General features: G+C 35.6%; 1 protein-coding gene and 1 long non-coding RNA gene across 8 annotated transcripts; one reads left to right on the forward strand and one right to left on the reverse strand.

Moving 5' to 3' along the window:
* Nucleotides 1-12,934: 12,934 nt before the first annotated feature.
* On the forward strand, nt 12,935-107,509 carry ZMYM2 (zinc finger MYM-type containing 2). Of its 7 annotated transcripts, XM_079138844.1 has the most exons (26): nt 12,936-12,997; nt 14,102-14,170; nt 36,154-36,655; nt 36,917-37,010; nt 41,888-42,173; nt 43,797-43,962; nt 45,123-45,335; nt 54,551-54,622; nt 65,785-65,935; nt 66,378-66,493; nt 69,203-69,319; nt 71,407-71,557; nt 74,302-74,474; nt 77,137-77,302; nt 77,886-77,920; nt 84,539-84,668; nt 85,294-85,409; nt 86,023-86,194; nt 88,000-88,125; nt 88,924-89,018; nt 90,305-90,473; nt 90,670-90,821; nt 99,829-99,943; nt 100,682-100,933; nt 101,370-101,490; nt 103,288-107,509. In XM_079138844.1, the coding sequence occupies exons 3-26, from the start codon at nt 36,164-36,166 to the stop codon at nt 103,478-103,480; spliced, it is 3,873 nt and encodes a 1,290-aa protein (XP_078994970.1). In that variant the 5' UTR covers nt 12,936-12,997; nt 14,102-14,170; nt 36,154-36,163; the 3' UTR covers nt 103,481-107,509. The 7 variants fall into 7 exon arrangements, with proteins under 7 accessions (XP_078994965.1, XP_078994964.1, XP_078994970.1 ...); XM_079138839.1 differs by lacking the exons at nt 71,407-71,557; nt 74,302-74,474; nt 77,137-77,302; ... (10 more) ...; nt 101,370-101,490; nt 103,288-107,509 and adding an exon at nt 67,052-67,130 and having other exon boundaries at nt 12,935-12,997; nt 36,154-37,010; XM_079138838.1 differs by lacking the exons at nt 69,203-69,319; nt 71,407-71,557; nt 74,302-74,474; ... (11 more) ...; nt 101,370-101,490; nt 103,288-107,509 and adding exons at nt 67,052-67,130; nt 67,610-67,677 and having other exon boundaries at nt 12,935-12,997; nt 36,154-37,010.
* LOC306660555 lies at nt 26,823-28,579 on the reverse strand. Its single transcript, XR_013763667.1, has 2 exons — nt 28,302-28,579; nt 26,823-28,126 (listed from the first exon to the last, which is right to left on the reverse strand). It is a non-coding gene; the product is annotated as an uncharacterized lncRNA (long non-coding RNA).
* Nucleotides 107,510-144,179: the final 36,670 nt, after the last annotated feature.

The raw sequence follows: 144,179 nt of genomic DNA on the forward strand, positions 1-144,179 counted from the left end.
GACATTCCTCTAATTCTTCTAGTGGCTGCTTCTTCAGCAAATTTCAGCTTAAATGTTGCTTCCTTAGAAAGTTCTTCCATGATTATCAGAATAGGTCTCCATTGTTATTCTATAAAATAGAAGTCTGTTTATTTCCATCCTAACACTCAACTATAATTATTTTACTCATTTTTTTAAAAAAAAAATTTAGCCATTAATAGACCTTTACTGTACCACTTATTTGTATGAGGTGCTGGAAATCAAACTTAGTGCCTCACACATACTAGGCAAGTGCTCTACCACTGAGCTTTAGACCTAGTCCCTATTTTACTCATTTTGATTATTCTCTGCTTATTTGGTCTTTTAATGTAATACAGATCATTCATTTCATGCAACTAGCAATTACATCTGCTTTATTCCTTGTTAAATCCCTAGAACTTACTAAGACTCAACATTTGTGAAATGAATGAACAAAAAAGATCTGAATAAAAATTTCATACTGTGGTAATAACAATGACTAATTTTTGTTACCCATCACAAAGTGTACATTTAAAGAATAATTAAATACAAAATTAGTTCCTTACCACAGTAGATATCATTGTTTCAGAACTATTTTCCATGAAATTATTTTCCATCACATCACATAATAAATAATTATGCCTAATATTTTCATCTCTCTGCCTGTTATGAGTATGTTGCCTATGCTGAATGCCACTTTTCCATGAGTAGATCCTTAGATTTGGTTTCTTATCAGTGTTTTAGTAGTAGAATGAGGTGAAAATGCAATTCTTTGTGTAGTTACATGTTAGTTGACACTATATGTATTTCTTCTTAAAATCCTTTTACCTGTCCAACAACAACAAAATGAAGATGGCAACTATATTCTCTGTGCCAGTTTTATTTTTCTAAATATTACAAATTCTTTACAAAATCTCTTTTTCACTCTATGCCATATGTATTAGTGTTGCATTACCATAATAAAATACCTGAGGCAGACTAACTTTATAAATAAAAGATATTTATTTATAATAAATAGTTCTACAGGCTGAAAGCCCAAATATTATGGTGTAGCCTCTGGCAAGAGTCCCATGGTGGCTGATGAAGTCCATATAGGACGGGGTTCATACCTTAAAGCAGGAAATCAGAGAGAGATTGGGGACCCCAGAGTCCTTCAAGGGCATACCCTCAATTGATCTAAGAATGTTCTACCAGGCTATACCTCTTGAAGGTATCATATCCTTTCCTGATACTGTTGTCCTGGGGGACCAAACTCTCAGCACATGTACCTTGAGGAACAAGCCACATCCAAACTATAGCACTATCTCATAAGGAAAATATGCAATATATACCTCTTTTGGAGTGATAAATATTTTTTAACATTCTGTCAGTGGAAAAATATTGCTCCACCAAAATGTTTATGTTGAAAATAATAATGAGATACAATTTTATGTGTAAACAGTGAGAATTCAAAACACTGAAAATCCCAAATGCTGACAAGGACGTGGAGCAATAGGAACTCTCATTCATTACTGGTGGGAATGCAAAATTCCCCTTTGGAAGACATTTTAGCAGTTTCTTTTAAAATTAAACATGCTCTTATTGTGCTGCTTGGTATTTACCCAGAGGAATTGGAAACATATTCATACGAAAAAACTAAGCATGGGACTGGGAATATAGCTCAGTTGATACAGTGCTTACCTTGCAAGCACAAGGTCCTGGGTCCAACCCCCAGCACCACAGAAAACACAAAAACAAAACCAAACAAAAAACTAAGCATGCTATATAGCAGCTTTCACCACAATTGCCCAAACTTGGAAGATGTCCTTCAATACATAAATGGATAACTGTGGTATACCCAGACAGTGGAATGTTATTCAGTGCTAAGAAGACATAAGGCATTGAGCCATGAAGAGACATGGAGAACACTTAAATACATATTGCTAAGTAAAAAAAAAAAAAAGTCAGTCTGAAAATCTACATATATATAATTCCAACTATATGACATCCTGGAAAAGGCAAAATCATGGAGACAGTAAAAAGATCAGCAGTTGTTAGGGATAACAGGGGAGGGAGGGATAACATAAGCATGTGATGAACAATGCTAAGATATAATTCCAAGATTAAACCCTAAGGTAAACTGCAGACTTTGGGTTATAATGATGTCAATATAAGTTTATCAATTGTAACAAATGTACCACTCTGGTGGGAGATGTAAATAATGGGAGAGGCTGTGTATATGTAGGGGTGGACTACATGGGGAAAGTTTCTGTATTTTCCACTCAATCTTGTGAACCTAACATTTTTCTAAAAATGTAGCAATGGGCAAGAATTGTTGGCCAATGGTTTTCCTTTGCACTTTTCAGATTTTTCTAATTTGTAGCTTACTTTTTGGTTTTTCTTTTTCTTTTCTTTTATATTCTATTCTTAATTTTTTTTTTTTTTTTTTTTTTTTTTTTTTTTTGGTACCAGGGATTGAACTCAGAAGGGCCTAACCCCATCCTTAACCCTTTTTATTTTTTATTATGAGACAGGGTCTCAGTAAGTTACTCAGGACCTTGCTAAATTGCTGAGGCTGGATTTGAACTTGTGATCCTCTTGCCTCAGCCTCCTAAGTCAGTGGTGATTACAGGCATGTGCCACCACACTCAGCAGTTTTTCTTTTAAAACCCAAAAATCATTTAAAAATCATTGAGGAAGTAGGAAAAATACTTTATTTATTTACTTAGTTTCTGTCCTAGGGATTTAACCTGGGGCACTTTACCAATTAACTACATCCTCAGTTCATTTTTATTTTGTAGTTTGAGACAGGGTCTCACTAAATGGCTTAGGGCTTCCCTAAATTGCTGAGGCTGGTCTTATCTCAGCTTCCCGAGTTGTTGGGATTACAAGTGTGTGCCACTGCACCTGGCCTTGGGGAAATATTTTAAAGAGGTAAGGATATTATAATTCAAAATTGTTAGACCAGTTTAATTTTAGTTTTTAATTTTTTAGAGAACAGTTGCCTTCAGAAATTCAATCAATAATAGTCAACAATATAAGGAGGTGTCATGGTTTGTTTCTTAGATATCACCAAAAAGCCCTTATGTTAAAGTCTTTGTCACAAGCTTTTTGGTACCTATGGAAGGTAGCACTTTTTTTTTTTTTTTTTTTTAATTTTGTAGTTGTAGATGGACTGCATGCCTTTATTTTATGTTTATTTTTATGTAGTGCTAAGTGCTAAGGATGGAGCCCAGTGCCTCACACATGCGAGGCAAGTGAGCTATAGTCCCAGCCCTGGAAGGTGGCACTTTTGGAAGGTGGTGGAATCTTCAGGAAGTGAGCCTAGTGCAAGACAGTTAGGTCATTGTGTGTATGCCCTTGAAAGGGGATATTTGGATCCTGACTCCTCGCTCTCTTTCTTTGCTTCTTGGCAGCTATGGGATGAGCAGCTTTGCCTTGCCATGGCCTGTCCCTGAACATGATGTTCTGCCTCATCACAGGCCTAAAAACAATGGAGCTAACTGACCATAGACTGAAGTCTTTGAAACCACGAGACAAAAAAATCTGTCCTTTGTATAAGTTGACTTATCTCAGGTATTTTGTTATAGCAACAGAAAGCTGACTAACACAGTAGGCAAAAATTGTCTTTAAAATAGCTATTTCCAACTTATTTTTTTAAAAGATAGTAAATTTTTATTTCTGGAAAGGACCTCTGAAATAGCCTAATACATCTTCTCTTTTAAAATTTGCTTCACTCCTCCAGTGCATCCATCTAAAGGTTATATGGCACTTGGGCTGGTTCTGCTGCCTAAGAGATAAAATGAGAAACATAAAAGCACAGGCGACAAAAATAAAAATAAACAAATGGGATTACATTAAACTAAAAATCTGCACAATGGAAATAATCAACAGAGTGATGAGACAACCTAGAGAATGGGAGAAAATATTTGCAAATTGCATATCTGTTATGGGTTTAATATTCAAGATACATAAGGAATTCACACAATTCTATATCCAAAAAATAAATAATCCTATTAAAAGTGGTCACAGAGTTGAATATTATTTCTCCAAAAAAGATAAACAAATGTCCACCAGAACATGAAAAGATGTTCCATATCTCTACTTACCACAGAAATTCAAAACTACAGTGAGATAAACCTCACTACACCTGTTAGAATGGTTATTACTAAAACGACAAAACAAGTACTGGCAAAGATGTAAAGAAAACATGCACGCTGTTATTGGGAATGTAAATTAGTTCAGCCATTATGGGGAAACAGTGTGGAAGTTCCTCAGAAAACTGAAAAGAAAACTATCATATGATCCAGCAATACTGCTGGGTATGGATGAAATCAGTATGTTGAAGAAATACCTGCACTCACACATACAGAATTATAGCATTATTCATAATAGCTAAAATATGAAATCAACCCTAAGTGTCCACCACTAAAGAAAATGTTCAGTTTTTTTAAATTAAAAAAAATTTTTTAAATTTTAGTTATAGGTGACATGATACCTTTATTTTATTTATTTATTTTTATGTGGTACTGAGGATCAAACTCAGTGCCTCACACATGCTAGGTAAACACTTTACAACTGAGCTATAACCTCAGCCCCTATTCAGTCTTAAAAAGAAGGATATCCTGTCATTTATGACAACTTGAATAAATGTATTTTAAGTGAAATAAGGCAGGCATAGAAAGATAAATGCTGCATGATCCCATACATATGTGGAATCTAAAAAAGTTGAAGCCAGGCCTAGTGGCGCATGCCTGTAATTCCAGAGGCTAGGGAGGTTTGCAAATTCAAAGCAGTTTCAGCAATTTATTAAGGTCCTCAGCAACTTAGGGAGACCCCTGTCTCAAATAAAGATAAAAAGGGTTGAAATGTGACTGAGTGGTTAAGCATCCCTGGGTTCAATCACCTGGTACAAAAATAAAAAAATAAAAATAAAAAGTTGAACACATTGAAGCTGAGAGTAAAATAGTAGTTACAGGTGATGAGGTGGTGTTTGAGTAATGGGGAGAGATTGGTCAAAGAGCACAACATCTCAGTATATGGCAGGAATAAATTGAAGAGATCCATGTTACAACATGGTGGTATGGTATACTGAATTCTGATAATCACTTGGGAGGCTGAGGCAGGAGGATTGCAAGTTCTAGGACAGCCTCAGCAATTTGGCAAGGCCCCTAAGCAAATAATGAGACCCTGTCTCAAAATAAAAAGAAAAAAGGGCTGGGAATATGACTGAGTGGTAAGGCACCCCTCATACCCCACCTCTGTCACCTTCCCCGCAAAAAAAAAAAAAGAAAAAAAGAAAAAAACCCACTAAGAGTGGATTTTAGGTATTCTCATCACAAAGATAATTATGTGAGATTGTAATATGTCATTTAGCTTGGTTTAGTCATATTCACTGTATTCATATTTTAAAAATCATCACGTGGTACTTGATAAATGTATACAATTATTTTGTCAATAAAAATAAATTTAGTTTTTAAAAAATTAACTTCATACTCATGTATGGAGGAGCAAAGAGCAGTGTTTGTTAAGAATACAGTGGTGAACACTTTTTATTACTCAATAATAAACCCCCAGGGAATCAGAAGGAGGGAATATTCATTATAAGCTGGAAGAGTGATAAAGGATTGTGTAGAGGCATTGGGATTCCAAGAGCTGAGAAGACTAGAAGGAGAGAAAAGGGGATTTTCCTTCAATGGCAGAGAGTATACAATTCTCTCATTTTATTGAAGGAGAAACTCAGGTTCCTAAAGGTCTAGAATTATTGCTATGGTTTGAATGTGTGTCCCCTGCAGAACTCATGTTCAAATTTAATTGCTATCATGATGATACTAGGAGGCTGGATCTTTGGGAGATGTTTAGGTCATGTAGTTCTTTGAGGGTCTTACTCTCATGAATCCATCAATACCATGATGGTAGAAGTGGATTCATTATTTCAGAAGTGGGTTTTGCCTCTTCTTGCTCTCTTCCTTGGCCTTTCTTTTGGTTCTTTAGCCATGTGATGACTTCCACAATGTCATTACTCAGCAAGAAGTCCTCCAACTAGATGCTGTCACCTTGATATTGGACTTCCCAGTCTCCTGAACTGTGTGGCAATGAAAATTTCTCTTTCCCCTTCTCCTTTTCTTTCTCCCTCTCTTTTTCCTTTCTCCTTCCCCTTCTCCTTCATGTTCTCTTCCTTCTTCTCTTTTTTGGCACTGGGGATTGGTCCAGGGGAGCTTTAGCATTGAGATATATCCTTTTTATTTTTTATTTGAGACAGTGTCTCACTAAGTTGCTAAGGGTCTTAGGTTGCTGAGGCTGGTTTTTGAATTTGTGATCCTCCTGCCCCCAGCCTCCTGAGTTGTTGGGATTACAGATGTGTGTCACCATGATTGGCTTAAAATTTTCTTTTTTTTCGTAAATTACCCTGTCTTGGGTTATCCATTGTGGCAGCAAAAGCTGTTAACAAGATGGTAGAATCAATATTACCTTCAACACTGTATAGTTTTTTAATTTTTATGTTACTTCTCCAGAAGCATTGCTAATCAGCTTTCCACCTTAGTTTGTCTTTCTGTGTTATTAAACAGAATATTGGAGACTTGGTATTTATGAAGGAAGGCCTCTTTTGACTCACAGTTCAGAAAGCTGAGACATCCAAGATTGAGTGGTTTGATCTGCTGACTTCTGGTGAGAGCCTCCTGTGGCTTCAATTCACAGTAGAAGGCAGAAGGACAAGTAGGTGCACAAGGAAGAGATAACATGAGGGGGCAATCTTGCTTTTATAACAATCTTCTGGGAACTAATCTAGTCCCGTGAGAGTAGGAACTCCATGAGAAAGGTATTAAACGTTTCATGAGAGTTCTCTTCCCATGACCCAAACACCTCCTTATAGGCCTCACCCCACAACACTGCCACCATTGAGGAAGTAAAGTTCCAACACATGAATTTTTGGGGTATACTCAAACCATGGCAGTTGCATTACAGCTTCCTGAAGTATAAAGCATGGTGTTAGGAAGGAATATTTAAGAAGAACTGCAACTTAAATCTCTTTTATTTTCATTTTTATTGGTTCTTTTTAATAAAGGTTTTCTTTTTTTTTTTTTAATTGGCAAAGAACCTTGATTTATTTATTCATATGTGGTGCTGAGACTTGAACCCAGTGCCTCACACATGCTAGGCAAGCGCCTCTGCTACTGAGCCACAAACCCCAGCCCATTTTCCATGATTCTTTTTAGTTTACATATAAACATTAGGATTCATTTTGATCATAATTATAAAAGCATGGAATATAATTTGCTCTAATTTAATTGCTAGTGCTTCCCCATTCTCTCCCCTTCTCCCTCCCCCTGTTCCCTTCTCTCTACTGGTCTGCTATTTACTTAGGTTTTTTTTTTTTTTTTTTTTTTCTTTAAATTAGTGTCTTGTGGATATACATAATGGTGAGATTCACTGTGGTTTATTCATATATGTGTACAGGAAAATTAGGTCAGTTTCATCCCACTATTTTTCCCTTATCCTGTCCCTCCTCCCTGTCCCTCAATCCCTTTCTTCTATGCTTCTAATCTTTCTTCTGTTTTGATGGAATCTCACCTCTTTTTTTTTTTTTTTTTTCTGTACCATGGATTGAACCCAGAGGTGCTTAACCCCAGCCTTTAGTTGCATTCCCAGTCTTTTTTTTTATGTTTTATTTAGAGACATGGCCTTACAAAGTTGCTGAGGCTGGTTTCAAATTTAAGATCCTCCTGCCTCAGTCTCCTGAGCCACTGGGATTATAGGAGTGCGACATCATGCCTGGGTTCTTTCTTTTTCTTATTAAATCTCTAATTTTTAGAAAGTTACAACTTATAGTTCATCTGGATGACTCTGTTTCCAGTAATATTTTATTTTTCTTCTGTTTTAGAACTTAAACTTATCCATGGTTTGCTTTCTCTCTCTTCTTATGTTTTTTTTTAGTCGTCGGTGGATCTTTATTTTATTTATTTTTAGGTGGTGCTAAGAATTGAACCCAGTGCCTCACACAATAGGCAAGTGCTCTGCCACTGGGCCACAACCCCAGTCCCCATGGTTTGCTTTCTCTAGAATAGCTTTTCAAACCATTTTGTAAACCATGAAATCAATTTAGTGGGCTTCAGATACTATTTATTAAAAGAGAGAGAACGGTACTGATTTACTTAATTAGACTAGAATAGAGACTATTAAAATGCATCGAAGGAAGTGAAGCAAATGATTTTGTGAATCTTGTGTTTTAGTTATATAATTGTGCAGAGAGGTGGGTTTGTACTGGGTCTCAATGTACAATATATATCCTTGTAGTATATGCTTGTGGTTGTTATGTTCAAAATAAGTTTATAAGCCACTCTTTAGAATGTTATATAGTGCTATTTTAAGTCATCTAGATGATATATTTAAGAGCTAAATGTTAAGAATAAGGAGAAAGCTATCCTAGAGAGGCAAGGGTATGAGGTGACTAAAAGCAAATTCTAGAGCCAAAAATCCTAGGTTCATGATTCCTCTTGTGTTAGTCTATTTTGTGTTGCTCTAACAAAATACCTGAGGCTGGGTAAAATAAAATAAAGAGGTTTATTTGGTTGATGATTCCTGGTGGCTGTGGGGTCCAAACAGTATGACACTCCTTGACTACATTACAATATGGCAAAGAAAAAGAAAGGAGCCAGCTTAATACAGAAGAGCTGAAGCACATGGGTGACCTCATTTTGTAATAACTCACTATTGAGAGAGTTAATCCATTCCTAGACACTAAAGGTAATTCATTCATGAAGGTGGAGTCCCATGACTGAGGCACCACTTCTTAAAGATTCTATCACCTTAACACCATCACAGTGGGGACCAGGCTTGTAGCACATGAATTTTGGGGGGTACAATTCACATCCAAATCATAGTACCCTCTTAATCATTTTCTTACTAGTGACCTTGGGCAAGATCCTTGAATTTTCTTTCCTTGTTTCCTCAGCTGTCAAAATGGGACAAGTAATATTAACTATTTTATAGAGTTGTTAAGAGAATAATTACAAACACAGAATAATCCATGGTATATAGTACTATACATGCAGTTTATTATATAAAATTGCATAATCAACTCATTTATCAGGATTTTGTCCATTCTCTGCAATAGTCAAATTATTGACTTCTGATTGCCATAATACCTAGTATCAGTGTAAACAAATTAATGTCAAAGATGCCAAAAATAACATTTGTTTAAAATTATTATAAATCTTTGCAAAACACCCTACTCAGGGGACTATTTTCATGTAATAATCAGTCATGCTAAGCTTGTTTGTCTTTCTTCTTGCCTAAAAAGTTTTCCTGTTTTGATAATTGAAGTATTGTATTTTTTTTTTTTTTTTTTTTGCGGTGCTGGGGATTAAACCCAGGGCCTTGTGCTAATAAGGCAAGCACTCTACCGACTGAGCTATCTTCCCAGCCCTGTTTTCTTTCTTTTTAAAAATAACTTTATTTATTTATTTTATGTGGTGCTGAGGATCAAAGCCAATGCCTCACACATGCTAGGCAAGCGCTCTACCACTGAGCCACAAACCCAGCCCTTCTTCCTGACAATAAAATTTAAAGTGCTGTCTACATTAGCTGTTCAGTCCTCAGCGAAAACATTTGATTTGAATTTTTTTAGTTTTCTAGTATCCACATTAGCAAGATGAGATAGATTACACTAAGGTCCAAGGTCCTTTCCAAAAAAAAAAAAAAAAAAAAAAAAAAAACAACAAAAAAACCGAAAAAACAAAAAACAAAAAACCAAAAACAACAATAAAAAAATAAGAACTTTGATTTAAGTATATTTATTCCAAGTCTACTAGGTCTGTTTATTGAAATCATTATTATTTAGATTATATAGTAGCACAATATGGATGGTAGAAATATCACTGTGGTCTTTGTACATTATGTAGAATTTTGGTAATATTCTACTGAGTCAATTATGAATAATGAAAACAATTTACATTTATTGAGGTCTACCAAGTACACTGTGCAAGTTTTATATATGTATGATCATTTAAGCCCTCTGAAAACTCAATGAGAGAAGAATTATCAATATTTTACACATGATGAAACTGAGAATTAGAGGTTAACACGTGTAAAATCAGTTACCCATTTCTGGGTAAAGCCTGAATTCAACCTTGAGCAATCTGTGCTCAGAATCAGTGTTATATCACATCTTAATGGTGAGTTCTTGGTGTTCAAAATGCAACTATACATTTTAATTTCACTTTCACAGAAATTATTGGTCTTTATAACTCTGAATTCCTTTATTTTACAACCAAGGAAAAAGGATCAGAGAGAAAGTAACTTCCCAAATTCTAGGAGAGAAGGAAACATTTTTTGTTGTTCTGGGGATTGAACCCAGGCATGTTCTACCACTGAAGCTTTCCATAAAGAAACATCATAATTTTTAGTTATTATTCCCTTTTACCCACATCCCCAGCCTTGGGCAAGTACTCATCTTTCTGTTGATATACAGTTGCTTATTCTGAGTGTTTCACATTAAATGAAATCACACAATATGTGCTGTTCTGGGTGTGGTTTATTTCACTTAGCATAATGTCTTTTAAGGTTTGTCCATGTTGTAGCATTTATCAGAACATCATTCTTTTTTTATGGCTGAATAATATTCCACTGAATGGACATACCATATTTGTTTATCCATTTATCAGTTAATGGATGTTTGGGTTGTTTCTATCTTTTGGAAATTATGATACTATTATGAATATTTGAATGTTTATTTTTGAGTACTCTTACATAAAATTGAAGATGATTAAAAATGATAATTTTAATTATAACATAAAAAAAATTATAACTTTTTTTTCTACCTGGTTCTAAATTCTAAAATTCTCACTATAACATGCCTGTAGGCCAGAGAAGTTTCATGGACAAAAAGACCTAAATGAACGAGAGTGAATAATAAACATTACTGTAATTAATGCTGTTTCTAGTTAACTACAAAAGAGCATCAATACCAGAGAATTGATGGTACTATATGGTTTCCTCCAATTGAACAGTGTGTCAACCCAGTCTATCATTAAAGTCTATTATATAGCTTACTTGGAAGTATCCCTACTCAGTGTTTCTAACTATAAACTCAACAAGCTGAGTTAGAACATGGTAGAATATGGTAGCAGAAAATGGTGTAAATTTTCACTGAATTATTACAATGTAGTTCATATTTAGGAAGATAGTACAATTCTGTTGTGACAACTGACATTAAGCATGTTAGTGTAAAAAGAACTGGGTTATATAAAATCTCACAAGATACATTCTTTTATTAAAAAGAAATTTTGCAATTATGAATGATACATTTTAAAAGCTGCTGTAGATATTTTTCAATAAAGGAGAGCAGTATTTGGCATTTAGTCTCGGAAGAATTAATTTTTACAGATAATGACTGAATCTCAGTTAATACCGGATTATTCTGAACTGTAAATGGTGTCTCTTAGACTTTACAGTTGTTTTTTAAGAGTCCTTTATGGATGGCTAACTTCATTGAAAACTTCACGTTCATCATTCTTTAGAGCTTTATATTGTAACATTACATGTCTCCTCATTAATAGGCAGGGTTGTCATACAATTTTGAAATTGAGAGGTCTAATTCACCCATTCTTTTGGGTGGGGAAGTATCCAACTATCAGTTGTAATCCCAATAAGAACCGCCAGGGCGAGAGTGAGGCATCACTTCCATCTTTATGTGGAGTCTTAGAAATCAACACCATGACGTCCACTGAAGACGTAGGTGTAGACGAGGAACAAAAGAGAAGATCCTCGTGCTGGACTACCCTCCCGGGGCACAGGGCTCCGTCTGCACCCAACAGGGCTCCAGGGGCCTCAGCGATGGTGGTAGAGTGGAGCCTCTATCAACCATTGAGAACCAGGAGATAGTGGAGGTGTAGGAGGGCCAACGCCCGGGCTACCGCGTGGGCGACAGCGGTGCCGAAAGACGCCCCGGGACAGCTTGGTCCTTCTGGTGGGCAGAAGCCCCGCTCAGGGGAGCCCGCAGCTCCCTCCATTTTGGCTGATGGAACTGGGCAGCGGCATCTGGGTCTCCCCCTGGTCACGCTGCCCCCCACTGCCCCGCGGACTCCCACTACGAAAGCAGGAGCCATTCTTTCCGCCGAACCAGAGCCCAGTCGGGGCTGCTCGGGGACAAGTTCCCAGTCCCATGGGGTTTGGTTCTGAATGGTTCCCAAGTTCCCCCAGCAGTTCCAACAAAATGGAGGACGTCCTCTCCTCCTGCTGCAGCCATGACGGGAGGTGGGGGGACTGTTCCCCACGGGGGCGAGGCAAGGGTGGAGGCGCCTCCACAGCCCTCAAAGGGCCCAGGTACCCACTTCGGCCGCGGCCCCGAACGCCCCCTCATCCTCGCTTTAGTCCTCCCCGGCCTCTCCCCTCGCGGGGGCCTTCCAGGGACTGGACAGGGTGGACGTTGGGGCATCGAGGCCGCGTCTCTCCTCGGGCGGATTCGTTGGGAGCCGCGGCGACGGCCTGGACGCCCGGGCCCGGGCGAGGGCAGGCGGCCCCGCTTCAGTCGCTCCTGCTATCCCGTTCCCTAGAGCACGGGACCCCGAGCTGGAGCCAAGGCCGGTTCGGCGGGCAAGACAACTCGGGCTCCTGACCCTGGCAGACCCGGTGGGTGGGGGCGGGGCGGGGCGGGGGCACCTAGGGGAGGGGACGAGGCCGAAGCCGAAGACCCACGGAGGGGGGAGTGGAACGGCAGAGTCGGAGGTGTGGCCCGAGACTGACGGACAGCCGCATGCACCACCCCACCGAGGGGGGTACTGAAGGAAAGCAGATGTAGCCAATGGATGTGCCCGAAGGGCCTTGGCCCGCCTCTGCCTTCAGCCAATGAGCATGTGGAGGGCGGGGCCTCCCGGGGCTCGGCCGCACTGCCGCCTCCGCCTCCTCCTCCTCCTCACCAGCGCTAAAGCCGGGACTGGACCGAGTGGAGTTGTGCGTGTCGCCGAAGGGGGGTGGGCCGGGGGAGGGGAGGTTCGTTCCGCGGAGCCGCAGCCAGAACCGGGTGAGGCTTATCCCCGCTGTCTTTGCAGTCTAGGGCCGCCGAGAGTGGGGGTGGCTGGGAGCAGCGCAGCCTCCAGAGGAGGAGGCGGAGGCGGAGGCGACTAGGGAGGCGGAGATGGGTGAGGGCAGCCTCCGGAGCCTCCCACCGACCCGGGCTTAATACCCCACGGCGCGGCCGCCGTCGCCGCTGCGGCGTCGGGGCCTCGGGGGCTGCTCCGGGCCGCGCTCATGTCACAGGCGCCTTTGCGTGCGGCCCGAGGGCTGCAGGAGTGCGGGCGCGGCCGGGCGGGCCGGGTGAGGCGGCCGCCAGGGGCGGGGGTCGCATGGGGCGGCCGGGGTGGGGGCGGCGGGCTGCCGGGAGGTCCTGGGGTATTTTCTTTTCTTTCCTGCGGGGGGGGGGGGCGGGGGGAGGGGTTCTCGGGCTGGCCGGCTCTCCCGCTCTCCAGGTTGCGTTTCCACCTTGTCGGCCGGAACCGGGGTCCCCAAGTTTTTCGGGGCGAGGGTTCCTGCTAATGCCCCGCCAGGTTCCCTCCTTCGCTCTTCTTTTCCCCGTGGCTGCGCTGCGCGGCCCTGGCTCCTCACGTATTGTTTGGCTGGGTCTCTAATGGCGGACGGGGAGGCAGCGCTGCCGGTCGCCGACTGCAGGGGGGGGCCAAACCTCGGGCCCAGGGCAACTGCTTAGGGCAAGCATGGGCGTTATCCACCCAGTGGTGACGTGAGCTGCCCCTTACCTCCAAATTAGTGTCGAGTTTGACGGGGATGACGCTAGGTGGGCAAATTTAGGAGGGAATACAAATCCCTTGCTGGCGTCGGGGCAATGTTTGCCCTTCCCCCCTCCCTTTCCAGTACCATGCTGGATGCCCTTAGGCCCCCCTCCTTTCCAGATTTTCCTTTTCACCTGGGTTTTGGCCTCATATATATATTTTTCCGTATTTTGCTCCACTTGGTAGAAGGGGGCTGTTGTGCCCGGGGTGCGGGTAATAATAGAAGGGCCGAACCTCCTTGACCTCTCATTCCCTTCTCTGCCTACTTCTGGAAGAAAAGCCTTGGTGTTCCCACCAGATTGGGTGATCTTGATCAATTTTTCATTTCCTTTTTATCCCAGGTCCAGGAATTGCCTTCAACTCTGTCTGGTGCATCTTTGGCAGAAAGTAGGAAGGAAAACACCCCGATTGTGAGTCCTTTGCCCCTAATGTGTTGCTCTTTATAAAGGACGTTGTCAGGTTGTAGGGGTTCAGCCATGGGACTTGGCCCTCCGGGTTGTTTTGAGGGGGAGGAGCTTTCCCTTGGGTGGCAGCTGCCCTCGGGGCGAAGCCCGTGTAATGGTTGGTGAGGCAGCTGGGAGTGGGCGCTGCTGTTTCCACCGCTGCAGACATCGCTCCTGCTGCTGCAATACCAACCTCAGCAACCAGACGACGGGCTTCTGCAGCTGCTCACGTTACCGGGGAGGAGGGGTGGTGCGAAGGAGGGCATATTTCTGGTGCCCTCTAGAGTTCCAAAGTGGGAATTAACGGTATTTCGTTTTAAATGCTATGCATGCAACCATCTTTTAACATTTTTCTTCTTTCACATTGGAGTTGATTAAGGGATTGGAAGCATAGAGAGTCCCATTTACCTTTTTGTCTCATCAAAAACTCAAATTTGGCTCATTATGGTTCTAGAGTTGCTCGATCTTTTTCGTGTATTTGCTTAGCAAAGTGCATGACGTCCACTTCTCTAGAATCTGCTCTTAATCGCTCCACGCAGAATGCTGACCAGACCAGTGCTTTAGTTACTCCATCACCTCCAGTGTTGTTTTAGTTCTCACTTAAGAGTCATTCTTGAATGTTAACCTTGGAATTATATTAAATGCCTATAATTCAGGGTTTTTAGGTCAATCTTGTTATGTGCTAGACAATGGAATAAAAAGAACCAAACTTTTCTTTCAGTCAGTTGAAAATAGTTACAAAATATCAGTGAAATCAGCACTTTGGACACATTGTATCTCTTGAGCCCCTTAACAGTTGATACTGTAACTTGTAGACTGTGTTAGAGGTGAATCATAAGTGTCAGAGCTTGTGCTTAAATATTAAGACTAAAGGGGTTAAAAAAATTTAATTGGAGGTAAGGATTTTCTGAATATGGATTGTGAAGGAAGACACCTTAAATACTGATTTTAGACACAGTGCGAAGACAATTTCAAATGTTACTTCCCTTAATCTTAGCAAATAGTGTACAGGGTAATAAAAATAGAATAAAAATAGTATTAATTGAGTCCATATTGTATGTCAGTCCAATTTTCATTTTTTAAAAAAAGTTTATTGTGAAAACTTTTAAGTTTATGTTTGAACCCATCACTTACTTCTAAATTTATGAAAGCAAAATGTCCAAACTAATTTTTAATACATTTAAAATATTATTAAAATACATTTAATACATTTTAAACATGTATTAATTTAATCCTCACAACCCAGTGATGTAATGTTGTTTTTATTCCAAATTTGTAGAGGAGGAAACAGGAATGTGAAGATAACCCAGTTAGTAATATTTGGCAAGGCAAGGATTTATACTTATTCAGTTTGATTACAGAGTCTAAGTTCAGCAATTATGCAGTACTGATTCAAAATGCATGCTCATTTTGTAAATTCGGATTTCAAGACAGTGAGAAATATTCATTAGACTTCTCAATCCATGGCCTTTTACTCCTTGGGTGTATAAACAAATGCAAAAGTACTTGAATCTTGTTGAGTACCCTTTTTTAAAATTAAGAGAATCACAGTTATCAGTTAGCTTTTCTAAAAAAAATGTTTTCACGAGTGCATTGTAATTCATAATATTCAGTTGCATTTTGACATAATCATACATGCATGGAATATAATAATTTGCTCCATTTCAGTCCCCAGTACTTACTCTTTCCCTTTCCTCTTCCCTTCTGTTCCCCTTTCTGTACTCTGCTGGTCTTCCTCCTACTTATTTTATCAATTACCCTGTTATACTGCCTTATTTCAAGACTAATAGGGTGAGTTTGGATCAGAATTTATGTTTTTCAATGTGTCTGTACAATTTATAACCCATATCGTCTCCTAAATACTGTAACTTGATGAATGTAATTTATCTGATGAGTTTGAAGCTCTTTAGTCATTAGATCATTCAAATATGATGGATCAAGGAGCAGGTCTTTCAGATAGATGGGTGGTGCTTATCATTACTGTATAATTTTACAAAAAATTTCCATTTCTACAATTTTTATCATGTTGTTGATAGGGGAAACTTGATAATTAGTTATGTTTGGTAGTCATTTGGAGATAACTGATATAGAAAGCATACAGATCAGGATTTTTCTTTGATGGTAATACATGAATGCTAATGGAAAGCAATGATTTTTAAAAATAATACCGAAATGTGGTTCTTGTTTTGTTTAATGATATAGCTCAGAATTTAAAAAGTCTATTTAAAAACATCAGCTAATGGTGCTATAATGTGCTACATATTAGTAAGATGAAGATGAAGGTAATCAAATTTTGATCAACCTTATGTAAGTTGATGTTCTAATATTTATTGAGCACTCAATGTGAATTAGATGCTTTTATATATATTTTCAAAGTATTTTAATGTTTAAAATACTTTGCAATTTTATGGCATTTTTTCCTTAGTGCATACTCTTCTCTCTCCCACCACCTATCCTTTGAAATAGTTGGGAGAAAGATATGAAGTCATCCCTACTTTTCCATTTTCTGCTTTTACATAATCTCATGGGCTGAACTTTTGAATCTCACTAATGGGAGAAATCCCTGAATCACTCAGGTATTCCACAGAAACTGACTTAATAGCATTTTAGATTTGAGTAGATGTGGAACTTGTCATACCATCTTTGTATGACAGTATTTGTATGTTTATCATTTTATTGTATTTTGCTCTTGTTTAAGATACAAAAGTGCACAAACAGTGCTGTTGCAGCAGTTAATCTTGGCCTTTAATCAGATGTTCTGGTATTACAGTGATGGAAAGAATTTGTACAAAATTCTATAACTGTGTCAAAAGGTGTGGAAGTTTTATATATTCTGTCTCTAGGCATTAATATCTGTCTCCACTTTATTTGACAGTGTTATCAACATATGCCTTATTATGTTAAATGACATTTATTATAAGAAGGTTTTGGCGTATTCAACTTCATGTGTTTTAGGGAATGCAGAGAGAGCCCAGACTAAAGTGGTTTCTCCTTTTGGTTCTTCAACTGTATTTTTTGTAGAATATCTTAAGTTAGAAAAGCAGATTGCTTAGACTCTGCATTTTCTTTTCTTTCTTTCTTTTTTTTTTTTTCTTTTCCTAAAATTTCAGTTGATTAATTTTCTGACAGGGATAGACCTGTCAGAGCATAGAATATGGATTGTAAAATTGATTGAATAGGACTTTTGAAATATTCAAATCTAAATATTCTTATGCAGAAGTCCAATATGTAAGACTTATGAAAGTTGTTACTGAGAAAAATTGCTGTTGGGTAAATGCATAAATTTGAACTATAGAGCTGTGGGTAACAATTGCAGTTTTTTGGAGGGGTGTACCTGGGATTGAATTCAGGGATACTTTACCACTGAACCACATCCCCAGTCCTATTTTGTGTTTTATTTAGAAACAGAGTCTCACTGATTTGCTTAGCGCCTCTCTTTTGCTGAGGCTGACTTTGAACTCCCAATCTTCCTTTCAGCCTCTGGAGCCACTGGAATTACAGGCGTGTGCTGGCTGCAGTTTATTTTTATATTTTATTTTGGTTGTATACCAGCCAGAAAAATTCTGTTTTACTTGGTTGGAATTGCAGATTTTTATTTGCAAACTTTTTAAGACAACTCACTTTGTAATCTTAGTATCTTAGTGGCTTTTTTTTTTTTTTTTTTTTTTTTTAAAAGATAGGGGAAGATCTTTATGGAGGCCAGCACCAAATTAGAAAGATGAGTTGGTCTTCTTAAAGTGTGTTAAAATTTGAATTACAACATATTTGAACATATTTGTTGTTTTATTTTAGAATATATCAATTTTTAAATGTAGTTTAATACAGTACTTGAAGCACTTTTGTGGAGTTGCAGAATAAATTTTTGTGAATGGTTGAAAAATCTAGTAGTGATTAGTTATCAAAATCACATGACTAGATTGGGATTTCTGTTTTATTTTTAATACGAAGAATTATGGTGTTTAATTTGAAAGAAGTGCATACTTAGTATTTTTACTGATTTGATCCATGTTCTCTAAATATAAATGTTTGCTCTTTTAAGAAATGATTTATGAGAAAACTTTGTGTATTAGGAGAAATAGTAATGAATATTTAATAAGTCTGTTTTTTTTTAAACTGCATATTTATGTTTCATTAGTACAGGTTATCTTGTTTTTATTCTTGAAACAGTACCAAATTATTGCCAGAGAATTTGAATCATCTTCTTTAATATCAGTTGGCTACCAAGCACCAGGTTAGGTTCTCTCTTCTCCATAGGGTTCTAGATTTTTTTCTCTTCAGTGAATATGAAGGCAGGTTTGTTTTTGTGAATTAATAAATTAGTCTAAGGGGTTTGAAAACACTTTATCCTTAAACCATTTTGCCCCATTGCCCTGTATATATGCCACGCATAAAAAACCTGTACCTGTAAGATTTTATAGGACACCTGTCAAATTGCTCAACTTAAGTTTTAATAGGTGTCCTATATATAGAATGATGCAACAATAATGGACTAAATTATTGAGTATTTAAGTTTGTCAATTTTAAAAGTAACGTTAAGTTGAAAAAAAAAAGGTATGCTGAGATGTAATTTTTAAGATGAATATTCCAGGAATAGAATTAATTGTTACAACTTCAAATTATAAAAGTTGGGGAAATCTGTTGTAATTACTTTGTAACCATACAAAGTTACTTTCTAACCATACATCTAGGTTGGCTAAGAAAAATAAATAGCTAATTTAAGTAAAATTGTGATGCACAGTTAGAGATTGTGGACAGAATACTCTTTTAACGTGATTGTAAAAGTATGACAAACCCTTCGGTCTTTTTGGTTTATGGAAATGCATGTGTGTATTACTGTTGCTATAGTCACCCCCAAACTTTGAATGAACTAGGGTAAGAATTTGGAAGTAAATTTTGGTTTAATTTAAAAACATTAAAAAAGAACTTTTCCTCGTAATACTGGGATAGTTTTATATTCACTCACTAAAGAGGCATGTCTTACCTACTGAGAGTAGTGTTCTTGCAGTATTTAGGTGGAGAATGGTTCAGAGTAAAAATCAAGGTACTGTAGAAATCACTTATTTAACAAATTGGATATTAGAACATGTACTATGTATTAGGTAGTCATAAAAGTTGTGTTCTGTTAATAGTAAGTAAGGTAGTAGTTTCTTCGACTCTTTGCTTCTAGAGTCTGTCATCTAGATTTCTGATGCTGTGCTCTAGGACCCTAATTTGGAATTTCAAAGTTTCTGGTTAAGCTTAGTGATTATCAGGTTAGTGATTTGTGTTTCTATAGGACATTTAAGACTTGAATGGATGTGAATTTAGCTTAAATGAAATTTTATTTTTTTCAGATTTGTACTTTTTTTTTGCCTTCCAAGCTTGTCATAGTTTATTTTAATTAAGTTATTTTAATTGTTTCTGGTCCCAACGTGGTTCAGGTTGAACATCCGTGATCTGAAAATCTGAAATCCAAAATGCTCCAAAATGTGAAACTCTTTGAGCCCAGAGGTGATGCTAACAAGTGGAAAATTCCATATCTGATCTTCTTTGGCAGGGTGAAGTTAAAACATAGGTGTGCTAAAAATATTGTGTAAAGTAACACATAGGGTATGTGTATGAAGGTATACATGAAATGAATGAATTTTGTGTTTAGACTTGTCCTATCCCCAAGTTATCTCATTATGTATATGCAAACATTAAATAATCCAAAGTCTAAAACACTTCAGATCTCAAGCATTTTGATAAGGACTGTTCATCCTGGATCTGAATTCTTATATGTTCATGATTTAGTGTTTGATTTTGATGTAATAAAATTTGTTGTGTTAAAAATCTACAAATTTATCTAATTTTAGCTTTATACCTTTGATTGTATATTGTTTCACTTTTTTACTTGTTTGTTTTAATATATAGTCCAGTTAACAAATGAGTATTAACTCCTGCCTATGAAGTTATTCTACCTTGTGTCTTCAGACAGTTTTACATTGCTTATAAAAGTAAAGCTTCTGCTTGGTTAGTTTGTCCTCCATGACACAAACTCCTGACTTTTTTTATTCTATGATCTCTCTACTTGTATGTCACCTTTTGCTTCTCAAAAGGAGAGATATTTTCATCTTGCTTTTCTTCTGGACTTCAGGTTTCATCTGCCTTTCTCTTTCATAACTCCCTTATCATTTCTAAAAAAGAACACAAGGTATCTGGAATAGCATCTAATTTCTTAAATCTGATTGTGCTGTACTTTTAGGAGGCATACTTGCAAATTTTAGTAAATTTTGTGAGTTTATGAGATCATGGGATAACAACAGGGTTCTAGAGGCATGTTGGGGCCTCATGTGGAAAGGGAACTAGTGAGGCCTAAGAAGATTAGAAGGATAACAACTTTTACAACTTTGTTTTTTGTTTTTTTTTTAAACCTGAGTATTGCCTAAGAGATTTGTAGCATGACTTGTTTGGAGTCAGACGGAGATAAAATTTGCCCTGCTCATGAAGGGGTAATTGATTGAGTGTTCTAAACTGGGTTGTGGTGATGGTTGCATTAAGTGTACATATACTAAAATTTATCAAAGTTTTCTCAAATAAAATTTACCAAATGTAAAGAATGCCTAAATAAAACTATTAAAAAGCAATTTTACTCTTAACATTGGTTGGTAATCTTAGGCAAGTCACTTAACCTCAGAGCTTCAGTTGACTCATTTGGATAAATGAATACAGTAATGCCTTTTTTCCTGAGATGGCTGGAGTAAGGATTAAAATAGTATAGGGGAACTAGGGATGTAGCTCAGTGAGTGGTAAGGTGCTTGCCTTGCATTCTATCCCCAGAACATGAGAACAAAGTATAGAGTAGGTGACTAACCAATAATAGGTGCTCAGTTAACAGCAGCTACAATTAATCTATTGGGACCAAATATGAATTTTTTCCCATCACCGGTGCAGTAAATTTATGGTGTCTCATCTGGTAGTTTCTGGAATGATTTACATCTTCTCCAACTTCCCTCTGCTTGCTCCTTTCTTAATTAGTCTACAAGTATGGTTAAGTGCTCTGTCCTCCAGAATCTCTGCATCCTTTTCAAACTCAGATAGCTTTCTCTTCTTTAGAAATTTCTTCTTTTCCCTATTCTTTTTGAAAGAAATTCATTCTTTGATTTGCACTCTCAACTTTATACTAAATCTACTGTATTGAAGTCATTAAGAACCTAATTGCTAAAAAAAAAAAAAAAAAAAAGAACCTAATTGCTGAATCTTTAATTATTGCTTTATGGTCTTCTAAACATTTGAAATTTAATGTTTTAGATTTAACATTTAAGTTTGAAGTTTCATAAATAAATTCTTTTGATTTCTGAAATTTTGAATTTTAATGTGATCTCATGCTTCTGGCCATCACTTTCACTTACTTCATTATACTCTCAACTGTTGTAAATGTCCTTATTTGTTACTGTACTATCCTTAGATCGCTCCTCTTCTACTTTGTACTTTTACCTTAATCCATTGTATTAGAAAATAAGGAATTTATTTATAATGTAATTTCTTCCTATTCTTTCTTCCAGTCCATAACCAGATTAATCTTTCCTGAAATCCAGTCTTATCACTCAGTTGAAAAAAGGTGAGGGATTTGTGTTGGCATGTGAAACAAAATACAAACAATCTGGCTTTTAAAAACATTAAAAAGAAGAAATCTGGGTTGGTGATGAAGCTCAGTGCTTGCTTAGTATGCACAAGGCTCTGGATTTAGTCACTGGCACCAAGGAAAAGAAAAAGAGAAGTTTTTTTAGGTAGGCCCATTTTGGAGAGATAATCATGTAAATGAATGAATATAAACAATAAAGTGGGGCTGGGGATATGGCTCTGGGGAGCGTTTGCCTAGCATGCAGGAGGCCGTTGGCTCAGTCCCTAGCACTGCAAAAAAAAACAAAACAAAACAAAACAAAAAACGCCCAAACAGTGAAGTGTAATAGGCAGTATGCATAGATGAATAATTATATGCACATAAGAAAGGACAGTTCTTAATATTTTGGTCATAAAATAAAACACCTTTAAAAATTCTAAAGTAGTAAAGGAGTATATGACTTAGAAAACGTAAGTTCCTGCATAATCCCACTCCTCTTGACACCCATGTTTAAGATTTTAAATATATTCTTAGGAGTGTTTTGGTGTTCATTGTACTAATATTTTTCACGTATACTGTTAGCTATCAGTAGTTGATACGTATGACACAGTCTTGTATTCTTGTAATCATTCCCTTCCCTGTATGTTGCAAACATTTTCAACTGATGTTTTAATTCTAAAATGACCAGTGTGTTAGAGTAGTTCACAAGTTTCAATCCTGTTTGATTGGGCAATAATGTGGTTTAGTGAAAGATATGTGGACTTTAGGTACAAATTTTGAGTTTGCCACTTGTGAATTGTGTACACTAGGAGATTTACTTGATTATAGAGAATAGCTTATTTGCATAATAGGATAATAATATATTTTTTTACTTACAAGATATATTTCAAGGTAGTTGTGATGAGACTGGTATCAAGCATATCTTTTATAAATGGTAGTAGTTATTGGTAGACTTGTCATAAAACTCATGAAAAGTAAAACTCAAGGCATGAAGGGATTGAATAAAAGTGGTAAGTGAAAAATGGCTTAACTGTCTGCTTCAAGCTCGTTTTAAAGAGCTTTAAGTATTTACTAGATAATTAAACAAACTGCATTGAATTGTAAATAATAGGATTGTTTCTTTCCTGAAATTTGTTTATTAAGGGAAAAATTATTTCCTTTGGTATATTTCATATTCTGTATTTCTTTGATTTTAAAAAGCAGTTAGTGAGCTCTCTGAAGAACATGATTTGAGGAACAAATGCTGGTAAAAACTGTCATGAGTGTTTAGTCTTTGAATCAGAGGCAATAGATTTTATTTAATAATAATCTGTATTAGAGAAGTAATTTTTGTTGGAGAAATAAATTTTTAGTATATGAAGCCTAGCCTTTTTAAATCTGTGATCTCATTTGCTTATTGATGCAAGTATTATTGTTTCCTTAGGTTAGATGAGGTCTTAATCATGGAACATTCGAAGTCACATAAAGAAGGTAAAATTTTTTTTTTTTTTTTTTAAAGCCCTCAACACCATCATGTTTAAACATCAGGGAAAATCATAATAAAAAAGAGCATGGATTTGTAATACCAAGTGATCATAAGTATAAATAAGTGTTTTGATGGTTTATTTTCAAATTAACAAGTTGAAGTTACTTGTAGTTTGTAAACTATGTTTGGAGAATCTAGTGTAGGTTTATTTAACCTGTTTGATTAAGGGGAACAAATAGGGTATGATAATCTACTGGGGATTAAGGCCATGTAATTAACTGAATTATGTAGATTAAAAGAGAAATAATAAAAAATCATGCCAAAGACGTAGGATAGAGATATTTTCAATTTACTTATCTTTCAAGAAACTTATTCTAATTTCCTATTTTATAATGGGAAAACTGAGGCTCAGGGATGAAGTGATTTTCTTATGGCACAGAGGAAGGAAAAGAGAGAATTCAGTGGGACTAAGGGAGAACAACAAACGCTGAAAAACAAAGAATAAAACTCTACCTTAAATGATTATCTCTTCTTCTTTCTTTTAAAATATTTTTTAGTTGTTGATGGACTATTTATTTATTTGTATGTGGTGCTGAAAATTGAACCTCCCGCATGCTAGGCAAGCCCTCTACCACTGAGCCACAACCCAAGCCCTGTTATCTCTCTTTATTATGGAAAAAATAGTTAATATTTAGTAAATATTGGCTGAACACTACATTAAGTTCAGGTGTTGTATTGAGAGGCCATGAGAATACAGGTCTTTGTCCTCATGGAGCATACTGTCTAATGCAAAATACAGATTACAAATAAGTAAACATATTACAAATTAGATAAGTGAGGAAATGTGTATGATGATGTGAGAGTGTAACAAGGAAACCTGATTATATGAGGGATGGGTAGGTGGAGTATTTGACATAGATATTTGAGAGTGACATTTAAGCTGAGACTTAGAGAAATGATGAAAGGAGCCTTTTAGGCAGAGGAAGAACATGTAGTATAAAGGTCCTGATATTGGGGGGAACTTGGGCCCATCCACAAATCAAAAGAAAGAATAATTTAGCTGAAGCTTAATAAACGAAGTAAGGGAGAATAGTGCTGAAAGTGAGCCTGGATTGTAGGCAGGGATCAAATTTTGCAGGAGTCTTAACACTTAGAGAAGAATTATAGGTTTTCTCCTACATATACTGGAAAGCTGTGTAGAAAGCAAATAGTGTAGTCCAAAATAATTTTTAAAAAGTCTTTTAGAGGGGCTGGGGTTGTGGCTCAGTGGTAGGGTGCTTGCCTAGCATGTGTGAGGCACTGGATTTGATCTTCAGCACTACATATAAATAAATAAAATAAAAGTGTATATAAAAAAAGTACCTGATATTTATGAAAAAAAATCTTTTGCATAATCTGAGGAATATAGAAGGTAATGTAACTAATCCATCAGAAAATTGATGGCTTTCCAGAAAAAAGAGGTATCAGTAGAGATACCTACTCTACTGATAAAAAAGTGGACAGTTTCAGGATTTATTTTGGTGACCATTCCATTCATACACGTGCATATGTTATTCAGGTTTTCTTGTAACCCCTACAGTATTATTTTATAGTTTCCTTCAATAAAGTCTTGCATATTTCTTGCAATAATTATTTCTATTTCTTGGAATATTGAAGTGAATTTTCCCCATTACATTAAAAATGTTTACATCGCAAATACACATCTATAGGTTTGAAAACATACAAACTGGGATTGGGGGAGGAACATAGGTATTGGGGAATTAAATCAACCAAATTATACTATATGTATGTATAACTGTATCATAATGAATTACACTCATGTATAATTATAATACACTAATTAAGAAATAAAAAAAACAAATAGAACAGGGACCATTAGAAAGGGATCAGTGGAAGAGGAGGAGGGAAAGGGGAAGTACCAGGGAATAACACGGAGCAAATCACACTATATGCATGTGTGAAACTATCACAGTAAAGCCCACTATTAGGTATAATTATAATGCAATAACATAATAGAAAATGATACAAACTGAAAAATTGTATTTGTAACAAATATAACAGGGTATCCATATTTTAAAAGAACACATTATTAAATCAGGAAAAAATTAGCTATCTGATGATATGCAATGTTGGGAAGAATGTGAAGAAACTGATAGAAATACAGTTGTATATGTATATAATATGCATATACTGACAGCAATTCCTACTTTCAGAATCTTAGAGAACATACACATGAACTCAAACAAGTATACTTCTTGCAGCATTATCTTCAAGAAGACATTAACAAGTGGGAAAAAATAAGCAAGTTGCATAAAAATATGTGTGGTATACATGTTTTAAAATATACACACAAATTACTACATATTAATACATGTAGAAAAAGACGAAGTAATAAACACTAACTTGATAATCTCTGAACAGTGGGGAAAAGGATCAGGGAACCAATAATAGATTACAAACAGATTATGCCCTTATACTTCTTACAATATAGCCACAAACTTTTACAACAAATCTTTGAGATAACTAAAACAAGCTGGGCATGGTGGTGCAAGCCTATAATTCGAGCAACTCAGGAGGCTGAGGCAGGAGGATCTTAAGTTTAAAGCCAACCTCAGCAAAATGAGGTGTTAAGCAACTCAGTGAGACCCTGTCCAAATAAAAAAGAAAATAGGGTTGGGGATGTGGCTCAGTGGTAGCGGTTGCTGAGGCTGGCTTTGAACTCACAATTCTTCGGCTTTAGCCCCTCCCCTCCCCCAGCTGCTGGGATTCCCGGAACACAACACCACACCCAGCCTGAAGATCATTCTGAATCTCCTCTCCTTCACCTTTAGCCCGTCAACACTAAGTACTATCATTGTCTGTTTTCTAGAACTTTTTTATTACCCCAAAGAAAAACTACTCTAAACCATCCCAGTTTCCCAGGGGCTGGAAAGCCCCTGGTAACCTCTATTCTTCCTTTGTCTCTATGAATTTGCCTATTCTAAGTACCCCACAAGTGAAATCATTTAATACTCATCCTTGTGTGTCTGACTTATTTCACTTAGCTTAATGTTTTCAAGGTATCATGTTGTATGTGTCAGAATTTCATTGATTTTTTATGGCTGAGTACTATTTGATACACAGATCAGCATTTTGTTGGTTCATTTGTTGATGGAGACTAAGGTTTTTCCAAACTCTTTGGTCCATTGTGAAAAATGCTTCTTTGATCATTGGTGTAAAAGTATCCATTTGAGTCCTTTGTTTTCAGTTCTTTTGGATATGTACCTAGTAGTAAAATTGATGGGTCATATGTTAATTCATGTATGACTTTTTGAACAAGTGTTGTTTTCCGCAGTATACATTCAACCAGCATGACTAAGCCTTCCAGTTTCTGGACATCCAGCTCTTGTTACCTCCTCCTCCTACTTAGTTTCCTGCTGATCCCTGCTTTCACTGTATCATAAGTTTTGGTTATGTTTTGTTTATTTTCATCTCAAAGTATTTTCTCATTTCCTTTGTGATTTCTTCTCTGGTTCATTGGTTTTTTAAGTTTGTGTAATTCCCATGTGTTCGTGAGTTTTCTGATTTCCCCCCCCCCCCGCTATTTCTAGTTTAATTCCATTGTGATTTGACAAGATAGTATCATATTATTCCTTTTAAACTTATAAAGACTTGTTTTGTAGTTAACATATGGTCTATTCTGGTGAATGTGACATGCACTTTTTTTTATTTTTATTTTTTGGTACTGGGGATTCATCCCAGGAGAACTTAACCACTGAGTTACATCCTCAACCTTTTTTTACATTTTATTTAGAGACAGGGTCTTGCTGAGTTGCTTAGGGCCTTTCTGCGTTTTTAAGGCTGGCCTTGAACTCAAGATCCTCCTGCCTTAGCCTCCTGAGCTGCTGGGATTACAGGCCTATGCCACCACACCTGACCCATGTGTACTTTTTGAAGAATGTGTGTGTGTTTTATTGTTGTTGGGTGGAGTGCTCAATTATATGTCTTTTTTTCAAATCCTCTTCAATCTTCTGCCTGGTTGTTTTATCTACTATTGAAAGTGGTATATTGGACCAGGAGCAGTGGTGCACACTTATAATCCCAGCAGTTTGGGAACCTGAGGCAGGGGGATTGTGAGTTCAAAGCCAGCCCCAGCAATTTAGTGAGGCCCTAAGCAACTCAATGAGATACTTTCTCTAAATAAAATACCATAAAGGGCTGCAGTTGTCGCTCAGTGGTTAAGTGCCCCTGAGTTCAATCCGTGGCACAAAAAAAAAAAAAAAAAAGTTGGTATATTGGAATCTCCAGCTATTTTCCATAAAATTGTCTATTTCTCCTTTTAATTTTGATACGTTTTGCTTCCATGTATTTTTAGGCTCAGTTGTTAGGTAGGTGTCTTTATGTCTAAAATTGTTAAACATCTTGCTGGAGTGAACCTTTTATCAACATATAATGTTCTTTGTCTTGTATCATTTTTTAAAGTTTATTTTGTCTGAGGTTCTCATTTAGTTAGTATTTGCATATAATATTCTTTTCATCTTTATATTCTCAACTTCTTTGGTTCTAAAGTGAATCTCTTGTAGACAGCATATAAACAGATCATATTTTTTTAAAATTCAGTGTGCCATGTCCGTTTTACATAAGGGGAGAATTTGCTCTATTTACATTTACGGTAAATGTTGATAAGGATTTAGCTGTGCCTCTTTTTAATGTCATTTTTTCTTCTCATTGCCTCAATTACTGTCATATTTGTGTTTTTTTGTTGTTGTTGTACCATCTTGATTCCTCTTCTGTATGTCTTAAAATTACTTTCTTAGTGGTTATCATGGGGATTAAAATGACTATCTTAAAATTATAACAGTATGTTGCAAATAATATCAATTTTGAGTAGTATGTACTGCTACACATTCTTTGTATTGTCACAGATTATATATTGTGTTCATTAACATGAATTTATAATTATTAATTATATATATTATAATTATTAATTATATATATATTATAATTATAATTATTTATAATTATTTTGTCTTTGCCTTATAACTCACATAGGGGAGAAAGACGATTGTAACCTGAAGGATGTTAAAACTGGCATTTTTAGTTGACCTCTGTAGTTACCTTCACTTATATCTTTATTTCTTTTTATAGTATTGAGTTACTGTTCATTGTTTTTCCTTTTTGGGGGGAGAGTGGGAGTACTGGGGATTGAACCCGGAACTTTGAGAATGCTAGCAAGCACTCTACCACTGACCTATGTCCCCAGCCCTTTTTCTTTTGAGAACAGGGTCTTACAGGTTGCCTAGGTTGGCCTGGTACTTGTTAACTTTCTGCTTCAGCCTCCTGAGTATCTGGGATTACAGGCATGTGCTGCCAGTGTGTTTTCCTTTTTCCTTGGAGGACTCTCTAGTATTTCATGTTGGGCAGATCTATAGGAAATGAACTCCCTCTGCTTTTGCTCATCTGGAACTGTCTTAATTTCTCCTTATATTTGCAGGGATTTTTTTTTTGCTTGGTATAGGATTCTTGGTTTGACATACTTTTTCTTGTTTTTGGTTACTTGAATTTCTGTTCTCTTATTATTATGAAGAAGTAGTGACCTGACAAAGATTTCCCTAAGTGTTGGGATGAGAAAATAAAAATTAATAAAAGGGTCAAGTCTGGGTCTTCTGGTACCACAGGAGAAGTTACTGCTGTCCAAAGAGGTAAAACCAAGAGAAGAATATCTACTCTTGACTAACCCAAACACATAATATACAAATTTTGGTAAAAGGTTCTCACTGCTAACCTTGTGTCCTTACAACTGCTCTAGGAATGCAGCATTCTATTCCCAGAGCCAAGGTGGGGTGAGGAATGGAGAATGGTGGCTGGTTTGTGCTATTTACTTGTTGAATAATACACAGCTTCCCTGTCAAACATTCCCCTGGTTGTTATGTGTCCAGTTGGGCTCCAGAGATCCAAAGTAGTTGGATCCAATCATTCTTTCCAACTCAATGGTTGCTTAGATAGAGTTACCCAAATCTAGATCTTTCTGCTTCACCATTTTGTCTAAAGTCTGTCTGCCTCTATTTTTTGTCATATTTCCAAGGACCTTGTCAATTTCCAAGATGATTTTAAAAATTTAATATTTTCTTCTAATTTATCCATTTTCACATTTAAAAATTTACTTTTGTATTGGGATTTATTTTGGTGTGGGACAGGGATTCAATGTCATATGTGTAATTTTTTTTTTTTTTGTAGTACCGGGGATTGAACCCAGGGCCTCTTGGGCACTGAGCTAAACCCTAACCCTTTTGTTTTCTTTTGAGAGAGGGTCTCACTAAGTTGCCCAAACTGGCCTTGAACTTGTGATCCTACTGTCTCAGCCTTTGGAGTAATTGGGATTACAGGTGTGTTCCACTGAGTCCTACTTAAATTAATATTTCCCAGTGACTGCCCAGTTGTTTCATACTATTGTACTGAAAAATTTATATCCTCTATTGAAATCTTTATTTATTTAATAAATAAATAAAATTTATTTATTTTTTTTGTAGACTCGTTTTTTTCCTGCTTGTTATTATGTTCTGTACCTCACAGTTTCACTTAGAGATTCATAATATGCTAGTTTCTTCTATTGCTTTGTTCTTTTTTCTGAATTTTTCTCTTCTTGTTTATTCATATAAATTTGGGAATCAATTTATATAATTAAAAATTCTAATCTAGTTTAGGTGGCTTGTGCCTGTTATCCCAGCTACTCTGGAGACTGAGGCAGAATACTGTTTGGGTCCAAGAGTTTGGAACCAGCTTGGGTAACATGAGTGAGTCTGTTTGAGTCCCTCTCCTTCTTGCTGGTGATTGAATCCATGACCTCATGCTTCCTAGGCAGTTGCTGTACTATTGAACTGTGTTCCAAGACACTATCTCTTTAAAAAAATAAAAAAAATCTATTTTTATTTGGTTCAGAGTAAATTGACAGATTAACTTAGGGAGGATTGATAGCTTTGTTATTGAATTTTCCTTTGTAATTAGGTTTGATTTTGGTGTGTTAGTGTCATGGTGAATCATGCATTGAAACATATTTGATGAATTTTAATTCAGTGCAATAATTTTTATTGATGTTCAAATAGTCCCGTCTTTGGCCAGTTGGAACCTATTTGTTTTGGCTCTGGAGTCCTTATCATATCTCTCCCAGCCCCCAGTAGTCTTCAGTAATATTCTTGCTGTGAAAGTGTGTGATATTCTGGTCTCATCTTGATATTTCTTATGTCTAATGTAGAATACACCATTTCTCCAAGGATGCCTATGGTGATTTTCATTTTTGTTTTTTAATGGAGAAGTGCATTTTTCCTCTAAAAATTATATAGTTTTCATCATTCTCTTGTTACTTAGTGGATGTAATATCTTACCTCTTTGAATATTGAATATTATGGTTCTCTTTCTTTTATTCTTTTGGTATCTGGATTAAATCCAGAGGTGCTTAACCACTGAGCCACATTCCCAGCCCTTTCTAATTTTGTATTTATTTATTTATTTATTTTTTTGTGGTGCTGGGGATTGAACCCAGGGCATGCAAGGCAGGCACTCTACCAACTGAGCTATATTCCCAGCCCCTTATTTTTATATTTTGAGGCAGGATCTCACTATTTTCCTTAGGGCCTGGCTAGATTGCTGAGGCTGGCCTCAAACTTGGGATCCTCCTGACTCAGCATCCTGAGTTGCTGGAATTATAGGTGTACACCACTGCACTGGGCTTAGTGATAATTTTCTTAAAAGATTTCTCCCCTCTATAATTATCATTTTACCCAGATGAGTATTTCTGTTTATTTCATCCCACATGTTATCATTGTGAACATATCTTTCATTTATTTTCTCTTCTATGAGGTAATTCTTGATTGTGTGTTGATAATTAAGAATGGGTATCTAAAAGTAGTTTTGATATTCTGAGCCTTTTGGGGTCAGACTATTATTATACTCCTGTATGCATGATCTGGGTGGTTGTTTGGTTTGGAAATCCCCATTTTTGGTTAGCTTGAGGTTTTTGTTAAAAAGAAATTGTACTATTTCCCAGAAAAGTCTTCCAGTTTCCTGTGTGTATAGATGTGTTTTAGGTAGGAGTTAGGTCAGAGTGTCAGCACTATGTATAGGTTCAATTTATACCCCATTTTCAAAGAAAGTAAAGTACTAAACTATATAGTTGACATTGTTTGTTCAAAGTCAGTCTTGTATTCCTCCACATGATTAAACATTTAGACTTCTTATTTGAGTGGGATAGGAGTCTAGGTACCTGTTTTTCAAGTAGCTTTTTACTCAGTCCTCTTAGTTTACTTAGTCCTCTTAGGCTTTTCATCTCCTTTGCAGAGGAAATGGCTATCATGCTGCTGGTTTCTGACCCTGTCGGATTCTTTTTTGAGCTGTTGTCTTATTCCTCTGAAAGTTGTTAGGTCAGTTATGATTCTTCTACCTTAGGAGAAGTGAATGTTAACTATAACTTCAGTTTATTTGAAATTGGGTTATTTAAGAACTTTTGTTAAGGTGGGTTCAGGGTTTATATTTTTCAGGCCTTTGAAGTCATTTACAACTAATCCATGCTTATCTGCTTTCTCTCTTTCAGAATTTAGGTGCTTTTTAATTCTCTCTATTCTTGTAGGTTTGTGGATTTTTTTTTTTTTTTTAATTGTACAGTAAGTTTAGTTTGGTTGTTCAATAAGTTTAGTTGGCTTTTGGATGGAAACAGAATTTTATATTTGTCCTCAGTTGACCATCCTGTTACTTTTTACATACTAACTTTTTATATAATTTATTAATCTATCTTATTAGTTACACAGGTAATTCTTTTAGGAAAAAAACCACATTTTTACTATAATATTTTCCTTTCAAAATTTTATATTTCTCTCCTTTTTGAGTATTTGCATTTGCAGGTACTTCCTGAACAGTGCTATATGATGATAATAAAAGAATGTCTTTGAACTGAGATGTATAGTTCAGCCCAGCATGTACAAGGCTCTGGGTTCCATATCCAGCACTTAAAAAAAAAAAAAAAAAAAAAAAAAGGACAAGGATATTCTTCTGTGTGTGTGTGTGTGTTTGTGGTTTGTGCGGAGGATTAAACCTAGCACCAAACTAGTCAAGTGCTCTGCCACTGCGCTACATCTTTAGCCTTTTTTGGTTTTACTAATAGTTACCCAGAGCTGGCATTGAACTTGAGATCCTCTTGCCTCAGCCTCCAGAGTAGCTGTGATTTTTGGCATGTGCCACCATGTCTGTCATACTTACCTTTTTCTTGAGTTTAATAATAAATGCTTTTGTTATTTCCCATTACATTTGATATGTTCTGGTTTACTAGTTATATGTATGTATAGATCTGTTCTTACCTTTTAAGGAATTTTTATTCTTAAAATTTAAAATTAAAATCATAGCGACCCTGAAATGTAATAAGTGCTATAAACATTGACTGAGACTCTTTGCTGTACAGAATTCACCTTAGCTGCTTTTGTTATTCTTTTATGGTGCCAACAAAGCTTTTAGATAGGCCTGTGAGAAAATGATTAATAAAAGTTGAAGCACACTGAAGTCCTTTTTTTTCTTTGTGATTTTGTTTCTGAATTTTCATCAGCTTTTATCAACATGCTCAGGTTTTCTTTTTATAAATATGTCAGCATTTCTGTTTTAACCCTTACCTTTTCATTGTTTTATCATGAGAACATCTGTTGTGTTAAATGAGTCTCACTGAATCAAAATAAAGAGCAAATAAAACTTTGAAAGCACGATGATGATGGAATATCATAAAGAAACTTAAAAATTAATTGGAGAGTTACTGAAATTCTGAGGTATAGGCAGAAGTTGCCTGGTAATTATCAGGAGTTAGGTGATTGTTTAGGAGTGTGCCAAGTGGCTTTCACATCCAGTTATCTCTTCGAGTTCTAAGAACAGCCCTGTAAACCACTTTTACCTCCTGTAGTAAAAATTAAAGCACAGAGAAATGATTTGCTCAGTGTTAAGTAGGTAATTGGAATTGATTTGAGGTAGAAAATCTACCTAAAATCTACTAAGGGCTAGGAAAGTTAACTCAGAGTGCTTGCCTAGCATGGTCTGAGATCCTGAGTTTGATATTCAGCACTACAAGAAAGAAAAGTGACTAAATATCGTAGATTTTATGTGGACAATTGTGGTCAACTTTTAGTTGGATTGTCCTTCTTTATAGGACTAAGTGCATTGTGTTTGAAACATATTCTCAACGACATTTAGAAGTGACCAAATTTATTTGTGTAGTTATGTTTTTTTAAAAAAATTTTTAAGTGTGGATGGACACAATACCTTTATTAAAAAAAAAAAAACAAAAAACCTTTATTTATTTTTATGTGGTGCTAAGAATTGAACCCAGTGTCTCACATATGCGAGGCAAGTGCTTTCCACTGTGCTACAACCCCAGCCCAGTTATGTTGTTTTGAGTAGATTATTATAGAGAAATAACTGGTGAGGAAAGATTTTTTCTTCTCTTTTCTGAGGAGACTAAATATTCTCTCCTTAGTAGTCTCCGGAGGGTACTGTTAGGTTAGTTCTAGCTTTTCTGTTCCAGAAATTTTCTGTTTTAGGCATGCTAAAACACAGAAAGTATCAAAGGATCCAGGTAGCTTATACATTAAAAACCTATATATACCATAATATTTGTAGATTTAGGCTGAGTCTTAGTTTTCTGAAAATGCTTATTTTAGTCAGGATACTTACTACCTTATGAAAGCAAATGTCAACTACAAGTTCAACTTCATTATTTTTAAAACTCTCATTTTGGCCTGGTTCTAAGGGCTTGCTATTTCTTCATTTTGAAGCCTGTGTGGTTTGAATATTGATTTGGTTATTGTTTAATTGAGTGGCTACATCTTTTTAAATTTAAAAGAGCTGCATTATTGGTTTATATTATTGTTTAATACTAAATTGCGTATTAGTTGTGACAGTTTAAATCCTGAGCTCTATTTCTTCCTGATTGTGGTGTTGGGCAGCTTTCTTCACTTTTGAGAACATTTTTTTGTACCAGGAATTGAACCCAGGGGTACTTAACTGCTGAGCCGTATCCCAGCCTTTTTTAAAACTGTTTAGAGACAGGGTCTGGCTAAGTTGCTTGGGGCCTCACTGAGTTACTAAGGCTGGATTTGAACTTGTGATGCTCCTGCCTCAGCCTCCCAACCTGCTGGGATTACAGGCATGTGCCCCTGTGCCCAGCTCCCCTCCCAGTTTGTTCTAGCAACATTGACTTTATTCTTGTTAGTCATCTTTCTGTTTCTGTACCAAATACCTGAGATAAATCAACTTCAAAAGAGAAAAAAATTTATTTTGACTTATGGTTTTGGAGGTTTCAATTCATGGTTAGTTAGACCATTTTCAGGCGCAGGGGCATGATGAAGCATATCATGGTGGGATAGTGGAGCAGAGGAAGCTGCTCACTTCTTGGTGACTGGGAAGTGAAAAAAAGAGCAAGGAAGGGCCTGTATCCTAATATCTCCTTCAAGGGTGTACCCTCAATGACTTTAATAGTCTGTATTTTCTAAAGGTTCCACCACCTCCCAATAGTGCTTGGGACTAGGGACCAAGGCTTTAACACATGGGCTTTGGGGGGGGGGGCATTCAAGATCCAAACTATAGCAATTTTCTTACTTGAATCCAGCAACCTTGTTTTCTCTTTGTTTTGCAGAAGCTTTTTTCTTTGCCTGGAATGCCCTTTCCCTAGTTTTCCTGCAGCTGAATTCTTCTTACTATTTTAGATTTCAGTGTAAATGTCATTTGCTCAAAGAGTTGTTTCTCTGATCACCAAACTTCTGTCTGTTTCCATTTTGCTTTTAAAAATTTTAGATTTAGCTTTGATGCCCAGCATCATTAAAAAAAAAAAAAAAAAAAGCTTTAAAATTTGTAATAAATTATGTGGTCCAAAAATTAAGAAATTCCTATGACATTCAGTGAAAAAATTCTCCACCTCATCATCCATTAGTTAAAGAAAGATTTGAAGTTTTCAGAAAGATTTTTCTGTGCAGTTACATGGGAGCCAGGGAATACAAGAAAAAGGGATTAGAAGAAGATGATGAGATAAGGAAAATGAGGGATTAGATCATATTCTTTTCATTGGCTAAATGGGATAGATGTGTATTGAAGGATTATTTTTTATTGTTTTTGGTTGTTTTACTGGTCTAATTTGTGGAATGATTTGTCTATAGTTTCACTAATAAGTTGATAGAATAAATGTGTACCCTGGAAAGGAGGTGGTAGTGGTAGGACTTTACCATATGATTACTGAAAAATTGAATAGTTGTCATTATCCTGCAGACGTTAACATGTAAGCTATATGAAAGGGCTAAATGAGAAGATTACAGAATGGATCATTCTGTGATCATTTTCACTTACAAAGGAGATAAACCATGTGTGGTGGTTCACGCCTGTAATCCCACCTACTCGGGAGGCTGAGGCAAAGGATCAAATATTCAGGGCCAGCGTTATCAATTTAGTGAGACCTTGTCCCAAAATTTAGAAAGGGCTGGATATGTAGCTTAGTGGTAGAGCTCTTGGGTTCATTCCCAAAGCTGGGGAAGTGGGTGGGGAACACAAATACCTTAATGGTTTCAGAATTGCGCACAGTGGTGCATGCCTGTAATTCTAGTGGCTTGGGAGGCTGAGGTAGGAGGATCATTTCAAAGCCAGTCTCAGCAAAAGTGAGGCACTAGCAACTCAGTGAGACCCTGTATTTAAATAAAATACAAAATAGGGCTGGGAGTATGGCTCAGTGGTTAAATGCCCTGTGGGTTCAATCCCAGGTACCCACCCCAAAAAGAGTTGGGGATGTAGCTCAGTGGTAAAGCACCCCTGGGTTCACCCCAGTAATCCCTCCCTAAAAACCAAAAAAATTTGGTTTCAGATAGAATAACATAAGGTCACATAGTGACATTTTTATTATTTTTCCAACAGGTTCTTTGGCATGGACACAAGTTCAGTGGGAACATTAGAATTGACTGAGCAGACTCCTGTTTTATTGGGAAGTACGGCCATGGCAACTGGTCTCACAAATGTAGGAAATTCATTTAGTGGTCCACCCAATCCTTTAGTGTCTAGATCTAACAAATTTCAAAACTCATCAGTGGAAGACGACGATGACGTTGTTTTTATTGAACCTGTACAACCTCCCCCACCTTCTGCACCAGTGGTAACTGATCAAAGAAACATAACATTTACTTCATCAAAAAATGAAGAACTACAAGGAAATGATTCCAAAATTCTTTCTTCCTCAAAAGAGTTGGCTTCTCAGAAGGGAAGTGTAAGTGAGACAATTGTCATTGATGACGAAGAGGACATGGAAACAAATCAAGGGCAAGAAAAAAATTCCTCCAATTTTATTGAAAGGAGACCTCCTGAGACTAAAAATAGAACCAATGATGTGGATTTCTCTACTTCCAGTTTTTCAAGAAGTAAGGTAAATTCAGGAATGGGTAATAGTGGTATCACCACAGAACCAGACTCTGAAATTCAGATTGCTAATGTTACCACCTTAGAAACAGGTGTAAGCTCTGTGAATGATGGCCAATTAGAAAATACTGACGGGAGAGATATGAACTTAATGATTACACATGTAACATCACTGCAGAATACCAACTTGGGAGATGTCTCTAACGGACTACAGACAAGTAATTTTGGTGTTAATATACAAACATACACCCCATCTTTAACTTCACAGACCAAGACTGGAGTAGGACCTTTTAATCCTGGTAGAATGAATGTGGCAGGAGATGTATTTCAGAATGGGGAATCTGCAACTCATCATAATCCTGGTAAGCAGTGAGTGATACTCTACCTCATGTAAATTCAAACTTTGATTTTTTTTCATTATAGTAATTGGTACCTTGTTTAGATTCCTCTTGTAAAATATGTTGCTTCTGTTATTTTTAAGTTTGAAATTTTAACTCATCAGAGTTGTAAAACTATGTACAGGATTGTTTGCAGAATGGAAAATTAATTGTAGTGATATATGCTTAAAAGATTGAAAAATACTTTTTACATTTGGCATCTTTTTGTTATGTATTACTTGATAATAATTTTTACTAATGTCTCAATGTGTAAATTTGGGAACAAAAGGATTAATAACACCCTTAAAGAACAGGTGATAAATTGCATTTAGATTTGTTTCTATTTTCTCTGTATTTTATTCGTGATTTTTAAAGAGTTGGCTAATGTTCCTTTTATTTCCTGTCTTTTGAAGAAAGTCAAACATGGATCCTTATTAATTTTTAAAATTGTTTTTAGGGGCTAATGACATGCCAAAGACAGAGCATATTTAATGTATACAACTCAATGAGTTGTATTTATTTTTGACTGCCTATCTAATTTTAACTTAAAAACAATTTTTTTTTGTAGTTTTTGATGGACAGAATGCCTTTATTTTATTTGTTTATTTTCATGAGGTGCTGAGAATTATACCCAGTGCCTCACATGTTCAAGGCGAGTGCTTTGTCACTGAGCTACAGTCCCAGCCTTAATTTTAAATTTTAATTAACATTTTGCTCATGATTTTCATTTTTGTTTTATTTATTTTTATTGTACACAAATGGGGTACAGCTTTTCATTTCTATGGTTGTACACAATGTGGATTCACATCATTCATGTAATCATGCATATACATAGGGTAATACTGTCTGTCTCAGTCTACTGTCTTTCCTTCCCCCACCCTCTCCTGCCCCATTTTCCTCTACACCATCCAAAGTTCCTTCATTCTTTCTGCCACCCCCGCCAGTCCACCTCGATATGTATCATCTATCATCATCCACTTATCAGAGAAAATATTCGGTCTTTGAATTTTTGGTCTTGGCCTATTTCACTTAGCATGATATTTTCCAACTTCATCCATTTACCAGCAAATGCCATAATTTTAATCTTCTTTATGACTGAGTAATATTCCATTGTGAATATATATCACAGTTTCTTTATCCATTCATCAATTGAAGGACATCTTGGTTGGTTCCACAATCTAGCTATTGTGAATTGAGCAGCTATGAACATTGATGTGGCTGCATCACTGTAGTATGCTGATTTTTAAGTCCTTTGGGTATAAACCGAGGAGTGGAATAGCTGGATCAAATGGTGGGTCCAATCCAGGTTTTTTGAGGAATCTCCATACTGTTTTCTAGAGTGGCTGCACCAATTTGCAACTCCACCAGCAATATATGAGTGTGCCTTTTTCCCCACATCCACACCAACATTTATTATTGTCGTGTTCTTGATAATAGCCATTCTAATTGGAAAGTTAGATGAAATCTTAGGGTGGTTTTAATTTGCATTTCTCTAATTACTAGAGATGATGAGCACTTTTTCATGTATTTGTTGATCACCTGTATATCTTCTTCAGTGAGGTGTCTGCCCAGTTCCTTAGCCCATTTACTGATTGGGTTCGTTGTATTTTTGATGTAACGTTTTTTAAGTTTTAGAGATGTTCTGTCTGTAGTGTGTGTGGAAAAGATTCTCTCCCATTCTGTAGGCTCTCTTTTCACATTATTGATGGTTTCCTTTGCTGAGAAAAAGCTTTTTAGTTTGAATGTATTCCATTTATTGATTTTTGCTTTTATTTCTTGTGCTATGGGGGTCTTGTTAGGGAAGTATGGACCTAAGCCAATGATTTTCATTTTTGAAGGCTGGCAATTTTTTTTTTTTTTTTTGTGGTACCAGGGATTGAACCTATGGGTGCTTTAGCACTGAGCCACATCCCCAGCCCTTTTTAATTTTATTTAAAGACAGTGTCTTGTTAAGTTGCTTGGGACCTCACTCAGTTGCTGAATCTGGCTTTGAATTTAATGATCCTCCTGCCTCAGCCTCCCTGCAGTTACAGGTGTGTGCCACCATGCCCAGCAAGAATATTCTTACACATATATCTTGGGATACTTATTTCTTAAGGAATATTGTTGGGTCACAAAGACTAAAATTATCATAAAAATTGTGTTCCTGGGTTGGAGTTGTTGCTTAGCAGTAGAGCACTTGCTTGGCATGTGCGAGACACTGGGTTTGATCCTCAGCACCACATAAAAAATAAATAAATAAAATGAAGATATCGTGTCCATCTATAACTAAAAATATATTTAAGAAGAAAGAAAGAATTGTGTTCCTATTTTCTTGAACTCCACCCCGTTACTTGGGATTGAAACCAGGGGTGCTTTAGTGACAGGGTCTTTTTTCTTTTTAGTGATAGGGTCTTGCTGAGTTGCTTAGGGCCTGGTTAAGTTGCCCAGGCTGGCTTTGAATTCTCTATTCTCCTGCCTCAACCTCCTGAGCCTCTGGGATTACATGTGTGCACTGTTGTGCCCAGCATTGCTCAAACTCTTATATTAGGGAATACTCATAAGATGAATGTAAACGAACATATATCTCTTGTTCTTGCATATATGGGCTGGTATTTTTTTAAACATTTTTTTTCACATGTTGATAGACTTTTATTCATTTAGTTATATGTGGGGCTAGGAATCAAACCCAGTGCTTCACACATGCCAGGCAAGCATTCTACTGCTGAGCCACAACCCCAACCCCCATGGGCTGTTTTTATTTGTAATAAAGAATAATAGATTGAGTTATAAAATTTTAGCTATTTATACTGATTCTTGAACTAATTGTGACTTGGACAAATGTAATTTCTATTCCTTTTTGTCTCTGTGTTGAATGGAGGGCTTAGTCAAAATTAGGTCCCTTTTCTAAAAATTGTTTTTTATTGATGGATGAGGTGAAAATGTGAAAGTAAGGGAGATATAAAGGATAAAATGTAGATAAAGGAAGTCATTATTTTAGAGGGCCCAAAGCCAAACTGAAAAAACATACATTCCATTTTTTCCAAAATCAAGTGAATAGATGTACTTAAGTTGAAATAAACTTTTAGGTATATATTCAAATATAAGCATACAAAATTTCAGCATGCACTAAAGCATATTTTTTGATTGAAGGCCTTGTTTTCTCTATAACATGGAATTCCCAGTTCTTCTAATGATTTGCTCTTTTTCTTTTTTTTTTTTTTTTTCGCGGTGCTAGGGTTTGAACCCAGGGTCTTATAGGCAAGCACTCTACCAAACTGAGCTATATCCCCAGCCCTGTTTTGCTTTCTTTTGTTGATGAGTATTTTTGCCTGTTTATTAAAACTGGTCAGTTACCCTGATGGTAGCAAGATAGTAATGGTATTCCAGAAAGTACTGTGTTTACTCTGAATAAAAGTGTTCATTTTTTTAAAAATTGGAGGGTTGTTGCAGAGTTCGGTAAAATCTGAGTGGCAGTGTGTTGTTGCTTGAAACTCTTAGGATGATGGAATGGATTGGAGTGTCCCCAAGCTCTTTTTATGTTTGTATTTCTTATGAAAGGACAGCTTTTATATATGTGTGGAAGTTCAAAATTCAGGAGAAATGAGAAAGGAAAAAATTTGAGAGATCAAAATAGTAGAAATTAGAAGTGATAGCTTGAAATTTTTCAAACTGAAGGTACATTATATAGTATTTTGTGTTATGACAGGCCTATGGAACAGGACCTACTGTTGCAAGCTGGAGATTTCCTTTCTAGTACTAAAGAGGGTTAGCATGAAAGAGAAAATTGAATAATTTTTGATGAATTGACTAATTTATCTAGTTTTATTAGTTACATATAACTCACTGAGTGTGCTGTTGAGCATTTGCTGTTGTAAAGGGATGTTGTTTTGGCATTATACATTGGCTTAATTCTAATTTCTGTGTTAATCCTCTAACTTCTGAGATTTTGTGGTATATTTAGTGGTCATGGAACTAAATGTGTGGAAAAAGTGTTCTTATAAAGATATTTGGCACCTGGATGTGTTGGTGTATGTACACTTGTAATCCCAGCGCTTGGTAGGCTGAGGTGGATCACTTGGGGCCAGGAGTTCAAGACCAGGCCTGCTCCCTTCTCAAAAAAAATGTTTGGAAATAATTTTATAAGCTTTGTTAGATCTGTGTTCTATTTGTCAAAGGTCCTATTTGATCAATATTTTATTATGTTTTTTAAAAATTTTAAGTAATATTCCATAAATACATGAATACTTCCTGCCTACTAACTAATAAATATTTGTTTTAGTGCTTCCTTTATGCTGGTTACTAGGCTTTATTTAATGTATTATCTCATTTACTGTTTACCATTTGTATGAGGTTGATACCTTTTCCATTTTAGAGGAGAGTGAGAGACATAATTAGCATCCCAATTATACAAGTAATGGAGCTGGAATATGAACCATTCTTTGTTTTATAAATGACAAATAAAAATGAGTATTTTTTTATCATTTACATCATATTTTGAAATACGTATACATTGTGGAGTGGCTAAATTGAACTAATTAATGACATTACCTCACATATACTTTGTTTTTGGGGGCGGGTACTGGGGATTGAACCCAGGGCCTTGTGCTTGCGAGGCAAGCACTCTACCAACTGAGCTATATCCCCAGCCCCATATATACTTTTTTTGTTGTCGTGAAACATTTAGAATTACTAGCAATTTTCAAGAATACTAAACATTGTTAGTAAGAGTCAGACTTGAAGGTACCTCTCTGCTATATTGCTATTTCATTAACGTTTAAAACTTGTATACAATAGGAAGTCAAAACAGTTTCTCTGATATAAATTTCAATGTGTGTAAACACTTATTTTATTAATCTTCCTTGTGTGTTTTTGTTTTTCAGATTCTTGGATCTCCCAGTCAGCGTCATTTCCCCGTAATCAGAAACAACCAGGGGTGGATTCTTTATCACCAGTGGCCTCACTTCCTAAACAGATTTTTCAGCCTTCTGCCCAACAACAACCCACTAAACCAGTTAAAGTTACTTGTGCAAACTGCAAAAAACCTTTACAGAAGGGACAGACAGCTTATCAACGAAAAGGATCAGCTCACCTCTTTTGCTCAACTACCTGCCTTTCTTCCTTCTCTCACAAGCCTGCTCCAAAGAAACTCTGTGTTATGTGTAAAAAGTAAGGTTTACCTTTCAGCATAATTCCATGTCGTTGAATTTTGATGGTAAAAAAACTTTAAGAAATATATCAGCAAGAGTCTTGGTGGTGGATTACTATAAAGAATTGTAAGCTACTTGAACCAAGCTCAGATTTGTAACAGCTTTGGAAATTTCTCCATTAAGCCCAGGTGGCTTATAAATACAACTTACTATTTGGACTCCTAGAATTTGTAAACATAAATGACTATATTATTTTGAAATTTTTGTGTGTTTGGTTTTGTGGTACTGGGGAGCGAACCTAGGGCCTCACACAGGCTAAGCAAGTACTCTGCCACAAAGTACATTATTAATTATAAGAATTTAGCTCTTTTTGCCAGATAAAAATATTAAGTAAGCAAACATGTTAAGCAGGTTGTGTACGATGGTGCATGATTATAATCCCAGTGACTCGAGGCTGAGGCAGGACAATCAAAATTTCAAGACCATTTGTAGCAACTGTGTCAAAAAACAAAAGGACTAGGGATGTGGCTTAGTGTTAAAGCACCTCCAGGTTCAACCTCCAGTATCCAACGCCCCCCCCCAAAAAAAAAAAACCCTAAACAGTTTATGTATGACTAGTTCTGTATTAAAATGGGTCAAATTTTATACTATCTTTAGATTGAAATTAATAAAAATTGGAAAACTTTTGGGTTTTATATGTATTTCTTTTGAATATTAATCATTAGTTTTATGACTTGGGTACTAGATTTTTGCTAGCCTTGGAAAGACAGGATCCTCTTTTCCCTTTTTAAATTAGCTTCAGTTTACAATAAAAACAAAAACAAAAACAAAAAAAAAACAAAAATGGTATACTAGAAAAAAAATAAATTAGCTTCACAAGTTAAAAATAACTGGAATTATGGTATATAATATACAAGGTAAAAACCATGTGGACTTTTCTATACCATCTCTTGGAGCATTGGAAGACTGAAGCTATTTTTAGATCTTGGAATTCTGGAAAAAAGGGTTCAGTACTCTACATGTTTAATAGCTTTACTTATGGAAAAATTATTTTACAGTTTTTAGATTGCACAGTAGTAGGTTTAAATACTATAATGCGAGGTTTTAGAATTCAGATTTTCCTTCTTTTAAAGGAAAACTTCAAAAGTCACTGATAATGTTATTTCCTAGATTTTCTAATTGAGGAAGGAGAGCTATGTAGAATGGTGGGTAAGTTTATTTGGAGAATGGGGTAGTGCATTTAAGCAGAAAAGATTGCAGTTATTTTCTCTTGAATATATGTTATATTCCTGTGATCTACCTGTCACATGTTTATCTCCTTACCCAAGGGAGGGGAATTCAATAGGTATTATAAACTTAAGTCTCAATGAATTAGTCCTTGACATTAATTCCATGTAATTAAGAACCACTTTTGTTATTTCCATTATCTAAAAGCCTTGCTACTAAATTTGGAGATGAATTGCACAGTAGCAAAAATTTAATACTATTTTTTATTTTTCAAAAGTTATTGCCAAGAATTTCTAATTAGTAAAAGTGAGTTCCTGGATATAAAAGTTGTTTGATTTCTGTAATTTAATCTATGGAAATGAAAATGTCAGTTTTCTAATGGAATTTGACTTTAAGTTGATCTTTTATTTTTCAGAGATATAACTACAATGAAAGGAACCATTGTTGCTCAAGTGGATTCAAGTGAGTCTTTCCAGGAATTCTGTAGTACATCTTGTTTGTCTCTCTATGAAGACAAACAGAATCCTACTAAAGGAACTCTAAATAAATCAAGATGTACAATCTGTGGTAAACTAACAGAGGTTTGTATTTTTATATTCATCACTTAGCTGTAACTAGGATTATCTTACATTGCAGTAGGATTTACATAACTTTTAAAAAATCAAATGTATATTTCCTAGAGAGTAAGGATGTCTTATAAACATCACATTAGGTTATTCCATTCTTCAATAAGGAACTGACTTTGGAAAAATTATGTTAATTGCCTGTTTTTTTCCTGAGGTTGGGAGCAGTCACCAACAAAATCAGTGCTATGGTTGATTTTTCTTTTTTTGTCTAGTAACATGTTTAGTTAAACAAATTGTCTGACAATACAGGAAAGACAATAATTACTCTTGCTTGGAGGTAAAAGTAGGAGAATTTTTTCTTTGTTTTGATGCTGGTCTCACTGTTGCCCAGGCTGATCTCCAGCTCTTGAGCTCAAGCAATCCTCCCACCTCAACCTACTGAGTAATTGGAATTACAAGTGTGTGCCCTCTTGCCCAACTGGAAGAGAATATTTTTTGATAAATTAATACTATTAATTATGATACTAGATAAAAAGAAATCTGTGTATACATTTCTCATTTAAATTATTTATAATAATTGGTGCTCCCTCTCTTCCCTTTTTTAGAGCAATTCTTTAGGAGTCACTTAAAATTTTCTAGTATGTTTTTTCATATAGTTTAATATAAATACTATCCAATCTTGGTTGTTTCCTGTTATTTTAATATACCTCTAGAAAAGTTTATAGTGAAGTTACTGGTGGGATTTCTCTTTTTCAATGCTGTATATGTGTTCTTGTGTATGTAAAAATGGTCTTAAAAAATACGAAATGCATTTTATTTTTCCTTTTCCCCAAACAAGCCTTAGCAGGTCATCTTTGTTTCTGTTAGATCATCTTATTATTTAGCTACCTGAACACAAGGTTGTTTTTTTTGCGGGGGGGGGGGGGATAGTATACCCAGGCTTGGACTCGGGGATATTTGACCGCTGAACCACATTTCCAGCCCTGTTTTGTATTTTATTTAGAGACAGGGTCTCACCAAATTGCTTAGTGCCTCACTTTTGTGGAGGATGGCTTTGAACTTAAGATTCTCCTGTCTCAGCCTTGCGAGCCGCTGGGATTACACGTGTGTGCCACTGTGCTTGTGTTTAAAAACAAGTATGTTTTTAAAAATTGTGTTTATCGTTTTTCTTTTAGATTCGCCATGAAGTTAGCTTTAAAAATATGACTCATAAGCTGTGCAGTGACCACTGCTTTAATAGATACAGAATGGCCAATGGTCTAATAATGAATTGCTGTGAACAGTGTGGAGAATATTTGCCCAGTAAAGGTGCTGGAAATAACGTTCTGGTGATTGATGGTCAGCAGAAAAGATTTTGCTGTCAAAGTTGTGTCAGTGAATACAAACAGGTAATTCATATACTATTAAAAATCAAGCATTCATTTCAGTGAATTGAAAGTGCTATAATATCTGAACTCTCATAGCATTTGTTAGTGAGGTATATCTTGGAATCTTACTTTATTCCATTATTGTGTCTTCATACGAAGATGATCTACCTCAAATTTGTGCCAAAAATAAATATAGATTATTAGAAATAAACTTATAATTTTATTTGTAATGGTGTTAGTATGATTACTCTTTTTTAAAACAATTCTTTAGTTGTCAGTGAACTTTTATTTATTTTATTTATTTATATGTGGTACTGAGATTCAAACCCAGTCACTCATACTAGGCAAGCACTCTACCACCAGCCCAAGTTTCTTAGGTATTTTTAAAACCTCTGTTGGAGTTGTACCAGTTTGCATTCTTTTCAGTAATATATGGATATTTTCCCCATTTATTGTATGGACATATGCCATATATGTATGCATATGCACACACAATGTATGTAATAAATTTTTTATTTGCCTCACCAATAGGGAATATTAACACCCTATTCTGAGTGAAAATATCTATCTTCAGTGTAATTTTAATATACATCTATTAGGAATGATGGTGAGCAATTTTTTTATTTCAGAGCTATCTTTATTGTGAACTGTTTGTATCTTTTGCTGTTTGATCTCTTTAATTTTTTTTTTTTCCAATAAATTGAATGTTTGATTTAAAAAGTAAATCTGAAATTCATTCCTGGAACTATTTATTCACTAATCAGTATGTTCGAGACACTGCACTGGTTGCTGGGAGTAATAATCTGAGATGTGAAACAGACATTTAGTTCCTGCCTTTATCCCATTAGCATTCCTTCAGTGGCATTTTCCTAATTCTTGTAGATAAGGAAGGCCATAGCTGGAAAGGATCAAACTATAATCCCCAAGATTAATCATACTGTTAGATGTTGATGATGGTGCATTTAACTTTCAACACCTGGAAGGTTTGTTAAGAGTGCTGACTTTAAAGTTACTTGGACCTAGGTGAATATTGTGGTCCCACCTGTTATCAACTATGTGCTCTATGGAAACTATCCCCCCTGTGTCTTTTTTTTTTTTTATCACATGTAATGCTGGGGAAAATATTAATCCCTGTATCATGTGTTATAAAAATCAGACCTGAGCTTTTCATGTTTTATTTCAAGAAAATGGAATATTAAGTTTTCCATTAGTTCCTTTATAGTTCTGTTTATTATCCCCTTTCATCTTCTCAAAGGTGGTCACTGTCTTTGACTTCTGACATCATAGTTTGATTTGTTTATAAACTTAAGGTAAACGGCATTAATGTGAGTGAGATCATTCTTGTTATTGTATGTAAGTTTTCTTTTTAATACTTAAATCTTGAACAAATTTGAAATTTATTATGCAGTATAGTTGAGTCATGGATAATTTAACTGCTTCAAAATTCCTCTGCTTGGTTGAACATCATTGATTAAAAATTACTTAAACCTTTTGCCCAGGGATTTGAGATGCTACTTTGATTGTATACTACATCATATATTCAATTTCTGTGTAACTTTCTCAGCCTTCCAGTGTTTTCAATTCTTTTGATTCTAAATTCATGTGCTCTTTCCACACTGTTGTTTGTGGTGTTTGTCTGTCCCCCTCCCTCCCTTTTTAAAAAAAAATTTATTTATTTATTTATTTATTTTGCAGTGCTTGGAATCAAACCCAGGGCCTCTTGCATGCTAGGTGGCAAGTCCTCTACCACAGAGATTATCCCTACCCTTCAAAAATAATAGACGTTTTAGTATGTGATTGAACAAGGCTATTCTCTCATTATGCTTCTTTTTTCAGGGTTTTACTAGCTATTCTTATTTTCATCTTCCACATGAAATTTAGAATAACGATGTCTACAAATATCCTTCTCTGGCAATTGTTATTGTTACTGAAATCTCATTGAAGTTAAACATATGTATTAACTTCAGGAGCATTGGCGTCTTTACGATTCCAGACTATCCTATCAAAGAACAATGTATTTTATTCCATTTGTTAAATCAACCTTTTTGTTGATTTCGCCAAGAAAATTTCATCTTATTGTTGCTATTTTAAATGAGTTCTTTTTCATTATTTTGTGTGTATGTGTACATATATATGTATTTATGATTTTTTAAAAAAAACTTCTACCTAATTCAGTCATCATTATTAGTTGATTCTCCTAGATCTTCTGGCTTTAACATTATGTTATCTGCAAATAGAGAAAATTTAAATCTTTTCTAGTTCTCATTCCTATTACCCCTTTAATTGCTTGATGGTGTTTCCTGATAATTTCAATACTATTTAAAATAGTAGAGATAGTAGATACTTTTTTCTTGTTCCAGTGGGAATTATTTTAGTGTTTCCTCAGTAAATTGGAAGCTAGCTTTAGGTATATACATTTCATAACATTAAAGATGTATCCATTGATTTTTTTTTATTTTATCAAAGTGTTTTATCAGAACACTGATGACAGCTGAGTTTTAAAGGTGTTTTCAGTGTGTCTGTGGAGAAGATTGTGTACTTCTTTCTCTCTTTAGAACTGACAATATGTGAATTATATTCCTGAATTTCCTAATCTATTGAACTATCCTTGGATTCCTGGAACCATACCAGATTTTTTTTTTTTTAGATGTGAGATTCATCTGTAATTTCCTTTATTTTTGCTTTAAAGGTATCAGTGTTATGTTTGCTTTATAAAAGTTTTTAGGAAAATTAATATCTTCATATAAAGAATTAAAATAAAAAGAAATTAAATATATGACTCAAAAGTCTTAAAAAATACAATAAACTAAGATAAAAGAGGAGAATGGAAATAAAGATGAAAGTAGTGTAGAAATTAATGGATTAAGGAATAAAAATAATACTTAAATAAGTAAAAATGCTGCCTCTTTGAAAAATCTGGTCTTTGGAAATCTGTAAAGTAAAATCAGTAGTTAATACAATCAGGAAAAACACAAATACACAAAATAAGACATGACAAGGTGGACCTAAGCACCAAAATGGGAAGTTAGTAAACAGTAATTATAGGGAGTAATGTGTACAAACCTGTAGAATAATGTTGAATATTGATTAATTTTCTATGGAAATGTAATTTTCCTAAACTAAATTTAGAGCAGGTAAAATTGGGCAGACCAAATTTCACAGATGAAATAAGAGTCATCAAAGAACCATTCCATGGAAAGAACCAGGCTCAGATGTTTTCCAGGAGAGTTCCATCAAATTTAAATCAGATCATCTTGGTATTATTTAAGCCATTCCAAAGCATAAAAAGGAGAAAATAACTAATTTTTAAAATTGTAACAAAATATCTATAAAATTTGTAGTTTCAACCATTAAGTATATGATTGAGTGGCATTAATAACATTGAAAATGTTGTTCAGCAATTATCTTTATTTTTGAAACTTCTGCATCATTCCAAACCCAGTCCTTGGTGCCTCTAATCTACTTTCTGCCTCTTCTAGATATTTTACAGAATATACAGAATTTGCCCTGTTGTGTCTGACGTACTTTATTATCATGTGTTCAGTTTTATCCATGGGGGAATAGCATTTATCAGAAAGAATAGCATTGCTTTTTTATAACTGAGTAAAATTCACTATACCCTGCCATGTATACACATATACAATACACAGTGTTTTGTTTATCAATTCCTTGTCCATATGATGGATACTTCATTATTTTTTTCTTTTGGCTGTTGTGAATAAAGCTACAGTAAATGCTGGTATGTATGTATCAGGTTTTTTTTTTTTTTTTTTTTTTTTTTTTGCGGTGCTGGGGATTGAACCCAGGGCCTTGTGCTTGCAAGGCAAGCACTCTCCAACTGAGCTACATCCCCAGCCCTGTATCAGTTTGATATATGTAAATATGCTTATGCTAGAATAGGAAACTATACAAAGTAGGAGTTGAATTGCTGTGTCCTAAGGTAATTCTGTTTTTAGCATTTTTTTCCTTTTTTTTTAATTTATTTTAATTTTTATTATGTTTACAGACTGCATTTGGTTCATTGTACACAAATGGGGTACATGTTTCTAGCATTTTGAGAAATTGTTCAACTATTGCTATGGCATGGGTTGTGGCATGGACTTGGTGTACTTTAAGTATGAATCGGGCATATATGTGTGGGTTTATTCTGAATTCTTGGTTCTATGTTCCAGTGGTCTGTGTCTATTCCTATGAATACACCACACTTTTATTTTACTGTATCTTCATAGTAAATTTTGAAATCAGAAAATGAGTCCTCCATATTTGGAGGATTCTTCCTCAGTATTTGCATATTCTAGATCTGCATTTCTTCAGGATATTTTGACCCTATTCCAATTGTATGTAAACCTGAGGGAGAAATTTTCCATTTCTGCAGGAAATGCTTTAGAAATTTTGATAAGGTTTCTTTGAATCTGTAGATTGCTTTGGATACTATTGACATCTTCACAATATTAAGCATGCCTTTAATGTCTTTAGCTGTCTTAAAAAATTTTCAGTGTACAAGTCTTTATTTCCTCCTTTATAATTATTCTTTATTATTCTTTACTTCCTTTATAACAAATAAATATTTGTTCATTGAGATTCTGTTAATTGACTTGTTCTGTTAGCTTCCTTTTCAGGTTGTACTTTGGTGGAATATGGAAATAGGACTGGGCATGTAGCTCAGTGGTGCAGTGCTTGCCTAGCATGTGTGAGGCCCTGTGTTCAATCCCCAGTACTGCCCAAAATAAATAAATTAAAAAAAAAAAAAAAAAGTAATGCCAGGGTATAGAAACACTACTGATTTTTGTGCAGTGATCTTGTATTCTGCAGCTTTGCTGAATTTACTTATTAGGTCTTGTAACTTTATTATAGATTTCTTGGGATTTTCTCCATCATAGTGATGCTGTTTATGAACAGAGATAAGTTTGCCTTCTTTGCACTTAGGGTGCCTTTTATTTCTTTTTCTTACCCAGTTATGCTGGTTAGAACTTTCAGTACTGTGATGAATAGAAATGGTGAAAGTGTGCATCCTTCTCTTGTTTTTTTTTTTTTTTTTTTTTTTTTTTGCGGTGCTGGGGATTGAACCCAGGGCTTTGTGCTTGCAAGGCAAGCACTCTACCAACTGAGCTATCTCCCCAGCCCCCTTCTCTTGTTCTTGACCTTAGAGGTAAAGCTTTCTGTCTGACCCTTAGGTGTGATGTTAAGTTTCATTTTCATTATTAGAAAGACACTACGTGCTTTTGGTCTTCCTATACTTACCGAGATTTGTGACCTAAAATGTCACATAGCCTGGAGGTTGTTCCATGCAAACTTGGGAAAAATGTTTATTCTACCACTGTTGGGTAGAGTACTCTGTTTTTGTTTGTTAGTTCTGGTTTGTAGTGTTGTTCAAGCCTGGTTTTTATTTATTGCAATTCTGTCTGTATGGTCTGTCCACTATTGAAAATTAAGTAATATTTTACTTAATTAATAAATAATTAATATTGTCCACTATTGAAGTCTCCAACTATTGTAAAATTATCTGTTTTTACCTTTAGTTATCATCTGTTCCTCCCTTCACTTTTGTCAGCATTTGCTTAGTGAATTTTGATGCTTTTTTTGTTTTGTTTTGGTGTTAGGGATTGAACCCAGGAGCACTTCACCACTGTTTTACATCCCTAGCCCCTTATTTTATTTTATTTTTAAATTTTGAGACAGCATCTTGCTAAATTACTGAGGCTGGCCTTGAACTTGGCAATCATCCTGCCTCAGCCTCCTGTGCTCCTGGAATTAAAGGTGTGCACCTGGCAAGTTGTTTAGACTTTTGATCTGTGGTTGGTTGGATCTGGTGTGGAGTACTGACAATTTTCTTTTGTCTCTTATATGACTTTTTAAAAATAAAGGCTCTTTTTGCCTGATATTAGTTTATTAGTTTGCCTGATATCTCTTGTTTAACTGTTATTTGTATGGAATATCTTTTTGTCTTTTCTCTTTTGAGCTATTTGTGTCGATGGATAAATCTCTTGTAAACATATAATTAGATCATTTATCCCTTCTATTTACCAATCTTTACCTTTTGATTGTTATATTTATTCCATTTATATTTAAAGTAATTGTTTATGAGGAATGATTTATTTCTATCATTTCAAAATTTGTTGGTGTGTCATATACCTTTTTTTGTAATTCATTTCCTCCATTAATGCCTTGTGTGTGCATTTGATTATAGTGAGTTGTTTTGATTGCCTTCTCATTTTCTTCCATTTACTATTTTAGATATTTTCTTTGTGGTTATCTTGGGATTATTGTATTTATGTATGTGTCTTTAAAATCATGTAGCAAATAAAAGTAGATTTATAATCCAAAAATACAGTGGTGCTGCATTTTATATACGGTCAAATATTTAGTAACAATGATTCATGTGTCCTTTCATTTTAATAAAAAAATGACTTCCTTTACCGATTCTTATCACGTAAGTCTAGTAGTAACAGCCTTTCTTATTTTTTACTTGGCTATGTCTTTATTTCTTCAGTTTTGCTTGTTTGAAAGTTTTTTTTTTTCTTCCAGCATTTTAAATATGGCATTCCACCCTCTTTGGCCTACTGTGACTTCTTTGGTGAATTTGTGGTTCTCTTGAGGATTCTTTGTGCTGAGTCACTTCTCTCTTGCTTCTGTAAAGATTCTCTTTCAACAGTTTGATTATAATGTGTCTTATCCTATTTGTAATTTGTGTCATCAAGTTTGAAAAGTTTTCTGTCATTTCTTCCCCTTTCTCTTCTTTTGAAACTTTCATAATGTGATCTTGTCCTATGGGCCTCTTGGGTTGGTTGGTTGGTTTCTGCTCAGTCTCTCTATGATTTCAGTTTTGGTCTTGTTACTCTAGTTTTTGGTAAATTTTTACCTTCTTCTAGATCAGGCCTTTTCAGTAGTGGTTAAGGTTGGAATAAGGGGGTTGGTGGTGTTAATGTATCGTATTACTATCCCGTGAAGTGGAAAATCATACTTTATACTTGGTCTGCTTTGACTTCACCATGGTTAGGGCCCCAGGGTGAAGCACCTCATTGCAACCAGGCCAGGATGGAATTTTCTGTTCTCTACTTGGCCTTTTATCGTGTAGATAGGGCTAGAGTCTATGGTATTTGGCCAGAGTAGAGGGGCTATTGTCCAAGTTTTCTGATTTTCTAGTCTGCCATTCCGATTGCATTTCTTCTATAGTTGTGTTATTTCTTTTTATTGGTTTCAAAATATTTTCTTTGTCTTTGGTTTTCAGCAATTTATGAGGTATTTTGATGTTTCTTTTCATTTATCCATTCTAGTTTGCTTGGCTTCTTCTATCTGTATATTTATGTCTTTTGCCTAGTTTGAGATATTTTCTTTTTATAACTCTTCTAGCCCTGTCCTCTTTTTCCTGTTCCTTCAGGACTTCAATTACATGAATGTTAATTTTTTTTGTTACAGTCCTGCAGGTCCCTGAGGCAGTGACCAAGGCTCCTTCTCCTCCTCTTCTACCTCCCTCCTTTTCCTCCTCCTCCTCCTCTACCCAGTTTTTTTTCTCTGTTGTTCAAATGAGGTTATTTCTTTTATTCTCTCTTCCAGTTCACTGATTTATGACTTATTGTTCTTTATATTCTCTTATTTGCTGTCATTTTCTGTTACATCGTTTTTAAGTATGTGTGTGTGTTTTGATTTTTAATAGATTTTATGATGACTGCTTTAAAATCTTTGTTACATAATTCTAAAATAAATGTACTTTTGATGTTGGTGTCTGTGGCATTTTTAAATTTAAATTGTGGTTTTCCTAGTTTAGGGTATAAGTGATTTTTGATTAAAACTTAGAACATTTTGGACCTCATTTTGTTGGCCTCTGGATCTTTATTTAAACCTTCAGTTGACAAAGTTTGAACCAAAGAAGAAAGGCCACAACTCATTTTTTGCCAGGTAGAGTTGGAAGTCCAACCTCTCTGCTTGGCCTTTGTTAATACCCACGGAAGATGGGGTAGCGTCTTGTTATTTTTAAGTGGGTGTGGGAGTTCTGGCTTCCTTCCAGGCTTTCATTGATTACTAAATGATTCTCTTCTAATGGATATAGAAAAATTCTTGGTACTATCATCTTCATTATTATTATTTTGGTGCTGGAAATTGAACCCTGGGTTTTGTGCATGCTAATCATATGCTCTACTACTGAACTGTATCCCCAGCTCCTATCATTAAATAAAAATTATTTAAAAATAGAATTCCATCTTTTATTATTTGAAACATTTGTGTATATTTTAATTCACATGCTGTATGCTCATAATTCATAAATAAATAAACAGATGGGAGTCCGTGCATACACTTTTACTAATAAAGGAACTCAATCTGACAGGTTGGATGTTCCAGTGAATTTCTTCTTTTTCTGCAGTCTGAAAAGTAAAGTTACATGATAATCTTTTCTTATTTTCCATCTTTAACCTTTGTCTCTAACACTTAATTTGACTGTCTTTGTTTTTTTATTTATATCTTCATTGTTCAATTAGCTTCTGGAATATTCTGATGCATTTAGTTAGTAATGTAGATCCTGGAAGTGGAAATTATGTAAGACTTATGATGTGCTTTTCAATATTTCCCTCTTGTGACATAGTGTTTTAGCTTTCATGAAAAGCAGGAAGCCTGTCCTTTTAAACTTTTCTGTAAGAATAATGATTTAAATTTGTATTATGTACTAAAAGTTGTCATATGTGTTTTTTTAACCTTTATATTTTATTCATTTATTTTTATGGGTGCTGAGAAGTGAACTGAGTGCCTCACACATGCTAGGCAAGTGCTCTACCACTCAGCCACAACCACAGCCCATTGTATGTGTTTTAAAAAGATTTCCCCAAACAACCCGTTTTGCAAATGATTAAAATTGTAATCACCAGATTACTTACTTTAGAAAACTTTGAGGTTTTATTATAAGTTAGTATCTTTTAAAGAGATCTTGGAATACATTTAAGCCATCTGAGAGAAATAAATGATTTTTCTCAACTGAACGTGTCAATTCCAAGTGTCTATATTTAATTTCTTACTCCATTGTTATATTCTTATTATAATATCAGTTTTTCTAGGAATCAAAATTACTTGATAATTCTTGTGTAAGTTGGATAGCACTTTGGGATAGGAAAGATACACATTTTTTAAAGTTGGAATGATACAATAAGTCACAATTGAGAAGCAATGTTTATAGATTGCTCATTTACCATTCAGTCTAGCAGTCTTTCTTTATGTGTATTTATAGCCTTTTAACATCTTTTTTTTAGGTAGGTAGCCATCCAAACTTCCTGAAGGAGGTTCGAGATCACATGCAGGACTCTTTCTTAATGCAACCTGAGGTAAGCAGAAATGTAGATGGGGTTTAAGACTCATGTTAAGCATATTTTCAAGCACTGCTAATACCTTTAATATGTATCTTAAAAAAATCATGTGCCCTTTGAAATATATTAAAGTTTATGAACTTGAATTGTATTAGATAATGAATATTTCTGTTATCTGCAAGACAGATCACTTTGTTTGCATTGAAGCCAAGGAAACATGGCTTGAAAGTATATGTCCTTTTGTGCCAATGTTCTCTCATTAAGGGTCCTTCAGTCTTTGGAGTAGTGGTAACTATAAAAGTGACAAGTGTTGAAATCTCAATACTAATGATTTTGTCTTTCTGAGTTTATCCATTTTGTGTGTTATTCTAAATAAGAAAGAAAATACTGTCAACCATGGACCAGTTGCTTAGCTCCTTGTTTATTTGATGTCTTAAAGCTATTATCAGTCATTCTGCTAATAAAATCAGTGTCAGGATCACAAATCCAAGTGATGACTGTCTTCTTTGCTAAAACAAAACAAAACAAAACAAAACAAACAAACAAAAACAAAAAAACCCCAAGATTTCATTAGATAGTTGGGCTTCATTTATATTGGTAAAAGAATTCTTGATAGGTGCTCATATATCTATCTAGTGGGAGCTACTTTATATTTTCTCTATATAATCCTTAACATAGTTATAAGTGTCCTGCTTTTTAAAATATTTTTAGTATTTTTAATTTGCACAGTGGTTTCAGTTTAAATATACATATATTTTATATTCTGTTGTGTTCATCTGTTTTCTTTTGTCCTTTGTCCAACATAAATATTTAAGTCATCAAATAGGATTCAGGAAATAAACCAAAACATTCTTCTTTTCTAATATCCTTGTATTGTTGATAGAATCTTAATTAGATATAATGTTTGTAGCCATTCTTATTTTTTAAAAACTACATTGCTTTTTTTTTTAAGAAGGAAAAAAAAAAACCTATTTATTTTTATGTGGTGCCGAGGATCAAACCTAGTGCCTCACACATGCCAGGCAAGCACTCAACCACTGAGCTACAACCTGAGCCAAAATAGACATTTTTTTTTTCTACTTATTTTTAAAATTTTTTTTAAATTAAAATCTTTTTATTTTTACAGACTGCATTTTGATTCATTATACACAAATGGGGTACAACTTTTCATTTCTGTGGTTGTACACAGTATAGATTCACACCATTCATATACATAGGGTAATACTGTTTGTTTCATTCTACTATCTTTTGTCCTCCACCCCCTTTACCCCATTTTCCTCTACACTTTCCAAAGTTCCTTCATTTTTCTCTTCCCTCCATCACCCACCTCCCCCCCCCCCCCCAATATATATTGTCATGCACTTATCAGAGAAAACATTCAGCCTTTGGTTTTTTCTTTGGTTTTTTTGGGCTTGGCCTATTTCACTTAGCATGATATTTTCCAACTTCATCCATTTACTAGCAAATGCCATAATTTTATTCTTCTTTATGGCTGAGTAATATTCCATTGTGTGTATGTGTGTGTGTGTGTGTGCATTCTTATTTGTTATATGTTACCCTTTCTTTGTTGTTAATAAGTATTTCTTTTTGAGGCTTAGAGATTGAAGAATGAGTTCATTTCCACTTTGGAAAGTAAAACGTAGGGCTTCTCTAGGTGATATATATATATATTTTTTATTTTAATTTATTTTTATTGTAAACAAATGGGATACATGTTGTTTCTGTTTGTACATGGAGTAACAGCATACATTTGTATAATCATACATTTACATGGGGTAATGATGTTTGATTCATTCTGTTATTTTTTCCTTCCCCCCACCCCTCCCACCCCTCGTTTCCCTCTATGCAGTCCCTCCTTCCTGCATTCTTGCCCCCCTCCCAACCCCCATTATGTGTCATCATCTGCTTATCAGCGAGATCATTCGTCCTTTGGTTTTTTGAAATGGGCTTATCTCACTTAGCATGATATTCTCCAATTTCATACATTTGCCTACAAATGCCATAATTTTATTATTCTTTATAGCTGAGTAATATTTCATTTATATATATTGCGTATAAAAATGCTTTGTATTTATGTGTGTTGATTTTATAGCCTGCTATTTGCTGAATTCATTGATGAGGTCTAGAAGTTTTCTGGAGGAGGTTTTTGGATCCTCTAAATATAGAATCATGTCATCAGCAAATAGTGACAGCTTAAGTTCCTCTTTTCCTATTCATATCCCTTTAATTTCTTTAGTCTGCCTAATTGCTCTGGCTAGAGTTTCGAGGACAATGTTGAATAGAAGTGGTGAAAGAGGACATCCCTGTCTTGTTCCCGTTTGTAAAGGGAATTATTTCAGTTTTTCTCCATTAAGAATGATATTGGCCATGGGCTTAGCATAAATAGCCTTTACAGTGTTCAGGTGTGTTCCTTCTATCCCTGTTTTTTCTAGTATTTTGAGCATGAAGGGGTGTTGTATTTTGTTGACACTTTTTCTGCGTCAATTGAAATAACCATATGATTTTTATCCTTAAGTCTATTGACATGATGGATTATGTTTATTGATTTATGGATGTTAAACCATCCCTGCATTCCAGGGATGAACCCCACTTGATCATGGTGCACAATTTTCTTAATATGTTTTTGGATACGGTTTGCCAATATTTTGTTAAGGATCTTTGCATCCATATTCATCAAGGATATTGGTCTAAAATTTTCTTTCCTTGATGTGTCTTTACCTGGTTTGGGTATGAGGGTGATATTAGCTTAACAGAATGAGTTTGGTAGGGTACCCTCCTTTTCTATTTCCTGGAATAGTTTGAGAAGTATTGGAATGAGTTCTTCTTTGAAAGTCTTGTAGAACTGGGCTGAGAATCCCGTCTGGTCCTGGGCTTTTCTTGGATGTTAGGTTTTTAATGGCTTCTTCTATTTCATTGCTTGATATTGATCTGTTTAAATTGTGTATATCCTCCTGGTTCAGTTTGGGAGGAGCATATGTCTCTAGAAATTTGTCAGTGTCTTCGGTAATTTCTATTTTGTTGGAATACAGATTTTCAAAGTAGTTTCTCATTATGTTCTGTATCTCAGCGGTGTCTGTCATGATATTTCCTTTTTCATCACGAATTTTAGTAATTTGAGTTTTCTCTCTCCTTCTCTTTGTTAGTGTGGCTAAGGGTTTGTCTATTTTGTTTACTTTCTCAAAGAACCAACTTTTTGTTTTGTCAAGTTTTTGAATTGTTTCTTGTTTCAATTTCATTGATTTCAGCTCTGATTTTAATTATTTCCTGTGTTCTACTACTTTTGCTGTTATTCTGTTCTTCTTTTTCTAGGGCTTTAGCTGTAATGTTAGGTCATTTAGTTGTTGACTTTTCATTCTTTTCTGGAATGCGCACCATGCAATGAATTTTCCTCTTAGTACTGCTTTCATAGTGTCCCAGAGATTTTGATATGTTGTATCTTCGTTCTCATTGACCTCTAAGAATTTTTTTATCTCCTCCCTGATGTTTTCTGTTATCCATGTTTCATTCAATAGCATATTATTTAGTCTCCAGGTGTTGGAGTAGTTTCCTTTTTTTTACTTTGTCATTGATTTCTACTCTCAGTCCATTATGATCTGATAGAACACAAGGCAGTATCTCTATTTTATTGCATTTCCTGAGGGCTGCTTTGTGGCATAACATATGGTCTATTTTCGAGAAGGTTCCATGTGCTGCTGAGAAGAAAGTGAATCTGCTCATTAATAGATGGAATATTCTATATATGTCTATTAAGTCTAGGTTATTGATTGTGTTATTGAGTTCTATGGTTTCTTTGATTGGTTTTTGTTTGGAAGATCTATTTAGTGGTGACAGCGGTGCATTAAAATCACCCAGAATTAGTGTGTTGTGGTCTGTGTGATTCCTGAAGTTGAGAAGGATTTTTTGATGTACAGGGATGCACCATTGTTTGGGGCATAAATATTTATTATCGTTATGTCTTCCTGATTTATGGTTCCCTTAGGCAGTATGAAATGTCTTTCTTTATTTCTTCTAACTTTGGCCTGAAGTCCACTTTATCTGAAATAAGGATGGAAACCCCCACTTTTTTACTGAGTCCATGTGCGTGGTAGGTTTTTTCCCATCCTTCACCTTTAGTCTGTGGATGTCTTTTTGTATGAGATGAGTCTCTTGCAGGCAGCATATTGTTGGGTCTTTCTTTTTAATCCATTCTGCCAGTCTATGTCTTTTGATTGATGAGTTTAGGCCTTTAACGTTCAGGGTTATTTTTGAGATATGATTTGTATTCCCAGGCATTTGGCTTAGTTTTGGTGTTTAAGTTGGCTTGGTTTCTCCTTTGAGTGGTTTTTCTCTAAGGTAGTTCCTCCCTTTGCTGACCTCTATTGTTTTTCATTTCCTCCTCATGGAATATTTTGTTGAGAACATTCTGTAGTGCAGGCTTTCTATTTGTAAATTCTTTTAACTTTTGTTTATCATGGAAGGATTTTATTTCATCTTCAAATCTGAAGGTTAGTTTTGCTGGGTATAGGATTCTTGGTTGGCAACCATGTTCTTTCAAAGCTTGAAATACATTGTTCGAGGCCCTTCTAGCTTTTAGAGTCTGGGTTGAGAAGTCGACTGCTATCTGTATTGGTCTCCCCCTATATGTAATGTGATGCTTTTCTCTTGCGGCCTTCAAAATCCTATCTTTATCTTGAAAGTTAGATATTGTCATTATAAGGTGCCTTGGTGTGGATCTGTTGTGATTTTGTGCATTTGGTGTTGTGTAAGCCTCTTGTATTTGATTTTCCATTTCATTTTTCAGGCTTGGAAAATTTTCTGATATTATTTCATTGAATAGGTTGTTCATTCCTTTGGTTTGTGTCTCTGTGCCTTCCTCAATCCCAATAATTCTTAAATTTGGTCTTTTCATGATGTCCCATAGTTCTTGGAGATTCTGTTCATGATTTCTTACCATCTTCTGTGTTTGGGCAACTTTATTTTCAAGATTAATTATTTTGTCTTCATTGTCTGAGGTTCTGTCTTCCAAGTGGTCTAGTCTTTTGGTGATGCTTTCCATTGAGTTTTTTATTTTGTTTATTGTTTCCTTCATTTCAAGGATTTCTGTTTGGTTTTTTTTGAGAATCTTTATCTCTTTGTTGAAATGATCTTTTGCTTCCTGCAGGTGGTCTTTCAGCTTATTGGTATTATCATTCATTGCCTGCATTTGCTCTCTTATCTAATCCTTTGCTTCGCGAATCATCTTAATCATGTATAATCTGAGGTCCTTTTCTGACATTTCTTCTAACATACTGTCATTGGATTCTATTAATATAGAATCTAGATTTGTTTGGAGCATTTTCTTCCCTGTTTTTTCATGTTGTTCACGTATCTTCCCCTCTAACAGTGCAGATCTGGGGTATTGCAGATTTCCCCCTATAGGCTTCCAAAACCCTTTCTTTAAGAAGAGATCAGTATTAGCAGTGCCCAGTTCAGACACTATGCAATGCAAGACCAAATAGCCCCTATGAGGACAATAACAAAATTGTCATAATAAACAGAATGAGTTTGAATATTATCTGCAGTCAAGCAAACAGATTTGCAATAAGATCTGCAGTTTCAAATGGAGGACAAAGAGGATACAGAGGGATGTAGAATGTGGCTGTTAATGGGATAAGAAAAGAATATACAGAAGTTCTAGAGAATAGAAAGGGTTAGAGTATAATCAAAAGAAATTGGATGTTAGCATGCAAAAAAGGGAAAAAGACTCTGAGGGAACAGGTAAACAAAAGGAAAAGAGAGCAAGAAAAGTAAAGAAATAAAATCTTAAATTTTTTCAATAAGCAGAAAAAAGAAAATCTACAGTATAACAGTCATATATTAATGAAATTACTAGGTGATATTTAAGCATATAAGGAATAGGCCATACAAGTTACTTTCTTGTATAAGAAGGACTATAAGATACATTCCTGCCATATAAGTAGCTATCTTTTTTCTTATACCTGTTCTGTTTATTACATGCGGAGAACTATTTTCTTTTCTTGATATTGATGGATGTTGCCTGTCGGGGCTATTTGGTTTTGGTGGTTGCTAGAGCCTAAATTCAGTACCTCATGTTCGGCAAGCACTCTTATCACTGAGCTGTCCTGCAGCCCTGTTTTTTTCCCCCCCACTTTTGTTTTCTGAAATCCCATAGCATTTTTGAAAATAACCCTGAAGTTTATTCATTTTATGTGTTATTTCTGGCCCGATTGTCTGCCTCTTTGGCATCTTATTCATCAGCGCACAGAACATTTAGAGACCTTCTTGTATCCTCATACTCTACTAGTACTCTTAGTATACAAATGGAGTTAAATATTCTCAACATGACGATTTGTGATGTGTCACTTGATTATGACAGACTTTTAACCACTCAGAAAGGGGATCAATACAAGTTGCATGTAATCCATTAAGTCCAAGGTGTTCAATTTTGCGAAAATTTCACTGAAATTGATGTAGTACATTAAAATTGTTTGGAAATCAGAGACTAGAACTTAGGTATCCTTTATTATAAGTAAGAATGAAAATACAGATAGTCCTATAGTTAGGGACAGAGGGATAACACAGTGCTTATTTATAGATACAAGCCGACCTATAAAATAGGACATTGGAGGACATCAGGCAAATGTAACATCCTTTTATACATTATACAAAATGCAAACAAGTGACTTTTATCACCTGTTGAACAATTATTTTGCATGACATAGGTGTTTTCACATTGTTGTTCTTGCTATAATATGACTTCTCATGTTCAAATCTGGTATACTCTTGAATAGTAGTAGGTCTGGGAGTATTACGCTTTCTTCCTCCTGGCAGTTTCTCATTGTGTCATTTGAAGTATGCTGAGCAAATTTCTCTTTTGAAATTCATTGCATTTATGAGATCTCTTGTCTTTGGTCACAGAGCCAATTTTTTTTAAACTTCTGATGGATAAGGAATATTTGAAGACCAACCAATTGTGTCTGTCCATACCACCATTGAACTCTTTATGTGTACCTGCTGTCTTTGGTTGAGGCACATTGACTGTACTTTGTTTTTTCCTTCATTGAATTTTTCCAAGAGGTTCTATTATATTGGAGTTCATTTCAACAATGATACATTTATTATCTAATCATTTTACAATGAGAATTTCAGTATTGTATTGAATCTATAATCATATGCTCCTCTTTTTCATCATTGTGGTTGTTTTAAGAGGACACTTTAGTCTGTTTTCCCTCATGGTAACTATAACTTAAATTCTGATATTTCAGTGATGTACTAACTAGTCATAACAGTGAGTAGATATTTGAAAAAAAAAAAATAGTGTAATTTTGGATTCCCTACCATTTGAAGCATTTGCAGAACAACCTTACTTCCAAGTAAAAGATCAATTTTATTTTTCTGAGCACTTTTTCACAAACAAGTGAAAGTTGTAGCAATATCCTAATAACTGCCCAGTGTTTAGAATTTCAACCAAATCTTCAGTGAATTGTGTCTATAATAACTGATAATCATTTCATCCACTGTCAGACATACTTCAAAGATAGTGAATTTTATGCATGGCTATTTTTTTGTCAGGTTGTGGGTACTGAGGATTGAACCCAGGACCTTGCACTTATTAGGCAAATGCTCTATTGCTGAGCTACATCTCCAGCCCTCATGAATGACTTTTGAATCATATTTATTAGAAGTTGAATTTTAAAACCTTTATCTTCAGTATTCTCTTGCCATTCATTATTGTTGAAAAGTATGTGATACTTTTATGATTTTTTTTTTTTTTTTGTGGCCTGGTGATTGAACACAGGGCTTTGTGCTTGTGAGGCAAGCATTCTACCAACTGAGCTATAGCCCCAGGCCATGATTTCTTGACATTGCATTTTTAATACTTTTTTTTCTTATTTTTTTATTGTAAACAAATGGGGTACAAATTGTTTCTCTGTTTGTACATGAAGTAGAGGCATACCATTTGTGTAATCATACATTTACATAGGGCAATGGTGTTTGATTCATCCTGTTATTTTTTCCCTATACCTCCCACCCCTCTCACCCCTCTTTTCCCTCTATACACTCCCTCCTTCCTCCATTCTTGCCTCCCTCCCACCCCCCATTATGTATCATCATCCGCTTATCAATTAGTTCATTTGTCCTTTGGTTTTTTGAGATTGGCTTATCTCACTTAGCATGATATTCTCCAATTTCATCCCTTTGCCTGCAAATGCCATATTTTTTTATTCTTTGTGGCTGATTAATATTCCATTGTGTGCATGTGTGTGTGTGTGTGTGTGTGTGTATCACAGTTTCTTTATCCATTCATCAATTGAAGGACATCTAGGTTGTTTCTACAATCTGGCTATTGTGAATTTTGCAGCTATGAACATTGATGTGGCTGCATCTCTGTAGTATGCTGATTTTTAAGTCCTTTGGGTATAGGCCGAGGAGTGGGATAGCTGGGTCAAATGGTGGGTCCATTCCAAGTTTTCTAAGGAATCTCCACACTGCTTTCCAGAGTGGCTGCACTAATTTGCATCCCCACCAGCAATGTATGAGTGTACCTTTTCCCCCACATCATCGCCAACACCTATTGTTTCTTGTATTCTTGATAATCGCCATTCTAATTGGGGTGAGATGGAATCTTAGTGTACTTTTGATTTGCATTTCTCTTATTACTAAAGATGGTGAACATTTTTTCATATGTTTGTTGATTGCTTGTACATCTTCTTCTGTGAAGTGTCTTTTCATATCCTTAGCCCATTTGTTGATTGGGTTATTTGTATTCTTGGTGCAGAGTTTTTTGAGTTCTTTATATATTCTGGAAATTAGTGCTCTATCTGATGTATGAGTGGCAAAGATATTCTCCCACTCTATAGGCTTTCTCTTCGCATTGCTGATAGTTTCCTTTGCTGAGAGAAAGCTATTTAGTTTGAATCTGTCCCAGTTATTGATTCTTGCTTTTATTTCTTGTGCTATGGGAGTCCTGTTAAGGAAGTCTGATCATAAGCCAACAAGTTGAAGATTTGGACCTACTTTTTCTTATATAATCTGAAGGGTCTCTGGTCTGATTTCAAGGTCCTTGATCCATCGTGCGTTGATTTTTGTGCAGGGTGAGAAATAGGGGTTTAGTTTCATTCTGCTGCATATGGATTTCCAGTTTTCCAGCACCATTTGTTGAAGAGGTTATTTTCTCCATTGCGTGTTTTTGGCACCTTTTGACATTGCATTTTTAACGATAGATATACTCAAGTCTTCTTCATTTGACCAATAGTTTCTTATGCAGGGTAGTTTATGTATGAAAGCACAGGTTACAATTTGTCAACAAATAACCACAAGTTGAACATATTATAGTTTGTCAGGCAGTTGTGCAGTACACCACACATAACTATGCAGTGTACATTGTCCCAGTCTCCTATTTATAGGACAACTGTTTTGGAGCATTGATAATGTGAAACACAGTACATTCCTTGAAATAAAATGACATTGTAGTTTTAGAAGATGCTCTCATGAATGCATTTTATATGTCAGTTGTGTATGTAATATTTTGTTCATTTCAACTTTTAGTGGAAGTAACTTTTTCAGTAATGCTTAAGCCAGTTTCACAATGAATTTACAAATATTTTCAAATGCTCTACACTTACTATTTTTCTCAAAGGACTGGACCTCTAAAAACATTATTTCAGAGTTTCACATATATATAAGTGGTATATTTGTTGCTCAGTTTCTATAGGTATTCCACATCTGGGACAAAATAGATTAAAAATTTGTTTTTCCCATGTTTTCTTTGATTCATTTCTTCCCTTTGTTCTTTGGTACTGGGGATTGAACCCCAGTCCTTATTAGTTTTTATTTTGAGATATCTCACAAAGTGCTTGAGGCTGTCCTCAAACTTGCAGTCCTCCTGCCTCAGCTTCCTAACTAAGTAGGTGTGTGTCACCACAGCCAGCTCTGTGGTTGATTTCGAATTGACTATGAAGTTTTTTTTCTTTTTAAATACAGACATAACGGTTTATCTGATTTACATTTTTTGTAAGACTGTACATATTTTCAAGATACTGCTTTAGTCCTAGTAATTTTTTTGTAAATATGTATTTTTTAGTTGTAGATGTACACCTTTAGTTTTTTTTTTTTTGTTTGTTTTGTTTGCGCTGCTGGGGATCGAACCCAAGCACTCTGCCAACTGCGCTATCTCCCCAGCCCAATTTTTTAAAATTTATTTTTATGTGGTGCTGAGGATTGAACACAGTACCTCAAACATGCTAGGCAAGCACTCTACCACTGAGCTACCATCCCAGCTGATGTCCTGGTAGCTTTTGAAGTATTCCTTTTGATCTTACCTTCGTATTCTTTATCTCATTCTTTCAAATTACTTCACTGTTATCAAATTCTCCATGCCGAAAGTATTAATGTTATTATCTACTAACTGATTTTATTAACCTTAGTTAATAACCAGAAATCACTTTGAATGTTAAATGTTTTCATTAAAAATTTTTTGTTTGTTACCATGATCATATAGGTTTTTAAATGTGCATGAATGATTAATCTTTTGTGTGTGTGTGTGTGTTTGCGTGTGTCCGCGTTCTGGGGATTCAACCCAGAGATGCTTATCCATTGAGTCACTTCCCCACCGAGTCACTTGTTTGTACTTTGTTTAGAGACAGGGTCTTACTGAGTTGCTTAGGGCCGTGCTGAGGCTGGCTTTGAACTCTTGATCCAGGCATGTGCCACCATGCCTGACTGCTTAATCATATTTTAAGATACATTCCTAAAAAACTTGGAACCATGGAGTTGCTCAGTGGAAAAAGGATCTAGAAGTTTTCAAATTCCTGTTTTGAAGTACTTTTGATTATTAAATTTTACATTTCATGCTTTGTTTAATTTCTTCTGTCAAATAACAAAGAAGCATTTTTTTTAAAAACTCTTCCTTTTCTAGATTTTCAATTTTTACTTACTATATGTAGGGATTTTGTAAAACTTTAAGTAAGGGAAAATATTTTTGAAGGACAATTAGCTAACAACCATTGTTGGTTTGAAGTTAATTTGGGAGTCATTGTAGCTGATAGTTTGTATCCAGATGAAGTCTTCCGACTCTAAAACTGATTAGAGATTAACAAAATTGTTTTGTAGAGGCTAAAGATGTAATGAAAAATAGAACTGTGTTTTTCATAATTCAGATGTGGTTTTAAAAAATTATCTTTTTATGTTTCACGTTTTAGAAATATGGAAAACTGACAACTTGTACTGGTTGCCGAACACAATGCAGGTTTTTTGATATGACTCAGTGTATAGGTCCTAATGGATATATGGAGCCATATTGTTCAACCGCGTGCATGAATAGTCACAAGACAAAATATGCAAAATCACAAAGTAAGTTTCAGGTATTTGAAAAGTTAAAGAACTTTAATTTTTTTCCAAAAGTAACTGCTCTATAATTTTGGTTTTATACTTGTTTTTAAACTGGATTTTTGAACTTATTTTTTTATTATCATACCATTTACTGCAGACTCGATTATTATATCATTCCAGTTTTTTGAAGTGCTCTCCCTGTGTCTTAGATAAAATTGTTGTTCCATCCAAAAATTATCTAAAACATAATTTTTGATGTATCTATTTATGTTTGAGAAATAACATCAGTCTTTTTTATGACAGCATTTTTTAAAAAGTGCAAATAATCTTGAATATTTAAGGTGCAAATAGTAAAAGAAATAGTTTATAGAAGCTTCTATTTAAAAAATTTCAAAAGTCATAAGATAAGAAAAAACTTGTATTACTTTATAAAGAAATCAGATATGTACCTTTTCTTTCCTAGGTTTGGGAATTATTTGCCATTTTTGTAAGCGAAACTCTTTACCTCAATACCAAGCCACAATGCCTGATGGAAAACTGTATAACTTTTGCAATTCCAGTTGTGTGGCTAAGTTTCAGGTTTGTTATTTGTTTTGCATAACCCCCATCCCTAATTAAATACACTTAGAAAATAATCAGTGCAATATGCTTTTATCTGTTAATTTTTATATAGTTTTTTGAGGGTCTAATGGGAGGGCGAAGATTCTAGAATGAGTCATAGAATACCTGGAAAAAAAAATTTTAATATAGTTGAGCTCAATGCTTGTTGTATGATATTTTGGTTTGAATAAAATGTGAATCAGAAGGGGAACTAAATGAGTGAAGTATGTAGGTTTTTTTAGCAGCCTAGAAAGAAATGTTAAGCATATCTACTTTCCATATTAGAAATGAACCATGTAGAGGAAATTAGAGTAGACTTCTTATAATAGGCCTTAATTTAATATAGGATCAATTTTAGGGAGACGTTGGTAAACATAATATACTTTCTGACATAGTTCTTCGAAGTTGGAATATGGATAATCTCAGAAGATAGTATTGATTTAACTGGTTGACCACTAGAAAGGCATAGTTTAGAGGGGATTCAAGCATTAGTTAGGTAGTACTAGTAGGTTTACCTGTTGTGTGTGAAAATTTCAGGGTATTGCCCAAAGATTCAAACCAGTGCATAAAGCCATGCTTCATGAGTTAATTCATCCAACATTCTACTTTATTCCAGGTACTGTGCTCTATGTTTATTTAACCTGAAAATATAGTCACTTAAGTATGTTACAATAGTTACTGCAACAGCTATAGCATTTAATTTTAGATTGCTTTAAGTTTAGCCAAGTGGATGTTTTTGTTAAGTTATATACTCACTAAATTAAGATGATAAATCACATTCAAGACTGAATTTTTATTTTAGAAGTTGAGATCATGGCCATTTGATATAATCTTTTAGTAATATGTTTCTACTTTGTTAGCTTTTCTTAACTAGAAATTAAGGAATAGCATTTAATTCAAGGAGAAAAGGAGAGTATGCATATTGCTTGTCAGATGTTAAACTGTCTTCTGTTTTAATGTTGGGTAAATGGAACTGTCAACTGAAAATGTTTTAACTACTTTTTAAAATTCAAACTTTTATTGCTTATGACTTGATGTAATGCTGTGTACTCTGTATTTTAAAGAAATACTTAATTTAGACTCTTGATTTTGAAGAATGCATCCAGATACATCTATATGCAGCCTCATCACTGTTGGCTAATGAATAATAAAAAGTTGGCAAACAGAAAGGCATTTTTTCCCCCTTTTTCTGGAAAACAGATGATGTATTTGAACTTTGTGTGTTTACTGGATTTTTTTCCTTTTAAAAGTAAGATAATAGTTTAGAACTTAGTCTGTTTGGACTGTTATAACAAAATATTTTAGAATGCATAGTTCATAAACAACAGAAATTTATTTCTCACAGTTTTAAAAACTGGGAATTCCAAGATAGTGCTGTGATAGATTTGCGCCTTGTGAAGGCCCTTTCTGTAGAGTAGAGGGTAACTTCTCACATGTCCTCATGTGGTTGAAGGAGCCAACAAGCTCCCTTGAATGATTTTTTAAGGAAACTAACAAGATCAAGAGAAGGGCCCAGAGACCTCTTAATGTCACATTGGAGTTTAGGATTTCAACATGTGAATTTGGAAGGACCACAGACATTCAGACCATAATGTACTCAAATTTGTTTTAACAGAATAGTTAACCTTAAATGAGGTTCAATTCTTTTGGTACCTCTAAGGATATTTTTTTTTTTTTTTTTTTCATTTTATCTTTGGTATTCAGTGATACTAGATGTATTAAATCTGCCGTATTTTATTTTTTCTGCGGACTTTAATTGTGTTGTAGTGTATACAAATGTTTAAAAAATGATAAAATATCTTTTTCTCCACTGTTCCTTCAATTTTATTAATTGTTCATGGATTTTGATTATGAATATGTATAATGTGTGATATGGCTTAAAAGACTGCTAATTATATACCACTTTAATCACTACTCAGATTAAGAATTAGAAAAACAATGTTTAAAAACCATGTATGCTTAAGTCCTGTATTAATCTGTAAATTAAATTTTAACTTTTAAGAAATGTAACAAGGAGCTAGGGTTGTAGCTCCAGTGGTAGAGTGCTTGCCTAGCACACATGGGGCATTGAGTTTGATCCTTAGCACCACATAAAAAATAAAAAAAATAAAGGTATTGTGTTTATCTACAACTAAATTTTTTTTTAAATGTAATAAAACTAAAATGAATTCCTGGCATGAATAGTAAGTAATGTAGGCCATAACACCACTGATGGACTTCAAATGAAATTGTGGCATTGATGTAGTGAGACGGATCATTAGTACATGAGATATTTGGAGAAAAACAATTAAGACCTAGTGTTTTTTTTTTTAATTTTCAGACTTTTTGTTTTGTTTTTCCTTTTTTACTTTTATTTGCTACTTCAGAACTTGGGCAATTAACCTCAATATTATTGTTTAAATTTTCAAGTGAAGAAAACCATAATTGAATTGTATTTTTCCTATATAGTTTTTAAAATTTTAGGTAAATAGTAATCCTTTGGTTAAAAAGCAATAAATTTCAATTTTATAAAATAGTATGTTACCATAATTTTTAAAGACAAAATTCAGAAATACAGTTTTGTATGCTGTATTTTAAACAATATTTAACAGAGATACATGTGACTTTCTATATATAGTAGATTTTTCATAGTAATCACAAGTAGTAATTCTCCATGCCCAGCTCAGTCTATTTTATTCTTTATTTTAGGCACTAAGCATGCAGTCATCTCCAAATGGCCAATTTGTAGCACCAAGTGATATTCAGTTGAAATGCAACTACTGCAAAAATTCCTTTTGTTCAAAACCGGAAATCCTGGAATGGGAGGCAAGTCACATTTTGTTATGTATTTTATGTATATAGCTAAAATGAAAATTTAGTAAAATAACGACTATTTCTTAGTAGGTATGTTTTTCAGATTTTGTGGTGATTGGCTTAGTAGTTAATGTGGGAGTAAAATCAGCACAATCTATCTCTTTTTGGGTTAAGCAAAAATTATTGAAGTCATATTTGCAATATATTATGCCCATAAGATAGTACAGAATTCTACTTTGTTTAGCTGTTTACCTAGAGCAACTTTGTCAATTTTTTCCATTTTCCTCCTTGGCCTCAAAGATATTAACTCTGAACTATAATACCTTCAGTACCTGTAAAAATTAGAATTTGTTAGTCATACCACATTGTCATTTAACTTTGTATAATTGTTTCAATAAAAGAAGATAGGAGTATAGATCTTTACTTTAACTTTATTTTCCCTTCCTTATCACTGTTACCTTCAACCAGTTTACTTATTTACTTGGCATGTCCTTTTGCCATTAGCACTTATGAGCATGGGCTTTTATTTCCATAAGGGGATAGTAAGGGATGGATAAATGGACAAGACAGCCATCATTGCCCATTGGTTTCTTGAGCAGTACTCACCTTTGTTCCTTCTGTGTTTTCACTCTTTTGACAGGATGGTGTGGGAGGTGGTATTAAAATGGTGAATAAGATGTAGAACTAACAATAGATTGCTCTTAAGACAAAATTTATTAGTGATTGTTGGCATGTCACTCAGTATCTTCAGTCTTAGGTAAAAGATGGTACCCCAAACTGAACTGCATGATTTCTAAAGTAGTTGGAAATCTGAAATTTCATCACTTTAGTGCTTGAAAAATTTTTTTAGTTTATTATTTTGTTTGGTGCTGTCTCCAGAACATTTAAATCAGTTGGTTTTCTGAGACTGTTGTTGGTTGGCATCCAGTGATGATTTCTAGCATTAATATCCTCTTTAAGCTGACAGCAGGAAAAGTGTTGAAGGCCCAACAACAAAGAATAAAGGAACGAGGGAATGAGGAAAGAAATCCATTAGTAAGCACTAAAATAGTGTCACATAGAAAGTGAAAATCCTGGATCAAATTTTGATAATACTAGATGAAAATGAGGTCCTCCCTATCATGTATGTGTCAGTGTTCCCCAACTTTTGCAATCTTGGTGTGTTGCTTTTATTTGCATGGATGCAAGTGTTGGAAGCAGGCTGAAGGAGAGCTTGTCTTGTTCCTCAGGAGACTGAGAGTTCAGGGCCCCTTGCTACTTATTTATTCCATGGTTGGCAGTTGTGGTTTCTTTGTTGCCTTTGTACTCTTACAAGTTACATATTCATAATGGGGCAACTTTCAACTGATGATTGTCTTAATTATTTTGAGTTTATACTTAGGCTTATTGACCTTTATTTAGATCTTCACATTTTTTTGATAACTATTAAGTAGATGTTTTAGAATTAACCTGTATCTTCCACTAATAATGGGGAAAAAAATTACTGCATTCCAGGAAGTTTTCATTTGTTTGTAACTACTTGACTGGGCATTTGAAAAGTAGCTTTAGTTATTATGGGTTTGGGGCCAGGATAAATAATTTAACAATTAGTAACCATGTTCCAATCAAGAGAACCAACTCTCACAGCACACTATAGGATAGCACCAAATTGAATGCTTTCACCATGATAGATCTGTTACAGGAATCTATCATGGTGTGACAGGAATGTGATTGAATCTACTCAGCAGAGAATATTTCTTTTTGACTGAGAATGTTTTTAGTATCATAATTCTTATCTTTCTGTAACTTATGTTCTATCTTCATTGTTTCTTTCCTGTTTATCAAATTCTGTTAGCAATATCAAATTGCCATCTTACTGTAGTGATACTTTGACTGTTTCAGGGTGGTTAATGGTGTTGAATTTTGTAGAGGTGTGTTTTATATTTCTCTGTAAATTGGTTGTACTAGGTGTATGTTGCCTATAGGAAATGTATCCCCAAGGATACTAATATTAAAATAGGTAAATGATTTAACCTTGTTTCTATATAAGTGGTTTATTTCTGAAATTTGTTATTGAGGTGGTTGTCATATACTTACCAAGGTTCCCATTGTGCATTTAGAACAAAGTGCATCAGTTCTGCAGCAAAACTTGTTCAGATGACTATAAGAAGTTACATTGCATAGTTACATATTGCGAATACTGTCAAGAGGAGAAGACTCTTCATGAAACAGTAAATTTCTCTGGCGTTAAGAGACCTTTCTGTAGTGAAGGCAAGTGTATATACAGTATTGTTCATAACTTTTATTGATATTTAATGTTTTTTGCCAAAGCATTTTAAAAAAATATATAAATACCTATGACCAGAGTAGCTGCACATTTTAATTTAGCTGAGTAATAAATTGAGTTCACTTTTCTACTTGCTTATTTTGTTATATTCTGTATGTATTTTAGACTTCTGAGCCTCAAGGTTTTCTCTCTAAAAAATTGATAACCACTTTTCCATTACAAGGACGTTTTGAGAATCAAATAAAAGTATTATGATACCATGCCATCTCTGAACCTATGCATTGTGGTGTGAAAGTTCATTTTCTAAGTGAATTAGAATTGTTGTCCATTGGCTTAATTTTCCTACCTTTTTACTGCATAGCCTACAAAGGTTTTCCATATATAGGTTGAACATCGCTAATCTGAAAATCTGGAATTCAAAACTTTTTAAGTATCAACATGATGCTCCAACATTGTTGGATTTTGGAGTATTTCAGATTTTGGGATTTTTGTATTAGAGAGACTCAGTAAGATCTGAGAATATTAAAAAACAAACAAACAAACTCCCAACCTGAAACCCTTTTGGTCTTCCTGTATTTCAAATAAGGAATACTTAATCTGTACCAGAGAGAAAAATCACATGCAACAATAACACTGCAGTGGGGGAAAACTTTTAGTTTTAAATTTGGGTTGCCTGGGAGTTACTCTGTGTTCTGTTATAGCATATTCAAGAATTTCCCTTCTTCTCTTCTATACTTTTTATTGCTGTTGTTCCAGGTGGCAGATTATAGAAATAAATTGTAAACCAGCCTCTCCAAAGATGTGAACCAGGATTGTAGCTGTGGGTTTTTTGAGCTCTTGTCATGCATTTCTCAAATGTTGCATTCTCATTCTAAGCTGACTTTCACTTTTTATTCTTTCTTTGGCTCAAGTCACTGAGCTTTGAGCTTTCCTATCTGCTGTCTTCATCAGTTGTTTTCCAGTGATGATTTTTTTTTTTTAAATCTACTTTTTCTATGGATTTCTAGTACTAGTTTGGTGCAAGAGAAAGGTTGGAAAATTCTCAATGCCAGCAGTAGGAAATGAAAGAAAGATTTATAACTAGTGACACCAATTATACTTTTCACATCTAATATTTTATGTTAGTAAGTAGATACTATTTATAAAAACAAGGCATTCCTACTTAGGTTTAATTGGTACATTTCACCTAGAATGAAAGGCAACCATATTTTACTATTGCTTAAGAATAAAGGTATAATGAAAAATGATAAATCCTAAAATGTTAAGATTAATTCCAAATTTTTTCTTTTTACACTTGTTTTTGTGTAATAACAGTCTTCCTCGTTCACATGTATGAACACATTTATGTTAATCGTTCACATATGTCAGTGAACTTGTATCATTTAGATTCCCATATGGATTTTAATAAAATTATTAGAGAGTAACAGACTGATGATTGACATTTAAGAGCATAATTTTCCATTGGAAGGACTTAAAAATTTAGATGGGTAAAAATAAATTAAAAAGAATTTGTATTTTTTCCTGTTAAATACTATTTTTGCTTTCTCTTATTTCACCTAGTTTTCTGCTGAAACCTGTTAGAAATAACATACCTAGTATTACCACCAAAATCTTAATTAGATAAAGTTAATAAAGGTAAATTTTTAAAAGTACTTTTTAATGTAATTCAAAATAACAGAAAAGTCTTAGTACACAAATGATTGAAAATTGATTAAATAAAAATTTGCAGTTCATTCCAGGTAAAGTGGCACATGCCTGTAATCCCAGCAGCTTGGGAGGCTGAGGTAGGAGGATGGCAATTTCAAAGCCAGCCTCGGAAGCTTGGCAAGACCCTATCTAAAAAAATGGGCAAGGCTGGCTGGGGATGAGGCTCAGTTGTTAAGTGCTTCTGGGTTCAATCCCATACACGCCCCTAAGCAAAGCAAAACAAAAACTGCAAAATACAAAAAACAAAAAAACTTGGAATTCATGTTCACAAGTGGGAAAGATAATTTAAAATTATGTTGAGGACAGAAAGTTTGTTGTGGAGGTGTCATTTGAGCTCATTATTACAGGATGGGTAGAATTTCATTAGATCACAAATGAGTAAAAAGTCATTCTAGTTACTTGGCACAGTTTGAATACAAGTATGGAAGATGGGTTTAATCCTCAGATATTACAGGGCATATATTAGATTTGTAAAAATACTTAATATTTTTATGTACTAAGTAAAAAGTATTTCATTAAGGGAATAGATAACAGTATTGTCTATGGATAAGTCAGTAAACAGTTTACACTTCTTTGAAGGATTGATGTAGGGTAACGGTAGAAAATTTGGCTAAAATGATTACCTAGTTGAACATGTCTGTAAATTTACCCAGAGCCTGTCAGCAGGCTGTGTTATTCATTTCTCTAACATGCTTATTTGTGTTTTACTTTCTCTGATACTTAAGATTCTATTTAATAGAGCAGATAAAAATAGTTCTAAGACATTACTAGATTTTAACACCTTAAAAGCAGCATTGTTTGAACCAACTTGTTAAATGTTTTCTAATATAATAATCTATATTCTGTTCCAGTTTTTATAGATTATTGTAGATCACAGTAGATTTTAGAGTTTTGATCAGGAGGGAAAGGACTTTATATGCAAATTTATTGGATATGTTCTAAAACTAATAATCTACTTATAAAAATCTTAAAATTTGATTTTTCATGTGTCGTTGGTTTTAATATTTAAAACATTTTTCAGGCTGCAAACTGTTATACAAACAGGATTTTGCAAGGCGTTTAGGATTAAGATGTGTTACCTGCAACTATTGTTCTCAGCTGTGTAAGAAGGGTGCAACTAAAGAACTTGATGGTGTTGTGAGAGATTTCTGCAGTGAAGACTGCTGTAAAAAATTTCAGGATTGGTACTACAAGGCAAGTAAATCCAGATTTTGATTACTTTGGCAATAAATCCAGATTTTGATTACTTTGACGAGTCTTTCAATGAACTTTGTAGTTACTACCTTAGTAAATATAGTAACATTTATTTTTAAAATCTACACACTTTAGGTATAGTCCTGGATATACTGTTCATTAAAATTATTTTGCATTTTAGCCAGGCGTGGTGGTATACGCCTATAATCCAAGTGGCTCAGGAGGCTGAAGCAGGAGGATTGTTTGTTCAAAGCCTCAGCAGTTTAGTGAGGTCCTAAACAACTCAGGGAGACCGGCTCTAAATAGAATATAAAAAAGGACTAGGAATGTGGCTCAGTGGTTAAGCACCTTTGGGTTCAATTCCTGGTTCTGGATCAAAAAAAAAATATTTTGCATTTCAGTTATTTATAACTTGCAGTAGGATTTTTATCATCTTTTTTATTTAGTTATTACTAAAGATTAGATTATACTTGTATTTTTCAGTGATATAGTTCAATCGATTATTTCTCTAAACTTTGTTGTTTTTTCACTAAATAGAAATATTTTTGATACCTCCATTATCAGTTTTGAGTATTAGTATTGGTTGGTCTGGATGTGTTTTTAAAACACTTTTCCTCTTTTGCCTTTTTAATTGTAGAGTTTTGGAGACTTTCAGATTGATAGGACACTTAGTAGAGACCAAAACTATTTGATTTGAAATTGTAAATAAGTGTGTGTTTTATGAAAATTTACCTTTAAAAAGTCAAATCCCCTTTGGCCCACTATATTAGCTTTTTCTTGTGTGTGTTTTTTTTTTTTTTTTTTGTGTGTGTGTGTGTGTATGAGACTGAATATAAATTTGAACTTTGGTGGTTGGGTATTAACCAAGAAAAAAATATTAATTTTCTGTGTTGATAACATGGAAAATGATCTCAGTGCTAAAATTCTATGTGCAGCTGCATGTGATAGACACCATGACTTCAAAATTGTGATAGATATCTCTACAGAAACAAACAATAAGATGGCTGTTTAGTTCACTTTATAAAAGTTGGTTAGTGTTAAAATTACTTGGAGAATTGTAGAAATTCTTGGCTTGGTGTTTGAATATCTACGACTCAACATAGTAACTGATATAAATAAAAAGGAAGATAACTTGTCAGAGATAGAATAATGGAGGCTGAGGGTTTTGGTGTACTTTTTAAAAAAATTACTTCATTATTTTAATCTTATTTCTGAATGAATGAAATCTTAAGGTTCAGGTTCAAATGTTAGAAATACACAGAGGACAAAGTCACAAACACCATCTCACTTGCATTCATTTTAGCGTCTAAACCAGTGTTTGGTTCTATTGTAGGTAGTAGTGTTTGTATGAAACAAGAAAATATTTCTTTGATGGTCTTAAATGCTTAGTTTTAGTTTCAAGCACATCTTTCTCTTCACCATTTAGATTTTTATTTATTCATTTATTTAACAGCACTGGGAATCATATTTATTTTACAGCTAGGCTCCTCACACATAGTAAGCAAGTGCTCTACCACTGACCCTACATCCCCAGCCCTCCTGACTAGGAATTTTAACATAATATTTATTTATAGAACTTTATCTGAAACATAGAGATTTCAAAATCTACAGTATAAAACTCCAGATTATTTAAAGCAATCATGGAAAGCCACTGTCACAATTATTAAGAATAATTAATAATATTTGTTGCTTTATTAATTTCTTAGCTACTAGTTAAACTGGATGTCAATTTAAAAAATTACAGTAATTAAGTTTCTAGATCAGAAAACTATGACAAGAACCATATTTGAAATTAATTACTTTTATCATTTGGTCCATTCATTGATCACGATATTCAGGAAGAATGAAAATGGACAAAATCTAGAAAAATGGGATCTTTTTTATAAAGTAAAAGTAAAAAAAAAATCTGTCCCTAGATTGACTCGGCATCATAAAGGATAATTGTGTATGAATTTTAGTGGTGTCCCCCCCTTTTTATGTTAAATTGTGGACCAGGTGGGGCTGATTGCTAGATGTGGATCAGATTGGGTGTGTGAAGATAATTATTGTTTTTAAAAGTAATTAAAACTGATGGAGGAAGGAGGGACTGTATAGAAGGAAAAGAGGGGTGGGAGGGGTGAGGGGGAAGGGAAAAAATAACAGAATGAGTCAAAAACTATTACCCTATGTACATGGATGATTACACAAATTGTGTGCCTCTACTTATTAAACTTAAAAAACTAAAATATTTCGAGTTAACATTTCTAATTTTCCCATCAGAAGAGCTTGCTTCAAAATTACTCAGGTCTTATACAACTAAGCTAGGAAATATGTTCACTAACCAGAAATTTTCAAGGTAATAATTTTAGTATTCTTCTACTAACATATTATTAGGGCACTCTAAATTATTTAAAAATAATGAAATGGATTGTATTAATTTGGTTTACCAATGTTCATTTAGTTATCCATCTTTATAATGCTAGTCTTGATTTATGGTAAATGTAGGGAACTTCACCAATTACAGAAATTACACTAATTTTTTCCTTTTTTTTAAGAATTTTATTGTCTGTATAACTTTTTTTTATCAGATATTATCACATTTGGCAGTAATCACTATAAACTTACGTGTTGTATTTTAAACATTTTAATTTGAAACATCTAAAACCATTCCTTTTTTATGAAGGCTGCAAGGTGTGACTGTTGTAAATCTCAAGGAACTCTTAAAGAGCGAGTGCAGTGGCGTGGAGAAATGAAACATTTCTGTGATCAACACTGCTTACTACGTTTTTATTGTCAACAAAATGAGCCCAACATGACAACTCAGAAAGGACCTGAAAACTTACATTATGGTATGGAGTAATTTAGGTGGGAACTTGAAAACCCTATGTATCAGTTTGTATTTTCTTAGTTTTGAATATAAAGCACTGATAATGAATAGTTGATTTTGGAGATAGTTTAATAGCAACTTAAATGCCATAGTTTCTCTACAAAGAACCCCATATAGTATTTTAATTGGTACTGTTCATTTCTTGCTAATTGAAAAAAATAGTGCCTAGTTGGAGCAGAGAGAAGCTGAATAAAATTATAACAAAATTTTAAAAAATCATCTATCATGTGACAATTTGTAATTTTAAATGAAACCAGTTTTTATCAAATTATATGTGCCTGGTGTAGGCTGAATGGAACAAACCTCTTTAGAAGGTATTACTTTTTATTTTATATTAGAGCTACATCTAAAAACAGTATTTATTCCAAAGCAGTTACATTCAGAGGTAGCAAAATGAAGAGTTAATTATACCTATTAATCTGTATGTCTGTACTTTCTACTCAAATGTTAAATTCTTAAAATGGTTTTAAATATTTTCTTCACTCACATCTTAAATTTTGAAGTGATACTTGTTTTATTTAAACTTTTTTTTGTTTATTTTTTAGATCAGGGCTGTCAGACGTCCCGAACCAAAATGACGGTAAGTATTGCTTAAATACTTTTAAGTTGTGATTTTATAATTCGAGGGTGAAAATAATTAGGGCAATGTAATCTGATTATAATAATAAGCTGTGATTTCCTTTGTTGAGATATTGGAAGTTATTAGCTGAGTTATTACTACTAATGACTTTCATACATGCTAGGAAACAGAAGTGGAATTAATTGGAAACTCTAGCCAGGTGAGGAAGATAGACATATCAAGGGCATTTGAGTTGAAGTTCTTGTCATAGGTACATCTGTAAGATGGTAGCACTAGTATGTTTGAAAAGATGGATTGTATATGGTTCTCAAAGACTGAATAAACTAACTGTAAACAGTTGAGTAGGAGGTTCCCAGGTAGATAGGCATGAAAAGTAGGAGGAATAATGTGCACAGCAAATATGTGTTTGACAGAGCTATTCATTAGGGTCAAGCTTGAAGGGGATCTTTGATTGAATAATGGAAAGTGAGACTGAAAGGATAGAGTGAATCAGATGATGTATTTTTAAAAGAGATCTGATGATCTACGTTGGTGATTAGGATCTGTGAGTTTTTAAATTGTAGAAATATCCAGATGTCCTTTTGTACACCTCCACCCCCCTCCTTCTCTTGTATTTGGCCTTTTTTTTTTCTCTCCCTTTTTGATGTAATGCATCAAATTCTGCTTCTGTGTTGCCATGAGTTTTGTAGTTGAAAGTTGCATTTTGTATATATTGACTGCTAAAGACCAAAAGGAATTCTTTTGCTACACTTTGAAGAACAGTGAGGCTCTGCCTCTTTAGGTTTTGTCTTCTGGAATTTCAAGCATTCTTATTCAAATGGAAGCTCTTCAGGAGTCATTTATTGGCATCACAATTAGTCTCTGGGTTAGTTCTTGTGGTAAGAAAGACTAGAGGAGTGAGTGGGTCTTATTAGTTCCTAGCTATAGTAAGAACCACCTAGCAGGATTTCAAGACCTTCTGATTTCTTGTTTCCATCTCAGAAATTCTTATTTTAGAAAAGTTGTTCAGGTGATTCTAATATGTAAGCAGAGATTGAGAATCACCAATACACAGTGGACCTTCTATATCTTTGGGTTCCCTATCTGCAGATTCAGTCAAACTAGGATTGAAAATACTGGAGGAGAATTCCAGAAAGTTTCAAGAAACAAAATTGCCATATGCCAGGCATTGTGCTGAATCCACATGAATGAAGTGATGTAGGCACACTGTGGTGTAGCGTCCTACCATTTCATAGATATTCTGTCTCTCTTCAGTACTCCTCTATTTGCCTGTTATACTACGTAGTTAGGTGTACGCTGGTTGTGTCTGTGTCAAATCTGCACAAATATTTTTCCCAACACAGTATAACACTTATTTTTGTAGCATTTACACTATATTTGCTATTATAAGTCATCTTGATATGATTAAAAGTACATTGGAGGATGTGCTTAGGTTTATACAAATATAGCATTTTATATAAGGGATTTGAGTATCTGCATATTTTGGTATCTGTGCGGTCTCCCCCAATCAAATCTCTCCCATACTGAGGGATGAATATAGATGAAAGATCAGTGTTTTTACATTCATTCTGTTCGGTGTTTGTTTTGATGTTGACAAGTGGGACATAGCCCTAGAAAAGTAAGAGTGCTTTTTTTCTCTTTGCCTTTCCTTTTCTACTCCTTGTGGAAATAACATTTTTAAGTCAGATAATTCAGAAGTACTTAAAGTATTTAGCTGAATTATCTGATTTTAATACCAGGATTTTCATTCTTGGTAAAGAGTATAAAAATGATTCCCCTCCCCCGTTTTTAAAAATGGTACTGCTGATTGAACCCAAGACCTTGCACATGGTTGGCAAGTGTTCCACCACTGAGCTACATCCCTAGCCCTTTTCATCTTATTTTGAGGCAGTTTCACTAAGTTGCCAAGGCTGGCCTTGAACTTCGTGTGGATCCTTCTGCCTCAACCTCCCTGATTTGCTGGGATTACCTTGCCCACCTTTTATTTTTGTTATATTTGTGCAATCAGCCAGTAAGGTACCTCCTTACTGCATTTTTGATGAGCTAGGAAAGTCAGGGTACCATTGTGACTATTGCAATTGTATTATTAAGTTCCTTCCCATTTTTCCTTTGTAGGTTTTTGGAATTTGGACCCATATGGCCCAGAGAATGAAAGTGTAGTTAGATTATTTTGTGGCAAGTTATTTCACTGTTGTTTGTGTGTTTCCTTATTTGTAAAATCAGGGTGAAAATGGTACCCACCTCAGGTTTGTCACATACTAAATGCTGAACACATAACTGTTCTGTTCCAGATCTCATAGTGGCAAGTGGCAGTGTATATGGCAGTTAATAACATATTCTTTCGCATCAGATGAATCTTTTTTTTTTTTTTTTTTTTTGGAGGGGGGGTACTGGGAATTGAACTTAGGGGCATTCAACCACTGAGCCACATCCCCAGCCCTATTTTGTATTTTATTTAGAGACAGGGTCTCACTGAGTTACATTGCTGAGGCTGGCTTTGAACTCTTGATCTTCTGTCTCAGTGTCCTGAACCACTGGGATTACAGGTATGCGCCAGCCACTGTGCCTGACCAGATGAATCTCTGAATTCTAATTTCAGAGCTTTTAAACTTTCTGACCCTTGACAGGTTATGTAACTCCTAAGCCCCAGTTTCCTCATCTTTAAAATGGTAGTGATTGCAGTGTTTAAGTGGAAGAAATAAGATTTGCTGTTTTACGTAGTTCCTGGCAAAGTACTCAACAGATGATAGATTTTGTCGTTATAATTTTCATTAGTTCAGATCCTTCAACATTGACCATAAATAGCTATAGATCCTACCTGTTGATAAGCAAAAAGGCAAAATACATTCTAAAACAGGTTGGAGTCTATTTTTTCATCAGGTGGCCTAGATAATTGATATGAGGTAATATTTGCAGAATGGCAAGGGGTGGAACATTGAACAGTTGTAGGACATCTGTGATTTGGGACTTCCCTGTTATTAAGTGGGGGATATCAGAGTATTTTCCATTCAGACCAAACTTTACCCAATGCCTGGTATATATTAAGTACTTTGCTAAGATTTTCCTCTCAATTATAAAATCAAGGAGATCAAAGCACAGGAGGTTGAATGCCCTGAGGTCACCACAGCTGTGATGTTAGCACCAAGTTTCCTAGCTCCTCGTTCAGGACTCTGTCTCTTAGAGCTGATTAATATGAGGTTTGAAATCTTGATGAATCTGGCATTAAGTTCATTTTTGTGCCAGCCTCCTTGTCCATGTATATATTACTTGTAACTATTGAGTTACCTACTATAAATTGTTTACATTCTTCCATATCTTTAAAAAAAAAAAAAAAAAAACTCACAGTGAGGCATGATGGTGCATGTCTATAATTGCAGTGACTCTGGAGGAGCCAAGAGGATCACAAATTTGAGGCCAACCTCAACAACTTAGCAAGTCCCTAAGCAGCTTAGTGAGACTCTGTCTCAAAAAAATAAAAAGGGCTGAGGATGTGCCTCAATAGTTAAGCGCCCCTGGGTTCAATTTCCCAGTAGCAGAAACAAAAACCCTCAACAGGGAGGGGTTGGAAGAAATCACAGATAAAAAATTTTAAGTATGATCAATCTTCATTATTTGTGGTTCTGTATTTGTGAATTTGTCTATTTACCAGAATTTACTTGTAATCCTAAATCAATAATGGACACTTTGACATTTGCAGAAAAAATTTGAGTCACCTGATTACATGTGTTCCAGTTGAGGTAGATCAATACAGTGCTGTGCCTTTCCATTTCAACTCTCAATTTGTGAACAAATGTCCTTTTTACAATTTTATTAATGCTTTAGTTTTTGTTGATAATTTTGCTATTTACAAGGGCCCACAAATATGATGCAGAAGTGCTATCAAGTATCCCTGAGTACAAGAAAGCTGTAATGTCCATTATGGGGAAAATATGTGTATTAGATAAGTATCATTCAGTCAGTGCTATTGATATGAATTCAGTATTAATGAATCAACAATACAACTAGAGAAAGGAAGATAAAAATTTGCCAATCACTCCAAAAGCTGAAGTAACATCTATTGCAACAAAATTTGTGGATTTATGAGATAATGGCACATTTCAAAAAGCATAGAGAACAGCTTTGTTGTGAGGCTTTCAGCTTACAACATGTTAAGCAGGACTAGGAAATTGTTAAACCCTTCTCAGGTAGTCCTGGCTGGCTTGTATGTTTTAAGGTGATATGATGTGAAAGAGTTTTGAACTTGAAGATGAGGTGGGTTCTCCAGATCAGTACACTATGTGGAAGAATACCTATTATACAGAATAAAAGGGTTATGTGGGAGAACTAGTTTTCAATACTAATGAGACTGGCTTGTTTATATTTATGAGGTTGTTGGCCTGAAAATAGTCTTCAAAGCCCTTGACTTTAAATAATTCAGTTTGTACAACCTTGCCATTTTGCATCAATGCCAAGAACAACTTTTTAAGTGCAAACCCCTAATGATGTACGGAGGTTAAAATCCATGAACACTTCAAGAGGAAAACCTGAGCTGTATGTTATCACATGGAAGTGGAAGGAAAAGGCATGGATGGTGTCTGAAATATTCTGCGATTGGTTCCACAACTGCTTCACTCCAGAAGTTGAACACTGTCTTAGGGTGGAAACTTTGCTTTCATAATTTTATTGTTGGATAATGCCTTAGTCAGTTGCTGTGAAAAACTCAAAAAAATGTCCATCCCATTGTAGCAGTCTTTTTATGCCCCCAAACACAGTCCCCTCACAGCCACTCGATCAGAGTATACTAAAAGCTCTTGAGGTGCATCGTGTGAGAGTTTGCAAGGCTCTTGATGGCAACAAGGATACCACCATGATGGACAACTGGAAGTTAGTCACTCTGTGGAACTTACTGATCATGTTGACACAACTTGAGATAGCATCAAACAGACTGCTATTAATTAATTGTTTGGAAGATGTTTACCCAGACTGAAAAATTTTCAAAGGCTTTGAAGATGTTACATAAAGCATGAAGAATAGTATAAAGAACATAATGTGTATTGCACAGCAAATGAGTGGAGAAGGCTTGGTCAATATGAGGGAAGATGGTACTGGTATGACTTCTGTCTCGGAAAAAATGGCCAGTGGCCTGGAAAAATTAGATTATGTGCTTGAATACAGCCTAAAATTTAAGCACCAGTGGGTACGTGCCTTAATAGCAAGACAAGTAAAAGAGTTGAGGCAAATAAACTAAGCAAAGAAGGCTGACACTATTTGGGAGAATCTCTGACAGTATCATAAAGTCGCAAGACCTAGTTCCACTAACCTCTCTCCATGGGCACACTGCAGTCAGACTGTTTAACTACACAGTGCACTGCCTCATCATCCATCTTGTGACTTCACCCATGTAATAATATTTAATGATTTTATAAGACTTCAAAATGCTTAATCTTTGTGTCATGTATTATTTCAGGCCTTTATTTGCATTACTGTATAGTATATGGTATGTGTTCACATTATTGTATTTACTGTATATGATTTAGTATATATTTGCTGTGTGTGAGTGCTATGTGGTATGTATGTACTATACAGGTGCTGTACATTGTGTATGTGCTGTATGTAAGTGCTGTACAGTGTGAATATTGTATCTATTGTGTGTGTACATCTGTGAGTTGATAATACAATCAAGTACATCGTACAAAGTAATTGAAATGTTATAAAGAAATAATACATGTAATTATTTGTAAGAAATATTAAATAAAGTATCTTTAAACAAGGTTAAGTATTGAGCAATTGATGAAAATGTGGCTCTTGTAACTCTGCATTCCTCCTTGCAGCAGCAGTTCAATATTCACTAATTCAGCATTCAGGGCGAATATATAGAACATAACTACCCTGGATAATTAGGATTGGCTGCATTAGTATTCTGTACCTACTTTCCCTCCTTATCAATAGGTGGTCAAAAGAATACCATTAGTCCCTTGTGGGTAGTTAGCTTTTTTCCAGATTTTATTTGGGGTTTTGTTTGCAGTGCAAATAATGCCACAGTGAACCTAGTATAAAACACCTGAAAGAATACCTTTCAGATAGGTTTAGGATAGATTTCTAAAGTTGCAGTTCTTGGGAAATAAAGTTTTACAATTCCTGTGGTAATTCTTTGCATTGTTTTTCTTACTTTACAAATTTAGTATATTTTAAACTTTTTATCCAGGAGAGGGAGCTAGAATATCAGCCATTATAGCTGTAAGCACTTAAGATAAATTGAAGAGTCAAATTATTTTCACAGTATAGGTTTACAACTGTGATTTTGTACTTAAAAGAATGTTGTCTTTTCATATTTTTCTAAAAGCTTGCTGATGGTATTATTTGAAAGTGAGACAGGCTTATAGAATTAGTAATTCCTACAACTTTGCCGTGGTTAGGATAGATTGACATTGATACTCCCAGATTCAAACTCATGAACTTAGTATTAATAGTATAATTTTGTTATTCCCTTCCATTCTTGTGTGTTCTTTCCTTTGGATGTAGAAATCAGGTATTCATTAACGCAGGAAGTGATGAAAAATAGAGGCAAAAGTGAAATGTTTCTCTTTGCTTCTGTATAGGGTTCACAAAAGTGAAATGTTTCTCTTTGCTTCTGTATAGGGTTCAGCCCCACCCCCTTCTCCAACACCAAACAAAGAGATGAAGAACAAAGCAGTTCTTTGCAAACCTTTAACAATGACAAAAGCTACTTACTGTAAACCTCATATGCAGACCAAATCTTGTCAGACAGGTAATTTAAATTTTGAACTATTTGCTTCCTTTTATTTAAAAGCTACTCACTTGAATAAGATGTGTTTTTTCCCCAAAATCATAGGCTACAGAGAAAATAAATCTTTGGGTCATTTCCTTTTCTTTTGATTTTTGCTTACCTAATTTTGGATATTACCTTGAATCTGATACAATGTCAAAAGTGAAAAAATACAACAAAAGTTTTCCTGAACCTACTAAAATTGTGTTGTTCCCTCCGAGATAGTCATCTCTTTGTGGTCTATAATGGTGACTATTTCTTTCCTGTCAGAAAGAAATGAAATGATTAAAATATGTATTTTCATCAAATTTACAATGTAGGCTGCATTCTAATTGTTTAAGTAAAACAATCGAGCAGGATACTAGAATGTCTGGATAATGTCGTTTTTAAAGGCATTTTTTTCTTAACTAAAAACAAAACAGTTATTATTTGCTCTAAGTTAAAACGGTTGCTGTTTTGTGTTTTATTGTTTTTAAGGAATCTAAAATAACTAGAAATTTCTTTTAAATGGATAATGAGATAAATTTCTCTATATCAAATTATTTTAACATTGAGCAGTTGTAAGTGCCAGTTAACATTGTTTCTTACACATATACATTGTTTTTAGATGATAATTGGAAGACAGAATATGTTCCAGTGCCTATCCCTGTGCCTGTGTATATCCCAGTACCTATGCACATGTACAGCCAGAATATTCCTGTTCCTACTACAGTTCCTGTTCCTGTAAGTCAGATTTTAAGCTCTTTTTTGTTTTGAGATTTTTATCAGGCACAGGTATAAAAGTAATTTTGCTGGAATTAGTAGTTTAATGAAGCTGATAAAACTCTTTACCTTTTTTCAACAGTTAGATTTGGGTGAATCTTTGTGGTGATCATGCTTTGTGTTTAATCAAGTGTATACTCATCCTTAAGAGAGATGTTTAACAGATACCTGTGTCTGCTCTGTGCATTTGTATTTTATATTTGGTTCATTTTCAAAAGGAATATTTGTAAAGCCATAAAGTTTAAAACTGGAACATAAGGGTTTCATATAAAATAACATTACATTTCATCCCACATCACTTGTAATGCTTACAATGCTGTTGTCAAACTTGGCTGTGGTATAGTCACCTGCGAGACTATATTTTTTAGGAGAAATACCTAAAAAAATATTTTTCTCCAAAATTTTATTTCAAAAAGTAACTGTTTGGGGCTTTCCTCTTCCCATAGCATTTTCGTTTTGATATATGTTCTTTGGAAAGCTTTTATTCAGTATGATATTGTAAAATGGGTGATGTAGCAAAGTAAGTTTTAAATTGTTTCATAATCCCTAATACTAAAATGCTTTGGTTAATTAGGTGCCCGTTCCTGTTTTTCTGCCTGCTCCATTGGACAGCACTGAGAAGATTCCTGCTGCAATTGAGGAACTAAAAAGCAAAGTTTCTTCAGATCCTCTTGATACAGAATTGCTTACAATGTCAGATATGATGAATGAAGATGAGGAGAAAACAGAGGCGTCCAATATCAACAGTGAGTTACAATATGTAAATAGGTGGCTCATTGGTTTTGTGAGTTTTTTTTTTCAACAAGTATTATAATTACTATAATACTTAGCATGGTGTTTTACTGTACTTCAACTTGATATAGGAGTAAGGAAAACATAACAAGAATGTATTTTATATTAAGAGATCCATTCTATATCCAGCATGGTACCCTCTTCTGCCAAACCCAATCGCCAATGCAGGAATTTTTATACTCCTGTTTTTATTTTTATATTTTTGAAATGGGGGTCTTGCTATGTTGCCTGGGTTAGGCTCAAATGCCTGGGCTTAATTAATCCTGCTTCAGCCTACAAGTAGCTGCAACTAAAAGCACATACCGCACTTGATTTATGTTCCCTATTTTAATTGTAATAGGATTTGACCATTAGAATCAAATCACAATTGTTAATAGAGCAGCATAGATATAAAACTAACTTTTAGTAAATTTTAGAAATGATCCAAATTATTCCCAATTTTGTTTTAATTTCTTAGATTAATAAAATTATTTCCATTGTTTTAAAATAAATCAATTTATCTTCTGTTAGAACACTGCTTGCTACATGGTGAAGCACCATCCTATGTGAGTGTGTTGTATGCAGTTCTGTTGGAATATTTGTTCCTAGCTTTAGCCTTCTGGTGATACCCAGCATTTTATTTCACCCATGAGATGCTTAATTCCCTTTACCTTAGAGAACAGTTGAAACGTAGAAAGTATTTTGTAATTATAGTAGTTTTTGAAGTACTGTGATAAGGAATCATGGGATTAATTTAGTGGGTTGCTACCAGTATTTTTTTGTTTTTCAAATAAATGAAATGGAGCTGGGCTCAGTGGCACACTCCTGTTATCCCAGTAGCTTGGGAGGCTGAGGCAGAAGGATTGCAAGTTCAAAGCCAGCCTCAGCAATCGTGCGGCACTAAGCAACTCAGTGAAACCCTGTCTCTAAATAAAAAGTAAAAATGACTGGGGATTTAGTTCAGTGGTAAAGAGCCCTGGGTTCAATCCTCAGTTTAAAAAAAGGGTGCAGTGGTGAATGTCAACATGAAACCTTCATAGAGAGAGTAAATGTTTTTTGAAACCTTTTGTTTTCAGTTTCTGTGCATGGGTCTGTTTATCTTTCTGTTCTGCACCATCAGTCACCCTTTAGTATGTACAGGATAAATGCATTTCTGTGCATTACTGCGGTTATAGCACAAAAACTTCAGGCAACTGATTGAAACATTAGAAAAGTTGTGTGTAAGTGTGTACGGAATGATGGAGATTTTTCTAGGTCTGAATTGAAGAAGAATATCTGAAAATTGCAGGGTTTGTGTTGTTGTGTGTGTGTGTGTGTGTGTGTACATGTGTGTTCCCATGTACCAGGAATTGAACCCAGGGGTGCCTAGGGCCTTGCTAAATTGACTGGCTTTGATTTTGTGATTCTCCTGCCTCTGCCTCCCAAACTTGTGGGTTTACAGGTGTGCACCACCATGCCCGACTGAAAATTGCAGTTTTTTACCCCTCATTAGTTTATTTCTGATGAGATTTGTGACAATACATATTGGAATTATTTTACTATCAAAGCACACTTATTAACTTTTGAAAAGGGACAGATCAAATTTATCACATTGAAAGTTTTCATGGATTTAGGATTTTTTTTTTTTTTTGAAGTTTGTATGTTAAAATAGCTATATGCCTTTTTCCTTTTAAGTATTCTTGTATTGCATTTATAATTAAATGACTTCCTTTTTTGCAGATTAAATACACTGTTGGGGTTTTCTATTTTTATTTCTAATAAAATTCTGGATTAATTACAGGTGTAATTATTGAAACTGATATAATTGATTCAGATCTCATGAAGAGCTCTGACTCAGAGACACAGTCCAACCTGCCTGATGTACCATATGAACCAGATTTGGATATTGAGATAGATTTTCCTAGAGGTACTCAAAATACTTTGATTGTTGAATCATTGATTTTTTAAAAAATGTTCATGTCATTGCCTGTAATGCTCATAAGTACGTCTTCTTTTTTGATGCTAGGAATTCTACCTCTAAGCTACACTACCCTCAGTCTTTTTTCTTTTTTACCCAAATAAAACTTAACAATTAGCCTTCAAAATAAGGCATAGAATTGAGTTGTAGGAACATAAAAATGATTCCTTTGAGCTTTTAAAAAAAATTCTGAAATTATGGAAAGTCTGGTAGAGCAAAGAATAAAGTGTGTGTGTCTGTGTTTAATTTAAAAAATATGAATAACATTTTACTTAAGAATTTTTGAAAATTGACTTTCTGGGGGAAAATTCCTTTCAGGTCTCTTGTAAAAGAAATGTTCCATTTTTCAGGATTTATTTTCTAAATGTATGAATGACTAATGAGCACATCGATTAAGATATAGAACATTGGGGGAAGATTTAATAGATTGAAACAGATTTGCACTGTAACCTTTTAGATCTTATAATTGAATTTCAGGTTGTAATAATTTTTCTGATTTTGCACATATCTTTGAAAATTCCTGTTGCTGTTCATTATATATATATATATTTTTAGAATCTGAATAGCATTTAGCACAACTCACAGATCATGTTAGGTACAGCAAATCATCTACTCCCCATCCCAGTTCAGGTTGTCTCCATGTGTGAATGCTTGTTCACATTTTCTGGTTCTTTGTTGGCTGTGTTTATGTAACAGAAACCTGTGGCTTTGCATTTGAAATAAAAGTTTTTCTGATTTAATTGTTAGCTGCTGAGGAGCTTGATATGGAAAATGAATTTTTATTACCACCTGTTTTTGGAGAAGAATATGAGGAGCAGCCCAGGCCTCGATCTAAAAAAAAGGTACAAAATTTAATAGCATTCTTGCATTCACTTAATATCTATATGTAAGAATATCTTTATAGGCACAGAGTAGTAAGATATAGTCGTCGTTTCATGTGCTTGTGATATGATAAGATAATGTTTTTTAGGTTTAAGACTAAGGAATTTATTTCTAAGTACCAAAAATGTCTTAGATTTAGTTGGTATATCATACAAGAAGAAAAAAATAATATGACTACTTAGATTTTCTTTTAAAATTTATTTTGACATAAGTTCAAAATAGAAAATAGTTGCTTAACAAAATAAATTGAACTATTTGAGAAGAATTGATAGTATTTTCTAGGGAACTCTCTTTTTTTTTTCCCCCACTATTTTTGATGAGATTAATCAACAAGGATGAGAATCAGTTCATTTTGTGTGGCCCCTTTTAAGCATTCTAATACAGAGAAAGACATGCTGGAGAGTTGATCATTCATGTAGACCAAAACTTAGTGTACTAACACATGGTGATTTTTGAATCAACAAGTTTCTGACTTACAACATGAGGCAGGATCAAGACACTATAACAAAGAAGACTTTTACAAATTTCCCACAAAAGAGAGAAAACTGAAAAAGGAGTTTTTGTTTATCACAGTGAAGTGAACTCTTATATGACCCTATATGCAATATTTGACTCAAAATGGGTCACAGACCTAAATGTAAGAGCTAAAAATATAAAACCCTTAGAAGACAAACATAGACCTGAGTTTTCTTGACTTTGTAGCAAACATAGTTCTTAGATAAGACATGAAATGCACAAGGAAGAAAGGGCAAAAAATTAAGTTGGACTGAAGCAAAATGAAGAACTTTGTATTGAAAATTGTCATCAAAAAGTAAAAAGGAGGGAACTGGCAATGTAGCTGAACGACAGAACACTTGCTTGGCATGCATGAGGCCCTGGGTTTAATGCCCAGAAACAGAAAAAAGGTGAAAAGAAGTAGAATGGTCCTTCCCTATAAGGTGGAGTTATTGAAAAGTTCTTTAATTAATACTTAGAGTCCATTTATTCCAAATTATTAGTTGATCATATGTTTATTTTATTTGATTTTATTGTACAAAGTGATTTGTTTAAAAATATGACATTCCTGAAATTCCATTTCAAGAAATGTTACAGGATATTACCTATTGTCAGATTCAGGAATTTCAGCCAATTCTAAAGCAAATAAATACATTTCTTTTAAATTTGCCTTTGTTGAGAGATGGTTTATGTAAAGTCATGAAATAATGGAGCCTAAAGACCATTTGCCATGTGTTTTACATCCTAATAGGGAACCAAGAGAAAAGCTGTATCAGGATACCAGTCTCATGATGATAGTTCTGATAATTCAGAATGCAGCTTTCCTTTCAAATACACATATGGTGTAAATGCTTGGAAACACTGGGTCAAAACTAGGCAACTTGATGAAGATCTTCTAGTATTAGATGAGCTGAAGTCTTGTAAGTGTTTTGATTTTATTTTTGCTTAAATCCTATTTGAACTTTTGATTTTCATTTAAAAAATGTAAATAGCTTAAAACAATTTTAACAATGCATTTTATTTTAATTGAAAGTTTTTAAAAGGAAATCAATTTTACAAAGTTTCTTAACCTTAAGTGAGAATTAATAACAGTTACTAACTTTTGTTTCTTTTTAGCTAAATCAGTAAAGTTAAAAGAAGATCTGCTCTCTCATACCACAGCTGAGCTTAACTATGGGTTAGCCCATTTTGTCAATGAGATCCGACGACCAAATGGAGAGAATTATGCACCTGACAGCATCTATTATCTCTGCCTTGGAATACAGGAGGTTGGTAATTTGTTGGCTCCTTTCAAATGTAACAGTAATAAGGAAAGTTACTATGGTAGTTCTTGGAGAGAGAATGTGCTTCCAGAATATTAAGAATTTTTTTTAGCTTTTATTGGCTTACCAAGAAAGATAGGCGTTTAAGCTGAGCAACTTGGGAGGCTGAGCCAGCCTTGGCAATTAGAGAGATGCTGTTCAAAAAAAAAAAACCTAGAGATATAGTTCAGTGGCATAGCATTGCCTAGCATGCATGAGGTCCTGGGTTAAATCCCTAGCACAAGGAAGGAAAAAAAAGAATTTTTTTTATTTGGAAATACCAGGATATTATAAAGGACTTTCCTATCTGTTTTTTTTTTTGTCTGTATTCCTAAAACCTTACAGGTTCTCCAGGACTGTGTGCTAAAACCAAAAAGAATTTATGGAAAAAAAATGGGTATGGATAGGCTTAAACTCATGCATCTTTTTTAACACTGGTTTCACAAAGTTGTATATTTGCCACAATGTATAGATGATAATCAGGATGACATTATCTCTTCTTTTACAAACAAATGAATTCTCATAATTCTGGCTATAGACCCATGCTGATCTACATGTGCACAGAATAATGTCTTAGCTCTGTGTACAGAAGGTCTGTTTCATTATATGCTCCTGATAGGTAATTCTTTGGGATCATCTCATAAAAAGGAACAATCTTTTAGGGGTTTGAAGTAAACTATCCACATGTCTGAATCTGAGTCTGTTTCTCACAATAAACACAAAGATCAGTTTGAAATAATGACCTCTAGCTCTGAACAAATTCTACAGGTTTAGCCCAGAGGTCAGAACAAATCTCCAGCTTCACATCCTTTGTATTTTGAAATGTGATAGATGACAGGGTAGATATCTTTAGGTCTAAAACAATGTTATGCTGCTAATAGATATTAGATACTGAAATAAGTTGATGAATAAAATTGTCTTAATTTGTAATTTTACTAACATTCTCTTTGGGATAGAAATTTGCCTAAGATTTTATAAGTAGTGATGGGAAAGTAATGCATGACTATAAATGATTGGGTATTCAAGGGATATAACACATTTTGCAGTAACAACCTAAAAGAAATATAGTAGACTTTATCTTATTCTCCTTTGAGCTCAAGTGCTGTGAGCTTCATGTTTTGATAGTAATGTAGGTTCATAGGTTCACAACAGCTCTGAAAACCAGAAATTTTACTTCTTTTTATGAAAATGAGTTTGGCGATAAAACCTGGTTTGAGCTGTGAAGATGTTGTAGTCTTCATTTGTTAAATTTAGTGTTATTTTTATCCAAATAATATTAACTGTAGAATTCACTATAGAATTGTTAATGTTTCCAAGAAGTACAGGGTGCTAACCCAGATCACTCTAGGAATATCATAATTATGTACATGCCCTGTATTTTCTTTGTAGAATCCAAGATATTATAAATTCCAAGACATCTGAGCCATTGGTATTATTTCTTCTTAAATGTTTATAAAATTCTTTAGTGAAGCCATATGTGCCTGAGATTGATTGATTTTTGTGGGAGGGTGGTTTTAAATTACTAAATCAATTCCTTTAGCTGAACTAGAACTATTTAGTTTTTTCTGTTTCTTCTTGAGTCATTTTGGCAGTTTTGTTTTCTATTATTTATTTTATCAGTGTTGTCAAATTCGTTGCATAAGTTGATGATACTCCCTCATTGTCCTTTTGTTGTCTATAGAGTGTGATTGTATTTTCATTTCCAGTATTAGTAATTTGCTTCTTTTTGTTTCTTGAATAGTGCAACTCAGGAATCAACAATTAAAAAAAATTTTTTTTAGTTGTAGACGGACACACTACCTTTGTTTTTATGTGGTGCTGAGGATCAAACCCAGTGCCTCACATGTGCAAGGCAAGTGCTCCACCACTGAGCTGCAACCCCAGCTCCAACAATTTTTTTTTTAAAGGGAAGATCATAAATAATTTTGACTTTGTAGACCAAGAGGCAAAACTCTAGGGTTTTATATAGCTATTTCGATAACTGCTTTAAATATAATCATGTGTAAACGTGAGAGGGGAAATAATTCTTAGCTCACAGCTTTTATAACAAACAAAAAAATAGGTAGTCAGTTGGTGGGATTGGGTCTAGTGGGGCTAGGGCTATAGTTTGCTTGGACTGCTTATCTAAGCTACAAGTATACCAGTTTTATTTTCTTTATTTTGAGTGTCTATTCCTTATTAATTTCTTAATTTGCGTGGACCCCCCACCCTGTACCCCAAGATGGAAACTTAGATCATTGACTTTTAGAACTTTTTTCTTTTCTAAGGAAACATTTAAAGATATAAATATCCCTCTAAAATTAGTTTACCTGTATCCCACAAATTTTGGTATTTGCGTTTATGTTTTCCTAAACCTAATTATGGGAAGTTGAATCTCTAGATTGCTTTTTATTGAATGAATTTTTAAAATATTTGAGCTCTAAATACTGTGGGAGCCAAATGGATTGCATAATGAATTATTATGATATGAATTATGTCTTCAGAAAGTCCCCCACACACACTGAGTTTTGTTACTGTGATAAAAATATGTACAACATGAAATTACCATTTTAACTATTTTGGTCAGTGGCATTAAGTCCATTCACCTGCTGTGCCATCACCACCATCCTTCCCCAGAACTTTATCATCTTGGTAAAACTGAAACTTTGTACCCATTAAACAAAAAAACTACATTTCTCCATCAAACCCTGGCATCCTAGATTCTATTTTCTCTTTCTATGAATTTGGCCACTGTTACACTTGACCTATTGGTTCTGGCTCATTTCATTTAGGATATGTTAGAATCCCTCTCCCTGCCTTTTTTCACTTTAGGTTCTTCATGTACCAATAAATGTTCATTCAAAAAAAGATTTACTACTGAACTATATTCTTTAAAATGGTTAAGATGGTAAATTTTGCATTTAGCTACAATTTTAAAAAAATTGTATAGTCTCATTGAACACATCTGCAAAGACTGTGTGGCAGTTTTTTAAATTATTCAAAATTCAGTGTAAAGATTTCTAAAAAACTTTCCAGAAATCAGTGCTAGCAAATGTTACTTCAAATACATACACAGAAATAAGAAGCTGAGTTTGGAAGATTGTGCATGTTTTTCTGTTCTCATATTTTGTTGGTTTTGTTCATATCTGACAATAGCAATGCGAAAATGTTAAAAAGGAAATATGATTCTCTTAGGTACCTCTAAAGAAGGATTAATATTTTTAATATTTTTAGTTGTAAGGAGTAAGTCTTGTCAATGTATACAGGAGTAAACAGCTACTTATTTTGTATATTGAAAAGGTAAACATAATTATGAAAGTTTATCTGGTACTATATGAAAGGAGAATGCAGCTTTTTTTCCCTTCTTCATAAACATAATAGTTTATTTCCCCTGATTTTATAAAAGAAATGTTTATTGTGAAATGTTCATATAATATGGAAATGTTAGAGAAAGAAAATTAGAAATCCCAGAATCTTATGATAACCACTGTAACAGTTCATGTTTTTCATATGCTGTCTTACATATCTAAGCATATTTCCTTTGTACCAAATTGATCATAAATGGAGCTGTGAATGCCTTTTTTCCTTTTTCCCTGCCCTGTCACTGTAAGCTGGATGTGTATATTTTTTGTGTACATGGTGAAAGATATAGAAGTTTTCCTCCTTCCCGCCAAGTCTTGTGCGGTCATCGTAAAGAAGTGGTGCTTTTATTTAGAAATAAAAGATAAGGTTTAGATAAGATTCCCAAAAGGATATTATTGAATTACAAGAAAAAATGTATTTAAAAAATTTTAAAGTTATCACCAGACTGCTTTCCAAAATGATTGGGGATCTTTTTACATTTGTGATTGTTACACTGTCTAGTGGGTTGTTTTACATTTTCATTTTGTAGAGTTCCTTATTTGTTCTAGATGGTAACTCTTGTGATTTTCACAAAATACCCCTCTCTGCCAGGTTTTTGATTTTTTTTTTTTTTTTTTTTTTTTTTTTTACGTTGTCTTTTATGGGTAGGAATGTGTGTTTTTAAGAGGAGTGAACTCTATTTACAAATTTAAAAGAATATAGTAAATTCATGTTGCTTACTCATCTAATTTCTATGTAAAGTGGATAATTTTCAAATATTTCTATTAAAAATAGAACATTTCTAAATTTAAACTTTATCCATAGGGCCTTAGGATTTTGCTTTATTTTTTTATAGCAATGATGAAGTTGATGGTTAATTCTGCAAACATTAGTAAAATGCCTGTTGTTAACTGGACTTTGGAGATTGAGGTAGCATGATTGAGGGTTTACATTTATTGACTATTTACTGCTTTCCATGCTCTGTGCTAAGTGTGGGACATGACATTTAATCCTCCTAACGACCTATCATTATCACCATTTTCTGATGAGGAAGTTATGTTGCTTGCCCAAGTTATAAATTTTGAATCTGGTGAGCAGTTTGACTTAAAAACCACTTTAATATGATCTGCTCAAGGATTTGAAATACACAGACAAATAATATTTGAAATATACTATACTCATGGTATTGGTAGCGCTGAATTTGCAATGAATTAATTTTATCTAAGTGTGTAATACAGAAAATATAACCATATAGAAGATGTATATTTAGTTGTAGGTGAGCACGATACCTTTATTTTATTTTTATGTGGTGCTGAGGATCTAACCAGGGCCTCACATGTGCTGCCACTGAGCCACAAACCCAGTCCTAGAAGGCATTTTAAATTGAGCTTTGAAGTATATGTAGAAATTTACTAGACAGAAAGGACGAAGGAAGGACAGTGCCATCCCAAGAAGAGAAATACATACAAGGGCACAGTTTTCCAGGAATTGCACGGTATGACTGGAATGTAGAATGTGAAGTGGAGAGAGCTTTGGAGTGATGGGGGTTGAAGTAAGTAAGAGTCATATCACAAAGGGCCTGTATTCCAATAATACTTCTAGTCTTCATCCTTTATCCATGTTACTGAGTTTTCAATTTATTTGTTTTCCTCAAAGTGCTGAGATTCAAACCTACCTTCAACTTGGCTAAGCAAATAAGTGCTCTACTACTGAGCTACAACTCCACCCTGAGTTGTTCAATATTTTTGAAGTTCACACTTGATTTTTTTTTTTCCTACATAGACAGCTGAAGGCTGAAATATTTTCATTGAAACCTAAATTATTATGCAGAATTACTCATTTGTAGCTAAATTAATGATGTATTTTTTACATTGTTTTATATGAAACTTTATTCAGAAAACTTTTAATTAAAAATGGATTTTAAAGAATTGTAAATAGATTGTCTTAAATATACTAAGTAAACTTTATTTTAGATATCTTATATTTCCAGCTTTTATTTAAATTTTATAATTGTTTTATGGAATATACATGAATATATATTTGTATATAATTACACAATAAATTTCTTGCTTTAGCTCTTAAATACAGCTTTGATAACACATGCATATATATTTGTCATATTAGTGACAGTCTTAACTGTGTTTTATGGGACCTTGGTTCTGCTTCTCAATTAACTCTTCCATAATAGTTATCTAACAGTGTGCTTCTTTGTCCTGCAAAGTATTTTGGTCCATAAGAAACAGGGACCTTGAATTCTGGTTAATGAAGAAGTCTTTTTAGAATATAAAAGACACCATTAATTTTTATGTTGAAATTACATATTTTGGATATTTTAGGTTAAGTAAAATATTTTATTTCTTTAGCATGGCTACTAGAATATTCAAAATGATATATATAGTTTACACGTATTGCTCAATAGTATTTCAATACAGTCATCCCAGAATCATCTAGGGATCCTCTAATTCTTTCAAAGAAATCTTTCAGAAAATAAGAGCTTACAAAGGAATTTTGATTTTAAAAAGAAGATACTTTTTCTTTTCTATTTTTTGGTTCTAGGGACTGAACCCAGGGGCACTTTACCACTGGGCCACATCCCTTGCCCTTTTTAAATATTTTATTTAGAGACAGTCTCACTGAGTTGCTTAGAGCCTAAATTACTGAGGCTGGCTTTGAACTCTCAATCCTCCTGCCTCAGCCTTCCAAGCTCCTGGGATTATAGGCGTGAGCCACTGTACCCTGCCAAGAAGATACTTATTAATTCAAATAATTCTATAATTGAAGATTTTTTAATGAAGATAATTGCTTGCCTTTTTTTTTTTTGGTGATGCTGGAGATCAATCCCAGGGTCTTGTGCATTTTAGGCAAGCACTCTGCTGCTGAACTATAAGATAATCCCTGATCCTGAAGATAAGATTTTATTAAGATTGCTACTTTTCAGACAGGCTTATATTATCAGGGAGTTTTCCTGGCATATGTTTCTGTCCTTGAAAGCTGCTCCTTTGCTTTTTTTTTTTTTTTTTTTTCCTGAAACCATAAGTTTCTTTTCTTCCTAGGTTCCCATTTGATTTGAAGGGGTTTTGGTGACAGGGCAGTCATTTATATATGGATGAAGTGTTTCCATTACAGGCAGTAATGGAAAACAGCAGCAAAATAATAATATGGCATTGTTTCTTAGGCTACAGCAATGACTAATAAAGCATATTCCATCTATAACAAGGATAGCAGATCACTTAATATATAACATATTGCCTGGGGAAACCTTTCCAGAAGGAAAAGTATTGGCATTTCATTTCAAAACTACTTTTAGTAGAACTGAATGGGTTTGGCTTGTTGTTACCAACGTTCTGAATATGCAGAGGAATTATTTTTACTTTGTTGCTACAGATGAAAATTTTATCTCAGTGTCATTTCCCTCATTTTTTATTATGTGCATTGCTTTATGGTAAGAGCAAAGAATAAAAATTGCTGTTTTAAACTTGGAGATTTTACTTTTACGATTGTTTTATATAATATGCAATTAAGTCTACATCTTTAAAAATCTAGGAAGCCATACTTTATAAAAATTTATAGTCCCATTAAATGGAATGAATCACAATATTCTATTTTAATCAGTTCTTAACCATAGCATTGAGTTTTTAAATAGTTTAGGAAATGATATTTTAGAATTTCTGCCCTCTGACCAAACCAAAGGCAAGAAAAGGATTTGGCATCATCACTCCATTGATTGCAAGTCTTTTATCAATATGTTTGTCAACCTATTTCAAAGTTATTTGTTACTGTGTTTTTGTACTGAATTTTGGGATTATGCCAACCAGTATAATCTGACTCACAGAAGTAAAATTATTGGATTAATTCAGATGATGATACTCTGGTCTTGGTTTTGATTAATGTGTGTCTGTGTGATGTACAGTTTTTCTCTTTTGCTTTTCAATCTGTGTCTTTTTATTTGAAGTCGGATTTTTGTTTATAGCTTCTTGTTCCCCACTCCCCCTTTAATTTGACAAAATCTGTCTTTTTATTAGTGTTTTTGGACCAGGGACCAACACATTTTTCAATAAAAGACTAGATAATAAATGTTTTAGACTTTACAGGCCATGGTTGTGCATGTAACCATTCATTGTAGCAGGAAAGTAGCCTGGAAAGTATGCAAATACGCCAAGATCTCTGTTCCAAGGAAACTTTCTTTGTTTACAGAAATAGACAGTAGACTGGATATGACTCAGGAACTGTAGTTGGCTGACCATGCTTTAGACCCCTTATAGATGATGTAATTACTGCTGTCAGGTTAAAATCAGTTGTTCTTTTGCTGTTTTGTTTTCTTTCTCTGATTTTTCATCTTTTTCTGCTTTCCTTTGAATTATTTTTTTATTCCATTTATGTACTGAATTGATTTATAATTCTCTTTGAAAATATTTTTTAGATATTGATAGACCTTTATTTTCTTAATACATTTATATGTGCTGCTGAGAATTGAACCCAGTGCTTCACATGCTAGGCAAGTATTCTACCACTGAGCCACAACTCTAGCCCCTAATTATCTCTTTTTTAGTGATTGCAGTTTACAATATACATCTTTGATTAATCATTGTCTATCTTCAGATAATATTATACCACTTCACATGTAGTGTAAGAACTTTACAATAGTACACTCCCGATTCATGCCTTAAAATCTTCGAGCTGTTGTTATCATACCCTTTACTTTTTACATTATTTTTAAATCCTACTAGAAGTGGATTTTTGCAGATTTAAAAAAAATTGTTTTAGACCTTGATTTTATTTATTTTTATGTGGCACTAAGGATTGAGCCTAGTGCCTCACATATGCTAGGCAAGCATTCTACCACTGGGCTATAACCTCAGCCCAATTTTTGCAAATTTTAAGTGTTTAAATTATTTTTTAACAACTGTCATTATTAAGATTTAAGGTCTGAGCCAGTGTGGTAGCACATGTCTGTAATCCCAGTGGCTCAGGAAGATCACAGGTTTGAAGCCAGACTCAGCAATTTAGTGAGCCTGTAAGCAACCTAGTGAGATCCTGTTTCAAAATAAAAAAATAAAAAGGGCTGGGGATGTTGCTCCGTGGTTAAGTGCCCCTGAATTCAGTTCCTAGTACAAAAAAGAAAAAGAAAAAAGGAAAAGACTTAAGGTATAAAATTTGCAGATTTATACTGGCTCATAGACTCTTTCCACACACAGTCAAGCATATTGAGACAGTAAGGAGTAAAAAACATTAGCCTAGTGAAGTCAGTGCTTGAAGAAAGCTTTTAAAAGCCACAGAGTAACATTTCATCCCATACTTACCCCTTTGTATTTTCCCTTAATCATTAACTCAGTTACTCTTTGAAATTTTTATTTTTCTCCATGAATTATAGAATAAACATGGAGACTGTTTTTTGTTTGACAGATTAAAGATTTCTTATCTCTTTTTTTTTTTTTTTTTTTTAACACTTGGGATTCTGGACTGTGTATTTTAACTTTGAGTGTTTTAAGCAACAGATTAATTGATAATTTATGATTCCTTGTGATTTGTACATATACACATGAAGCTAGTAATCTCTCATGTTTTATTAATATGCTTGCTTTTCTTGTACATGCTTTGTTTATTTTTTCTTAAGAAATACAAAGTGTAATATATTCTGCTTATTTTTTTTAAGTATTTGTGTGGTAGTAATCGAAAGGACAACATATTTATTGATCCAGGATACCAGATGTTTGAGCAAGAATTGAATAAAATACTCCGAAGTTGGCAACCAAGCATACTTCCAGATGGTAATGTTACTTTAAGTATAGGTATTGATAACTTGATTCAGGGATTGTTATTTTTACAGAAACTATGTTTAAAATAATTAGGAAATAAATTAGATGACATTTTTAGAGCATTTACTCATAAGTTTATCTGTTCATTTCTTTTTTAAAAAGAAGTTATTTATTTAGGTTTATGTTTGTATGTATATGGTGCTGAGGATTAAACCCAATACCTCACACATGCTAGGCGAGCACTCTATGACTGAGCCACAACCCCAAGCCTGTTCATTTTTTGTTGAAAGAAATGAATATGGTCAGTAGTGTTTATGACAAACTCTTTAAGAATGTGACCTACTTTATGAAACTGAATGTTTGTGTCTAAAACCCTACAGTGGAGAGGTAAATTTCTCCTTTACCACTATGATGTGAAGAAAATGTGTATGTATATGGAAATCATCTTTTTTCCCCCAAGCATTTCACATATTTAAATTATTTTCTGACCATTATCTGCTTGCCCTACCATAGGGCAGAAGCAGACGTCCAATCCCTTATTTTAGAGGTGATGGCTTCATAGATTGCTGTGTTTCCCAATCTGTGTGTTACAAAAGAGTTACATGGGTAATTCTGAAATTCATTCTGGTTGATCTGGTGTGAATGGAAATATGGTATAGGTTTGTTTTAAATTAACTTTATTTCTGGATGATTAAATGTAAATGGTTTTATTTATGATACTTCTTTTTAAAGTAGTTCTTTCTATTTAAGGGTCAATATTCTCTCGAGTTGAAGAAGACTATCTCTGGAGGATAAAACAACTAGGATCACACTCTCCAGTAGCTCTTTTGAATACCCTGTTCTACTTTAACACTAAGTATTTTGGCCTCAAAACAGTGGAACAACACTTAAGACTTTCCTTTGGCACTGTGTTTAGGCATTGGAAAAAAAATCCTTTAACAATGGAAAACAAAGCATGTCTTCGATACCAAGTATCTTCCTTATGTGGAACAGATAATGAAGGTAGTGTAACAGATTTTTTTAAAAATATTTTTTTTAGATGTTGATAGACCTTTATTTTATTAATTTATTTATATGCGGTGCTGAGAATTGAACCCATTGCCTCCATGTGCTAGGCAAGCACTCTATCACTAAGCTACAACCCCAACCCCAGTGTAACAGATTTTTATTTTGAGATTATCTGTGGTGGGGATACTCAAATCTTACTTTGTGTCACTCATTGAGAACCTCAAGACTGTCATTTTCATAAAACAAGACAAATTATGAAGTCTTAAAATGTCTCAGTTCCTTTTGTTTGAAAAATTGTGCATTACCAGAATCCACAACATAGAATAATAAAGGGCATCTATTCCCATCTAACTAAAACAGATGCTAGGAGTGACTAGTACTATCTTTCCTTCAAGGTTGGCTTTAGGTGGTTTACTTTTTATTTTTTAAGATAAAATTACTACTGGAAAAAGAAAACATGAAGATGATGAGCCAGTGTTTGAGCAAATGGAAAACACGTCCAATCCTTCTAGATGTCCTGTGAAAATGTTTGAATGCTACTTGTCTAAAAGGTGAGTGTTAATGAGACTTAGCTTTTAAAGATAGTAGTGTAAGTTGGTTGAATTTAACATGACCAAGAGATGATATTTCCCTCCTGATCCTTTTTTAGATCTCTCTTCTGGCTTATACTTAAGTTCATTCAGTTGTAAGCTTTGAGTCCCATTATTGTGAAATACCCAGCTTATCATTATACTTTAGGATTCAGGCATATGTATGTGCTTGTTGTTATTCTTTCTAATTGATTATACATGATGGTAGAATGCATTTTCATACATTGTACATAAATGGAACATAACTTTTCGTTCCTCTGGCTGAACATGTGCTGAGTCACACCAGTAGTGTAATCATACATGTATACAGGGTAATAATGCCTATCTCATTCTACCATTCTTCCCATCCCCACTGTCCTACCTCTCCCTTCACTCCCCTCTGCATAATCCAAAGTTCCTTCATTCTTCCCTACCCACCCCCCACTATGCATCAACATCTGCTTATCAGAGAAAACATTGTTTTTTTGGGGGGATTGGCTTATTTCACTTAGCATGGTATTCTCCAGTTCCATTCATTAAATGGCAAATGCCATAATTGCCTTCTTCTTTAAGGCTGAGTAATAGTTCATTGTGTATGTGTACCACATTTTCTTTATACATTAATCTGTTGAAGGGCATCTAGGTTGGTTCCATAGTTTAGTTATTGTGAATTGAGCTGCTATAAAACACTCTATACTAAAAAAAAATATTGTTGTCCTCTTTAAAAACATTGAGGAAGCAGTGGAACAACTTTTTCTGTAAAGGGTCAGATAAAAAATATCTCAAATCTCTTATTGCATGTACTTGGTTCTGCTGTTAGACCTAGAAAGCCAGATAACTATGTATCTGACAGAGTACCCCTGCATTCCTGTACCACAAAGAAAAAAATAAATGATAAGTGATTGGAGATGAAAATGAAGTACTTATATTTAAGAGAAAATAGCCCATTAGTAAGTTCTGAAGGATATAGTAGAGTTCTGAAAAGTAGTTTACTTTTCAGAGACCAGTAGTTTTCTGAAAGTACTATAGTTTTCAAAAACCGCTGCTGTGTTTTCTTCAGAAACCAGCTGGTATTTAAACGTTTTAAAAATGTTTAGGAACCATAGATTATTTTATGCTTATTCATTGTTTTAAGTAAGCATTTTCTCATTTTCATAAGATAAGCATGAATTCAGAATGTACTTCCTTACAAAAACAACTTTATAATTCATAGTTAATTTCCCAGGATGGCTCTCAAGAACTTACAGGAACATTAATATCACCTATAGGATGATAGAAGTATTTCCGACCATGGCTTAAGGGTAGCTCTATTGAGTTGCAATAGGATCAGTGTCTTCCTGTGATATTATTTATTAGGTGGAAACGTCTACCTTATTCTTATCTCATTGGTCCTTTACATTTTATCTGCTCTGTAAGGATTTTTATTATGTGTTGCCATATTCATTAATTCTGACATACTTTTCACATTTCACTATCTCTGAAACTGGGTAAATGTTTAAATTGATGCATCTTCAAATTATAATTGTCACCATTAAGAAATGATTAAAAAGAAGTGTCAAATTCAGTGAAATATACAGTTTAAATTATGGTAGGTAAGTAATTTTTTTACTATAGAAAATAACCAAATGTTTTAATGACAGAATATTTAAAGTAGACAATTGAGGCAGAGCATCTGACCAAATTAATGATTTCTGAGTTCTAAATAATTTTTGAAAAGAAAGTAATAGGAAATTTTTATAAATTTTATGAAATTGACCTTTTCTCTCCTTTCCCCCAAAGTCCACAGAATCTTAATCAGAGAATGGATGTTTTTTATTTGCAACCAGAATGCTCTAGTTCTACAGATAGCCCTGTCTGGTATACATCTACTTCACTGGACCGAAACACCTTGGAAAATATGCTCGTACGGGTTCTTCTAGTAAAAGATATTTATGATAAAGACAATTATGAACTGGATGAAGACACAGACTAAAAAGGAATGTTTCAGAAGCAATCGGGATAAAACAGCATTAGATAGTCATGCTGCTAGATCTTCATTATGGAAAACATTTCAAGTTTACTCCTTCTGTTTTGAGTTTTGTAGCAGTATACCCACACTGGGTATTACCATGTAAATAATCTGTGAGTGAAAGTTGCCATTATTCTATGTAGTGGTTTTAGAATACTTAACAAATACATTCAAATCCTTTTTTTTATTATTTATTTGATTAGGTATGTTTGTAACTTTTTACATTACAAAATACGAATGAGAATGTGCCATGTATAATTTTTTTCTTGTAGTAAGAAACATCCATATTGCACAACTCTACTGTCGCAAAGCTTCCTCAAAAAGGGGCGCTTTTACTGGGTTCTTGACCAGATGGTTGTGTATGGGTAGCACTACTAAAAGTTTAGAACTTGCAGTGTCTTTCAGAATTTTTAAAATAAACTGTAAACTAATAGGCTGGGTTTTGTTTTGTTTTGGGGGGTTTTTGTTTGTTTGTTTTATGTTTTAGTTACTGAAGCCTTACAAGGTTATGTAGAGAGATATCATCTTCTGTACCAAAAATAGACAAGAGAATGCTGTCAATATTGGTGTACTGTAATGTGAATCTATACTGGTGAAAACAACTTTTTGTTCCCCTTATTAAAACCTTAGTGTCCTTTTCTCATTTTGTGGCTTTCTGCATCACCCCAATTTAAAATATATATATATATGTATATGTATATGTATATATATGTGTGTTGTATATATATATATATATATATATATATAAAATGACTAAGTTGAAAGCAAGATCATTAAGACATTTTTCTTTGTAAAAATGTCTGTTGGAAGTATAAGATTCTCTTTTCTTTTTCTATGCCAATCATAATGAAATCCCCTTCATTGATAGAGTTTTGATTTTTTTTTTTTCTTCCCCTTCTCCTTAAGGATATAGATCATGCTGCAATATTACCTGTGAAGTACTCTAAACCTTTACCAATTTTATTAGAATTCCTGTGCCTGCTTCCAAATATGACTGATGCATACATTGAGTAAAATTATTTTTAGAAATGCCACTCCTAAAATAGTCAAATAAGATAGTGTTACCTTTTACTATGACGATTACCAGTGTAGTAATTCTGATTATTTCAGATGAGTGAAGAGTAAAGAAAAACTGGATAAAGTCTGTCTCAGAGGAAAACACGCTTGATGTTAGATTGTTTGGCTTTTTAAACTTTACTTCTTATAGAAGATTGCATTTAAAAAAAATTGTGCTTCTGCATAGCAATTTATCTGTTAAGACCTTTTATTTTAGAATAAGGAAGTTTACTTAAAATCCTACTTTCTAAAGACCGAGTAAAGTGCTAGCTGCAAATTATCATAAAGAAGTCATTTGGCTGATTTGTATAGCATGTGTGTAATCATGTTAATTTCTTGTTTCTAAATCCTGAATCACCATGGTGACATTAGTTTTTAAAAATTGTTTAGGGGGAAATTGGGCTGTTTTCCACAGTGCATAGGCAGTATCTATACATCCTTAGATATTTCTCTCTTTTAGGATAAATATTAGCACACTAAGGAAATTTTCCCAATTACTATTTGGAAAATTTCACAGGTATAGTCACTGTATATTTAAGCAATAATTATCTAAAATATTTTTGGCATAAACTTACTTTATAACTTGTTCTAACTTGTTTTATAAGTTTGGATAACTTTTCAGTCCCTTGATTTTATATTTGTTGAGTGATAATCAGACGGTAGCAAATCTGATATGTTACTTTACTAAAATAGATTGCCAGTTGTCTAATGAAGATAAGTGGGTAACATTTAAAATATATATTGCAAAAAATTTCCTCAAACTTTTTCCAGAACTACTTCTTTAAGCACTTTTCCTATAAATGCATATTGTTGATTAAAAGGTGGTTACTACTAACCATCTTTTATTCTTCAAAGTGGTGCTATATTCCATCAAGAGCAATAAACTTTTTCCCAATTGTCATTTCTTGTATAATTTACCAAATACCACAAATTCCTGCCATGGTACTGCTATTAAGCACTGTGTCTTTTGCTATTTACATTTTCTTCATTTGTACATTTTAGCTTTCCTAAGTAGAAATGTCTACATAATTTTGATCTTGGCATGATAAAGGATTTAGATCTTGTCTTTGTCTCGATTGCATTCCAATGATAGATTAACTTGATTCTCAGGGGGAAAAGAAAAAAAATATTTTATGAGAATTATTTGTTCTGGGAAATTTATTTTACCCAGAACATATTTCATTGATTCCTGGATCTCCTTTGTTTGTGTGGTCATACCTGACTGCTGAGAAAAGGGACAATGAAATTATAGTTTATTTTTGCTTCTTGGTGATTTCTGATTATTGATAGCAGCCTGTAAATATAACTTTATTGTCTTGAGATGTCTATTGAAAATGCTATATTTTTCTGTTCTGAAGAAGGATTTTTTTCCACTTAAAATCATCTAGTGAAAAAGTGATCAGCCATATTGAGGGAGGTGGGTTCCTAAGCAGATTGAATCTTCACTAACAGGTTTTTAAAGACTTTTATTCTGTAGTAGGAACATAAGATATTAAAAGGTTTTTTTTTTTTTTTTTTTTTTTTTTTTAAGGCAACACACTCAACTTTTTTTCCCCCCGTAAAAAATACTTTTTGATTAAGGAGTAATTCATGTTTTTCTTTTACTAAATGGAGTTGTTCCCAGTGTGTTTAACTTTGAAATAGGAGGATGAATATTGTACCATGGATTCAAATTTATCACTTTTTCTGATGGAATTTCCTTTGCCCCCACCAGTTGTGATTTGCATATGGGGGTAACTTATTTATACATAGTATTAGGGACTATAGTAATCAAGAAATCAGAAATTTTCAAGTTTTGGTTTGTACTACTCTAATGTGGGTCTATTTAATCTGAGATCTTAAATATCTTGCAATCTGAAATCACTATAAACATTTACATTTTTATTTTTCCACTTATTTCCAAAATGTATTGTTATACATATGCCAGTTATGTTTTAAGCTAATATTGACTATAGGATAATCTTCTAGCTCTCCTCAAACAAAATAGTCCTGAAAGTGTACATGAAAGTATTTTTGAAGAGGAAGTTTCTTTAAGTTATACTACTTTTGTATCCCCCCTATAAGCCCCTCATTCATTTTTAGAGAAGATTCTGAATTTCATTTATTCCATTCTACTGTTTCCTTAGGATTAGACCAATTTAAATGCTATTTTTAAGTATTCAAGGACTTTTGCGTTGTTTCTGGGTATATCATACTATGCTAACAAAATCTTACCAGTTTAGAAGTTGATATCCAGAGCAGGTTAGCTGCATCATTCTGGGTTGGGAATAGAAATGCCCATAGTGGTGTTCCAATTTTTAGGTTGTTTTTTTTTTTTTTTTTTTCCTTCACTTGGAACTTAGGTTTTAGAGTGATACCTCGATAAGTGGCTGTGATTCCCCCACCTTGTAATGAAAGAGAAAGGAAAATGTCATCCCTAAAATCAAGGCAGGTGGTGCCCTAATTTATTACTGAGTTTTTAAAAGTTTGTAAATTAGACTTTTGAAAGAGAAAAAGAGAAACTAAGATTTAATATGTGAATAAAATACAAGTTGAGCATCCCTTATTAGAAAATATGAAATCTGAAATGCTCTAAAATTCAAAACTTTCTGAGTGCCAACATACTTGGCTTAATCATTCAAGTCTATGCAAATGTTCCAAAATCCCAAATCTATAACACTTCTGGTTCCATGCATTTCAGATAAAGGATGCTTAACCTGTATTAACAGACTTGAAGAGAGGGCCAGAGACCCTTGTGTATTGTTGACAGGAGATGTAAATCCTAAGAGTATTTTCTGTTGTATTATAGTAACAAGAACAATTACAGCTCTTTTCAAAACTTAGGTTCTTTATTCTGTCTGGGCCTCAATTTCTTCATATGTAAAATGATAGTATTGCCTTAATTGCTGATTCTGGAGTTCAAATTAAGCACGGTCAATAGTAAACTTTACAGATTTATGTATGAATCCTTGTGATTTATTTAGAAACACATTTTCTTGAAGAGGGGAAAGATCTTTTCTAAAACAGCCTTAATACTGAGCTTGTCAGACCTAATTTTTAAATTCCAACTCAGGTAACTCTGTATAATTAAACTTAGCATACAGAAATTATCACAAAACTTTAATATTTGCTGTGTTTTTCCTGTGTGCCAAAGAACTGCTGCTCTCCATGGTAGTTAGGGAAAAAGAGAAAGTAAATGTTTGAGAAGACGTTGCTGTCCCAGACTTACTTCTTTAGGGGCAGTATGAACAAGATAAACCATACACTTAACACCCAGGGAACATGATAATTTAGAATAGAGAATGTTGTGGACACTCAGAAGTATTCAAAAAGGCTATTATTATGGTCTGGAGTAGGTTTTGGAGAAAGGATTACTACCACCTGTGAGTATGTAAAATGAGATTCCTTACAACTACCATTTCTGATTATTTTGATGGTACTGTTTTGATGGCATCAGTTCTTATCACTGGCTTTCAGCCCAGTTTGATGCATGAGTAATTAAAAATGGCACCCAAAGGGTGGACTAGAATACTCTCTCCAGATGTTAGAGGTAAGTCTAAAAGGTATTCAACTATGTTGAATCAAAATGTGTGATCCAACTTCTAGGTTATGTAGGATGGGTGGAATGCACAAGGTTCAATTTTTTTTTTTTTTTTAACTTCATCTAAGGATTTTTTGTTTTCATAGCAATTTAAGTAACTATTTTCTGAGTCATGGGTGTGCTCCTCTTAACCCATATGCAAGATAAATCCTTTCCCTTTTGATTACACAGTTCTAAATTCATGCCAGCAGGTGGCAACAGCACACAACACAAGGTTTCAAATGTTTCCTTTATCTGAAATCCTTGGGGGTTTTGGAATTCAGAATTTTCTCTTTTTCAAAGATGAAATGTACATTGTAGATTACATAAAACTCTCAATGGCATCTGGGGCAGCACCCCATAATAAAATTATTTCTGCAATTATAAATTAGACAGTAACTGGAGTGAACTGCTTTACCTCATGCAGGTCAGTTTTTGTCACAAACTTAGGAGAAAACTAAGTTTTCAGAGTTTTTTTATTTTTAATTCAGAACTACTGATAAGGAATTGCTGATCTGTATAAGAAACTGAATAGATGTAGTATTTTCCCTTAATAAAATATTTACCAGTTTTTCTCTTTTTTTCATTGCTTAGTTTTCATTGCTTAGAAGTAATTGAAAGGTTTCTTTTATAAAATTTGCATATTAGATTTTTTTAAAAATGCATGAGATGCTTAGAACACACATAAATACAAGTAACAGTTGCAGAACCATCATTGAATTCTGAAAATTTAAAAATAACTTGCTTTCTTTTACTTCCATCTTGCCTCAACATTCATAGCATAAGTATTCTACATAAATATGGTACACCATTACTAAGAGTTACAGTCACTTATTCATCAACAGATTGATTAGCCTCCTAGCCACTGAACCTAGGTGTTGGGAATACATTAGAACATTAGACTCAGCTCTTCCTCTAAAGGCCATAGTCCAGCTGGGGAGAAAAATGTGGAAAGTCAGTATAAGATGGGCCTTATTGAGTACAATTTGTATTTTAAAGTAAAACTATCCTATCAAGAACTTGAAAAAGCTTTGGCTCAAGAATGTGTTTGCAGATTTCTCTATTACACCTGTTTTCTGTTCTGGCAAGGGGAAAGTACCAGCTACTTTAGGAAGGCAGATAGATTGAGTATTGAAAAATAGCAATGGATATCTACTAGATGGAAGGCTCTCAATCTTTTGAGGTTAATAATTGGTGTTTGTCCATTCAGTTTTTAACCAGGCACCTTTCAAGAAAAAATGTTTTATTAGAATATAATGTAGAGGGTCCCCCCCTGCTGTTTTCTAAGTACCTAGAAAAGTTTCTGGCACACTGTAGGTGTTGATAATGCTCATTGAATGAGTCAGTGGTCCTAAGTACCTCTTAAGTCCAAGAACTTTGAAAACAAAGAAACTGTTGGAGATATGATCTATGATGCATGAAAAAGTACCTATTTTTTAGTGTCCCTCTGAGGACTTGTCTCTTCTGTTTGATTGTGTGTGGGTCTTTTCTGACTTGCCCCCAACACTGGTTCCTCTAGAGTTCCTCAATCTACCATTTGTGATAATCAAGGGGATTGGGATACAGGGCTTGATAGTTTGTAGTTGCTTAATGTATAAACATTTCTAATACCTGTGAAATTTGTTAAGCTGTAGATTTCTGATCTACTCCCTGGAAACTGGTTTAATAGGTCTGGGCGAATTCAAGATGACTTGTACAGTCCAAAAATCAGTCCACAGTATTAAAAAAAAATTTTTTTTTAGTTGTCAAGGGAACTTTATTTTTATTTATTTATAGGTGGTGCTGAGAATTGAACCCAGTGCCTCACACAAGCCAGGCAAGTGCTCTACCACTAAGCTACAACCCCAGCCCAGTCCACAGTTTTCAAATGAAAAATAGAATAGCATGGAATAGAATGTAATAAAGGTGTTTCATCAAACTTGTTTTATACTTATATGCAATGGGTGGCAAATATAAAACATACTTTTATGATTTTTAAAGTTTGAAAGCCTTCCCCTGGCAGACTTTGTAATAGAAACTCCCCCAAAAATTTGGGGTTAATTTGTGCCTCTTGTTTTCAGATACCACTTTATTGTATCAACATTGTGTTTCAGAGAGTTAAGAACTGTGACGATACATGCATTTCATTTTGCCATAACAGCTAAGTGCCTAGCCAAAGTTGGTAGGTGGACTATATGAACAAATCTATTTCTCTGACTGTTTGCCCTAAGTTTGAGGTTCCCCCCACTCCTGCAAGAGTTACTGTGGGAATAAGAGCAATTATTGTAGTGTTTTCTGTGTGCCAGCCGTGAGATACTGTTGGTATCATCCCCAATTTAAATATCAGTCCATGCCTGGAGTCACACATAATAGTAAACAGCAGAGCTATGGTCATATGTTTTGCCTCAAAGCCCATATGTGCTCATGAACCTCTTAGTGATAGAACAAACATTTAATAAGCATGTGCTGAAACAAAATAAACCATTGGAAATACGACCTATGATGCATAAATGAGCTTGCAGCAAAATCTTGGAAGCTAAAAAGCAGATAAGTGGAAATGGCTCTAAGGAGAGTCAGTAATAGCCAAACTTGCCCTGCCTACCCAACTTGTGTGTTCGCAGCTGAGAACTGTTGTGTGCATCTTTCTTCAAGTCTAACACTTCCCATGTGTAAGGTCAGGGCTCAGGAAACTTTCTGTAAAGGACAAGAGTCTGTCAATATATTTGGCTTTGGGACCAAGGGGCAACTTCAAGGATGTCATGTAGTTACTTAACAAGAAAGAAATTTACACAAAATTTTTATTGACAAAATTGAAAATACAGTAATGTTGAGTACAATTTTTAAAAAATACAGGACTAATGAGATGGAATGCCTTTTGGGGGAGTGTTGATTTGCTTAATTGGGGCTCAAAGCTAGTAAGTAGCTACGATCATCAAGATTAATGGCAGGTGTTTTTCTGTTAGGTTTTATTTATTTCTTCCTTGAAAATGACTTAAAGCCTGGCACAGTGGTGCTTGTAATCCCAGCAGCTCTGGAGGCTAAGACAAAGGGATCCCAAGTTCAAAGCCAGCTTCAGAAATTTTGTGAGACCCTGTCTCAAAACAAATAAGGGTTGGAGATATAGTTCTGGTACAGTCCCCTAGTACATACACACACACACACACACAATCTATACTAATAGGTAGATACTACTGAAAACTTAACCGTGTGCATTTGAGTTTAATCAAGCATATTCTCTTGGAAGGCATTTGTACAATTCTATTAGGTTCTTTTATTACTGTTTGCCTTCGAGTATGTCATGTTGCAGATTTACCACTTCCAACCGAGAGATGAAAATTTCACTTGCACAATAACTAGACTTTGAAATACAGAAATTCTTTTACCCATGCACTGAACTCTAAAATACAATGTTGAAAATGTAATATGAGACTGGAAAATATATCTACTGCCAATGTGCAGAAATGGTGTTACTGCTTTTAACTTTCAACAACATGAGAAGTGTGTACATAGCTTGGTGTAACTTGTGATTGTGATCGAAGCAACACTAGTTGTTGAAAATTATTGCAGTATGTTTTGTATGTAAATACTGTTTTGCCTTGCAATTTTAGGGTCAGTTCATTAAGAAACATTTCCAAAGCTATTTAGTGTTCAATACTAATGATTATGTGTGATTTCCCCACACTGAGAAAAAGTTCAGTCTTTTTCTCAAAACATTGCGATGAAACAACTACTGCTAAGCCTATGGAACTGACTGGTGAAGTCTCATGGACCCTTACAGGGTGAATAAAGTTCACAGTTGACACTACTGGTTCAGTAGAATATGATAAATTCAGAAATTCAGATACATCACAGTTCCTGCTGATGAATAATACCACTAACAACCTTAGGATTTAAACATTTGCATTTCATCTAGGACTTCTTCATAACCATTTTAGCAGATTCTATTTTCAGGTTTTACTGAATTCTTTGAAGATGTTCTTGCTTGTAGTTAATACCTATAGGTCTATTCGTAGAAGCTAATTCTTTGGGCTGGGAGTATACAACTCAGTGGTAGAGCACTTGCCTAGTACATGCAAGGCCTTGGTAAAGAATTTGACTTACCAAAAGTGAAGAAAAACCACTCAAACATCTGTTTTATTTTTAAATTTTTTTTAAGACTTAAGTACGCTTGCCAAAGATCAGTAAGCTTATTTTCTCTGGTTTCATTTCTTTGCTACAATCAAATAATAATTTAATTTACTATCAGTAATGGATGAGGCTTACTTTGATTATAGCCTCATTGGACTTTTTCATTTTTGTGAGAGATTCTGCTAGAATGAGATATCCTCTTTAAATTTTCTAACATTTCTGACTATTGCTATCCTTTGAGTTGAAAATATTGTGACAAGTTCTCAGTCTGGTAATATCAGTGGATATTGTGTTCATTAAGCATTTCAATAGTGTTGATGCATAATAAACACAATGTCATGTGACTCAATAACATCCATTCTCCACTGTGCTTTTAATAAGGGTGACAATATCTTAATTGCTTCCACTGGTAAAGTGAATAATACAATAGTGTAGTGAAACAATACATATATCTCTTGAAACACTGTCACTGCAATTTTTAGTACTTGGAACTGCAGTGGGAAGCTATATGAGCCTGGGGTGGTACTATGTAACAATTGCACCATGTCTTTGGTAGTGCAAAACCAGCTATAGACAGCGTATATGAAAAAATGTGGCTGCATCCCAGTCCAACTTTATGGACGTGGCAATTTGAATTTTGTGTGTTAAAAAGTATTGAAATTTTTCCAACTATTTAAAAACACTCTTAGGTAATGTACCATGCAAAAGCAGGCAATAGGTAAGACTTGACCTGCAACCTGTAATTTGCCAATCCTAGCTTAAGTTGCTTACCTTGCTCTCAATATCAATGAGAAAATTAATGCAATTTTAAAAAAAGTTTATATATATTTTTAGTTGTTGATGGACCTTTATTTTATTCATTTATTTATATGCAGTGCTGAGAGTCGAACCCAGTGCCTCACACATGCTAGGCAGTTGTTCTACCACTGAGCCACAACCCCAGCCCAAATTAATGCAATTTTAAAGCAATTGAAAAAGATTTCCATCGATTCTACCATGTCTTCTATCCACCTATTAGCATTTGGTTGGTTGCATTAGCACATAAAATGTTGTTGATCTTAAAAAACCACCTTTAATCTCCACTTCCCTCCACCCCATTTCTCTGCTTCCATTTGTAGCAGAATTCCTGAAAAGAGGTCTGTCCTCACAGTCTCTAATTCCTCTTCTGTTGTCTATTGAACTTCAAAGTCTTTACCAACATTCCATGGACTCCTATTACTATTGTCACCAAAGGCCTCTTGTGTTGTGAGGTCTAATGGGTAACAGTTGTCATGTTCCTTAATAACATTTAAAAGTGTAGATCACTTATTTTTGTTTTGTTTTTGGTGCTGGGGATTGAACCCAGGGCCTTGAGCATGCAAAAAATGATCTCTACCCCTGAGCTACATTCCCAATCTACTTCTGTTTTGAAACACTTTTTATAACACAGATTTCAAAACCAGTCATGGTGTTATATCCCAGTGACTCACGGGAGGCAGGAGGATCTCAAATTCAAAGCCAGTCTCAGCAACATAGCAAGGCCCTAAGTAACTTAGACCCTATCTCGAAAAATTTAAAAATGGGCTGGGGATGTGGCTCTGTGGCTGAGCGCCCTTGGGTTCAATTCCTGGTACCAAACAATCAATTTCCATTATTCTGCATTCTGATTTTTTTTTTTTTTCCTTTCATATTGCTGCTTAGTGGTATTTGCTGATACCATCTTTATCCCAGAGCACAGGTCTTGGGCCTGTTCTCTTTGATCTAACTTAATCCTTTGGAGTTCTCATGTGAACCCAATGTTTTTTTTTGTTTTGTTTTTTTTTGAATTTTTAATTTTTTTGTTTTTGTTGTAGATAGACACATACCTTTATATTATTTATTTTTTTATGTGGTGCTGAGGATTGAACCCAGGGCCTCACATGTGCTAGGCAGGTGCTGAGCCACTGAGCCACAACCCCAGCTCCCCAATGGTTTTAAATGTTATCAGTACACTAAAACGCCGTTACTTGGATGAAGTACATATCTCCAACCTAGAGAATGAATGATCTTATTTTGTTCTAGTACTTTACCTGTATTAACTCAGTTAATATAACTACCCTATAAGCCAAGGATCAGAAAACTTTCTCCACTTTAGACTTTATGGGCCTCCTAACATTTTTTATCCTGTTCTATGAGTCCCCCCCCCCCCCCAACTTTATCAAAATGTAAAAACCATTCTTGGCTAACAGGCCATACAAACCATGCTTTGGGTTGATTTACCCTGTGGGCTATGGTGTGCTGCCCCTTGCCATAAGCTATCATAGGGGAGTTGTATTTTTTAATCCCTATCTTACAGATGGGGAAATAGAAACACAAAGAGGCTGAATAACTTGCCCAAGCTCACCAACTATCATGTGATCAAACTAGGGTTCCAACAGGTAGTCTGGATTCCAGAGTGTGTGCACTTATAATCACTACGTTGCTTAGAAAGTTGCATGTGTCTGCAAAAAAAAGTGAACATAAAGCTGGTGATTTATGCTTGTGAACCCCCAAAAGTCTCAGGAATTGGAAGCACCAAATAATGTCCAGATGGAGTCTAAGAGATTAAAAAGTGTGTTAGAAAAACTCTTCAGTACTTCACAAGATCCTCTCCCCACTTTATGTAGTCATTATCCACACCCGTAGGAGCTTAAGTTTAGTTTCTGTAGAGGGACTCAGAGACCAGGAGAGCCTGATGCAGGAGCAGAAGGCCATTTTGAAAATAGCAGGGCTGCTTGCAAGTTGCTACTGAAAGTAAGGATCCCTGTCCCTGTTGCCTAGGAGACTTGAGGCCAGGTTTCAAGACCATTTGGCAGAAAAATCTGAGGATTCCTCTCTGGAGACAGCAGCACAAGACAAAGGCAGTGATACCTCCGTTACTGACATTACAGTCCTGCACAATGACCTCACCATGAAACCCAGCAGCCAGGAGACCCTTCTCAGACCCACAGACCTTTCTTTCAGGAGTTTTTTCACCCTGGAGTAAAATGTGCTAGATATTTGAGAAAACTTTCAACATGAGAAATGAAGATCCAAACAGTAAAAAGGAAAGAGGAAGAAAGAACTATAATGTAGGAGATACAAGAAAACCCTCAAAGAGTTAGACTTGTACTTTCACAGATAGACATCCAGGAAACAAGCATTGGGGGTTATTAAAAAGGAATATTAATCAAAAGACTCAAACATGATAGAAATAAAATATTAATAGATTGGATAACAATGTTGAGAAAAGGACAAAGTATGAAACAAAGAGGGAGAGACAAATTTAACCCAGGAGTTCCTGCATTAAGCAATTATAAGTTTCAGAGATAACAGAGAAAGTTCAGGGAATGAAAATGATAAAAAAGTAATATGGAAAAATTTCAGAGTGGAAGAACAGGATGCTATAGGCTGAGAGGGCATAAGGTGCCCAGGGTAATTAATTTAAAAAGACTCAGACAAGAGGCATCATTGTGAAATTTTAAAAATCTGAGTATGAAGAAAAGATTCTAAAGTGTTCCATTGAAGAAGAAAGAAATTTAAAAAAAAATTTAAAAACCCAGGTCACGTATAAAAAGGTCAATAATCAGATGATTATTGGCTTTTTAGCAACAGTGCTAGAAATTAGGAAATAACAGTGTAATGCCTTTAAAATTCTGAGGAAAATTATTTCCAACCTAAAATTCTATGTCTGACCAAGTATCAGGGAGTAAGGGTATTTTCAGGTAAGTAAGTAAATTTTCAGAAAGTACCTCTTAGACACCTTGGTTAAAAAGCAATTCTATTCAGCCAAAATGAGATTACCATTATCAAAAGAGGAAAATATGGATCTAGGAAATAAGCTATCCAACCCAGATGAGAGACATCAAAGGGTAGTGAAGGGTGTTTTAGGACAATTGTAAGACATAATGCACCAGTTACTTTATTGCTTCTCAGCTCTAAGTCCACCCTTCTCTTCTGCTTTGTGATGCTGGAATTGGACGGATCCTGTAAACATTTCTCCTTTGCTGACTGCCACAATGTCAAGGATTGTCCATAGAGGGCCCTAGAGGATATTGAAAAAGCAAAGGGCTGAGCCTGTCTTGTTTTTATTGCCAGGCTTCCAGTGGGACCCCAGTGGGCAGCTTTGCAGTGAATTTTTTTGGCAATTCAGTGGTGGCTTCTGCCTATCAGCAGAGCTTCAGCACCTCACTGACTTAAGCAGGCTGTGGGCTAAGGCCACAGTCTCTCAGCCTTTGTGCTCTCCCTGCATTCTAGAGGTAGTAGCTACTCCCTGAACCTGCTATTTCTGTGTTCTTTATAAAGTTTTCTTTTTTCCTCTTAGTAGTCAATTTCTTAATTACTAGTTAGTAATTATATTTTCTCTATTCACATTACTGGTGTGGTTTTCGGGTTTTGTCTGGATCCTGACTGAGAAATATAAACATTGAGATATTATAAATGTACAACATAGTTGTATTAAGATAATAGAGGAGAGATGTCTGTACTATATGTGACAGGTATAGGACAGCCAGTTCTTCTATGGTGAGAAGTCAGTATACTACATGAAAAACTTAAAAGCCCAAGAAAATGTAATGCAATTATGTTTAGGAATATAGTTGTAATAGCCAGAAAAAAGACCTAAATGATGTTTAAGTTACTACCTTTGGGGAGCTACAAAGAGGAATTGGGAATAGGCAGGAGACTGCTAGTTTCTGCTATATGCCTTTTAGTACTACTTTATTTTTAAATAATTTAGATTTATTACTTAACAAATTTTTAAATCCATTCACAATAGTCAATAGGTGGGAAAAAACCAAATGTCCATTGACAAGTGAACAAATAAGCAAAATATGACTTATCCATATAATGGGATATTATTCAGTCTGAAAAACAAAGGAGATCCTAACACATGCTATAACATGAATGAACCTTGAGGACGTTACATTGAATGAAACAAACCAGATGTAAAAGAACAAATATCGTGCATTTTCACTTATGTGAGGCACAGAATAGGCAAATTCCCCGATAGAAAGTAAAGTGGTAATTGACAGCGACTGGAAAAGGGTAATGCTGAGTTAGTGTTTTATGAATTTCAGTTGAGCTAGGGAAGACGCAAAAGTTCTGGAGATGAATGGCGGTGATGATTGCATAGCTCTGTGAACATATTTAACTCAATTGTACCCATAAAATGATTAATATGGCAAATTTTATATTTTACCACAATAAGAAGTAAATTTATTAAAATTGGTGCATTTGAAATATGGGTCTCTGCTACGAAGATTATTAATTCATGCTTGATGTTACCATTTATAATCTGAATAAATTAAGCATTAGTTTGAGAAAGATACTTCGGGAATTTCATTTTATTTGTTATTTACTATGTCAGCTATCTATCCTCTCTATCTTCTTTGTCTTATATATTAAATGTCTAAGAAAAGCAAGTTTCAATATGGCATTTCATGACTTGCTGAATGGTTGTGTTAGACATCATTCAGGGAAGATTTGAGGACCTGCTATGTTTCAAACCTACTAGGCACCTGATAAATAAGAAAGAAGGGGCCTGAGATCTAATATGACCCCCAGTGAGCACACAGTGGGCAGAGTTCACAACAGGACAAGAGGTCACTGCCAGGTCAGCCTGGCAGAAGAACTTAGGGACCATGACACAGAGCACTGGAGCCAGGTCTTTAAAAGGAGTGAGCGTTTGTCCTGTGGCCACTGGCATGAGGTAGAGCTGAAGCTGTCCAGCATCTGTTGAACCCTGCTCCTGTACTCTTGCCTCCACATCTGCAGACTACTCTATCTTGAATGTTTTCAGGCTGTGCTGTTTGATTTGGTTTAGTGAGGACTATGTTAAATGCTTACTTGAAGTTCATTCCCATGACTGAGACTGGAGGAAGTGCCTGACATCTTGAGATATTTCCACTGCAATCACAGTTTCTGTGGGGACATAGAACTTACTGGCAGAGACTTACCCAAGAGGAATGAAGTAACCAAACAGGTATTCAAGAAATGTGGGGGGGTGGGTGCGGGGGGTCAGGGGGTGAAGGGAAGGAAGGGAAAGGAGGGGAATGGAGGGAGACATCATCCTTAATGTTTGGGTGTGAGAAAAAAGATGGGGGAGACATGGTGACAAGGTCAGAGTATGGATCTCACAGTTGACAGCTTGTCCTTCACAGCTGCTACCAAGCCTAGCCTCTCTAGTCAGGCAAGCAGCCTGGCCTTATCCCAGCACTTGAGTACAATGCTCACTATACCAGTTCTGCAGCTTGTGTGAGAGCTCACCCAGAGTCCAGGGTTTTGGTTCTGTTTGCTTCTCCATCATCTAGTCCCCAACAGGCACAGGCAGCCTGCATCTGTTGGGCACTTGTGCAGTGCTGACATTGGCTGACACTTTGCCTATTTCTTACTGGGGAAAGGGTCAATGGAATTTGTAAAATTGAAGCATTTAAGCATCTGGGATTTTGTGGGTCTAAGTATGCCAGCTTTTAAGAACAAGAAATTTATGTACAGGCTCTGGAAACGGATTCTCAGCCTGACACTGAAAGGCAGCCGCTGGTAAATAAAGGAGTAGCACCACCTTTACAGAAACACAGGGATCAGGGCTAGCTTTGAGCCCTGTTGATGGCCCTGTGGCATAATTATTTGGCACCCTTTTAAAACAATCTTCAATATTTGCTCAATTTTTATTTAATAGAGCTCTGGGGCTCTATTTTATTTAATGCTGCTCTGGGGCTGGTAGTGATGAAAAAGGAGGCTGGGAGGGAGGGCTCGACCTTTCCCTAATGGTCTTTAGAAAGTCAGCTCTGACCCCCAGTTTGCACAGCCCACTGAGCAAATAAACACCTGGACCTACCCTCCATAAAAGGCAGAATTGGGGACCATTTATCATGGTTTAGGAAGCTCTGGGTATTCTGCCTCCTTGAAGGCTGATGAAAGCACTTTTTTCCTCCTCATTTGGTCTTGCTGAGAGGTTCTACAAAGTCCAGTGTTCTTTTCAGCTACATCTCTGGCCATGTTTCAATAACACTCACTCAACTGGCGTCCCAGCAGCTGGCTGGCTGGCTGGCTCACTCCTTCCATCCGACTCTGGTGGGAAGCATGTTGTAGCAGATAACAATTCCCGGCACACAGTAGGTGCATAACAAGAGTTGCTGTTGCTATTATACAGGAAACTGACTGAGCTTACAGAAGTCTATAGTTGAAAAGTTGCAAAAGGAAAACAGCCATTTTTTCCTGAACTTGAAGGGGAAATTTTTCTATTTCAATAAGTTTTACCTGTTGTCTCCTGAGCCCATGTAGATCTACTTGTATTTGCTCCTTTGGGTGAGAAAAGTGTTTTGACATAGGTAGATGAGTAAGTCAAGTAACTTCACACCTTCATGTTGAATGCCTTGGTTATATTTGTCAGGCATCATTTACGCCTATTTTTTCCCCCAGAGTGTAAAGAAGAAAAAGATTTTTCTCTTTGTCCACAAAGAGAAATTTTGCTCTTTGCATGATGGAATTCTCTGTTTAAGAGATGTTGTCAGCAAGTGATATGGAGGAACATTAACCAAGAAAGAAGTGGTTTTATCTTATAACTGAAATCTCAGTCTTGTGGTAAATCCAGGAGCTCTCAAAACCAAGGTGAGTTTACTCAGACTTTTCCACGAAGAACCAAACCTTCTGAGATAAAAGGCAAACTCTGCTTAAATTCTCTCTCTCTCTCTCTCTTTTTTTTTTTTACTACTTCTCTGCCCTGAAGCTGATGATATGGGCAGAAGCTTCTCCACTCTATTGAATGAAACGTCTGAGACCATCACGTGATTGAGCTTTCAGTTAGCACACAACAAAAAACTGCAGCCTTAGATGGACCTGTAATGAAAGGCGTGTGGAAACACTTTCTGGTGAAACACAGGAAGTTAGGGACATGAAGCACAAAAGATTAAAGAGTCATGTCAGAGACACAGAGATAGCAGAAAGTGGCTAATGACTTTTTAGAGTTGCGGTTTCTAAACAATTTTGTGGACAATTCTCATTCTGATAAAAATATTTTGCTTTAGATCTTTAAAAGTTTTGAATCATTATTTCATAAAAGCAATAAAGAATATACAACTATAACCACAAAGGAGAAACATTTTAACACAACAAATATATCTGAAATTTTGTCCCCCTAGCATATTAGTTTTTCCCCTATGTAGTCCTTATCCATATGTTCATATTATTTATATATAAATACAGTCATTTTTATATTCCATGTTTTCCCTGATATAAGTGTTTTTACATAGTATCTCTGGGGAGTTTTGATTACATAAAGTAATCTGTAGATGAAAGGCAATAGAATGAATCAGACATAACTTTCCTATGTTCATACGTGAATATAAAACCAGTGTAATTCCACATCATGTACACCCACAAGAATGGGAAGTCGTACTCCATGTATGTATATGTCAAATTCTACTGTCATGTATAACTAAAAAGAACAAATAAAAATAAAAATAATCTGCAGTTTACTGTAACTTCCTTAAGTTTTTAAGCATAAGATCATTGAAAGGGGCTGCCATTCCGTTTTTCTCCTGGTTGTAGTTGTTAGGCAATTTAAGAAAAAATTAATTTTGTACTGGGAATTGAACCTAGAGGTGCTTTACCACTGAACTACATCCCCAGTTCTTTTTATTTTTTATTTTTTATTTTGAGACAAGGGTTTCACTAAGTTACTAAAGGCCTTGCTAAATTGCTGAGTCTGGCCTTGAACTTGCAATCCTTAATCTTTGCCTCCTTAATGCCTGGGATTACAGATGTATATTGCACCCAGCTTTGCTACAGCAATTTTTAAAGAACTACCAATGAAATAGTGTGAAAAGTGCTGGCCAACATGTTGGTATCAGATTATAGAGGGCCTTGAAACTTTATTTAAATGATGTGTTAGTAAGCTCTCCATTACTGTGACAAAATACCAGAGATAATCACCTTAAAAGGTTTATTTTGACTCACAGTTTTGAAGATTTCAGTCCCTGGTTGGTTGACCTGCTGCCCTTGGACTTGTGGTGAGGCAGCACATCATGGTAGGAGCACATGGAGGAAGCAGAGAGAGAGAAAGAGAGGAAAAAGAAGACCTGGGGTCCTGATAATCTCTTCAAGTGCACACCTTGACTGACTTAACTTCCTTCCACTTGATCATCCTTCCTAAAGTTTGCACCACTTCCAGATTGTGCCAAGTTGAGGTCTTTTAAACACATGGGCCTTTGGGGAACATTTCAGACCCAAACCATAGTGGTACAGATTGTTTTTAGGTAGGTAAGTAACTTCAAAATATGACTTTGAAATATTCTGAGTAGTTTTGTTCAAGTTAGGTCATCTGCAGGCAAAGAGTGCAGTTGAAAGACCAGAGTAGCAGTAGTAGGAAGAAGGGTTTGCCAGAAGAGGTGTTGGGAGAGAGGAACAGATAGCATTTGGGATTGAAGATGAGAAAGAAGTGACTGGTTATTCTTAAAATTTAAGTTTAGGGTGATCAAAGTTTCCACAAACTGCAAGAGGATCATCAGGAAGAAGATCAACTTGGAGGCAAATCCTAAATCTAGCTCTGGGCATGTTAAGTTTGGGATTCAGGTACAATAGTGATACTCTAGGAGAAAAATGGGAAGAGGCTAAAGTTAATCACAATGAGACACAGACCTAAAAATGGATGAAACCTCAGAAAGATAATGTTTACAGGGAAAACAACAAAGGACAGAGTTTTTGGGAATGCCTAAAAATACATTTCTGCAGAGGCTGAAGGGAGCATTCAGAAGGAGAGGGAGAGCAGTATCAGATGTCCTGCGGACAATATGAACTTGGAATTGAACATACAGATAGGAGTTTGAAAAAGTAACATTGCCCTCTTCTGAGAATCTTGCTAAAGTGGAAGAGTGAGAAAAGCCCAGTTCCCCTTTTGAGACTTTCATAGAAGTTAGTGCTTCAGAGTCTTGCGGTGGTGCATTTTGACTCCTATCTCCTTTAAATGAATTAATGAAGAGGTGGGAACCAGTTATATAACCGAGAGTTGGGCTCATCTTCAACCCACTCTGTTCTCTCTGTCCCAACAGTTTTGTTCTGTTTGTCCTCAGAAGTAGGGATGGGTTCACTGGCTGCCTCTCATCACAGCATGGTCTAGAAAGAAATGCACTAAATCTGTAGATCTGGATGATTTATCTCAATTACACAAAGTTAACAGGAATAGAGTGAGAAAAAACTTGGATTTTAACAGACAAACTATAAGAAGGAAAAAGAAACTTGAGCTTCTCTCCCTCCAACTGGTGCATTTCACTGTCCCTGTTTGCCTCAGGTCATTGGCAGATTCCCTTTTCCCTCCACCTTCATCTCTACCATCAGCCGATACTGGGCAACAGGAATCCAAAATACCATCTGCTCCAATGGACCAAGCCTAGAAACAGATTCAGAGTTAGATTATAAAGGGGTTGACAAAACTACTGCCTCCAAGCCAAATTCCACCATTGCCTTTTTTGTGTAAAGATAAGTTGGTACACAGTCATGCCCCATTTATCTACATATTAACTATAGCTCCTTCCTATGACAGGCAGAATTGAGTAGTTTGCTGCAGACACCATTTGGCTCACAACATCTAGAATATCTACCATCTAGTTCTTTACAGAAATGCTTGTGGAACTCTGGGTCACCAGCCAACTAGCCAGTTATGTGCTCTTACTGTGAGCAGATGAGTCTTTCTCTTTCAACCTGAGCTAATTGTGATTAAAAAAAAAAAAAAAAAAAAAAAAGCACCAGGAATACTTTTTAGAAGTCAGAGTTTTCCATCAAGTGGCTTTGGCTGGATTCCAGATAGTTTCTATTCATTTAGCAGCAGAGCTGGACAGGGCACATGGTATAAAAACAATTCTCAGACCTCACTTTTGTTTCTGCTCAATCCCTTGTCCTTTTAGCCAGCACAATAAAAGTGCTTTGGTCAGCAGGGTCAAGCAGGATAACCAGAGAGAAATGTAAAAACGAGATTATAGGCTATGATTAGAGGTTGGGACGTGTGCTGAATCCCCTTTATCACGTGATCTGAACTAAGGCCACCATTTATCATAAAACAAACTGTCCGGCTCTCAGAGGCATGGAATAGATGACAACTGCATTTTAAAATGTTTTGTTCAAGTAAATGAAGCGCAGTCATTTTGGAAAACAGGAAAGCAAAGCTTAAAAACTATTGAAAGCATTTTTACATTTTCATATTTTTGTATTTCTGAGTGATTTGGGTTACTTTCGTTCTTCAGTGAGATGTGAAGTAGGGCTCTCTTACTAGTTTATAAACATCAAAGTCTTTTATTTTTGGATAGATGCACGGACAAAAGTCAATTAACATTTAGGGCATAAGTCCATCAACCTATTGTGAATTTATTTGAGTAAAGTTAGTTAAGAGCAGTCTTCCCATGAGTGAGACATGTACCCTTGTGGGGTGCTATTGGCAGGGAGTGTGGGAATTCAGTATAGTCTTTTTGGAAAGCGGTTTGGCAATGTGCATCCAAAAGTGTAAAGATTATATCCTTTACTCCAGCACTCCCACTTCTATGAATCTGTCCTAAAGAAATAATCAGTAATATGGAAAAGATTTTTTAAAAATATTTATTTAAAAATAGACAAAAATTGGAAATAAATGCCCAACAATAGGATTCTGCTTAAACCAATTATTGTGTTTATATGGTGGACTATCATGAAGGCTTTAGGATTATGGTTTTAAAGAAAATATATTAATATGGAGAGATTCATAATACAATAAGTAAAAAATAGAATAGACAGTATGATCTAATTTTGTGTAAATATACACTTTAAAAATACCTCAAAGAAAATAAATCAAAATGTTAGCAGAGCCTACTTCTGAGTATTAAGAATCTCTTTTATACATTCTCTTCATGTTTTGGTGTTTGTACTTTCTCTATAATGTGCCTTTTTTTTTTATGGTTCTTTTTTGTTTGTTTTGTTTTTAACTTGGAATTTGTTGGACTTCTAAATCTATGAATAGAATTTTTCATTAATGTTGGCAAATTATCAGTTGTATCCTTTCAAATACTATCTCTACTCCCTCTCTTTCTCCTCCTTTTCTCATATATTGATTACATATATGTGAGGTTTTCTCTCCCTACTAGTCTTCATGTCCCTGAACCTCTTTTATCATGCTATTTTATGCTACATTCTGGATAATTTCTTCAGCTATATTTTTTAGTTCCCAATTCCATTTTTTTGAGTTTTAAATTTCAATTATTGTTACTTAATTTCTGTAACTTCTATTTAGTAATTATAATTTTTTGCTCTCTGCACATATTTTCACTCTTGTCTTTTAGTTCTTACAACAACCTATATTCTGCATCTGATAATTTTCAAATCAGAACTTTTTGTAGCTCTGTTTCCCCTGTTTCTTGTTTCTGTTTATTTTCACTTATGGAACCCCATTTCTTTGTGCATGTAATAAGTTTATCTGTGAACTGTGTAAGGGTAAATAAAAAGTGAATTTTTCTTGTAGATGAAAGAGAAAGAAACCATTACTTCTCCCACAGATGTTCACTGGAAAATCCTCTGTGGGCTTCTTCAAGATGAAAAATGAAGGCTGGTGTTGTAGCTCAGTGGTGGAGTGCTTGCCTTGCACATGTGAGGCACTGGGTTCAATCCTCAGCACCACACAAAAATAAATAAATAAAATAAAGATATTGTGTCCATCTACAACTAGAAATATTGTTTTAAAAAAGATGAAAGATGAAGGCAATTCACCCAGAAAGGATTTACAGGTGCCTCTTCCAGTTTGGAGACACCTTAAACCCAACTCACAGTGAAGGGATTTGTCCATCTAGTGGTGTGAATTCAGTGAGCAAATCGAAGTGAGAACTAGCTTATAGTTATAAAGTTATAACATTTATTTATTTGCCAAGACTTGGGAAGCTCTACCTGAGACTTACCTGCTCTTCTGATAGAAACGTAAGATGGTATAACCACTTTGGCAAATAGTTCTCGGGATCTTTAAAAAATAACACGAAAGTATGCTCACTACTCAGCCCAGCCATTGCATTTTGAAAACCAACAACTCCACAAAGATTGTACATAAGCATTCATTTATTTCTGGCCAAACTGGAAAACACATAATTTTATATGTTAATTTGACCAGGCTGTGGGGCACATTTGTTCAAACATTATTCTGAATGTTTCTGTGAAGATTTTTGCTCTAGTCTAGATGTGATTTGTTCACCAAAGGTTCTCATGTTGGACATTGGTGGTAGTGTTGGGAGGAAGAACTTTAAGGGTTGGGTATTTACTGGGGGCATTGTCCTCAGAAGGAATTAAGGTACTTCTTGTTGAACCCTGAGTTAGTTCTCACGAAAGCAAGTTGTTATGAGTGAGCCTGATCCCTGAATTACTCTCTGGCTTCCTGTCTCAGCATATGACCTCTTCCTTCCATAGCTGCTCACATGTCATGTTCCCACATGCAATCCTGCTGTGAGGACAACATTAGAGCCCAGCTGATGCCATGTCCTTGAACCTCCAGAACTATGAACTAAATAAATTTCTTTTCCTTGTAAAGTTATTCAGCCTCAGGCATTTCATTATAATAATGGAAAAGTACTAGTAGGGTGTTTTTGGATGAGGGTAACATTTGACAAAATAAAGCAGACTGCCCTTCCTAGTGTAAGTGGGCCTCATCCAATCTGTTGAAAGCTTCAATGGAACAAAAAAGCTCACCCTCCTCCCAGTAAGAGGGAATTTCTTCTACTCCACTGCCTTTAGCTGGGCCATTGGGTTTTGTTTTGTTGTTATTGTTGTTTTTTCCTGACTTCAGACTCAAATTGAAATACAACCAATTTCTGGTCTCAAACCTACTGAAACTATAAAACTGGCTCTACTGGGTCTTCAGCTTGCCAGCTGATGATCATGGGCTGTCTCAGCCTCAATAAATATACGAACCAGTTCCTTATAATAAATTTTTCCTTCCTTCCTTTGTCTCTATCTTTGTTTCTCTTTCTGTCTCTATTTCTTCCCACTTCATATCCTGTTGGTTCTTTTTTTCTGGAGAATTCTAACTGATACACTACCCAAAAGTTCATTAACAATGGGATTCTCAGCAGTAAAATGAGACAAAGTACTAAAACCTGCAACAACCGAGATGAATCTTGAAAACAGTGAATAAAGGACAATTCATATAATGATCCAAATGATAAATGCATGAAATGCTAAAACATACTGATTTACAATGTCAGAAAGTAGATCAGTGATTGCCTGTAGAGAATTGATGGGAAGGAGCACAAGGGAAATTTGGGGATGATGAAAATGTTCTTGATTGTGGCAATGGCTACATGACACATTTGGCAAAAGTAATATCTCAGTATAGTTGATTGAAAAACATAAAAGAATTACCCAGGCTTGACAAGCTAATAGCATGTTCTTTGATGTTCCAATCTGTGTCACATGAGGTGGTGCTATGGTTCCATATGGTTTGTCTGCTCTGAAACTCATGTTGAAATTTAATTCACATTCATGAGAGACTCAGAGAAACTTTAGGAGGTCTTCAACACAAATGAATAGGAAAAAACTGTTTGCAACCTTAGTTGTATTTGCCAAATGGATATATTCCAAACTCAGTGTTTTTGTCAGCTGTTTTGTGTCTTGTCCAAACCAGCCTCCATCTCTTGTCTACTAAAGACAATCATAAAAGATGCAGTGTTGCAGCCAATGTTTGATAGTGATCTGACTTTGTGGTTTTGGAATTAATTTCTTAAATATGTTTTTGGTTACGTCAAAATTGCTTCCTGGATTTGAGAAATCATTACAAGAGAAACACTTGATCATAGAATCAATAGTCCAAATTTCGTCAAATACATTGTATTTATTTATGTTGAAATGGAGTATTGATATGTTGCTCAGGCTTGTCTCAAACTCGTGGGCTTAAGTGATTCTCTTGCCTCAACTTCCTAAATAATTGAGACTTCAGGCACATGCTACTGTATCTGACAAATATACTGTATTCAAAATTCATTTAAAAAAGAAATTGATTTTCTCATTAAAATCTTTAGGTTTCACTTCTGCAGAATGACAGAGGCAAGGTCCAGCTGAGGTGTATGACCCCCCACCCCACAGATGGTACACTTTCCTGAAGAGCTCTGGGGCCTCCATGACTCAGACAGACCTTCATGGAAGGTAAAAGAATCAACTCTGAAGCCAGACAGCCTCACTGGAGACCTGGCTCTGTGATCTTTGACAGGTTTCCTAACTTCTCTGTTCCTCAATGTCTATCTGAAAATGAAGGTAACAGTAGAACCTACATCATGAGCTTGTTTTAAAGACTTACTGCAGTAACCTCTACATGTTTAAATTATTAATTTTTTATATTATTTATAATTTTACATTGGGTTGTATTTGCAACTTCTCCCTTTATAAAAAGGTAATGCTAGAATTTATCTTGCCTGGTTGTTATGTTCCTGATATATTTAATAAAGTTGTTCACTTTAGAAGTTTATTTGTTAGTCAGCTTTTCACTTGTGGAACAAATATTTGAGATAAATTAACATATAAAGTTAAAAGGTTTACTTTGGCTCACAGTTTCAGAGGTTTCAGTCCATGATCGATTGGCCATATTACTTTTGGACCTGTGATGAGGCAGCACATCATGGTCAGGAGCATGTTGTGGAGCAAAGCTTTTCACCTCATGGCAGCTGAGAAGTGAAAGGCAGAAAGAGGAAGGGACTGGGATCCCAATAGCTTCTTTAAGGGCATGCCCCTAATGACCTAACTTCCTTCCATTGAGCCCCACTTCTTAAAGGTTCTACCACCTCCTACTAGTACCATGGATTGGGAACCAAGTGTCCTTTGGGTGACACATCCAAGAATTCTGGATAAGAACCCATACTTTGTTCTCTTGGTTCCCAAAGACTCATGTTCATCTCATAATGTAAAATGTATTCAGTCCAACTTCAAGAGTCCCCAAAGTCTTAACTGTCAGCCCTGCTCATAAATTCTAGTCCAAAATGTCTTTTGAAACTCAAGCCAAATTCTTAGCTGTGAGCACTTGTAAAACAAAAAAAACACACACTTCCAAGATACAATGGAACAGGGTAGGCATTTCCATTCTGAGTAGAAGGAATAGGAAAACAGCAAGCAGAGGGAAGACCAAAGGAAGACAAAACCTAGCAGGGTAAACATTAAATTCTAATGTTCCATGTCCAGCATCCAGGGCACACTGTGGTAGGATACCAGCTCCCACAGGCTTGGGCAGCTCATCTCCTAGTTTTGCTGGTTTCAGTCCACATGGCCACTCTCTCAGGTTAGATCTGCTCACTTCCAGCAGCTTTCTTTTCCTCCATGTTCCTGGGTTTTACAGGGCAGATCTGGCTTCACTCTCACAGCTTCACTATGCATCATTCTGTTGTAGAGCTGCTCGCAGCAACACAGACCCTGCTACAAACTGTCTGGCCTCCCAGGTTTTCCTTTGACATCTTGGTGGAAGACTCTATGACCCCATAACTTTTGCATTCTGAATGCCTGTAAAAGTAGCATTATGTGAATGATGCCAAAATCCACCACAAGTGAGAGCTGTACCAGGGCCTGCCCTTCTTACAGCCTGAAATGAATCCCAGGGAAATGATACTGGAAGTAGCCCTGAGAAGGTAGGATGTCCTGAGGCCCTCTTCTCAAAAGACTCTGCCCTAGAAAGTCTTTGAAACAAATTTGCTCTTTTACTTCTTTGAGCCAGTGAGGGATGTGGTCTTGTCTATTTCTTAACTGCCTTCAGGCATCTTTCCTATTGTCCCATCGCAAAGCACTTGACTTCTTTGTAATGGTGCTAATCTCTTTAGCAACCCTCCTTGGTTGCACTTTTTTATGTGCTTCCTTTCTGGCTAAACTACAAGTTTTCCAAATCTTTCTGCTTTGTATCTCTTTGCTTCAGGTTCTCACTCTAAATTTGGCTAAAAGCAGCCAGTAATACTCAGGCCATTGCCTGAATGTTGTGCAGCCTAGAAACTTCCTCTACTAAATAAACTAGTCCATCACTTTTAAACTCAGCCTCCCACAAATTCTCAGAGCATAGACACAATGCAGTTAAATTCTTTACCAGGATAAATTATGGGCAGCTTGTAATCATGCTATGAGATCAAAACCTCATCAGCTTGGTTTTTATTGTTCATAGGCTAGAAGAAAGAGGACAGACATGGAGAAAGGAAAGGAATGAAGAAGTTGAGGATGAAAGTGCAGAAGGGCTTCTGGCTGCATGGCTGCTGGGTCCATCTTGGAGGAACTTACTTGTAGCAAGGGAAGAGGCAGAGATGGCAGGATTCACATTTTTTGGGTGGGTACTAGGGATTGAACTCAGGGGCACTTGACCACTGAGCACATCCCCAGCCCTATTTTGCATTTTATTTAGAGACAGGGTCTCATTGAGTTGCTTAGCACCTTGCTTTTGCTGAGGCTGACTTTGAACTTGTGATCCTCCTGCCTCAGTCCCTGGAGCCACTGGTATTAGAGGTGTGTGCCACTGTGCCTGGCTAGAGTTCACATTTATGTTCTAAGAGTGAGTAGGAATATGTGTCCAGAGCAGATCAGACAACTGAAAGGGTTTAACATCTGTACTAAGAATGATAATATTTCCTATGCCTGCAGGTAATGTTTCTGACACCTAATAATCCAGAACAGAGAGAAGAATTCTACTGAAGTAGAACAAAACAAAACAAAACAAAACAAAATGAAACAGAGGGTTGGCTTTCTGAAAAGTGGTAGTGTCCAGTTTGAGGGCCTACAGAAATGAAGACTGCCTCCCTTACTGCTTTTTGAGCTTAGTTCTTGCTTTGAGGATGTGGTAGGTAGAATAATGTCTCCTCCACCCCCAGAGACATCCAAATCCCAATCTGCAGAACCTGTCAGTATGTTGGGTTACCTAGCAAAGAAGTAATTAAGGTCTTTGATCAACTGACATTAAGATAGGAAGATTGACAGTGTGCACCCAAGGTAATCACAAATGTTCTTCAAAGTGGTAAAGGGAGGCAGGATAGGCTGTTGAATGTACAATATGAGAAGGGGGTCACCAGTCAACATTGTCTTTAAGATGGAAGAAGGACCTCATGTCAAGGAATTCAGTGGCCTCTAGAAGCAAGAAAATCAAAGAATGGATGTTTCCCTTAAGCCTTCAGAAGGAACTAGCCTTCAGTAGCCTAGTGCGACTCCATATTGACTTCTAACCTCTAGAAGTGTAAGATATAAATTTGTATTGGTTTGTGTCACCAAGTGTGTTAGTCTGTTTTCTATTACTATGACTAAATATCTGAGATAATCCAATTTATAAGGATGAAGGCTTATTTTGGATCACAAGTTCAGAGGTTTCAACCCATGGTCAGTTGGCCCCATCACCTTTGGGCCTGTGATGAGGCAGCACATTATGGTAGAAATTCATGGTAGAACAAAGCTGCTTACCTTATGGCCACCAGGAGCAAAGAGAGATAGAGAGTAGGAAGTTGCGGTCACAATATCCCCTTCAAGGGCATGTTCCCGATGACCTAAATGCCTTCCAGTAGGCCCCACCTCCTGAAGCTTCCACCACTTCCCAATAATGTCATGGGCTGGGACTAAGCCTTTAAACATGTAGGCCTTTGGGGGACATTCAACATCCAAACTATAGCACTAAGTGTGTAGTGATTTGTAACAGCAGCAACAGAAAACTTGTACAGATGACAATTCAGTCTTCCCCTGTCATCCCATTTCACTCTCCCTTTATTCCCTGTTAGGAATATTGCCAAGCAGCCGTTGGATATTTTAGTCAAAACTTTTGAACTTTTGCCAGCTGTGGGTTCTTAAAATCTGAGCAGCTCTGGACTAAGCTCTGACCCAAAAGGCTTGTCTGCCATAGAGCTGATCCAGAGGGTGCCACTCTGTCCAGATCCTTAGGGCCAACTTGGAGACTATCCTGTCAAAGAGATAGTGTTGTCAGAGGGAGCCTGGCTGTGGTGCTTGAAGGTTTTTAAGAAAAATAATGCACAAATACAAATATAAAATTAGGTATAAAGATAAATATTTAGATATGAATTCAGTGAGGGGTTGTAATGACTTAGGTACTCCTCTGGTACTCCACCTGCAGGAAGGGAAGTGTGATGGGGAGTCAAATGAGAAATTTGAGTTGAATTAATTGCTGTAAAAATTTTATTTTCTTTTGCAATTTTTTTTTTATCTAAGAGGGTTTATTGAGCAAACAGAGTGTCTCTCTGCAGGGTAAGAGAGAAAATGAGAGGAAAAGAGAAAGGGTGCACAAAAGAGAGAGTGTGAAAAGTGAGGAGGAGAGAGAAAGAAAGTGAGTAGGAGAGAGAAAGCATGAGAAAAGATGGCAGGGAAGCTATCCTTAAGCAGTTGAATTCCTCCAGGCTAACAGGGGACCAATAACGGAGAAGGATACTTGCAAGCTAACTGATGAACCAATAGCTAGCTAGGATGTTCACTAACTGACAAGAAGTCGGGAGGCAGGGAAAATGGCTGCAACGTAAAGGGCGGGGGAGCAGCTTTATATTACATTACATTCCCCCGTTTCTGTTTTTATAAGAAAATCTTTTGTTTTCCAGTTCTTTCCTGCCTTATCTCTCCTTCCTGCCTACATGACTAGGCCTGGTTTTGCAGGTGAGATATAAAAAGTCCATCCTCCCAGGGGCAGTCTTCAACTTCCAGACTTCCAGAGGCAGATGACTTTCATGGACTTCATTTCCTCGATTTGACTGATGCCCTATTTCTACACTGCCTGTCCCCAGTTCTGGCTTCATTCGCCCCTCTAGTTTTAGGAACTGCTTCACTGCTGTAGGGAAAGGGGGACGATGACTGCTCTGGCTTCTTCGAGCTAGAAGGGGGCAGCGTGGGGCAAGCAGTTAGGAGTTTTCTTTTTAGAAATTGGGTCAATCAAGGGGTCCATGGTAGAAGTCTGGTTGGGGAAGAGCAGAGTGTAAAGGTATCTGGGGGTGGGTGCTTCTATGAGAGAAGAACAAAAAGACATGAGTACTGAAATGAGATTAATACAAGATATATGTTGCAGAATCTGGAACATGCCAATGAATATCATTAAGATGATGGAAGTCAATAATTCCTCACCAAGGGGTGGAAGAACTGAGAAGTTCCCATAACAAGGCCTAGCAAAGGCTGGAGAGGACAAGGCCTTTATTTGGGAACTTTAACATTGTCCAGGTTATCAGGAATGTAAAAACAACATTTAACTCTTTTTTTTTTTTTTTGCTACCTTAGATTCTGCATTCAGTTTGTTCTAATGTCATTTTTTAAAATTTATTTTTATTGTAAACAAGTGGGATACATATTGTTTCTGTTTGTACATGGAGTAACAGCATACCATTTGCATATTCATAAATTTACATAGAGTAATGATATTTGATTCATTCCATTATTTTTTCCTTCCCCCACCCCTCCCACCTCTCTTTTCCCTCTATACAGTCCCTCCTTCCTCCAATCTTGTCCCACTCCCACCCCCCATTAAGTGTCATCATCCGCTTATCAGTGAGATCATTCCTCTTTTGGATTTTTGAGATTGGCTTATTTCACTTAACATGATATTCTCCAATTTCATCCATTTGCCTGAAAATGCCATAATTTTATTATTCTTTATAGCTGAGTAATATTCCATTGTATATATATACCACAGTTTCTTTATCCATTCATCAATTGAAGGGCATCTAGGTTGGTTCCATAGTCTGGTTATTGTGAATTGAGCCGCTATGAACATTGATGTGGCTGTGTCTCTGTAGTGTGCTGATTTTAAGTCCTTTAGGTATAGGCTGAGGAGTGGAATAGCTGGGTCAAATGGTAGGTCCATTCCAAGTTTTCTAAGGAATCTCCACACTGCTTTCCAGAGTGTCTGCACTAATTTGCAGTACCACCAGCAATGTATGAGTGTACCTTTTTCCCCACATCCTCTCCAACACCTATTGTTGCTTGTGTTCTTGATAATCGCCATTCTAATTGGGGTGAGATGGAATCTTAGTGTAGTTTCTTTTTTTTAATTTTTTTAATTTATTTTTTTATTGTAAACAAATGGGATACATGTTGTTTCTCTGTTTGTACATGGCGTAAAGGCATACCATTTGTGTAATCATAAATTTACATAGAGTAATGTTGTTTGATTCATTCTGTTATTTTTTCCCTTCCCCCCACCCCTCTCACCCCTCTTTTCCCTCTATACAGTACTTCCTTCTTCCATACTTGCCCCCCTCCCTAACCCTAACTCTAACCCTAACACTAACCCTTCCCTCCCCCGCATTATGTGTCATCCTCCACTTATTAGCGATATCATTTGTCCTTTGGCTTTTTGAGATTGGCTTATCTCACTTAGCATGATATTCTCCAATTTCATCCATTTGCCTGCAAATGCCATAATTTTCTCATTCTTTATGGCTGAGTAATATTCCATTGTATATATATACCACAGCTTCTTTATCCACTCATCAATTGAAGGGCATCTAGGTTGGTTCCACAGTCTGGCTATGGTGAATTGAGCAGCTATGAACATTGATGTGGCTGTATCTCTGTAGTATGTTGATTTTAAGTCCTTTGGGTTTAGGCCAAGGAGTGGGATAGCTGGGTCAAATGGAGGGTCCATTCCAAGTTTTCTAAGGAATCTCCACACTGCTTTCCAGAGTGGCTGCACTAATTTGCAGCCCCACCAGCAATGTATGAGTGTACCTTTCTCCCCACATCCTCGCCAACACCAGTTGTTGCTCATATTCTTGATAATCGCCATTCTAATTGGGGTGAGATGGAATCTTAGGGTGGTTTTGATTTGCATTTCTCTTATTACTAGAGATGTTGAACATTTTTCCATATGTTTGTTGATTGCTTGTAGATCTTCTTCTGTGAAGTGTCTATTCATTTCCTTAGCCCATTTGTCGACTGGATTATTTGAATTCTTGGAGTAGAGTTTTTTGAGTTCTTTACAGATTCTGAAGATTAGTGCTCTATCTGAAGTATGATTGGCAAAGATATTCTCCCACTCTGTAGGCTCTTTCTTTGCATTGCTGATAGTTTCCTTTGCTGAGAGAAAGCTTTTTAGTTTGAATCTATCCCAGTGGTTGATTCTAGCTTTTATTTCTTGTGCTATGGGAGTCCTGTTAAGGAAGTCTGATCCTAGACCAACAAGGTGAAGATTTGGACCTACTTTTTCTTCTATAATCTGCAGGGTCTCTGGTCTGATTCCGAGGTCCTTAATCCATTTTGAGTTTAGTTTCGTGCATGGTGAGAGATATGGGTTTAGTTTCATTCTGTTGCATATGGATTTCCAATTCTCCCAGCACCATTTGTTGAGGAGGCTATCTTTTCTCCATTGCATATTTTTGGCACCTTTGTCTAGTATGAGAAAATTGTATTTCTTTGGGTTTGTGTCCGTGTCCTCTATTCTGTACCATTGATCTACCTTTCTATTTTGGTACCAATACCATGCCGTTTTTGTTACTATTGCTTTGTAGTAGAGTTGAAGATCTGGTATTGCAATACCCCCTGTTTCACTCTTCCTGCTAAAGATTGCTTTAGCTATTCTGGGTTTCTTATTCTTCCAGATGAATTTCATAATTGCTTGCTCTATTTCTGTAAGGTACGTCATTGGGATTTTAATTGGAATTGCATTGAATTTGTATAGCACTTTAGGTAGTATGGCCATTTTGACAATATTAATTCTTCCTATCCAAGAACATGGAAGATCTTTCCATCTTCTAAGGTGTTCTTTAATTTCTTTCTTTAGTGTTGTATAGTTCTCATTGTAGAGGTCTTTCACCTCTTTTGTGAGATTGATTCCCAAGTATTTTATTTTTTTCAAGGCTATTGTGAATGGGATAGTTTTCCTAATTTCTCTTTCTGAAGATTCATCACTTATGTATAAAATGCGTTGGATTTATGGGCATTGATCTTGTAACCTGCTACTTTACTGAATTCACTTATGAGTTCTAAGAGTTTTCTGGTGGAATTTCCAGGTTCCTCTAAATATATAATCATGTCATCAGTGAACAGGGATAGTTTGAGTTCTTCTTTTCCAATTCGTATCCCTTTAATTTCTTTGGTTTGTCTAATTGCTCTGGCCAGAGTCTCAAGAACGATGTTGAATAGAAGTGGTGAAAGAGGGCATCCCTGCCTTGTTCCAGTTTTTAGGGGGAATGCTTTCAGTTTTTCACCATTTAGAATGATGTTAGCCATGGGCTTAGCATAGATGGCCTTTACAATGTTAAGGAATGTTCCCACTATCCCTATTTTTTCTAGTGTTTTGAGCATGAAGGGGTGCTGTATTTTATCAAATGCTTTTTCTGCATCTATTGAAATAATCATGTGATTCTTGACTTTAAGTCTATTAATATGGTGAATTACGTTTATTGATTTCCTGATGTTGAACCAACCTTGCATCCCTGGGATGAAACCCACTTGATCATGGTGCACTATCTTTTTAATATGTTTTTGTATGCGATTTGCTAAAATTTTGTTGAGAATTTTTGCGTCGATGTTCATTAAGGATATTGGGCTGAAATTTTCTTTCCTTGATGAGTCTCTGTCTGGTTTAGGTATCAGTGTGATATTGGCTTCATAGAATGAGTTTGGGAGGGTTCCCTCCTCTTCTATTTTATGGAATACTTTGAGAAGTATTGGAATGCGCTCTTCTTTAAAGGTTTTGTAGAACTCGGCTGAGAACCCATCTGGTCCCGGACTTTTCTTTGTTGGTAGGCTTTTGATGACTTCTTCTATTTCAGTACTTGAAATTGGTCTATTTAAATTGTGTATGTCCTCCTCGTTCAGTTTAGGCAATTCATATGTCTCTAGAAACCTGTCGATGTCTTCAAAATTTTCTATTTTGTTGGAGTATAGATTTTCAAAATAGCTTCTAATTATGTTTTGTATTTCAATCCTGTCTGTTGTGATAGTTCCTTGTTCATTCCGAATTTTAGTGATTTGGGTTTTCTCTCGTCTTCTCTTTGTTAGTGTGGCTAAAGGTTTATCAATTTTGTTTATTTTTTCGAAGAACCAACTATTTTGTCAATTTTTTGTATTGTTTCTTTTGTTTCAATTTCATTGATTTCAGCTCTGAGTTTAACTATTTCCTGTCTTCTACTACTTTTGGTGCTGTTCTGTTCTTCTTTTTCTAGGGCTTTGAGCTGTAGTGTTAGGTCGTTTATTTGTTGAGTTTTACTGCTTTTATTAAATGCGCTCCATGAAATAAATTTCCCTCAAGTACTGCTTTCATAGTGTCCCAGAGATTTTGATATGATGTTTCTTTGTTCTCATTTACCTCTAAGAATTTTTTTATTTCCTTCTTAATATCTTCTGTTATCCATTCATCATATAATAGCATATTGTTTAATCTCCAGATGTTGGAATAGTTTCTGTGTTTTACTCTTTCATTTATTTCTAACTTCAATCCATTATGATCTGATAGAATACATACTAGTGTCTCTATCTTCTTGTATTTGCTAACATTAGCTTTGTGGCATAATATATGGTCTATTTTAGAGAAGGATCCATGTGCTGCTGAGAAGAAAGTGTATTCGCTCTTGGTTGGATGGTATATTCTATAAATGTCCGTTAAGTCTAAATTATTGATTGTGTTATTGAGATCTATGGTCTCTTTGTTCAATTTTTGTCTGGAAGATCTGTCCAGTGGTGAGAGAGGCGTGTTAAAATCACCTAGTATTATTGTCTTATGGTCTATTTGGTTTCTGAAATTGAGGATTTGTTTGACATACATGGATGAGCCACTGTTTGGGGCATAGATGTTTATGATTGTTATATCTTGCTGATTTATGCTTCCCTTAAGCAGTATGAAATGACCTTCTTTATCCCTTCTGACTAACTTTGGCTTGAAGTCCACATTATCTGAAATGAGGATGGATACTCCAGCTTTTTTGCTGAGTCCATGTGCATGGTATGTTTTTCCCCATCCTTTCACCTTTAGTCTATGGGTATCTTTTTCTATGAGGTGAGTCTCTTGCAGGCAACATGTTGTTGGATCTTTCTTTTTAATCCAATCTGCCAGTCTATGTCTTTTGATTGATGAATTCAGGCCATTAACATTCAGGGTTATTATAGAGATATGATTTGGTTTCCCGGTCATTTGGTTCATTTTTAAAATTTTATTTATTTATTTGTTTGACACAACTTGTTTCCTCCTTTATTTGACAATTCCTTTAGGATAATTCCTCCCTTTGCTGATTTGCTTCTTTGTTTTTCATCTCTTCCTCATGGAATATTTTGCTGAGAATGTTCTGTAGTGCTGGCTTTCTTTTTGTAAATTCTTTTAGCTTTTGTTTATCATGGAAGGATTTTATCTCATCATCAAATTTGAAGGTAAGTTTTGCTGGGTATAAGATTCTTGGTTGGCATCCATTTTCTTTCAGGGCTTGAAAAATGTTGTTCCAGGCCCTTCTAGCTTTTAGGGTCTGGATTGAAAAATCTGCTGATATCCGTATTGGTTTCCCCCTGAATGTAATTTGGTTCTTTTCTCTCACAGCCTTTAAAATTCTGTCTTTATTTTGTATGTTAGGTATTTTCATTATAATGTGCCTTGGTGTGGGTCTGTTGTAATTTTGTGTATTTGGAGTCCTATAAGCCTCTTGAACTTGATTTTTCATTTCATTCTTCAGATTTGGGAAATTTTCTGATATTATTTCATTGAATAGATTGTTCATTCCTTTGGTTTGTTTCTCTAAGCCTTCCTCAATCCCAATAATTCTTAAATTTGGCCTTTTCATGATATCCCATAGTTCTTGTAGATTCTGTTCATGATTTCTTACCATCTTCTCTGTTTGTTCAACTTTATTTTCAAGGTTAAATATTTTGTCTTCAATGTCTGAGGTTCTGTCTTCCAGGTGTTCTATCCTACTGGATATGCTTTCTATGGAGTTCTTAATTTGGTTTATTGTTTCCTTCATGTCAAGGATTTCTGTTTGGTTTTTTTTCAATATCTCTAACTCTTTATTGAAATGATCTTTTGCTTCCTGTATTTGCTCTTTTAACTGTCGATTGGTGCGATCATTCAATGCCTGCATTTGCTCTTTCATCTCATCATTCAGTGCATGCATTTGCTCTTTCATCTCATCGTTTGCTTCTCTGATCATTTTAATTATGTACATTCTGAACTCCTTTTCTGTCATTTCTTCTGCCATGCTGTCATTGGGTTTTATTGATGTAACATCTAGATTTGTTTGCGGCATTTTCTTTCCTTGTTTTCTCATACTGTTCAGGTATCAGTGGACCGCTGAGATATTGCAGATTTCCTCTATTGACTTTCAATGTCCCTGAAGATTTCTATATATATATCCCCCCTTAGCCTTCAGTAGGCTGAAGTCTTGGAGGCAGTTGATAATGCGGTGTTCCACAAGGAAGCTGCCTCTCTAGGAGTGGTGGCCTTCAGGTGGGGTATAATCCCTGCTAGTGGGCAGAGGTGCCTCCACTTGTTGACTAGCGGCCATCCAAAGGGGACCTAGGCTGCGGGCTGAGGCAAGGCCTGTTCGGGCCTGAGTCTCTGGTTTTACTGTCCTTGTGGGGAAACCTCACCCGGCAGGGAAGACTCACCCGGTGGGGAGGTGTCGCTGGTCAGTTCCCTCCTAGAGGTTCCCCTCAGTTTACAGCTACCGCCTGGGCTGGGCTGCCTTCCTCTGCAAAGTTCCCAGGGTCCTGGCCCTACCTCCTGGGCCTGGGAGCCTCACCCTTTGCAGATGACCCTCCTTAGGCTGACCTTCCTCAGAGAATCTGCCTGCAGGCCTGGAACCTTCGCTCCGCCCTAAGCCTGTCTCTGTGCGGCTCTTTCACCAAGAAGCCTCCTAGATCCTGTGACCCTTCTCTGCACCTAATCGCCTGGCTATGTGGCCCCTCCTGTGAGCAGCCACCTGGGGCCCTGTACAATTGCTCTGAATCCCAGAGACCCGCCACACGCCTCTTCCTCCAGACAGCCGCCCAGTATTCCGGTGCGGTCACTAGGAGTCCAAGAAACTCACTGCGTGCCTCCACCTCCACCAACCACCCGTAGCCCTGGGCAATCAATCACTCTGAGTCGAAGTGACCCTCCCTGTTTCTCCTCCTTCTCCAGATAACCCCCCGGGTGTTCAGGAGCGGTCGCTCTGAGTGGCTCTGAATCCACGTGACCCGCAGCACGGGTCCTCTGGGCAACCGCCCGGAGCTCTGGTGCGGCCGCTCAAGACCAAGCAACCCACCACGCTTCTCCTCCAGGCAGCCCCCCTGTGTTCATGAGCGGTCACTTTAAGTCCAAACAACTCACCACTCGCCTTCTCCTCTGAGCAGCCGCCTGGAGCGCTAATGCAGTCACTGCGAGTCCAAACGACCCGCCGCGCTCCTCCTCCTCCTCCTTCTACTCCTCCAGGCAGGCCCTGTTTGTCTGAGTCCAAACAGCTCGCCACGCAGCTTCTCCTCTGGCAACCGCCTGTAGCTCTGGTGCAGTCACTCCGAATCCAAGCGGCCACGTTCCTTCTCCTCCTCCTCAGGGCAGGCCCCAGTGCTCTGAGTCCACACAGCTGTCCTTGCCACTCCTCCCCTGGGCAGCCGCTGGAGCCCCAGTGGTTGCTCCGAGTCCCAGCGCTGTGCCGAGTGGCCTCCTTTACGGTGCTCCCAGTTGTCCGAGTTCACTGCTCCAGCGGGGGGAGGGGCGTCTCGCCGGTAGCTCTACTTCACAAAGTTTCCTGCGTTCCGGGACAACCGTCCCATCTGGGACGCCTTCCCAACGGGTGAGAGTCACCCGGCTGCTTTGAGTTGGTCCCAAGTGTCTCAATATCTCCTCTTTTGAATCCTGAGTCCTGGAGCAACATGAAATGCAGCCACCCTCTAGGCCGCCATCTTGAAACCTCATAAGTGTAGTTTTGATTAGCATTTCTCTTATTACTAAAGATTCTCTTATTACATTTATTACATTAATATTCTCTTATTACATTAATATTCTCTTATTACATTTAACTCTTAATGTCATTGATGTCCCCAGAAAATATAGGGCTAGATAATCATACTAGCAAACATAGATTAAGCCTACCTGTGTAGCTTAGGAATGTCTGTAGGCCTTAAACTGACTAAAAACTTCTGACTCTGGCAGTTTCTCTTGATAGTTATCAGGCACATTTGCCTAAGAATCTCTCTTGTGTAGCTTTTAGTCTTTATTCTAGTGGGCTAACACAAGTATACATCTTAACTTACATTTAACTATTATTTCTTTTAAATGCCCAAGAATGGCTATATTTTGGTTTTAACTGTTTTGCTATGTGTCTAAGATTAAGCTGGTTAAAGTCACCTGTTCCTGTCAAAGAGTCAGCTGAGTTCACTGGGGTCACTCATAGAGAACTTGAGAGCCTTAGCTTTAGTGCTATCCATTAGGCAGGGTCTCCTCGATGCGGTGACTTCCCTTGAAAGCACCAGGAATGTCTCCCTTTTTCCTTGACCCTCCTCTGCAGCAGGTGCACTGATTGGCTTTTCATCTTCTAGTGACCTCATCAACCTCCCTGATCGGGAGGTCGTGTGACCCAGAGTTTCAAAGCTCCTTAGAGAAGTCCTCTTGTTCCCTGGATTCAGGCTGAATGAGGGCAAGATACTGGTTTTTCTTGGCCTCTGTATTTAATTTCAATCTCTAAGTTTGATCTTAACCATCCAGCAAGCCAGTCTCACCAGTCATAAAGTAAGAGTGCTGGGCTTTAATTTCAATGTCTATGACTTTACAGTTATTTACCCCCTTTTATCTAATTGGGGTCTACATTATCTGTCCTATAGATGATGGCTTACTATTTCAAGTTTATTTATGGTGTTTGCTCTTGAAGCAGTACTTTTGCAAAATATGAATCAGGCAACAATTAGAGTTTACAAGGAAAATACAAAATGGAATCACCAACAGTAAAACATTCAGTTTCTGCAATAGCTATCTTAAATTTCGGCTGAGTTATTCATTATATCCCCTGTTTGAGATCACAGTAATCTTTACAACAAACATCAAACTTTTGAACACAACTTTAAATGAGTTAAAGTCTGGCTTACTTTGGAGCCATTCTAACATGCAGCAGGGTGAGGCAGAGCCTTATCTCAGGTAAGGCAGGGCTCTTCACAAATCTTAGGTACATATATCCTATTGAGGACAGATCCTATAATAGAACATTAAATGATGAGTTTAAAATTACCATTACAGACAAGTTTAATTTGGAGAATAGCAGCTTGATAAATTTTCTGCTTTAAAGGCTTGCATATCTGGAAAATATGAACACATTTAATATAATGTTAAATTAATCAGATGTCTCTAAGAAACACATTTGAGTAATCCCATACATGTCAACTCCAATTCACTCATCTTATTGTAAAAAAACCAAGATATCAGACAAGTGTAAAAAAACCAAGATAAGCATCAACATTTTATTAGTTTGACCACCTAGAGACTTGTGAGTTAATTTTAAAGACCTTTTGCTTCTATTAGTTTACACAATTTAAATTGAACCTTTTTAAATCACGAGAATTAAAAGTATTTGGATCCATTTATTAAAATTTTAATTTTATGCACACTTATATTTAACACAGAGCAAAGGCCTTGTAATGTTTATTTCCATTGCAATGTAACAGATGTTCAAAAATAACTCTAGAGTTGGATAAAAAGAACCGATCAAAAATCATTAACCTAGGTATGTAGGATCAAAATTGTGAGCTCAAAAATATAGCATTTAAGAAAAACAAAAGCCCTAGAAGAAAAATGATAATGGCCAATAATTATAGCATGAGAGAGTGAGAAGGAGAAGGGCAGAGAGAAGAGGTAAAAGGGAGAGATAAAGTGTTCTGTGTTGCAGCCCAGGTGAAATTTAAAATGGACACTTTTTTTTTCCTTGGGTTTGATACTGGTCTCCCACTGAGCATTCTGGCTTCCTCCATTTACATTTCAATGTAAGCCTTGACTGAGATCTGGATCTGAAAGGAGCTAACAGGTTCTAGAAGAAATTTGATGCCTAGGGCATTTTAACCCTTTTTCGTGGTTAGTAATCAATTCAGGTTTGGATGCAGAAAATTGTGAAACATTATCTCCCACAACTTGTGAGGAATGAGGTTGCTACATCATACTCCTTACTGGGACATGCCACTGATTTTTGGGCTGGTTACTCCCTCCACACCAGCGTATGCAGGACCTTGTGGCAGGAGGACTAGGTGGGCTGGGCAGGGGAATGGAAGCAGAAACAGAGCTGAGTTGAAGTTGGAGGAGGAGGAGAGATTAAGAGGGGGAGAAGAAGCCAAAAGGAAGTGTTTGAGTTTGCAGGAAGAGCCAAGAAGCAAAAAAGAAGAGACTTGAAGATAAGGAATCCCTTTCCATCTGCCTGCTCGCTCACAGAAGCTGTGTGCCATTACGTGGCCATTTTGGACTGATTATCTAAAGGGTACACAAACGAATTTTGATGGCTTTAAGCCAGGGGTCAGGCGAAGCGTTCCCGGGGTTGAATCTGCTGGAATGGAGGACCCAGATCCCATGGTGGAAACTGATACAGCCGAGTCTGTGCCCCGGCATCCTGAGGCCACAGAGTAGTCAGCTGGAGACGAGGAGGCAGCACATTGATGGTGTCATCACACAAGCATCAATGTGGGTCAGGCAAAAGCCGAGAAGGAATTGAGGACCTGATATCAGGGTTTCGAGTGCCAGTGCGAGCGTGAGCGTGAAGGCAAGCCTCAACCCTGAGAGAGAATCTCCACGATAAAATCAGGAACCCACCTGGCAGATAAGACCAACTAAGGGGGCCAGCTGTAACTATAAAAGTCATGTCTGGGGGTACCCCCACCCCTCAGCCGCCTCAAGGGTCCTAGAAACTCAATGGTCACTTCTCAGGTCGGCAGAGGAGTGTTTAAGATGGCCTAGGGGAATCTGCCTAGGGAATTCACCAATCTGAAGTCCAGTGATGAATGCAGAGCAGAGCAGAGTGTCCTGGTGAAATGGAAGGTGAGGCTGTGTCCGGGGGGCACTGGGGCATCAGATGGTGTTCCACTTGCTTAAGAGACAGTGGAAGAGCCCATCCGAGTCACAGCACCAATGTAAGAACCCAGAAAACCATGCTGGACATGGGAATTGACATAAGAGGGCTTATTAAGCAAACAGAGTGGCTCCCTGCAGAGTAAGAGAGAAAGTGAGAGGAAAAAAGAAAGGGCACATGCAAGAGAGAGTGTGAAAAGTGAGGAGGAGAGAGAAAGAAAGTGAGTAGGAGAGAGAAAGCATGAGAAAAGATCAAAAATTTTTATAAATATCTGACTGTTTGAATATATAGCTACAGCCCCTTGAAGGCCTGGAAAGAGCCCAGGGAAGTAAGATACCTGAAGTTCAAGCTTATACCTTCCAGGTCAACCCTTTATGAGAGGGCAGAAGGGAAGTGGGTGGGAGGCAGAGGTTCCATGGACGTTGCCAATCACAATAGATAATCCTTTTGTGGGGATAGAGATGAAAAAAACTGTCTCATATCTGTACAGAGACCCCTCAGTATCCACAGGTTTGATTCCAGGAAACTCCCTCCCCAAGACACAAAATTTTCAGGAGTTCAAGTCCCTTGTATAAAATAGTATAGTATTTGCATAGAACTTATGCACATCCTTCTGTATACATTAAATCATTTCTAGGTGACTTGTAATGCCTAATGAAATGTAAATGCTATGGATGTAGTTGTTATATTGTATTGTTTAGGGAATAATGACAAGAAAAAAGTCTGTATATATTCAGTGTAGATGTAATATTTGGAAGTGAGTTTCCTAAGCAAAGCAAATTTAGGCAGGAAACATGCAATGATAAAAGTTTCATTTCAATGTGAATATCAACACATCTCTTCTCCAGGTCTAGAGCCTTGAGGTTGACTTTCTTAAGAATAGTGATAGTTCCTGTTCTGCTACCATTTCAGTCAACTTGAAGGTTGATAGATACCAATGATCTCCAAGCTGATTAATCCAACCCAACACTTCAATCTCTTCTTCCTCAGCATTTGGCTCATTTTGCTCATCTTTCACTTGGCTTCTGGGATG

Source organism: Sciurus vulgaris, assembly GCF_902686455.1.
Source record: "Sciurus vulgaris genome assembly, chromosome: 4".
Taxonomy (NCBI): domain Eukaryota; kingdom Metazoa; phylum Chordata; class Mammalia; order Rodentia; family Sciuridae; genus Sciurus; species Sciurus vulgaris.

Coding starts and splice junctions, on each gene's coding strand:
- ZMYM2 (XM_079138844.1), top strand. CDS start 36,164: ATGGACACAAGTTCAGTGGGAACATTAGAATTGACTGAGCAGACTCCT. Junction 84,669..85,293: donor GACCAAATCTTGTCAGACAG/GTAATTTAAATT, acceptor CATTGTTTTTAG/ATGATAATTGGAAGACAGAA. Junction 100,934..101,369: donor ATGTGGAACAGATAATGAAG/GTAGTGTAACAG, acceptor TTATTTTTTAAG/ATAAAATTACTACTGGAAAA.